A 124508-nucleotide genomic window follows, 5' to 3' on the forward strand; every position below is an offset into this window, starting at 1 on the left:
ACTAATTAATTAAACAAACTAAGAAGTAATCTAACAATTTAGAGGGAATCCTGAAAGGACTGGAGAATGAACATTCCAATCTGTATAATCTGACCCAATCTGTATAATATGATTGAACTTGACTTTGTAAAGTGCCTTGAGATGAGATGTTTCATGATTTGGCGCTATATAAATAAAATTTAATTTAATTTAATTAATTAATTAATAACATTCAACTGTTATTTATCAGAAAGTCTCTCTCTGGAGGGATAAACTTTCACTTTCCAGCACATAATCCAGATTTGTAAATACCTGCCTTTAAGGAAAATTTAAGGAATGAACTCCACAGTGTCCATCAGCCCCGTCAAATTGAATACCTGCAAAGATGGGACTTCTGTGTCTGATCAGGGTCTGTGGTTTACTGTGCCAACAGGAATTATTTCGACACACAGCTATTTCGGCCTGAGCTATTCGGCCTGGTGGTGGTGGTGGTGGTGGTGGGGAGGGGGGGTTAAAATGATCAAACCTAAACTCGTAATCCAACACTGAACACAGATTCTTCTAACACAAGTTGAACTTTATGAAACTGTTTTTCAAGTTGTAAAATCAGTTAAAAGTGACTTTTTAGCATTAGAACTCCATTACAGTGAGACAAGCAAGAAAGCCATAATATAAAAAAAGGGTCCAATCTGGATTTGATTATTACACTTTAAAACACCGTTATGATTTGTTGAACAGTTATTCTCTTTATAAGAAGAAACTAATGTACGGTGGCCACAGACGGAGGGCCTTGATGACTTCCCTACATGTTAAACTGGAACTTAAAGAGGATGGTTCAGATGAGTCGGAATCATGCAACATAATCCAGATGGATGGGGAAGTGCAAGAGTTAGAGTAGAAAACAGGAGGAAGAGAAACTACTAAACATTGCACGGAAATCATAGTAAGCAAGATGCTGAGAGAAAACGGTTTGAAACAGAAATATGTTTCATAAATGCAGAAAGCAAGATAAAAGAAAGGCCTACAATGAAACACTGTGACAAGGCTTTAATTGTTTCTAAGTTCCCTGTGTTCTTTCTGGGTGTCCTCCCCTGAGAGGTGAAGAGACCGTCATGCACACAGGATGTGGAGCAGCTTGTGACATCTCATGTGTGCAGGAGGAGGAATTCTCTCATTTAGCTTCACAGATAAGGTGTGGAGAATTCATAACAAGACCCCTGTTGTTCTGAGACCTGCCCTGTCTTTCTTTTTCTGCTGTCTAATTTTAGATTACACACATTCTTTCCATGCAACATAGAGACAGAGGGGCAGCATCAATACTCTTTAACTTAGGTTTGTTTAAACCTTTAACATATCTAAACAAAGGCAAAAGTAAATAAATTGCTACGGCCAGCTGACAAAGATGACTTGACCAGGAGATTCACAGAGATTAGATGTATTTTGAAGGATGTGGTCACAACCTTTACAAACTAATCTGACGAATGCTACCAGTAGCCTACAGAAGGCACCTGATTGGTTAATATACTTCACCTACATTTCTGTTGAACCCTCAGAGGTTTGTTAGAGAACATTAATGAACAATCAGCTCGAATACCAAGAAACTCAGCAAAGAGAGAAAGTGGCAGAGATGCTGTAAACATGATTAGGATATAAAACAATAGTCTCTCAGAGAATGTTTAATCCAGTCATCTGAAAATGCTATGACACAACTGCATGACACAGCAAAAGTGAGCCAAAGAAGTCTTGTTAAAAGTTTCCCATTACTCATGGAGGGAACACAGAAAACATGGAGAAAGTTTCTCATGTTATACGAAACCCCACATTTTTCACCTGTGTGTAAAAAAACTATGTTGCAGAAAAGGTATTAGTGCACATCCCCATGAACACACCATATTCACCATGCAAGATGAAGGTAGCATCATGCTGATTAGCTGCAGAGGACTCAAGATTGTGGTGGATGTTCATCTTCCAGCAGAAACAACATAAAAATACAGCCGGAGCAACATGATTTAGATCCAAGCTAATAAAGGTTTTAGAGTGGTCTAAAGTCAAGACCTAAATTCAGTCCAGAGTCTATAACACATGAATTGTTGTTCCAGATGCTCTCCATTCAATCTGACCAGGTCTAAACTATTTTAAAAAGAAGAATGAACAAATAATTCAGTCTCAAGACATTCAAAGATGACAGAGAAACACGCCCCTAAGGGGCGACTGACGCTTAATGGGTTGAGTAGTTGTCTGACAATCAGAAGGTTGTGGTTTCAATTCCAACTTCCCCTTGCCACATGTTGATGTGCCCCTAGGCAAGGCACTTAACCCGAAGTGGCCTACCAAGCTGTTTCAATGTATAAATGTGTGTGCGTTAGTCAGAGCAACTGGGTGAATGTAGCTATAGTGTACAGCGCTTTGGGTGGTCAGCATGATTGGAAAAGCGCTATATAAGTTCAGTCCATTTACCATTTAGTCAATTTTAAAGACTTGGTGCTTTAACCACAGCAAACAGTAGATCTACAAAGTGTTGGATCAGGAAGGCTGAACACAAAAGCACATTAAACTTTTATGAAAAACTGTCCTTCTACTTCAATGTTAAGCACTACTTTGTGGTGGTCTATGGCATAAAATACCAATAAATGCACAAAATGAACAAAAGATTTCAGATTTTTTTATGTAATGAATGACTTTGTTTTTTTCTGGTTCATTCATACACATCATTCTAAAGCTTAAAATGATTATGGAAATCCATTTTTAAAACATACCTGTTATGGAAAACAACAGTGATTTTACTTTATTGCCATCTTTGTCTTTTAAGGCGTTGATGGCAGGCTAATTAATTTAGATTAATTAATTTTAAAGCTAAAGACTATTTAACTCAGTCACAGTACCATGTATTGTCAGACTCCACTGAGATGTGTTTACAATCCACAGAGACAAAACTAATTCGTTTTACAAGTGACATTTTATAGCTCTTGGACAGAAACTTCCAAGTGTTTAAGCTTTTGATTTACAAAATAACTGTGGACACACTTATGACCAGATAGCGACAATACAACAGTCTCCACAAACAGAAGATTTTTTCCGTACATTAACACACAGCTTTTATAACTTGTAGCAACCATGAGAACAAAGCATACTTTAATTAAATCTAAACTCATTTATTCTTGTTGATCATCTGCATGCCACTTGCTTTTGTTTGATATGTACAATATGCCACTGGTGCCAGCCACGAGAACCCCTGGTTTGACTAGTAGTAAAAAGTTACAAATTCCTAAAAAAGAGGCTGTATCTGCAAACATGGTGCAGTGTGTGGCGTAGAAGAAGAGTGAGTTCCCCAGATACAGAGGCTATCAGTCCTCAACCCAGCTGCCCAGGGTTGGATTCATGGACTCGGGACATCCATCTTTCTTTGCCCATCTTCTGTCTAATTACTGAAAATAAAGGCCACTAGTGCCACAAAAATCCTTAAAACAAGAAATCTGTGAATTGCAGACTGTTGCAGTACTGGGGTGACCTGGCACAGAGGTTAGGGAGTTCGTCTTGCAATTGGCGGGTTGCCGGTTCGATCCCCTGCACTGACTGTCTCTGTCGTTGTGTCCTTGGGCAAGACGCTTCACCCGCATTGCCTGCTGGCGGTGGTCAGAGGGCCTGGTGGTGCCGGTGTATGGCAGCCTCACCTCTGTCAGTCTGCCCCAGGGCAGCTGTAGCTACTAACATAGCTCACCACTGTCAGAGTGTGAATGGGTGAATGACTGAACTGTAGTGTAAAGCGCTTTGGAGGTTGTCAAGACTAGTTAAAGCGCTATACAAGTACAAGCCATTTACCATTTACTGTGTATTTCTTCGCTATGATTTCATTGGGACTATGTCTCCTGGCTCTTGTTTCTCTCTTAATGTGTTTTGCTGACAGGTTTCACACCAGTTTGTAGCTGGAGATCAATAGATATAGTCCCCTGGGATACAGATGAGTTCACCTCCTACCAGTTCATACCCAACTTACTGCCCATGCAGTACCAGTTTGTCCAATTTTGCTTTCATTTATTTGTACCCGAATCCCACCCATTTTGCAGCCTTGCATTAATTATTTTCCTTTGTAATTAAGTATTTTCATGAATCATGCAGTTAAAAATTCCAAATATTTTCAAGTTCCATGTCATTTATTTATTTTTATTATTATTGTTTTGGTTCTGTATTGATTCTGATCCCTGATCAAACCACAGCCACCTGCTGCAGGTACATATTTTTCTTCAGAATCATATAACCAGATTATTAAACAATATCTTCTTAAAAATTAGTGGTCAAAGTCGGTGTGATCCATCTCTCCTGTCGGTATGGACTGACACATGATTAGTACTAAAAATGTCATACATTATTTGTCGGTACCAGACAAACACTAAGTACTGAAGAACTCAAAGTTCAATGTTGCAAGATGTCCAAGGTGAGAAATTACCAGCACCATCTTATTGGAGAAAAATAATGTGAAGCAGTTCAAATTTAGTTTTTATTGATTTTATTTGTTTTTTAATGCATTCAAAGGAATGAAAAAGCTTGTGGAGAGGCAACATGTGGCAGTTTGTATACAGTTTTTGAAAAATGTATCTTTCCATGGTTTTAGGAATAAGAAGAAAGGTAAATATATTATAATAAAAAAATATGATAACATACATTATAATTATGGCATAAAGCTAAATATATGTGAAGTAAGGATTCCATGATTGCAAAGCATGCGTCACAGTTGAGCTGCAGAGAGCCCTAGTCAAGTTTAACCACTTGTTCTGCTGCAATGCTGAGTCCCAGCAAGAGAAGCACTTCCTGTTAGATTCATGAATTAAAACTGCTGCACATTAACAACAACAAACGTGTATACACAGCAATTTTTTAAAATTTGTATTATATTAGGTTTGCTTAATTAATTAACTGGTTTCCGTACATGTCTTGTAACAAAAGAGACTTCAAGACTGCCTTTTCTAAAACATTACAAATTAATTATTTCAAACTTTAAAAAACTAAAACAGACTGACCTACATCCCAAGAGTTTGAACAGAATACAGGATGTTTATAATTTTTATAATAAGCTAGACATACAGCTATATCTTTCACTTCTTAACTTATTAAATTCTATTGCTATTTCAAATGTCGAGAAAAAGAAAGAAATAATAGACAATAACTGCTTGTTATTGTCATGATAAGTGAACAAAGGGGTATTTGGTTAGTAATGATGGCCCACATGATCAAGAGGTAATTGATATGGTGAAGAGGAGTCACATCTGTGAAGTAATCAATTTTGAGCCTTTTTTTGTGTCCCACATGACAAACCCATATAAAGCTCAAGGAGCAGAGAGTAAGAGAACAACAAGCACCATCAGTCTCAGTGCCTTACACACAGAGGTGACCTACAGGTTTGTAACTATGAGGACTCTGCTGCTGGTTTCCGCTCTCGTTGCAGGAGTATTTGGCTCCCTGACTGCCATCCCTATTCCTTACCATGCGTTCTGCAGTTCTCTTTGGTAAGTACAGCTCACACATTTCTCGGAAGATCATTTCAGACACAGATACACTGTAAGTCTTCTGTCGCTTTTTTTTTCTTGTTCTAGGCTCTTTGAAATGCCTTGTACTGAAATCAGCACCACACTAGTTAAGCAAATCGAAGCCTTCAGTCCAATGATTGCCTGTGATAAATGTCATTATCAGGTAAAAGCTTTTCAATGTCTATGTTTTTCTTGAATCATATTTTATCCATGTTTACAAAAAAGACATGTTATCTTTTACAGCTTGTGTCGGCCACTCCAGTAGTCATCAAAGCCAATCACACTTCTTCAGATGGTCTACTGGCTGAGAACATCACTTTTACTCTAAATCCTACCCTTATGGCCAGCGGCTGTCGTGTGTCTGTAAGAAACTCTTTTTTGTTCTTATTTGACTAACAGCAGATTTATTAAGCTTCAGCAATTCTGAAGGCCTTACTTAGATTAGGATTCGCATTGGATTCAGACATTTTCCCAGTCCATTGCAGTTTTTCAACTATACCTTTAACATTTAGGTTTTAAATTAAATATATGACTTTATTACATACAATATTATTTTAAAAAAAAGGCAATGCTGTTTTAAATGTACCTTTCTCTAAACATTCAAAGAACATAGTTTCTAGTTCCCTGAAAACTCTGCTTCTTTGGACATGCAGACAACTTACTCTGAACTTTAGATTCTGGCATTTTTTAATCTGTAGTACCTAGATCCTCCACCAGAGGACATAAAACAAGATTAAGAGTCAATGTAGTTTTTTGAGAAAGGCACCTTTCGTAAAACAGGTAGATTTAAGGATATCAAAATGATAAATTTCACATTGTAGGGTTTATGAAGTAGGGTTCTCAGCAATACATGTATCAAAAATAACATATTTGGCATCATGAAGTAAAATAGGAAGATATGTTTGATTTTATAAGGTTCACACCATTTGAATCGTGTGCATGCACATTGAACTTTTTAGAAAACCATTATGATTAAGGTTGTCATTGTGTAAATGCTTGAAAACATAGTTGTTTATGTAATATTTTACCAGGGTCAGTCTATTTCACTGAGCTTTACCAGCCTTCTCGATGACGGACTCAACTACTGCAACCTCTACAACCTGCTGTCATGTGAGTGAACCTGATCCGGAGACATTTATTTTTAAGCGCCACCTCATGTTGGCATCTTGACAGTTATTGCTTGAATGAATCTGTTTGTTGCTTACTCCTGACTAAACCCTGTGTCTTGTTCAAATCTTATAAAAGGTAACAAAACATTAAGCTGTATCCTTGGTGTAAAATAATTAGATGTATGTGTCATAAATGTCTATATTTCAGCAAGCGGCCTCACCTCAGCCCCAGGGTTCATAGAAATGACAAACGAATGGGCCTGCCTTGGATATGGACTCTCCACCTGCAAAGTCTAAAAAGCAATGTTTCAGAAGACCAGGGTCCAGTTCTGCATGCTTCAGCAAATAATATGTGATTTAAAAAAAACAGTGTTCAACATAAAATAGATTTAAGGTAACTAAATTCTGAAAAAAATGCTCTGTATTTTATTGAACTTGTTTTAAATAAGTATATTAAAATGCTTCAAACACAAACAATCAAGTCTGATTAATGCTTCATGATAATGTTGCCGACTACATAAAGAGTTTGTATTTATGTAGGAATTAAGAGAAAGTCATAAGGCTGAGTGAGATCATATTTCTGTGACAGATTTCATTTTGTTTGCGTTATTGATAAATCAAGCACATCATGGTTACTTGGAAAGTACTACAGGCTTCAGAGATTGAGTTTATTCTCTTCAATTTGAGACCAAGAGGGAAAACACATGTTTTAAGTTTTATTTTTTTATATATAACTCAGGTGTTTGGGATGTAAAAAACACCTTGCAAAAATATTTTGTTTCTACCCAATTTTATTTTAATTTTACAACATGAGTTCTCCAATCCACAATGGGAGTCAACTCATTGCAACTGTGAAAAATAGAGATATCTAATCAGATCTCTTGGAATGTCATAAAATATTGAACATGTTTAGATTAATTAAAACATTGCAGCTTTAGTATCATTAGTGTCATCATAGTTCTTCACAGCCCATGAATCAATCGAAAAAGTCACTGATTATTTCTTAGTTGTGAGCTGACCTGATTAGGCAAAGCAAGTTTATTTAAATAGCACTTTTCAGTAACAAGATGATTCAAAGTGCAGTACATGAACAGAAAAACATTACAAACATAGGAAAAGAAAACAATGGAATAAGCCAAGTAAATAATTCATTAGACTTCTTGAATACATTAACAAACATACAGAAAGACTTACTTGTTTCAATTAATAAGAAGAAATAAGCAAAGTATATTCTTGGGGATTTCTGATCTAAAGTAATTTTGTCCAACCTTTCGAAAGCTACAAATAGAATAATTTATTTTGTTTCATTGTTTCACTGGATCAAGCGCCATCACTAAAAATTCAAACCTTAATTGTTAATAATCATAAAGCTAAAGCTTGAGGTCTCTGATCTGACCTTTCTGACACTACAGCTAAAACAGAAAGCAGCAGAGTGAGGGGAAGTGGTGTGTGTGTGTGTGTGTGTGTGTGTGTGTGTGTGTGTGTGTGTGTGTGTGTGTGTGTGTGTGTGTGTGTGTGTGTGTGTGTGTGTGTGTGTGTATGTGTGTGTGTGTGTGTGTGTGTGTGTGTGTGTGTGTGTGTGTGTGTGTTTTAGTGTAATCAGGTGTGCGTGTGTTTCTCTGTGAACTGTCCCAGATAGCACGTGCAGCCAGAGTCTTTGCTAGGGATATGTCAGCTACCAGCACTCAGACTGAAATGCTGTGTAAGCAGAACTGCAAGCCAGCTGTAGTTCCTGAACTTGCTGGAAGGATGGGAACAATCTTGGAGAAAGCTGGAAGCTGGACCCTGGCAGAATGACCACAATTTTGGCTTTTTTGGAATTGCCATGGAGAGGTACCAGTGAGACTGTAAAGCAGAAAAACAAGAGTCTGCCTGCCCAAAACAAATGCTGCTATCCAAACTGGCTGCCCTACAATCTTAATTTCTCCTGGGTGTTGTGTAAACAAGACACTCTGTGACATCTGGCCTCTGTGACCTAGAACAGAATGCAGTGAACTGCCTGACAATGTTCCATCACTATCACAGTTTAGGCAGTCATGACATGGGCCGAAACAGCTGCTGACGTTTTCAGATTTTCTCCATACTCCAGGTGACCGCCAGCTCCAAAAAGCAGAAATCCTGTTATCATAAATTCAATTTTGAACACTTTTTCAACATTCTTGACTAACAATATGGACAGACATATGATCCTCCTCCCACCGTGTATCCAACTCCACATGTCCCGGTCGAGGACAGGGGTTCTCCTTTGCCCAGTCTTCTAGTTGAGAAAATTTGATCAATTGCGTTGAGAGTCCAGCTGACCAGATCCATAATTTATAGTTTGGAAGATAAGTAAAAAGAGGCTTGAAAAACATTGATAGAAGCAAGCAGGGAAAGCAGGGGAGGGAGAAGGTAAAAGGAGAGGAGAGAAAAGAAATGTGTCCGCCTTCACTGAAAAGCAGGAAGAAAAGCTTGGAGTAGGAACTGATAATGTTGAGTCTTTTATTCCATGTATGTCCAGTCAGTTGTGATACCTGAGGAAGGGCTGGGTTTTTTCAGAGACACATGTTGACACATCTCACATACAGTCATATTAAATAAATTAGAGTAATGCTGAAAATTTTTATTTCAGTAACTTTATTCACTAAGGGAAACACGCTTTAAAGCCTTTATTTTTGTTAATTGTGATTTTTTTACCCACCTCCAGCTAATAAAAAAACTGAATTTAAGATTAGAATATTGCAACAGAACAATAAAAAAGCTAAGTTTTTCATGCAGAAATGGTGGCTTAATGAAAAGCATGTTTAATACCAGTTTAAAGGTTGTTTTTATTTTTATAAAAGGTTCTTTTTTAACCTGACAAAAAAGCCTCTTAGAAATTCTAATTTATTGAATATGACTGCATATGTTTTACTCAGAATCAGAGGTCTGATCAGAGCTTAGTGGCTAGTGGTGTCTCCCTTTCCGAGTAGGTTTTTGGAGAACGGGGGTGTCTATATGAGCCAGAGGGGGAGCTGATCTTCCTGGGAGGGTATGTTGCTCCTCATCCCTGGACCCCTCCCTGCCTGCTACAAATAAACCTAGGATGATTGAAAAGTAGTTACAAATGCTTTATTCTTTTTTACAGCCCTTGAGGAACACTTTCTAAACAAGGACATTTGCATAGGCGGGGATAAATTTGTACTAAAAGAAATCATTGCTGCTGACACAGAACTGTAGTTTTCTGTGTCAGCAGTTAGCAGTTATGACCTAACCTTAACCCTACTGTAAGAGCGTGGAAAAACAACAACCATAACACATGCTAACACCTGTTCGGAAATTCTCACCTCAAATGTTCACATGATATTTCAAATGTCAAATTTATGCAAGATTATTTGATCCACACAAACTAACTCTGTGAAATGAGGAGCAATTTATAAGTGGAAAATTTGTTTTTGTTTTGGATTACTCATGTTTTTTCCCCTGCTTGTAGTTTAGATGGCTGACAAATTTTTCCATATTTACATTTGTCTTTTGGAAGAATTACTTTCCAACCAAAAAGCTCCAACTTCCAAAGTACTAAGCCTAACATCCTAATTTGTACTTTAAAGAAAGAGACGGACTGGCTCCTTCCTATCTCTGTGTGTAAGGCACATGGGTTGTGCAACTTACCAACTACAGGGTTTGCTAAAGTCTGATAATTACTTTCTGACAACAAGAGCAAGGTGGTGACCTATATGATTAAAATTTGTGGCATTTTCTCTTACTTCTCAATGCTGAGTTTGTCTAACATTATTATTTTCATAACAATGGTATGCAGAGACTTCAGAAGCATATTTCATGTATAGTGCTAAATTCAATGCCACACTCTTGTCATACCACACTCTCAGCTTTATTTCTGAAGTTTACCGCTGTGTGCGACATGGCCTTCTCCACCTGTGTTTTATAAATAACCAAAGCTGGTTAAGAGGCTGCTCTACTTTATGGGTCTGTGACTTTAATATTTTGTAAAAATGACAATGCAGTGTGGTAACTGCTAGTCTGTTGAGGAAAACACCTTTCACAAAGGGTTGTAAATGGCATACAAAGATGTGTGAGACCGTCTACCCTCCACTATGGGCATATGCAAGAAACAGGTCTAAAGCAAGAATACCCCAACCCATCAAGAAAAAGGAATATTAGTTTCCCGTCTCTCAGACAGAACACTGCAGGAACAGCTTCCTCCTAGGGGCTGTAAGGCTATTTGAGCTATGCAGCCCTGTTGCTTTGTCATCTATCCATTGGACATTTACATGTCTACTACATTCGCACCATACTATTCCTATCATACTTCACACTATTCATACATATCTGTTGTGTCATTTGGCACTTTTGTAGTTGTTCCTGTCCATCTTGTTTTTAATGCCTCTCTTTCCATCTTTTTAGTGTTACATACTGAATAATTAAACCTTGGACCTTAAATGCAAAATTTCATACAATGCTATAAAAGAAACCATTTTGGTTATGACAATTGGGTTTCCTTGAATTTGTGAACAAACAAAAATTAGATAGTTTTGGAGTAGGAACAAATAAAGCAACCACATCAATTCTCATATCCTGTTTGGAAATTCTAACAACCTCAAATATTCATGAGTCTTACAGTCTGAATTCACAGAATTGTGAAATCTTATTACCTCAAAATGAAAAATTACCATGGAGAAACTAACGTTTTTACATTTTCATTACACACACACACACACACACACACACACACACACACACACACACACACACACACACACACACTTTTTTTCACTCCATGGGCACTGTATCACGTAGATCACATTTTTTAGTTTTGCATGTGATGAAGTCTTTTACGTCAACGATCTTGCCACTAAAATGGTGATTAAATGATATACCATTTTAGTGTATTCAAAATGTATTCAGGATTCGCACTTTAAAATTGTTCTATGGGTTGTGAATTATTATGGTTATTTACGGAGTTTTAGGATCTGAAAAAAATGCCACATCTTTAATCTTTTTGCTTGTCATAAGTTATTTTGTTCTTTAAAAATCCATTGTAAATGTTGATGTTGATAAATTGAAGATGAAATGTTCTGTTACATTGACCATGAGTCAATGTAACAGAAATTCAATCAATCTTAGACTACAATCAGCTGTGTTTTCACATTTTTACCTAACATTGTCACCAGCTGTGTTTCAGTTATTAAATTAGATTAATGTATGCTACTACCTCATATTTTATTGTAAAATGGGCCTTTATATGGAGGAGGTTCCATATTACATCAACAACAGCATTATGATCTTATTTTTTTCTACTTGTTCTACTTACACAGCAGTTAATATTCCACTTTCTAAGAGTGACCTCTCTACAATGAGGAGATTTTTGAGGTAAAATGTTGTCAATGGAAAAGATATTCCTGGTTTTCACCAACTACAAGAGAAATACCTAGGAGCAGTATATCAGAAAGAAAGAAGCCCTTAAAGGACATCTAACTAAAAAAAACAGTCACTGTTGTGTTTGATATTTGTCTGATTGCTTTAAAGACAGGGTTTATATCAATAAGATGTATAAAAAAATATTTAGGTTTAGGAAAGGGGGGAAGGTCTAAGAATTCATTTTGGGTTTTACTGCTCAGGTTATGTCGAGAGAAAACACACAGAGAAGCAAATGTGAACTTGGGTGCAAAATACTGAATTTAAATGTTTGGAATTGCACCTCCTAAATTATTTTCATTATTTAAGAATTGTTTATGTACTTAACACAAAACCTAACTTTTATTTTATCAGCACCATCTATCTTAAACAACTGTTTAATCATCTGTGCACTTTATTTTTATCGGCAGAATTTTAATTATTTTGTTTCTGTATTCAATACTTGTAGAAAGCACAACTGCATTTATGGTGATGAGTCAGCATAACACTGTTCAAGTTTACAGTTGCCATGTTTACATGGCCTTGAGGAATTATTTTATTCAGTAAATACTGAGTTATTTGTCACAAACATTGAAAAGAACAAGTTGTGTTATTGTTTTTTTACTGCAGGTTCTATGAACTTGAAATATATTTACTTTTCTTTTTGTGTTTAAAGAACAAGCTACAACATAAAGAGTGTTATTTTGGATATTAATATATTTCTCCAGTGCTTTTATAACAATAAATATGTTGGAATATCAGAATTAAAATCTTTATTATAAGCTTTAAACAGTTTTCAGGGGGGTTTGCAATAAAAAAGGTAAGAAAAAAACAGTAAAAACCATTTCAATCTGAAAAACTCACAGAGAAAGAAATGGCAATTAGAAGGATTTTATTGATACAATATTTTAAGTCTTTGGCGCTCAGACCTCGGCAGGAACATTAATGCTGAATTATACTTTAATATGCATAAGTAGATGTATGAGAACAGGTATGTTCCCCCCGGGTCTGAAACTGGTGGTGGAGTGGAGATAGAAGAAGTTTGTTCAGTCCATATGGTGATCTGTTTAAGATAGATGTCCAACTTGATAAACACAGGTTGCATGAACTGTCCATGATGAGCAAGCTTGAAGCGACTGTGGAGAGGAAAAACTCCCCTTTGGGAAGAAACCTCTGGCAGAACCGGGCCCAACATGGTGGTCTTCTGCCGGACCAATAACAGGCGACTGAAGGGAGAAAACACTCTGATGGGTTGAGGATGGAGGAACGTCTTGGAAGCTAGATGAACTCAGCTACGATGGTGGAGAAGGGGTTGGGGGTGGGTTGAATCGGACATCTGATTCGAAATCCAACATGCAATCCGTTTGCGCTTGCTGGTTAGCAGGCTGAGACGAGGATTTGAAGTTGCTTTTAAGATGAGCGTGGGATGCTGATTGGCTTCATGGAGGTGCGGTTCGTAGCTGATTGGCTCACATCAGAGGCGTATCGGACTCTGAATGGAGGCAGGCGATGAGTTTCTTCAATTGAACTTGCGCCTTCAGCTTCATTACAACTTTTGTGCAACTTTTAACAAAACCTGCTGCATAATCAGGCATTTTAAGCCGCAACAATCACTAAAAAGTGCTGTAAAATCCTGGAGTGACTGAATATCACTACGCCCACATCTCTCTCCTGAGAGGGAGAGCTAGAGAAGTTGTGCGCTTGAGTATGTGCGGACCACTGATCTCTATTGTACATTGGATTGCTGATTCGCCGTTGGTAATACACGTCGCTGTGAAGCCACCAGCCGCCATATTGGTACTCCCTATTTTTCCCCAGTAACTAGGGAATATGTGCTACAGCATCGAATAACGAGGATTTTCTCATGTTCAGGGGGGGCTTAAGATGTCAAATGCCATATACTTTTATGTTATTTACTAACACTATCAAATAATGTGAAAGTCATGTGATGAAATATTTTGCATGTTATTTATACACACACACACACACACACACACATATATAAATATATATATGGACACATATGCAGCTTAAAGCGGAAATTCAATCGAAGAAACTCATTGGCTACCTCCATCCAATCAGAGACTCATTCGCCTCCGACGCAAGCCAATCAGATTTGAACTGCTCCTCCACGAAGCCAATCGGCGTCCTGGGTTCATCTTAAGTGAACTTTGAATTCACATCTCAGCCTTCTGCCAGCAGGCAACCAGTCGCTGTGCAATGTCTGATTTGGACTCTAATGACTGAATTCAACCCACCACCATCCCCTTCTCCACCATCGTAGCAAGCTCCACCTGGCTTTCCTACCGTCCTCCTTCATATATATATATATATATATATATATATATATATATATATATATATCATTTATTTATTTATTTTTAGATGTAAATAACATGCAAAATATTCAGCACATGACTTTTTCAGTACTTGATAGTGTTAGTACAGCCATTGACTGTAAAATTACCTGTGAAACGTTTTCACACAGCCAGAAAACTGATTGTTGTTGTTGCAGCCAAATCCTATGGGATTCTGTGAGAGTAGGGAGTAGCAAGATGGCGACCAGTGACTTCAGTTTTTTGGGCCTGTCAGCAATCCAGTAAATAAATAGAGATAAGTGACCTTAATGCTCTGAATATCCATTGAGCGGAGCAGCTTTGTTGCTAACCAAAGTCAGTGTCAGATTTGTCTCGGTGAACCCGAACAAACACACACAGAGCGTCAGTTCAGACAGTTTATTGTAGGGTAAGATGAACGTGGATGAGGTGGACCAGAGTCTTTAACCGGAGAGGAGTGGGTAGATGAAGAATACTGGAGCAGGCTGACCGGACTAAGCTAGAGGACCGGCAGCACCTTGAAGCGGGACCCAAGGCTGGCGGGCAGTTTTGGGATGGACCCTGAGCAGAGCTTGGCCAGAGAGTCACAGGAGGTGCTGGGGTTGCAGAAGGACCAGAGGTGACTGGAAGATTATTTCATCAGTTGAGCTGCAAAGGCGGCGAGCGAAGTCTTCTCATACGAGGATGAGAGAGACTGGCGGTGAACAGGAGACTGAGGTGAGTTTATATGGAGAGGTTTGCAGGTGGACTGAGTTCTGACTGATTGAAGGTTTAACAGGTGAGGATGATTAGTGGAGTGGAGACAGAGCTGGGCGGGAGGAGGAAGGTTCTGGAAGGTTCAGGGTGCAGCAGGCAGGATTGCACCCTGACACACAGTATAAATAAATTGAATTAAATTTTATTGTTTTATTGTTGTTTTTGAGCTTATGTTGGTGTGCACGTGGAGGTTTTTATACTGCATCCAATGTTTTAAATATTGTATTTCCTATTCTGGTGTGGGGTGTGAACATCTGTAAATAAGAAAAATATGGCCTATAGTATTTACTGCATAAAGGAAACTAATGGTACATTTGTCTTGAAATTTGTGTATTTGCCCTTGATTTGAGCAGATAAATAAGATGATCTATCTGCCAATGGAATTTAATCTTTACGCTTAAAATAGGAACAACCTATCTCAATCATCTTATTTCAAGTGAATATATCTAATTATGTTATTTTAAGGGTAAAAATATTCATTCCATTGGCAAATGGTCCTATTTACGTGTTCAAATCAAGGGCAAATACACTCATTTCAAGAAACTTTTACTCACTTTTAGTTTGCTTTTTGTAGTGTTGGTTTGAGTTGCATCTTATCTTTTGTAAATATATTTTATAAATGTGTTTACTTAATGCATATTTTGTGAAAAGAAATGACGAACAGTGTCAGTAGTGGAGCCACGAAAAATTTATGTTGTTCTAGTTGTATTTAGAGTTCAGAAAATGTGACCAAAGACTGTACAAGCTTTAATTGTAGAAAAAAATATAACAACCTATAGTTTACTGACTTCAAAATTGAAATTAAATTACAAACATTTTCATATTGTTTTCTAACAACTGACTGATTTCCAAAACACAATTAGAAATAGCTTCAAAAAAATTTTTTTTTTTAATAAACTGTATGTTGGTCATATAATGTTTAAGAAGAGTCAAGTGCAATAACTATATAATCACTATAATATATAATATATATATAATATATATAATCACTATAATTCAAGTGTAGTCGGTGGGCACAACTCCAAAGTCAGAAGAGGAGTATGGCTTGTGACTCTTAAGGTGGACATACCAAGCCTGATAATGTGCACTCACTGTACGTCTTTCTTCAGTTTAATATGGGCTAAATTAGAACATGTAATTACATTTCCGATTCATATGTAAACTGAAAGCAAGTGGCACCGTCATTGTGAAAGCAGGCAACAGACGAATGGTACCCTGTGGGTTACCACTGGCTCACATTGATTGTGGTCAAGATGTAGATAAAAGCAATGTATATAAGGGATTCAGTCATTTTAACTTCATACTGAACCAGTGAGGGCAAGAAGATCTCTGAAACTTTCTCAGAACTCAAAGAAAAAGATCATCGCAGCCTGGCAGCATCACAGACCTAAACCTTCGATTTTCTGATGAGCTCTTCTGACAAAATGGCATTAAATCCTGTGACCATGGCAAGACTTTTCAAACTGATACAACATGCAGTCAGTGTGTTTCTGCTGATAGTCCTATTCTCCATCCTGCAGTATATATTTGACATGCACTTTGTTTGCTCTTGCATGCCTGGTTTACATGCCGGCGGTTTTTACTACTTGTTTTTGCCTCCAACGATCCTAACCTTTGTCGTCAACATTGTTGAGCCTTTTTACAGCAGAAAAGCTTTTTCCGGTCAACGTTTTTTCTGCAGGACATGCCCCTGTAGCTGTGTTATTCGCTTCATAATAAAGTTCATCCTAAGGTATTTCAGTCTCACCGCTCTCTGGATTTCCCTGGTTTTCTTTGATGGAGACTGGTACTTTTGCCTTAAGACAAACCTCAACTCAACTCTAACTGGAATGCCTTGCAAAGCTAATCTAAACTACAGTGAAGAACGCATTAGAGATCACTACAAGACAGAGTCGCTTGTAAGTATTATGGATATGAGCTCTTATCAAGTTGGTTTTAAAGTCAATTTTAATAGAAATCCCATAGGGCAACCAGAATAAATACATTTTGAAGTATTTTATCCATCCTTGTATTTGTCTTAGACACAGAAAGCTCCAAACCTTAATTGTTATATTAGCATTTGTTTTGTGAAATCTGCTGTCCGACTGAGTACAGTTCTACATGTTGAGATTTTTCAACATGCACTAACTTAAAATATAATACAATTCAATATTAAGTTACAGTAATCTTAGAAGTGGCCAGAGGCTAAACAAAAAAAGTGAAAAATCTTTAATTCCTGTTTTCTGTAACGATCCTTAAGAAAAAGGCAGATCTTTGGGAGCATAATTCACGTCTCTTTTTGTTTCAGGACATTGGCCTTTGGCTGTGCTGCGGTTTTCTGTTTCTGTGGAGCATTTCTGAAATCAGGAGAGCCTGTAAGCCTGGGTACAGATGTTGTGCTCCCTACTACAATGTGGTGTACGAGAACCTGTTGGTGGAAGAAGTCGGCAACCATTTGAATAAGAAGCTACAGAAAATAGCAAAACAAAAAGCAAAAAACCTCTGCAGGCCTTACATTCAACGTATCCAGGACCATGAGGCTGTAGAAGGTGGTGAGAATGTCTCTGAAAACATTTATGAAGTCTGGGAAAAACTTTCAGCACCAGACTTTTTCATGACAGAAGGCGAAAGAGAAAAAATCGTGGACAATGATGATTTACAAGAAAGCAGTTGAAGACATGGTCTTATTTCATCAACATTAAAAGAGATCTACAAGCAGTAGGTAAAGGCTGTTATGTTTCATGGTTCTGTTATGTTAACTGCTGTGTAGAAGGATATTTTATTTATTATTACTCTTTTTTCTCTAAAATGTGCTACTGATCCACAACAAACACAATATTGATTCTGATTAAATAATTTCAAGTGAATGTGGAAGAAAGTCTAATGTGTCAATTTTATAAATTAATTGTATTAAATCTTCAATACGAAACAAACTGTAATTCACTGTATAAGATGTGGAATAAAGAGAATTTTGATTCAAGAATTCTTACTTCATAAAATGTATAAAAAGTTGCAATTATTTGAAGTGCTGTTGGACACAATTACATCTAATTATTTTAATTGTATTACATTTAAAATAATGTCACAGAGTGAAAGAGGGATTTTGTGAAGACCCAAATGTAGCAAACTTGCAGGAAAGCAACATTAAAAAAATGTAAATGCCTTCCTGGTATTGTTGATGTTCTCATTCATTGTCTCAAGAATTATTATGAGCTCATCAGACTTAACTAATAACCTAATTAAAGAATTCGGAAAACTTATAGAATTATAGAAATTAGTTTTCATCCTTTTAAATGCCTCCTGTTGAAACAGTTGTATATCTTGAAAATGATCGAAGTTTGAAAGTAAAAGAAATGAATGTTGGCACAAGTCAAGTTAAAGATGTGTGATGTTTTCAACCCTGGTTAAGATGGCTAATTTCCTTACAAATGCATCCCTATTACCATAGTAACCAAATCTCACAGTTAAAAGGCAGAGAATTTGATGTTTGCTTTAAATTAATAAATACTTGAACCTTTGATTTAAGTCAATTTGTTCAGGGGATAGGGTTGCAGTTGATAGCACTGCTGCCTGCAGCAAGAAGGTCCTGAGTTCAAATCCCAGCCTGGGGTCTTTCTGCAAGGAGTTTGCATGTTCTCCCTGTGCATGTCTGGGCTCTCTGTGGGTATTTCAGCTTCTTCCCACAGTCCAAAAACATGATGTTAACTGGTCTCTGCAAAGCGCCCATAGGTGTGAATGGGAGTGAGTGTGTATGGTTGTTTGTCCTGCTCAGGTTGGACCCCATTTCTCACCTAATGACAGCTTGAGATGGGCACTAGCCCCCCAGTAATGCTGCACGAATCAGTGGGTGTGGACAATAAATGGATTTCGGGGGGAGGATAAAAATACCGCATTACAACAAAATTATTCTTTTAAAAAAATTATCAACTGTTGCTGTTTTCTGCATTCCTCTGTTGCTAATAAGATAGCATTTAGGCTTCTATACATTTATACAAGGTTGGAATTTACAGAGTTGAATCTTATATTGTTCTTCTTTGCTAAAGTTTTTGTGTTTAAAGTGTTTGTTGCTCTCCTGTGTCCTCTTCTCTTCAGCTCACCACACAATTCTTCAGTGGAACATTGCTGGAATGGCCATGGAAGGCTGTGTCTGGTGAACCACTTCTGTGTAGATACTGCATGTTTTAAATCTTTATCCCCCCGATAATCCCACTATACCTGTCTTGAGGCTCAGAAAGATGAAAAGCGGTGTGTGCAACATCTATTCCGATGTTGACCCCAGCTTAGTCTAAAACGAGATCTATTTTTTCTAAAGTTCTCTAAATGAAGCAGCTCATAGGATTTAATTTATAAAGCTGTTTTTATATACAACCAACTATAATGTGGAGTTTTTTCCAAGGAAGTTAAAAGCAAGAAACAAGCCTGGAAGCAACCATCTAACAAAGACTAAACAATGTAAATAATAATACAAAAAAAATACTTACACAACTCAAATTATTTTTCATAAGTGTAGCTGTAAGGAAATGCATGTGTATATGAAGTGGCAGAAATCAATACAAAAAATAAAAAAACATCTGTATTATTTGAAATCACAACCATAAGTTTTCCCCATATTGTTTAATCTACTGTCTAATATTCTCATGAAATTACTTAGTGATTGATTGTAAAACACTTACTGTTTAAAACTTCTCATCCCATTTTGAACTCTCCTTTAGAGTTATGATCGGATTCCCAAAGCACCTTTTTCTGTTATTTAGTCTATTGTCACTGTTTCCTGTCCTGCTCTACTACAAAAAAAATATCTGTAGAGGAAACGGTTGGCTCTGTCTTTCTATGTATAACTCTTTTTCTAAGCTATTGCTGCAACTAACTTTGTTTTGTATGGTTTTTCATGACATTGATTTTACCAATCCTTAGCTTAGTGTTTCTATAGCAGTGCTTCTGTAATTTGTGTCTGTTCCATCTACTCTAACCCCCAGTAGGTCTGTGCAGATGGGTTCTCACATGCACCAGGTTCTGTTGGAGGTTTTTTAAATGGAGTTCTCTTTTCTATTGTCATTGCATGTGTGCTATGTATGAAGGATTGCTGCAAAGGTAAAGACTTAATCACTGCAACTCAGTCGTATTCAATACAGTAGAATTTATTCGTAAATTTCAATTATTTCAGTAACTCAATTTAAGGGAAACACATTAATTGTGCAGCCTGATGTTTCCAAGCCTTTATTTTTAAGAGTAGAATATTTTATCAGGTCAATAAAAAAATATTTTTAATAATGAAAAATGGGCATACTGAAAACTGCCATATGTTTAATACCTGCTTAAAGGCTGCTGTTTCTAAAACACACTTTTTATCTGACAGACGAGTCCCATTGGAACACATATTCCTATTTATTGAATGTGTAATGTATAAGGAGTTTGTTTTGATCTTCATGTCACACATGTATTAGTGTTGTGGGTTTTCGGATGAAAGCAGAACATTCTTTCCACCTTGAGTAAAGCACCAACCCCAAGATGCATGTTATTGGGTCATTTTTTGGCCTTAACGTAAAAGTTTGAGCTAATGTCCATCATGCTTGCTACTTAAATATTTACATATTTGGATTACGTGAACATTTGTCTTCTATTGAACCGAACAAGTTTCTGAATCCAAATTCCTCCACCTGACATGTTGAGGTTTTTGTTTTACAAAAATAATTGAGCTCCTTTGACAACAGAGAAATGTCCACGCCTAAAATGTAATGTTTACTCATGGTGTGTAGTTATACTTGCACCAAGGGAGGCAGCAGATAGTGACTCTGTGCAGGCTGCAGGAAACAATGTGTAGAGGAATCCTCTGAGGAGGTAAACGCCACATGAGCAGGACCAGGACTGAGCTAAGCAAGTGCACCGAAAGTGTTTTTAAGATTTTTAAAGAGGATCTTTTAGAGACATGGCTACAATCGGACAAATAATTTTTTACAGGTATGGTGTGCAGACGTTACCTACTCACTTTTTTTCTAATTTTCTAATCTCTGCATCAGATTCTAGATTTATATAATGCCAGTTTTGTTGCACTATATTTAGGACTATAATATAATGCTATAGTAATGCATTCTGTATTCTTTACTGTATATCTATCATTTTTTATTTTTGTCTTGAAACACTTGCATACAGTTTCAGGTAACTAATTATGAAATAAATTGCAAGGATTTATATTGACAGTGTAATTAATGTGTTCTCAAATTCTTCATTTCAATGTACGTATTTCTAATGAGTACCATTCATGCTACCTTCAGACTGAAACAAACAATATTGCATTTTAGCAAATATGAAGTTTATATGTAAATGTGTTCATGCCAATTTACCAGTTTCCTTCAACTTTCCTTTGTTTTTTCCACATTTAGCATGGTGACCCTCATTGTCCTATTAGCAGCCCTCATCGTCCTCATCTTGTCCCTGGCCTTCTCGAGTAAGACCTGCAGATCTAATATTAGCAGCAGTAGAAATGGTTCAGTCAGGTTTAATTGCAGACATGGGTGTGTTCAGTACATGCTGAGTTTGTTTATACTGAAGAGCAGTTGATACCTGTGGTTACTGGGATGCAGCACAGTTTTCTTAGCATGCAACCACATGGGTTTCTTTATGTATAGTCTTGCACAAATAGTCATATGTAAACTGTTTTGTGTAAATGATGCCTTACTCACATTACACATTCACCAGTATTGTGTTGCACTTCTAGCAAGTCGTTTGTGACCAAATCTTTGATAATTCAGGGAAACGTGAACAGGAAGTTTAATCAAGCTCATCTGTTGGGTTGTATCACGTTACATAAATATTGGGATGTTTTATTGAAAGGTTTAGTAAGCAGAAAGGTTCAATATTTAAATTAGCTTTAAAGCATTCAGACTCAACATTTGTAATTTGTCTGTCATGAAAATGTGTGGAATGGAAAGTAAAGGCAGAATGCTGTCTGTTTTGCTGCAACTAAACTTTGAATCGTCTCATTTAGCTGGATGTAACTGTATTTTCTTGATATTCAAGGTAAAGTCATGTAAAGCCCCTTTTAGACCAGCTCCATTTGGCCCGACTCAACTCGCTTTGCAAGCATTTCAATTACAGTGTTTTTCATATCGGACTGGCTTTTTTCAGCCCTGCTCATGAGTAGGTTGAAATGTGATGCGAACAGACTGCTGTTCACTGATTAGCCGAGGGCGAGGAGAAGTTAGAAGGTTTTCTCAGGGGAAGTCCAGCGAAAAACTTAAACTGAAGAGTGACGACATTAATATGATGGACCACAATGAACGGAGTGGGTCAAACTGAAAATATAATTTTACTATTTACCAAACACCACACCTGAAGGGAAACAAAAGAAAGGATAAGGGTACTATTGTTATTTAAGCAATAAAAATTATACAAGACATTCTTGCCAATGCGATAATACAAACATTATTTGTATTTTTTGTTTCGTTGATGTTTTAATTTATAACAATTTATTTAAGTTTTTTATTCTTTCCCAATTCTTACATATTTCTTTAAAGTGTTAATGTCACACAGTAATGTTTAATAGCGGCACAACACTGACAGCTGCAGGTGGGGCTAAAGCCAGGAGCCGTTCACCACCTTCTGGCTATACCTGCTCTCTTGAAAACCAACAGTAGAGTAAATTAGGGTAGGGCTGGTGGAAAAGGGGCTTAATTGGACCCATCTCTTAAAGAACTGCCCAGAACTCTTTAATGAATGTATTTTAAATTGAATAACTCTTTAACAAATACTTTTAAACTCATTTCTAACTATGTGGGTGTTTAATCAAGAAGTCAACATTTCTACATTTTAGAATGATGTCAAAAGTATTGGAAAGTGTTTATAGTTCTTGCTTTATGAAGGTATAGTAATAAACTTCAATGTCTTCTCTTGGGATTTTGTGTGCTAGACCAGCACAAAGTAATGTGTAACTATAGTGGAAGAAAGGAAAATAATGCTTTCAATGTTTTTTTACGAAATGTATCCCCTTCTGAGATGGATGGAGCTAAATACAGGAAAGTCCTAGAAGAAAACTTGTTATGGGTTGCATAACACTTGAGACTAGAGCAGAGGTTCACCTATGAGTACGATTATGATCCTAAACATAGAGCCTGACCTTCATTGGAGTAATTTGAATTGAAGCATCATTTGGCCCAGTCAAAGTCCTGACTTAAATTAAATTAAGAATATGTCACAAGAATTGAAAATGTATGTTCACGGGCGCTAACCAATCTGAGTCTGAGTTATTTTCCAAAGAAAATTGGGCAAAATTAAAAAGAATTTTTGTATTGGACAAATATAACCTGAGTAAATGTAAAAATCTGTTTCCAAATGATGATTTCTTTTATTAAAGAAAAAACAAATCCAAACCAATCTCACCCTTTATGAAAATGTAATCGTCCCATAGACCTAAAAGCTGTTTGTTTGTTGTCTGACTGCCATCGGGTGTTTGTGATAAATGACAATGACTCTTTTGCATTGCTGAACCTTCTCCAACTCTTTGCAGAATTGTTTTAATTCAGCCACATTGCAGAGTTTCTGAGCATGAGCTGCCTGTTTAGAGCGATTCCACAGCATCTCAGTTGGATTTAAATATGACTAGACTCCAAAATCTTTTTGTTTTTTTATTTGGCCACTCTGTGGGGAACTTGCTGGTATGCTCCAATCATCATCCTGCACTTGAGCTTAGAGTTATGAATCAATGACCAGACATTTCATTTAGAGAGATTAGAATTATTGGTTCCATCAGTGATGACAACTCACCCAGATCCTAAAGAAATAAAACAGCCCCAAACCATAACATCGCCACCACCATGTTTGACTGTCAATATGGTCCTTATTGTTCTTTTTTTACTAGCAGAGGTTTTGGACCTCTTCCACTGATACCATTTTTGCCCAGTCTCTCGGATGAGTCACAGATTCGTTTCAGGCCACTCCTGGATAGAATCACAACTGGTTCATGTTTTCTCCACTTGTGGAAAATGGCTGTTGATTTTCTGGACCCAAAACCTTACAGATTGTGATTGATAGATGTCAGTGAACTTTATCAGGTTATACTGGTTCTACTTAATTGATTTTGTGATTCTGTTTGTGGGGCAGCCTGGGAGTATCTAGTAAAAGTTGTTTTATTTTAGTGGTTGCATTTACCAAGGAGGGAAATAATATTTTCACATAGGGCCAGATTGGTTTGAATAGTTATCCCCATTTAATATGTAAAATTATTTAAAAGCTAATATTTTATTTACTCAGATCATATTTTTATTACACATTTAAGTATGACAAATAAAACAGAAGAAATGTGGGGACAGATTTTTACAGCTCTGTACCTAAAAAAAGGTTCTACTAATTATTGACTCGGGGGGCTAAATGCAAATCCAAGACACTTTCAAATCTTAATTGTAACAAAAGATTATAGTTAGGCATTACATTGTGTTGGTCTATCACACATAGTTCCAAGAATACAATGACGTAACATGAGTCCTCAACAAAAACAAAAACATTGGGCTAGAACACACAATATAGATTTTAATGCCAACTTGTCGTCCACAGAATCCACATCCAAGGTGATGAGCAGTAACACAAAACCCGTCGCCAACCTTGGTGAGGACCAGATTCTCAGCTGTTATATTCCTGCAGACATTACACAAAACAGCCTGGGGGAGATGTTTGTCAGCTGGGAGAAAACGGATCTGGGACTGGTTTTTCGTTACCAGAATGGAGCCCCGGCTCTTGACGATCAAGCTGTAGTCTTCAAAGGCAGAGTTCAGGTCTTCCCTGATGCTGTAGTCGCTGGTAACGCTTCTCTGCTGCTGCGGAGTGTAAGAAACAGTGACAAGGGAGAGTACACCTGCAGCATTAGGTCCTCTGTTGGCCAAGGGAAGGTCCACATTCAGCTCCGAACAGCAGGTAGAATGACTTGTTTCCCTCTGGAAAGCTTCCTGAGAAAATGCTCTTGTGCTTAATAAATACATGGCTTTGTCGTCCCAGTCTTTTCAGCCCCGACTCTAAAGTTCTCCAACAACATCCTGACCTCTGAGGCGAGCAGGTGGTCCCCTAAACCAGAGGTCACATGGCTGAACCAAACCGGGAATTTCCAGAATGCAAGCACAAGCTTCACAGAACTGCCCTCTGGAGCATACAGTGTCCTGAGCACGCTACGGTCGGCACAGGTCAGCGAGACCTACAGCTGCAGGATTGAAACCAGTTTAGTGGTGGCACTCACTGAAGCAACTATAACCGGTAAGGTTTTATCTCCTGGCCCAGTATTTATGACGACTCTCCGCTGACCTAAAAAGACCTGATGATTACTGAGCAAAAGGAACTTCTATGTGACGTTTACCATTGATAAAAACGCACGAACTACATCACACGTTTATTGTATAAAATTAATACTCAGTTAGCTTTGGTTATAGGTTAGATTGTGACATCAACTATGGAGTTTAGATTTCCAAAATCCGAAACATTTCTTGTTGCAATTTCACATTTTAGACTGTTAAAAACTGTTTTAACAGTCTAAAATGTGTTTTACCATACACTGAGAGATATAGAGGTATTTTAAATATATACAAAGCTCAGAGCTTTGGATACGTCATAAAGTAAACTGAAGTATGGCTGTGCTGTAATGTTATGAGCATCTAATGAGTTATCAGCAGTTTTAGTTTAAGTTCACAGTCATCCAGAATGCGGTGATGCTCAGTGCTTAAATACAGGGTGGACTTCTTCTCTTCTAATGGAAGGCCTTCCATTAGAAGAGAAGTGGACATTTAGCCTCTTATCCAAAAGCCTTCGTCAGTGCTGAATATGCGCTGGAAGTATCAGGCATATAATTTGTAGTCAGAACAATCCCAAGAGGGCTATTAAGGTCAGATGAATCACTGGCCCTACAGTGTTTGGGTCAATGTCACCTGACAAACATGTTGCCTCATGATGCCAACATGTGAGTTGTTTTTGTCCCATCTTTTCTGTACAAACTATTGTCATCTTCAAAAGAAGATTCCTTTTCTTGAGGACAAGGTGAAATAAATGATCAACACCAGGGAATTAGCAGATCTCTCCTCGTGGCCTTTTGGTAAAACAAGTTGGAGAAATACATAGTCATCAGCTTGTACTGCTAAAATGGCTAACATTAGAATAATTAGTTTTAAGACTTGCAACAAAAACAGGTAAAGCCTGAATGGGACATCTTTTGCAGACTTGTGTGTTGTATCGTTTATTGCTAAAATAGAAGGAGCAAAAACGCATTTGGTCATTTGAAAATTTGTAAAGAGTCATAAAAAAGCACATCTGTGTCGATCAGCACAAGTAGAGTGAACCTTGACGCACTGTCAACTGAGTCAAGGTTCCTTGACTTTCAGAAGAACAAACAAATGGGGAATAGCATTTAAGAACCTAAATTTATCAAAAACATTTTTCATGGAACAAACTCAACGGTTCCAAAGGGTGATAGGGCCATTATCTCAAGCACTGACCCTTTCTAGTAAATATTCTGGTAATTATTTTCTTACAAATTCCAGTTTTGGCTTATTTAACATATTTCTCTTTATTGTCAAAATCTTTAACTTTGATATAAGGGCTACACCAGGACTGCTGAATTATTGTGGTTTATAAATTCAGTTGGCATGTTGCAGAAAATGTTTCAATAGAAAAATGTGACTTAAAAAATGCTAAAAACAGGATTTAAAATGAGTTTGATCATCCACCCTGTACAACTCTGCATTCAGGATCTAATTTTGTGTGTTTTCCAGGCACAGGTGTTTTGAGAAGGACGATCTTCACCTTCAGTGTTGCTTCCACCCTGCCTGTGTCATTTTATCTAAATCTTGTAATCGGTTTCCTATGCATGTTTTATGTGGTCTAATTATATACAGCCATAAAATCAATGCTTTAAAAACATTGTTTTTCCATTTTTATTCTCATACACCGTTAACACCTGTTGTGGATAATTGTTAATTCATTTCTGTGTGCTTTACCTGGGCACCTATATGAATCATTTTTAAACTTTATTCGAATTGATGTCCACAAGAAAAAAATTGTTTTTGTTTTGTTCTCTTGAATAACTGCAACAAAATAAAAAAAGAATGTCACAAAGTTGGATTAAAGAGAATACGCAAGATGTGAAATTCTCTATATGTATTGTAATAAACTGAGCTGTTTCCTTCTACTGTTAGTAAGGCTGCCTGGTTACTGCTTTATATCTCATCACTAGGTGATTATGTCTCTACCCACTCCCACTTCTAGAGATTTAAACAGAACGGCATTTGTCTGTAACCTTGCCTGCAAGGTGAAATGTCGCTGTATTTGTGCTTTTACAAACTCACATGAATCCATCTTGTCCTGCTCCCGCCTCAACAGTTCGACTCTGAACCAAAACGGGTCGGGCCAATCACATTGCAGTATTATAGCTTAAGGAGGGACTGCTTAAGGCCCCCACATACTTGCGCGCATACAGGTACGTGCAGAGCTCAGTTTTTACGACTGCGTATGCGGTGCCACACTATAAACTGCTTGGCAGCAAGAAGTCTTTACATCAAGCTGTTTTATATGTGACACCGAGCTTGATGCACTGAGCTGCTCCAAGCAGACGGTCACAAGGACGCACTGCATCACAGTCCCTCTCTGCTCTCACTGACAGGTGGGAGCCTGCTGGAAAAGAAACGGCTCTAAGTGCTCAGCTAATCACACAAAATTTACCATCCGTTCTCCCGATTTGTCCCGCTGGCAGAAAGTGTGGGAATTTTAGGACTTTGCCTCAAGAAATGTAGGCAATAGGTACGCTTGACTATAAAGGGTAAAATGTCCACAGAGAGTCAGCGCGGAGTCCACGCAGGTCACAGTATGTGCAGATTACGCCCGAGTATGTGGGAGCCTTTACAATGTTTTCATTTGGTACCGTGATTGGCTAAAGCCAACCTCTGGTAGGCAGGCACCCAGTGTCGCTTCTCCTAATCAGCTCAGAAAGTTCTGCTGAATGTCCCGCCTTTCCCCCAAACGGATTCAATAAGAGCAGGCCCAGATTGATAATGTGCAGAACGTAGCGTACTACGCATTATCAATATGGCTTGCCAGGTTAACTTTTTTATAAATCAGATAAAGTTCAGTCTGATTGGACACAGAACATCTGTGAAGACCAATTTTCAAGTCTTGTCTCAGATTCTTAATTGAATTCATTTTTGGACTTTAACTAGGCCATTTAAACAATGTTTTGATCTAAATATTCCATTGGAGCTCTGGCTGATTGCTCAGGGTTGTTGGTCTGCTAGAAGGTGAAATTCTGCCACAGGCCCAGGTTTTCTTTCAGTGCCAAACTGCAAACAGGACTTCTTATGGCTTTCTTTTAAATTTGGTTTGTGGAGAGCACAACTGAGTTAGGGTTCTGATATATCATGTCCCTGGGGCTCTGAACATCTGCTGCTTCTCTAGAAAAATCATGGGCCTCTTGGCTGCTTCTCTGCTTTCCTTGCTCAGATTGTCAGTTTAGGTGGACTCAATTATGCCATGCTCTTTCCATTTTCAGATCAAGGGACTGAACAGTGCTCTGATAGATGACCAAAGCCTGTGATGTCCATAAGCGAATTAAACGTCTCCGTAACTCTAACCCCGACCTGCGTGGTGCGCTCCTATAGTCCATTAATGTTCTTCAAAAGCCTGTGAAACCATAACGACACTTAAAATTACCATCTGATTAAGTTACAGACAGATGGAGTACTTGATGATTTCAGAAGGCAGTTGGTTACACTGTTTTTTAAAGACCATGTATCATTTTACTGACACTTAACCAATTGGCCTGCTTCACGCTGGACTACAAAATGAAATGTCAATAAAACACATTAGTTTGTTATCAGCACCTTTTATTCTGGTACCCTAAAGCAAAAATAAAGTGCAAACATGCAGCTATTGTCAGAAGTTATCCAACCAGTAAACAGAGTTGAAGTCATAAAGTGACTATGAATAAAGATGTAAGAGGTGTGTGTGCAGTTTTTTGGAAAGGAACGCTCTTTAGATAAGGTCTAGCTATTTGCATTTAGAAACCCCAGGAGAAAGTCAAACAGTGAATGTATCCGCACTGTGGTAAGTCTCCATTCTGTCTGGTTTGTATAAAGGAGGTAGTTTGGTTGGAATGCCTCCGGAAAGTTTGTGGACCACCCCGGATAGTGAGGAGGAGCTTCCCAGCGGTCTGTCATCTGTGGGTGGGGTGTCAAATATCCCATGCGGCTATGAACGCAGCGTGCTTCACCGAGGAAAAGTGGATTAATTAGGTCGAAAAGTTTATTAAATTAGTTTAGTATTGCTCGTGTTAGAAGGCAGTGGTTTAGTCCGACTACCGTCAACAATAAGGATATAGCGATGAGTTTTTTCTGAGCTTTCTAAATTTTACTCTCATTTTTGGACGAGAAGTCTCCAAAAACAAAAAAAACCCAACAACACCATGTCCCAGCCAGAAGAGGAAGAACCCGCAGAGAATCCGACGGTGGGCTCGGAACCGGAACCTAGAAGTACTTCAGTGAACCCCAGAGCAGTCTGCGGCGTGTGCAAACGCTTGTACCGGGAGCCCAAAATCCTGCCCTGCCTGCACACCTTCTGCTCGGACTGCATCGGGCAGCTGGAGCCCTTCTCGGTGCCTCCGCGGGGCAGGAGCGGGGAGGAGGCGGCCCAGAAGGACCGAGCCGCCGCCGCCTCGGTCACCGTGCTTTGTCCCGAGTGTGACGCCGAGGTGGACATCCCCCAGTCAGGACCGGCCGGCCTCAGCACAGACCACCTGGCGCTAGACGAAGTGTTCCTGGAGACCCTGGTGAGCGACGGCCCGCTGGGCTGCGACCTGTGCGGCGAAGGAGTCGCCGAGAGCCGCTGCGACGTGTGCAGCGTGAACCTGTGCGGCTTCTGCCGCCAGGCACACAGGTGAGGCGGACCCTCCGTCTGAAACAGAGTCCGGGTTTAGTTTCTAAAACTTTTTCTGCTGAGAATTACAGCATGTTTAGTTTTTCTCAAGGTAAACACACCTGAGAATACATTTTTTTTTTACTTTGCTGTAAAGACAACATTAATAAACTTGTTAAATATAAACTCAGTTATTACAGTCTTTTACTTTTAAAGCCTTGCAAAAGTATTAACTATTTTAAAGCTTTTTTTTTACAACCTCAAAATAATTATTTATTTATTTATTTATTTATTTTTTTTTGGGGGGGGATTTGACAGATCAGTACTACCGGCATTTCATTTTTTGAACTAAGAGAAAGAAAAAGAAAAGTTACAACTGAAAGTCTTTGGGCCTCCTCCAGCTTCCAGATGTACATTTCTGCCTATTGTTCTCTGCTATAAAACAAGAACAACCAAACCGCTGCCAGATTGAATGAGGAGCATCTGTAAACATTGTTCAACTTTTACCACAACTTCTCCATTTGACTTAGCGTCTAATCCCTGCCCCCCTCTCTGGTCTTTAAATTTTCTTCCATAAGTATTTGGCTCTATTAATTTTCCTATCCAGGGGCAGATCTAGACAGGGGCCCACGGGGGCCAGTGCCCCTGTAGAACTGGTCCTGGCCCCTGTTATGGCGCCTGTACTAAAGAGATGATATTAAATAAATTTCTTGCGATGATATATGCTAACAAAGATACCGTAACTGATTGGTCACTTGGACCAATTGTTTTTTTTTACCTTTACAGTTTTACAATAATTTAAAAATTAAGCTGTGTCTCGTTAAGCTCCTGCCGTATTGAGATAAGATCAGGGGTCTGCAACCTGCAGTTCAAGAGCCACAATTGGCTATTTAGCTCACTTAATATATTAAACAATAAATATTGAGCTGTTTAGTTATTTCCCCCCAATCTTTTGTTCTGTCCCCCCATGACAAAACACTGCCCCCCCCCCGACCTGTCTCCTGTGTTCCTTGGGCTTCTCATGACCTTTGTTGTTTAGCAGATTAATCTGAAATCCAGGCAACCTGTCCGTTGTCCCTTCTACCCGCAGGCGGCAGAAGCGAACAGCGTCTCATTCTGTTCAGGCCGTGGAGGAGCTGAAGGCCCGTGGTCGTCTCTGCCGCCCCGTCCTCTGCTCCCTTCACCCCGCGCAAGAGCTGCGGCTCTTCTGCCAGCCCTGCGACCTGCCCGTCTGCCTGGAGTGCGCGGCCACGCTGCATCGGGACCATCGCTGCCGTCCGGCACACGACGTCATCGACCATCACGGTGACCGGATCCGAGAGCTGGTCAGCGTGCGCCTTCGACCTCGTCTGGAGCGACTGGAGGAGTCGCTGCAAAAGGTGTCGAGAGGCCCATCTATAGATCTGTGTGTTAAAACACGCTTCAGTATAATGTGTCAAATGAAATATTGCTTTGCATGTATTTTTAGTCATGTTTGACTTTAAAGGGTGAGAAGGGACACACGGCATTTCTAGCTTTAGTTTTTGTTCTTGTCGTTTCTTTTAAATAAAAAAATGCGCCGCTCTCATTCTCCTGCAGGTGGAAATTTCCCAAGAAAGCTTGCAGGTACGAGTCGACGCAACGGCCAATGAAATTAGAGCTTTTGCACGAGGCTACGCCAGTGCTGTGGAGGCCCACTGCTTGTCTCTGCTGCATCGCCTGGAAGAGCTCAGGGTGCAACGCAGGTATGTCATTACTGCAAGTTGGTACAACGGTAATAAGCAGTTACCATCGTTGAAATCAGGCATATAAACGAGAACATATTTGGTGAACACAGGGGAAAGAGCCTACAGTTAAAATGCAGAGTTTGTAATCGATTTATTTTCTACAGTTTTTGATTCATAGTTTTGAACGGTACAGTAAAGTTAGATTCATATATACCTTCTCACTGCTGCCTGCTGTTTGGTTTGCCCGACACGTCTGTCCTCCAGGAACCACCTCCACCTGCAGAGGGCGCAGCTGCAGCAGGCCCTGCTGGACGTCCGAGGGAGTGTGGAGTTTGCAGAGCGGCTGTTGAGCTGCGGGTCCGACGCCGAGATCCTCAGTGCCAAAGGAGTGACTCTGAGAAGACTGACCAGCCTGGCAGAGAGAGGATGTGACCCCCATCCAGCAGCGGTTGCCCCGGATGACGGCGGCAGCATTTACTTCATGCCCAGGGAGCCGGCAGGAGAGGTGGAGGGCTACCCGGTGGTGGGGGTGATCAACTCAAGGACGGTGGACGTCAGCAGGTGCACCGTTGAAGGAGAAGGTAACCAACTAACGGCAACACAGTTTTACCGTCTTTCGTTGTTGGGTCAGTCGCTTTATCAGGCTTTTTTAGGGTAAAGATGGAAAATCTTCTCATCTAGCTTCAAAACTTCTTCAGTGGAGAAGCAGAAGTCACAATGGAGACCTGTAACATTGTTTTCCCTGTTGGCATCTTGGCTCAGAGGCAGGAATTCCTTTGAAGCGACGCAATGACTCAACAAGGCTTCCGGCTAAAGGGCTTAGTGGGCGTTTCCACCCAATAACGGCAGGTCCGTGCACAGGCTGCAGAAGATTCAAGTCATCAAATGTGCAAAGTTTTCTAGGCTTCGTACATTTGTGTACACGGAAAGACCACATAGGTTTTCATAAAACATTCTGACCACGGTGCGTAGGTGGGCTTTGCTGAGGCGCTCCATGGTCTTGGGAGGTCATGTTGACTGGTCTAAATGGGCCGGTTTCTTGCCGTGCGGCGTTTTGGGAACCGGCACCACACAGGAGGTCTTCCACAGGGTGGGGAACACCCCCAGGCTGAGGCTCAGGTTGTAGATGTAGCTGAGGACCTAACAGAGCCCATCTGCACAGGTCCTCAGCAGCCTTGGGGGGATGCCATCCGGTCCTGAGGCTTTCCTCTGTTTCAGCCTCATCAGCAGTGCAGATCACCATTTCGAGCAGAGAATGGTTCTGAAGATGAATTTTTACACGCTGATATCATTGCAGAAACCCAACCCATAAACCGTACTTTAATGCTTATTAATTAGTTGTCTTTGTATTTGACAAACTAAGGCTGAATCACATTGGCAAACGAAGAACCTGGAGTTACAGCGTCAGCACATGAAGCTGTGCTAAACAGTCTCCTTCAAGCGCATTAAGCTCCTGGCCCAGCTGCAAGCAAAGTGTAAGACTCTGGAATCACCTGGACAATTAAAACCTTTTTCCAGGCTTTAAACTGCATGAATGTGGATATAAACAGCATGCAAAAATACATATACAAAGACATTTTTGTTGTTGGTGTGAAAGCTCAGGATATTAGATGTGTGTGAGAGAGGGTGAAAAAATGAATAAAACTTATGACTTTATTAAAATGTAAAATTAGTATTACTTTATATGTAAATGCTTAATACCATCTTTGTTTAAGAGGCAAAAAAATATTTCAGCATAAACTATTTATTTATTTACACATTTGTTTACACATTGCGTAAACATCAGGGCGTCATGATTAGTGATTTATCCATTACTGGCCAGATTGACATTTTATGGAACCAGGATGTTTTCATTCCAATTCTGAAAAGTGCTTGAAAATAAAAAATAAAATAAATTTTTGTACAAACATGTTTTTCAATAGTGTCATTTATTGCTAAATTGCATATTAAAATGCCCAAATAGGCTTTTACATTTTTAGAAATAAAAAGAAAAATTTTAAACGTTTCACAGCACTATGTTGAGGTGTTTGCATCTGTGTAAGAAAAAGGTTGCTCCAGTTGATGTGTGTATTGATTTGTGCGGTTCTTAATGTTACACAGTGCTGTGTAAGTGATGCACTTTCTTTAACCCCACCCCACAGGTTGCCAGCAGGGAATGGAAGGCCAGCAGGAACACTTCACTCTGGTGTGTCGCGACTCTGCTGGGGAGCAACTGGCTCGAGGAGGAGAACACGTCCTGGTCAGCATCGTCCACAGAAAGAAGAAAAACTGGTCAGTAATCCTGGAAAACAGATCACTACAGGAGATCCAGCAGCATCTATAGTGACTCTCTGATGAATCTTGGACAGTGAGAGCTCCCTCAATATCCAATTTCCTTTTGGGATAGATAAAATATTTTCAATTGAATAAAAAAATCATAACTGTGTGTTCTCCTCCTCGAGCCAGTTGCTCCCCAGCAGAGTCGCGGGGTTATTCTATAACACAAAGAATAATTACACATGGGAATGAAATGAATAATTACACATGGGAATGAAATGAATAATTACACATGGGAATGAAATTTCACCCTGTATACAAATTAAATCAATAAGTCACGGGGGGAAAAAAAGAAAACATATTGTATGTTTTATAGATTTGTGTTTTTGAACTAGGGCTGGACAATAATTCAATATCAATATATATACTTTTATTCAACAACGATTTTATTTAGCAACTATATAATTATTAAACACATTTCCAATATTTCCATATCCATTACGGTATGATAACAGCATTTGTCACTGACTGACGTTCCGGGTGCAGCCAGGTCAAAACGAACAGAAAGAGCTGCAATTTTTTTTTGTAACCCTGGCTGAAGCCCCTTTTTAAAAAAAAATAAATAAATAAAATCTGTAGGAATAACATAATAAGCCTATGTTGTAGTTTAAAGCTAAAACTGTTAATATTGACATAGGGGAGAGTAATATGTTTATATGATGGTGATTTAGAATTGTATTTAAAGGCTAAATACAAATAAAAGGTCAACATTAATTTATTAGCATAGTTTTTAATTTCTTAAGCGTTATATTGGAGGAGCTTCATAGACATGGTGAAATCATTTTCAGCAGTTTTTACAGGCATCTGTTGAATGCATTTTTAGAGTTTTTCCTGAGGCTTTTAAATTGTTTATATTGATGTCAGAATTATATCGTATCGACCGAAATTAAGAAATACATCATGACGCAACTTTTAGCCATGTCGTTCAGCCCCATTTTGAACCTAATATTTGTTAAAGATGTGAACAAATGTACTGTGTGGATCATATTTCTTACAGCTAAGTTTCTGGTTTGATGATCTGTCGTTAACATGAATTATTACCAAAGTAATTAGTTGTTGTTTTCTTCCTTCAGCACAGTGGAGACGACAGTGGCAGACAGCAATGATGGAAAATACCGTGTCTCATACAAACCTGAGGAAGCAGGAGAGTATTCTGTCTGGGTTTGTGTCAGAGCCCAGCATATTAAGGTACTAAACATTTCTTAGAGCAGAAAATGTTCTGTTAAAATGACATTAGTGGAGACGAATTGTTTAAATTACAATTTAATTATTTGTGCTGTTTTCTGGTCAGGCTGGAAAGGGAGGGGCATTTATTGTAGGGTTTACAGTTATAATGAAAATGTTCTAATCATGATAAAAAAAAAATTAGATTTATTGTGAGAAAATTAATGATTTAAACAACTGATAGTATTGTCCAAAATTGCTATTTTCAGTATTTTCTTCACTGTAGGTTTCTTGGTAGCATAACTACATGTAAAATATGGTCAAATGCAGTTAATGTGTGCATTTTTTAAGTCATTGACCTCAAGAAGCCTACTTTTAAAATTGGTAGGTTTTTTAAAGTGATATTTGTGTTTGTGGGGCTTTGAAGGCAGTGACCTGTCAAAGTCACAGCCACACTGTTACCTAATAAAAGACTGATAATAATTGTAATAGTAATACTTTTTATTGTTTTTTTATTTTTATCATCATAAATACTACAAAATATCCTGATCAAATTTCAAAATCATATGTCCCATCCCTAAGACAAATAATAGATTAGACATTTTTAATTCAGCTACATGCAACAGATAACTCTGACCACTAGATGGCGGCAAACTGCTTCCAATAGATCATGGAAGCAAATCCATCCAATTATTTTTCCCCTTTAAACGAATATACTGTTAGGTCATGTGGATTAAAATGCTCTTAGGTCTAAAGCTGGTCCGTCTCTGCTCTCCTTGTCTTCCTGCAGGGTTCTCCGTTTATTCTGAACGTGAAGAGGAAGTTCAGACACCACAGTGGGACTTTTCACTGCTGCTCCTTCTGCTCCAGCGGAGGCGCCAAAGACGCTCGCTGTGGCTGCCCCGGAACCATGCCAGGTATATCAGGAAAAACAACTGCTTGTCTGGTTGTCATTTAGATATTCTTAGACTACGCAAAACCCTCTGTCTCTCCTGTCCCGTCTTCCCTGCAGGAGGATTTAAAGGCTGCGGCCACGGCCACAAGGGACATCCCGGGAAGCCTCACTGGTCTTGCTGTGGCAGCACCGTGGAGAAGTCCGAGTGTTTGCCTCAGAGCATATATGCTGCGGTTTCACCTGGTGGCCACCTGCGAACTGTGGAGCTCTGACGTGATGAGATGGGGGAAGATGACGCAGATCCTTGAAAAGCAGCAAGGATCAGGTTGTAGGTGCAACTTTTTTTGGCATACTTAAAAAAGGTCCAACAAGGAAAGAGAGACTCTAAAGACACAGTAAGGGACTGATGCAGGACCATCACCGCGGCGGCGTGTTCACTTCAACTCCCAAACACTGGGGGTCTGTCCAGCTCCCCCAGGAAGAAAATAAAGGACATTTGTGAAAACAGACTTCACCGTGGTTACCGAGGACACACAGTCTCTCCTCTGGTCTCAGGCTGCTGCTGTAAATATCCGATGTAACAGAATACATCAATAATATACAGGATATTTAGAACCAATCCTACTGCTGTACATGTTTGGTAAAAAGGTCCACACAAGACTGCAATAACTTCTGTTTCTCATCACTGCTACACTAAATATTTAGATGCACCTTTATCCTGTATCTCCAAGTGTTCCAACATAGTAATTATCTAATTCACCAAATATGATGGACTGTTTTAATTACAGTGAAGCAGTAAGGTATTTGGACAATGGTAGAATAATTATTGCCTTTGGTGAAAGTACAGATATTTTTGATTATCTAAAGTGACCTTTAAAATCTAGATTTTCTTTTTTAATGAAAAAAACAAAACAAGAGGGACCACCAGTGAAAAGGATGAGATTATGGAACAGAACCGTGGCGGCGATAACCTGGGATGATTTATGGAGATTAGGAGACACTTTCCAACATTTTAATAAGTCATGAGGACAAAAAGTATCTGCACATTGTTCAGTCAAGTGAAAACCCGGTAATTATGGTGCTTTTTACTGAAAAGTGTATAAATATTAGTGCCAAGCACTGATATACTTTATTTAATTGATTAATGAATATGTTTAGACTTCCAGTTTCTAAACAACTGTTCTTTCAGATGTTCTTTCATCACAGAAACCTCAGTCATGGAAACAAGGAAGTTAGCTTCCTCTAGTTTTGACCACTTATCCGTCATCAGCATTATGGGAGACTTGTGATCTATCCTCCTCCTACAGCATACCTTTATTATCAAGTTGTTGATGATCGCCCTTTTAAAATCCCACAGTAACATAAGTCTGGCCCATTTTAACGCATTCTTTAAATGGTCACACTTGTGAAAACGTCTTTCTTGCTGTAAAATTATAGTATTTCATAGCGACGTCACACCTGCTGAAGGTCTGTTATTAAAGTGCCTTATATTAGCAGCAGCTGGCTGCTACATACTGTCCTGATATGTTCAGAAGCAGAAAGGATATACATACCAAGTGTTTTCATCTACTGTGAATGGAGTGACGGCCACAAATCTGGCAGAAAATGATGAAGGGACCACACATGGAGTGCTTGTATTTGTAATAATTATGATGCAGTGTATTTATCACACCATAGCACTTGATAATAAGCTGATAATTCTAGTTGTGCTGATTAATCTTCATATTCAATAGACCGTAATGACCTAAAATTGATTGACCAATGGCTGCTCGTCTGGTGAAGAGGCCTTTATCTGGAGGGACACCATGTGACCCAGAAGGTGTCGCCGGCTTCCTCCCCGGAAAACAAAGTTGGCAGAACTGCACTGACCAACACTCAATGAGCCACATATTCTGTAATTCCTGACCTTGTTTATTTGGTAATTGGAACGTTGAATGGTAAAGAAAAAAAGAGAAGAAAACAATACAGCTTTTAAAATGCGGTCCAGTCTTAAGACATCCATCTGTACTGTATGCTAATGGTTTTTTGCAGTTTGTCCAGAGTTGTAGTCTCTCATTTAAAGGAATTAAAAAAAATTTCCCAAGATCTGACTTGAAGATTTTCATTTATTTGCACCTATGCTTCTAAATTAGAACCGACTGAGCAAACAATCCAGTAATAATGCAGATGTGAATTCCTGCTAAATCTCTGCATTTAGCACCACTGGGCTTCCAGCTGTTGAGCAAACCTTTAAGCTTTAGAGCAACTGAGGGCAGTCCCCTCCTGATGTTCAGTAAGGATCGTAATCAAGCTGTATAACATAAATCTAAGTTTCACTTTGCACCCAGAAAGTATTCACAGCGCTTCAGTTTCTCTACATTTTATGTTACAACCTAAATCTGAAATGCATTAAATTAACTTTGGAATTGTCCTAACTTTGGGTGTTGGGTGCCAACTGTGAGAGGGCGACTGGGTGTTTTCCTGGAGAATTTAATATTTTGCTAGGTGTGATGTTTACAGCTTCATCATCAAATCCAGCCTAATAAAGAGCTGCTGCCCATGTTTCTTTTTACAGCCCTTTAAAATACAGAGTTAATTAGTTTTTTTTTTTTTTTGTTGGCTAATATTAAAACGTGCGGGGTGAGCAGGAGGAGTTTCAACGGCCTTCATTTGATTATTCCTACAGTGCCCCACGTTCAGGATGTAAACACTGTGGAGAATGAAGTTTGCGATGTGGGTCTGAAAGCGTTTTGAAGGTCCGGCGTTCAGGATAATAAATCCTCAGGATGAGGTGGGAACCACCGGGCGGTCGGGTCCTCAGGAACATCAGCAGCTTCTCAGGCCGCCTCCACATCCAGACCATCTCTGGCTGCTTTTGGCTCGGACCGGAACGGCTCCCTTTAGGCTTGTGAGACAGAAAGCGGACTAAATCACACCTGTCCTCTGTGGGAGGAGATCCTGAACGCAGCACGGCTTTAAACGCGACGTGAACCCATTAAAAACTTGATCGTACAATAATGTGGCCGCAGTTTGCACACGGACGGCTCTCTCAGCCGAGCGGGATTTATTCCTCACAAATGAAACCCTGTGAGAAAACTTCAGAAACTGTTTATTTGGGGAATAAAGCACGTCGCTGGTTAACACTGAGTTACATCCTGTCAGGATTTCATGACATATAAAAGTCAGCAGTGTAACCCATCTGCTCCAGTCCTGAATTAAAGATGGAAGGAAATGAGGAGGAGGAGCAAGTTTTTACTCAGAACATAAAAAAAAAATGTCCTTAATAATTTAAGCGATGGTCAGAACGGCCCGCTCCCTCTTCCTCCTCCTCTTCTTCTTCTCCTTCAACTGACCCGTAGCATCAGCAAAGAACGTCACGTCCTCTTTGCTCTCGATCTCCTGCTGGAGGAACTGGAGGGCTGCGCTGTTAAAGCCCAGCACATCCTGATGCAAAAGAAAATGGAAATCAAACATTTCGCAGAGAAACAAATTTCTAGACTGACCAAAACCAACCAACCTCTTCTCTGTGTAGATAAGAAATATAATTCAGTTGTGAAAGGGGAACTTACTTCAAACTTTACAGTGATGAGACATAAGTATTAAAATTTTTAATTTGAGCTTGATAGATAAATTGTGTAGTTTCTGAAAAGCCTTCATTACACGTTAACGGAAATTTCTTCCTCTAGAAAAATTGTAAAGGGTCTAAGTTTTTAGTCATTTGTATTGTGAGCATCATTTACCTTTCTTTTTTGTGATAACGTCATGAATTGGTAGTTGGATTTTTGTTTGTTGCTTACTGCTCTATAAGCTAAATTCAGTACTGTAGTTTTTTTCACTAATTAAATTAGGCAATTAAGTGATACTAAAACTGTTGTTTCTGTAACTTCAGTGGGAGCACCTGCACTGCATAAAGGGAACTAAAAGTAAGTAAAATGTTCTTGAAATGAATTGGTTTGTCTTTGATTTGAGCAAACAAGTTTAAACGAACTGCCAATGGAATAAGATTTTTGCACCTAAAATAGGAACAACTCATCTCCATCATCATATTACAAGTGCAGTACATTAGGGGTCAAAATACTTATTCCACTGGCAGATAATCTTATTTACCTGCTCAAATCAAAGACAAATACACTCATTTGGAGAACATTTTTACTTACTTTAAGTTCTCTTTTTGCAGTGTGAGGGAAAAGACAGTTGCGCTTCACATAAAAGATAGTTTCCAAGTCTTCAAAATATTAACAAAATATCTCAGTTTAAAAAACAAGACACCCTAAGGAAATAAAAAAAAAAGTCCCAAACATGATACTGAGATCAGGTGTGCTGGTCTAAGCCTACAGGCTGCTTTTCTATGCAGATGATAACTTACTCTGATCTGGCACACTTTGGAGAGCGTGTTGGTCTTCAGCTCGTCGATGACAGACACCAACATCTGGTTACTGGTGATCTGACCAAAGTGGATCCTGAAAGGGGACAATGCTGTTAAGACCGTAACGAACAACAGCTGCAATTAGTTTCATTTGAATCAATGCTTCCTTAAATCTAGTTGAAAATCTAGTTTTAATGATCCACAACAGGGTTCAGATTTAAAAATAAACTCAACTATATTTGAGATATGGTCACGTTTTATTGCTCATGTCTGAAGTGTCCTCGGGTGTTTTGAAAGGCGAGCAACCTTTCAAATGAACAAAACTTTTTATCTAGCTTTTAATTAAGAACGATTTTAAGGATTAAAAGAACATGTGGCTCCTTGGAAGCAAATATATTTGAGTGTAATTAGATCTCCTGCATAAATAAAATAAATTAGACAACATGTAAACACAGTGTGGTAGGTATACATCTACAAAAAGAACTCCCTGACTGCACATTTCTTCTCGTTTTCTCAGCTAGACAGTGTTGGATCTTACTTGAGGAGGAAAAACAGGCAGCGGCAGACGAGCTCCACCTCCAGGCCCTGCTGGATGTAGCTGTTGAAAAGCCTCAGCAGCTCGGGGACGTAAGGAAACGGCAGCACCAGCAGGGAAACCTCCAGCTCACTGGGGATGACAGCAGAAGAAAAGATATAAAACACTGAGTGCTTATAAATGCACAGAGAAACCAGAGAGGAAGGTTTGTTTTATGCTCTGTTTTATTTCTTACCTCGATCTGACTTTCTTTATGACGTCTAAAACATAGCGGGACGGCTGCAGGAGGACAGAAACCAACGAGTGAGACACCAAGGTTACTGACAACATGTTTCCTTCTGCATTTATTACAGGATGAAGGGAAAATATTCACTCTTAGGAGTTGTTTCACTTACTGTAATGTTTCCAAATGCCACGAGGATAGGATTGGGCTTTGGAGGAGGCAACTGCAAAACAAGCCAAAAACAAGTTACATCTTTGATATTCTGATGTTTTTACATTGAGATAAGTTCAGGTCAGTCCAGCTCAACCTTAATAAAACAGGACATGTGAAGATTTAAAATGCTATACCTCCAAAGGGAGGAAGAACTCCAGCTGAAGCATGTTTTTACCTCTTTGCCAGCTTTCTCACAGAAATACTTGTGCTCCTCCAGCTTCCTGGCTTCTTCTTTGTAAAGCTCCAGGGCCTCCATGATTCGCTCCGCCTGAAAACAAAGCGCGCAGCATGATTAAGGGACGCACAAAGCCTGCTTATTCTGACCAGATTTATCAAAGGCCGATTGACCAGAGACGCCATCTGTCCACCGAATGATTCAGACAATCACCTCAGAGTCATTCATCTGAGAATTTTACAATTTAAGAAACATTTTTTAAAAAGAATAAGAAATTGAACAAAAAACAAGACACCAAAAAAAAAAAAAAAACGGTTGAGCATTAGTTAATGTTAAAAAAATTAAATAATTTGTTTATTTCAATTTATTTCAACCCACAATTAGAACAATGTGTTAACTTTTATACTTTTTTTAGACTTAAGATTTAATTTACTTTAATACAATTTATTGGTATTTTAATAAATGAAAATGTTTAAAATCACATACAGAAAATAAAAACTAAACTAAGGTTCTCTTCTAGAAATAATTTCTTTATTTAACATTGTTACAGCCACTTTCTCACCACACTTTGATCATAGGAACATTATTTACATGAACGCTCCTCTTGGCTCTTTACAGATGTCCGATTCTGTTCATGATTTAGCGCTGAGATTCATCACAACCTAGCCATCATTGCACTTCATACTCACTGATGGTCTTCATCGTGTACAAGACTGTATCTAACTTCTTGTATGTCACCTAAGCAGAGCAGCTAGGGGAGTGGTGGCCTAGTGGTTAGAGCACAGAGCTTCGGTCCCAGAGGTTCTGAGTTCAACTCCCGCAACCTGCCATTCTGGGTCCCTGAGCAAGACCCTTAACCCCCAATTGCGCCGCACATGGCAGCCCACTGCTCCCCAAGGGGATGGGTTAAGATGCAGAAATGAATTTCTCCATTGTGAGATCAATAAAGTTCAATTATTATTATTAACAGCCTCCACTCACAGGCTTCAGTCATCTATAATGCCAAAAACATTTGCTCTCATTGCTTGACTCGCAGATGAACTTCAGTGACATCCTGTTCTTCATCCATACGATTCATTGTTGGTCCAGCCTCTGTGACTATAACAGCTTCAACTCCTCTGGCAAGGCTGTCCCCACAGTTCTAGAGTGTGTTTATGGGATGGTTTGAGCATTCTTCCAGAAGCACATTTGTGAGAAGGTTTGGCTCTCAGGCTTCGCTCTAATTTCATCCTAAAGGCGTTCTGTCAGGTTGAGGTCAGGACTCTGTGCAGGCCAGTCAAGGTCATTAACACCAAACTCTCATCTGTGTCTTTATGGACCGTGCTTTGTGCTCTGCTGCACAGACATGTTTGAAGAGGAAGGGACCATTTCCAAACTGTTCCCACAATCTTTTGGTCTGCTGAAGCCTTCAGAGTTCCTTTCACAGGAAACAAGGGGCAAAATTGTGTTCTCTCCAGAGAGAACAATGAAATTTCATGACTAGACATGGTCTACAGGTGACATCTTATCATAGAACCATGCTGGAGTTTCACCGAGTGCCTGAGAGCAACCCATTCTCTCACAAACGTTTGACGAAACCATCTGCATACCTGGGTCCTTGATTTATACACTTGTGGCCTGGAAGTGATGGAACATCTGGCTTTGATTATTTGGATGGGTGAGTGAATACTTTTGGCAATATAGCGTGTTTTCCTCCAATGCTTCTTTTACTTGGACCAAACAGCAGGACCTGCATCCGTGCAGCTTAAATCAATTTCTTTCCTACTTTATTTTCAGTTGTACTGTTCAGGCCATTTGTTGCAGACTGTGGTCTGTTTTAACATATCTTTGTGTTGTATAACTATTTAAAAACAGGTCACTCTTGAAAATTGAACCCCGAGTCTGAGTGAAATTTAACAGGTGACATAAAATAGAAATGTGCATCCTATTACCTTTTCAAATTCACAAATAAAGTGGAGAGTATAATAGTTATTTCTTGTAAATGAAACTTTGAGGGGAAGAAGACTTACAGCTTTCACCGTCTCGATGGTCTTCTTGCCGGCTGGTGCTGCCTCTCCCTCGGTCTCTCCTGGTACCTGCAGACAAAGTTTTTTGTTTTTTCTCTGGTCCAGATCTGCTCCAGCGGCCCGACTGAGGGCAGGACATGAACGCCCAATGACTCCTTAACCTACTCAGCTGCCTCTATGGGTGAGGACAACTGCTTTTCAATTGGCCATTGTAGGCCTCCAATCCCTTAAAAAAATCCCTGATCAAACTCTATCTGCAGTTTACTCTAAGACAAAAGGTGTGAAAGAAAAAAATGGGGGAAGGAACAGTAGAAGAAGAACAACTCCTCTTCTCTTTTCAGTTTAGCAACTTTAGCTAGGTGCTACACACCAAGCTAGTCTGGAGGCTAGCTTGGTGTGTAGCGCTGACCAGATCCCGTCTTTAAAGAGCACAAACATGACCAACTGTGGACTACTGCCAGCTCTTTTCTCTTTTAGTGTGTTAGTGATAAAAACAGGTTTGCACAAGAATTAAAAAAATCCTTTAAATCCTGGTTAAAAAACACTAGCTGAGTATAGCTTAGCACATAGCGCACAGCTATGTGTAAACACCCAGGAGTCCTGTTCAGCAGGTTTAGATTTAATCTAACTGAATGTTGTTTTGGTATTTATCACTATGGTTATTTTTTAGAATGATTTTAGTTATATTTAAGGGTATTTGCATGCCAATCAGCCCTCCACATGAACCTGATCCACTTTGTCAGAGATCCGTTGATTGCACTGCATGTGTTAAAACACCGGCGGTCTCACGTGGGACATGTGGTCCACAGGATCAGATTTTTGTTCAGGTCAAAGGAGCCATCTTGTCACAAGATAGTGTCGTTATGTGATGGCGATGACGGCTATTTGGATCTCTGTATTCTCTTTGATGAGGTTCCACATTTTGCTGAGAAACACTCAAACACACTTTCGATCAACCAGTCAAAGCTGTTGCACATAAGCTTAGGAGATCAGATCAGAAGTGTTGCATAACAGAAGCCCAATATGAAAAATCAGTGCTGGATTATTTTGTGTAAGTAGTGTCTAATGAATGGAAAACTAAAGATTAGGAAGGGGACATGGTTTCATTAAAGGTTTATAATAATTTAACTAACACCTGAGTTTATGCAACAACCATGCTCTCTCCATCTGGAGCTGCTGAAGCTCAGCCATAACATTATTTTAGTTAAGGCGAGATGAAAAATAAGAAGTTTGGAAATTAAAAACGGATGAGCTCACCACGGGTACGCTTCCTTTTGCCATGCTCTCTTCAAATTCTGCTTCTCGCTCCTGTAAATGCAAACACGGTGTAAATACAGACAGAGACCCTGAATGCTCGGTCAGCGATATCCACCCTGCCGGCTCACCAACTCCCGCTCCTCCTCCAGGATGATGGGCTCCCTGGTTCTCTCCCACAGACGCAGGGACTTGTCGTGAGATGACGACACGAGGTGATCTCCGTTTGGGCTGATGGCCAAACACCAGACCTCCCGATGGTGACCCTGGGTCCCACACAGAGCAGAAACCATCAGGCCTTCAGTGAATGCATCACCAGAGTAACCGCTTCAAGGTAAGAGGGGGGTGGGAGTGATAGTCACCTCAAGAGTCTGAATGTGTTCAAACTTGTCAGCGTCCCACTGTTTGATCTTCTTGTCCTTTCCAGCGGTGAAGAACAGATGAGTTTTGGGGACAAACTGAAGAAACATGACACTGAAGAGAACAAAGAGGAAGAAGAGACAACAATCTTTGAAAACTGCAAAGCTTAACTAGAGACGAGGACAGCAGGAGTAGTTATAAATTCTACAAAAAGAGAAAATTCAACTAAAGGCAGAAGAAAGAGGCATCATGATCAAGAAGAAACCAGCTGAGTGGTGAGAAGAAAGAGGGGCTGGATACTAGTCCCAGTGCAGAGGGAGATAAAGGCCGGCTCATCTGGAACAACTCTGAAAATGATTTCCTCAGATCATACTGGGGGAAAATACGCTGCTGTTCCAATGACTTTGTGACTGGCTTGTTTTGTGTGTGCTGGTTGGTACCTGTCGTCGTGAGCGAACAAAGACCTGTGGCAGTCGCCAAAATCCAAACCCCAGATCTTTACGTTCCTGTCAGCAGAGCCGGTGGCGATGATGGTGCTGTCCTGTTTTAAGAGAGCAGGGTCAGAGCTCGACAACGAAGGCAGGAAAACATCCACGTGGAATCAACGCTAGCTAGAAACCTTCTCGCCTTTAAACCCCGTAGATGATGATGGAGGATTCTGAACTGGTAATAAATGTCAAAACATAGTTCCTATTCATTTATAAACACGAGGAACAGCACTTTTTAAGTTAATAGGAAAATTAAACCTATTTAGGCCAACATGTTCAACTAATCTAGGATCCCTTTAAACTTCCCAGAGCCACTCACGTGTGTGATGTCCAGGCAAAGTACGGGCAGCTTGTGTCCATACAGAGACAGGAAGAACTGAAACGGAGAACAAAGCAAAATTCATCTGACACAGAAGGAATCGGTCGCACTTCGACGCAATCTCTGATGTTTCGACGCGATCTCTGATGTTTATGTGAGCCGTACCTTCAGGGTGTCTGTGTAGAAGATCTTGACGGTGCAGTCCAACAAAGAGACGGCCAGCAGTCTGTGATCAGGAGACAGCTTCACACACAGAACGTCTTCCTCCAGCTGCAGAGTGCGAGCGTGTGTCACCGTCAGCCGCCTGGATCACAACACACACACACACACACACACAAACACACACACACACACATGTCCTCTGTTGACTTTGAAGAGAACCTCGCTAAGGTCATCACAATTACAGAGATTCAATGGTGCCACATGAGGAGAGCCTATGAAATGTCATCACTCAGAGAAGGAATGATAGCCTCGTGAGACCATCCTGATCTCGCGAGTTTTCAAGGTTTCACTCGCAGATCAGTCTGGCTACTTTCCGTTAAAGAAAATTTGGAGCCGTTCACCAAACGAACGTCCAATCAGCGTTGGCTTTGAGGCGGGTTGAGGTGTGACGCAACGAGAAGCGCGACAGTTCAGTCTAAAGAACATGGCGGCTTCAGCCGATGAAACTAGCGTTAGCGTGGCTATCGAGCAAGTTTTATCGGAATTACAGAGTATTTCTTTGCTGAGCTAACGAGCCTTTACCTGCAGCAGCAAGAGTAGCTTGGCTTGTGGTTGTGTTTTCGTCGTCGCTCGTAACAGAGCGACGACGAAGCATGTTGACGAGTACGTCATATGCTTCGTTGATCTGATTGGTTTATTTAGCTTGTCTATCACCAACATAGACCAATCAGCTAACCAGTATTTTCGCCCCTTCCCAAAATTACTTCAACGGAAGGTTTCCAGATGGATATGCGGAGCAAATCTATCTGGCGGAGTCAGGTTAAAGGAATGATGGCGAAACATAAAAAGCTTTATTCTAAGTGTAGGGTGATATATTATCACAACATGGAACTAGGCGATGACTTACTTCTGGTCTGTTCCTTGGTCCTTGATGAGCTCAAATTCCCAGAACTTTACGGTCTTATCAGCACTTCCAGAGATTATTCCTCTCTACACGACATACACACACACACACAAAAACCTTTAGAAAAGATACTTACTATCAAATAACGGCAGGACAGATTTAGTCAGAGGAGCTAAACTGATCGGGCCACTGGTGTTGTGGGGTTTACCTGATCCGGGGCCAGGCACAGGGACCACACGGCTCCACTGTGGGCATCGACACTTTCCAGAAGGCTTCCTGAGGCCAGCTCAAAGATCTGCAGCTTCCCACTCTGACATGAGAGGAACAGAATTACAGAGTTCAAGTAAAGGTACAGACACAGGGAGCATATTAATCAGAATCGCCAAAACCTTGCATGAGGGTTCAGCTACCTTCGTTCCCAGGATTATCTGCCTGTCTCCGGGAACAAAGAGGGAGCAGAGGGCGTATTCGCATGCCATGGTGCGAATCACCTGCAGAGTCGACCTGTGACAGGCACGAGAACCTCCCATTAGAAGATGAACCCACAACCGCCAACACCACCAGAACCTGCTCCCTGATCTGCCCCGTCACCTGTTCCACACTTTAACGGTGTCTCCAGAGGCTGAGAGGACGGCCAGGTTGTCGGAGCTGAAGGCCAGCGTGCGGACGTCTGTGCGGTGACCGCCCAGCGTCAGGCGAGCCGTTTTATTGGCCGTCGGGTTCTTGTCAGAGGTTTTCAGGCTGTAAGTCTCAACGGTGTTGTTTTGAAGCAACAGCGCCACCTTCAGCTCGCCCCCCGGACCAGCCAGAACATCCACCCACCTGAGAGAGGACAGGGCAAACTTGTAAGAAGGGGGTAAATGTGGTTTGGTATGTGCTCAGCTTAGTGGAGCCCTGATTGGTCAGCATCGCCTCTTTCCTCTGTGTTTGGATTCGGTTCGCTGCACACTGACCTGATCTTTGCAGAAGCCTTGATGTTTGTCAGCCTGATGATCTCGTCCTTCAGCGTCCTCTCCACCACTGGCTCTGCTGTCTGCTCGCCTGCATCTTCCTGAGCTCTGCAGCAGGGGGCAGCAACACAGCAAGTTTCAGACATCTGGCCCCAGACCACTGAGCTATATAATACCTTGGAGTGCTGATTTTAGCGAAAACCTGAAGTCACTAGCTGCCATCTTGCTACTCCCTACTCTCACAGAATCCCGTAGGATTTGGTTGCAACAACAAGCAGTTTTCTGGCTGTGTGAAAACGTTTCATAGGTAATTCTACAGTCAGTGGATGTACTAAAACTATCAACTACTAGGAAATTAGGTGCTGAAATATTTGACATGTTATTCATATTAAATATACATATATGTATGTATAAATATGTGTATATATGTATATATATGTATACATATGTGTAAATATATGTTTTTGTATATTGTTATTTATATATTTATAAATGTTATATATGTATATTTGAATTAATAAAATGCAAAATATTTCAGCACATGACTTTCTCAGTACTTGATAGTTTTAGAACATAACATAAAGTATATGGCATTTGACATTTTAAAAGTTTTAAGCTTCCCCTGAACATGAGAAAATCCTCGTTATTCAATGCTGTAGCGCACATATTCCCTAGTTACTGGGGGGAAATAAACAGTACCAATATGGCGGCTGGTGGCTTCAAAGCGACTCGTTCTAACAGCGGGCGATTAGCACTCCAGTGTAGATTATAGCTCAGTGCCCCAGACGCTGTATCTGAACAGAACTAGTGATAACAGTCCGAAGTAGAAGACGAGAAAAGACCAAAGAAAAGTACCTAAAGATGGTTAAGTTGAAGGCATTTTAGCTCAAGCCTGTGACCCTAATGCTAAAATTTGTTGCATTTGAATGACAGTAACATAGTTTATCAACATAGTTTGGCCTTCATATGTAGCCCGCCACCAGGGTTTTAAAAAAAAAAAATCCTAGAGGAAACTTAACCTGACCAGCCAGGTTGGTAATGTGTAGCACTCTACGTTCTGCGCATTATCAAGGAAAGGAGCAGAACTCTCTAAGCTGATTGGGTGAAGCCACAACTAGTGCCTGCCTACCAAAGGCTGGTTTTAGCCAATCACAGTATCAAATTAAAACGTAAGCAGCATCGTCATGTGAAACCACAAGAAGCTAAGCTGGTCAAGGCACTTCTTGCTGTTCTTCTTTCAAAGATAAAATCCTGGATTCTTACTAAACAGATGTGACAGCAGCAGCTACGCTGTTTGTTTTGATTTGGCTGTGAGCTCAGCAGCTCTTGCTTCCGTCGCACCGGTATGTCCCGCCTTAAATCACAATACTGCAACGTGATTGGCCCGAACTGTTTTTGGTTCAGACACAAACGGTTGAAGCCGGAGCGGTACAGGATGGATTGTCGTCTGTTTGTGAACAGATACCGCGAGAATTCAACTTGTAGGCAAGTTCAGAGGAAACGCTAAATTACATTTAAAAACTGTGTTTTGAGATGAGGGTTTAAATATTGTTCTGTTTTGGGAGGCATAAAAAGTATATTAAATAAAACAACTCTAATATGGTCTAACTTGTTTAATTCAATTTATTTCTACTTATTTTGTTAATTTTTCTTTTTAATAGTTTGGCTTTTAAACTGAACACTTAAGAACCCACGTGTCACACTAAAAAAACGCTAATTTATCATCAGACCATTTTAACTTTTTAGACAAAATGTACATTAAAATATCTGAACTAAAGTGACAATAGAAATAAATGCCATCGGCAATGTGAGAAAACGGGGCAATGGCTTTGAAGAGAACAGCCAGCATTCGTATCCAGAGGGGCGAACGTCACCTGTTCTGTCTGCAGCTGGGCTCAAGGTACCGAGCAGCACCGGCTTCTCATTAAGAAGAATTAGTAGGAGACATTCTTTCATGCAAGAGCCAAATAACAACAGAAAAGCTAACCAAATTTGTTGATGGTTGTTTTTTTTTTGTTTTTGTTTTTTTAAAGACTGAGTAGAGGAGTCTGAATACTGCTAGAAAACCCCAATTACATCTCATCCTTGGTATGGATGCACAGAGAAAACAGCAACCTAAACAACACATTAGATGTAATAATAAAGACTAAACGCATTAGCATCATCTCAGGTCAAAAAAGTTAACATATTTCTTCAGAGATTTGCTTTATCCTCAAAACAAACAGGACAACACTTGAAAGAAAACCGACTATGGAAAAAGAAAACATGTCAACTTTTTAAACTAATCACAGCAACATGTCTCATCTGAGCTTACTTGGCTGCCTTCTTCTTGGCTTTCTTCAGCTTCTTGATCATTTTCCTCTGCACTTCCTCCTCTGACAGAACCGTGAACACTTCCAGAACTGCATCATTTCCCTGATCCAGATGGAAGAGACACAATACCCATTTTCAACACAGAAAACAGGAACCAGAAATACACTTAAGGGCAAAGCTCCAACACATGTGACAGGTAAAAAGTCAAGACTTTTCCTGACTCAGCTTTCCAGAGCCGAGTCCCCTCCACATTCACCGCAATATATGAAATGCTGAAGTTCCTTATAGATTGATAGCAAATATTTCTACAGCAGGCAGGCTTTAAATATGCAAACTAACAAAAACAAGAAACAGAAAGGAAGGAAGGGTGGAGAGCTAAAAATGTCACAAGGAAGGACAAAAGGAGGCAGAGACAAAGGACAAGACAATGAAGGACACAGGAGAAGAAATAAAGGAAAAACACAGAAGGAAGGAATGAAAGACAGGTAAGAGGAAGGACAGAAGGAAACAAAACAGGACAACTTTGGAAAGAGGAATACAAAGAAGAAATGGAAGGTAGAAAGGAAGGGAAGACATAAGGGGCAAAGGAAGGAAGTTAAGAAAGTTAAAGAGCTGTGAAGACATTATTAAAAAGAAAGTGGCTGCATCCAAACATGCTGTGACATTTTCCCCAAAGCCAATATAATTTTATCAAACCACAAAACAAGAGTATGAAATTGTGAAAAAAAGAACAAAATGTCTCCTTTCAGGGAAAAATAAACAGCTTCCAGACGCTTTAGAGAACAAAGGAGCCTTCAGAGGGCTCTGGGGAATACTTTACGCACATGGCAGGCGAATATTCTGGCCTTGGAGTCTGCTGTGAGGGAGACCACTCGATCTCTGGCTTCTCTCAGGATGGAGCCGGCCTTCTTACAACTCAGGATGCGCTGAACAGGACAGAAAAAGCAGACAACAGCACAATTACAGCCGCACTAAGGTAGACCTTCCTGTGTGTAAATGTGATCTCATTTAGGTACCGCACACATTCTGGCCTGATGGAATCACAGACTTATAGTTCTGGTGAAAAGATGGACCCTCTTTTAAGTTTTTACCCAGTGTTCTTCACATTAAGAACAAATGACGCTGCCTTGCTAAAGTATTACATCCTGTTAATATTTCTCCTTTTAGTTGCGCTCCGATCACAAACCTCGTCGTATTTTATGAGGATTTCCCGACAGATCAACTCAAATTACAGCTTCGTTTGCCTGTTTCAAGTCGATGCGTCGCCGACCTCTGTACCTCTTCCAGGACCTCCTCCTCTTCTGCCTCATCGTTTTGGTCACCATCCTCCTCCTCCAGCAGCGTTTTCCCCTTCTTTAGTCTGGGCTCGCCCGCCGTTTTCCCCTGAGCGGGAGGCAAAGACACAAACAGAATGAGCCGACCAGAGATGTGGCTAATGGGCTGTGAAATGGACCTCTGCGCTGACGGGTTCTGCTGCATTTAGTAGCCGATACGGACCACCGGGCAAGCAAAAGCAAACACGGCCTGAAACGCACCGTCTTCAAACGGGAGAGTGGACCAAGACATGCCACAGTTGTGGGATTCTGAGACAACATCCAGCACGTTTTTTTTCTTCCTATTTAATTGTCGTTTGTCAAACATTCAGCCGATGGAAGGCTGTGTTCGGCGTCGGGTTTACCCGTTTCTCTCCACCGGACGGCAACATTTATTTTGGGGAATAGAACTGACCCGCTGCGCTCATCCTTACCTCCTCCAGGTAGCAGATGTCCCAGGCGCGGAGCTCGCTGTCGGCGGATCCCGTCAGCAGCCGGTTCTCCTGGTTCAACAGAACCATCCCCCACACCTGAGAGAAGGTCCACATCATTAATCACATCTAACGCAACCCGATGTAGGAAAGGCTGCCTCCCCCAATCTAAGTCCCGTCTACTGGCTGGTTAGCTCCAACGCCATGAACAGTTTTATTGGGATCAGCACGGAGAGTTAAAGAGTGGTTTCCAGTCTGAGCTCGGTTAGCCGTGTGGGCTGCATCCTGTGGACCAGAAAACATTAAACCATGACACTCATCACGAAAGAGTAGCAGGAGAGCAGCCAACGCGCTGATTCCAGCCAATAATCAACTGCAAAGAAAAAAACTGACCAGATATTTAGATAAATACACTGGAGAACAAGAAAAATCCTCCCCCCTCCTCACACACACCATTTCTGACCTTAATTGCTTCCTGTTTTTACTGCAATCAGGATTAACAAAATTACTTTTATCTGCTAAACACCAGAGTAATGAGAGAAATTATTTATCTTACATAATTTTCTAATAGTTTGCATAGTATTGTCTTTTAACTGTATGACTTGGGTCAAACGTTTTGGTTAGTCCCTCCTGCAGCATAATGCTTACTGCCCCCTCCCCCCTCTTTATCTGGGGTGACTTACAATTTAAGAAGTTATAATAAAAAACTTAAAGAATGAGGCAATTGTTCATCTAATTACTCATCAGAATAATCCATAAATTACTTGATTGCTGAAATAATGGTTAGCAGCGGCCCTAGGTTATTAAGGCTAAATGCTGCAGCTTTAGTCTCATTGGACCAAAGGACATGTCTCCAAAAGTTCTTTCTCTCCGAGTCCATTTGCAAACAGTTATCCGTTTTTATGTTGTTTTCTGAGTAACCGCTTCTTCCTCTCCAAATGCTCAGCTTCAGCCAACATCTTCTCAGGGTCATTCCAGGGTAACACACTCATCTCTGGGACACAGGAGCCGTCTCCTTCTCAACAGTGTGGCAGCGGGGCTTTCCCCTGATAAAGATGAACCGTGGCGCCTTCAGGCATCTAGAAATGGTTACCGCTAAAGATGCTCCTGATATTTCTCAATATATAAACTTGTTTGGATCTAGAAATGCACTTCACATCACAAATATCTTAGCAAGCGTAATCTGCAGCGCATTCTGAAAAGTGGAGCCATACTTTTGAGAGCTTTCTATCACCTTGTTGCTTTACTGGACCAGCGGCTACTGACGTCATCACGCTCTTGTGTGTGCGGTGCTGTGTTCATGTTCGGCATGGAAAATCGCCCACTCTTCCCCTCCCTCAATGTCACAATGATGCGTTTAGGTACCGACACATGGTACCGTTTCATTTTATATGTATCGGTACCCAGTAGTACTGACGGGATTCGGTCGGTGCCTACACAATGAAGCAGACTTATTTCTGAATTAAAAGTAATAAAAACATCTCTAAAAAGGTCAAAATGTCTGGTTTCAGCCACAATATTGTCAACTGATTTTGACAAACACCATTTTCCATAACTTAAGTTATTTCAATTCTGCTATAAAGTGAAATGGTTAACTTGAAAGGCTTCCCTCAGACATATCGTGTACATGGCGTGGGAAGAGCTCACCTCACTGCGATGGCCCACCATGGTCTTAAAGCAGTGCTGCGTGTCCAGGTCCCACCACTTCACAAAACTGTCCTTGGAGCTGCAGAGTTCACACACAAACACGCCGCGTTACAAACGCTTTCACGAGGTCTTTATGAACTTTCTAACATCGTTAGAGCATAAATTGGAGATATTTGCTGATGATACAATCAAACACAGAGCTGCACATCTTTAACCCAACCCAACTTTAACTGAGCAACTAACAGTAAAGAGCCACGTTATATTGGAAAGTAACCACATTCCTGAAATGACAGAAGTAACTAGATTACTCCGTTATTAAAAAAAAAACACCTTTATTATTACTTTATTTTCAAACTCTGTTTAAAAGCCTATAGCGCAAACTGCTGACACACAGAGGACATTTTGCTCCATCTGCATCAGCAACTAGGCGTGGTACCTTGTGACCAGGAGGTTCTTGTCTTTAAGGAACAGGGCCTGTGTGATGAGGTCCTTGTGTCCCCGCAGCCTGTACAGTCCACACTCGTTGATGATGTCCCACACTATCACATCTGTGTCCTGTAAGGAGAGAGGAAACGGAGAAAAGTTCAAACTCATCAACAAGAACCAGAATTTGTCCTTGAGCGGGAGGAAGTACAAGAGAGCAGGAAAGATGCACCGCAACGAGGCCCAAACAATGTCTCTGTTTAGATTATTTGATCAATGGAATACCAGATTAATCATATGCTACAATAATCGATAGCTGCAGCCCTAATTGAAAGAATGACAATGCAGCTTTGAACATCTACAGACTTCTGTGAACAGCAACTTACAAGGCTAGCCAAATATTCCTAACTGGATTTAAGTGTGTACTTTGACTAGGCCTTCTTAACCCCCAAGCATCACTAGATCAATAAAGGAACCGCTCATTGTAGCTCCAGCTGCAGGTTTATGGCTGTTCGCCTCACTCTCGAGTCTTTTTCAGCCCTCTAACAGGTTTTCTTGCAGGATTGCTCTGCATGTGGTCCGATCCACTCACACATGCTCCCCTGTTCCTGCTGAAAAAAAGCAGCCCCAAACCATGACCCCGCCACCACCGTGTTTCAATGTGGGGATAGTGTTTTCAGGCTGATGTCTAGTGTTACTGAAAGCTGCAATTAGTCTGAGAATAAACCCCAGACAGAGTTGTTAAACCTAATAGCTTGCACTGGCTTTGGTTGAGAGGAGTTTAAGGATGTGGGCTCAGTGCAAATACACACCACTTCTCTTCCACTTCACAATTCTGAATGACTTGGTGATGATCAATCAAATCAAACCCTGGCTGAAATTTGACAAAATGGGAAAAAGTTTTAAATACTTTTGACACACTAGTTTTCTGGTGCTGCACACGTGTGATTATGTTTTACACGTAATCTTGCGTCGTCGTGAGCGTGACCTCAGAGGCTGCCAAGCAAGCTGACGAGGTTACCTTGGAGCCAGTGACGAGGCGCGCCCCGAGTGCATCGTAGCTCATGACCGTGACCCCGGACTTGTGTCCGTTGAAGGAGACGTTGCTCTCGCCGTTCAGCAGGTTGAAGATCCGCACCACGCCGTCCTCGTAACCCACGGCGACGTGAACTCCGTCGGGAGACGGGCAGAGGAAGCTCACCTCGTGCTTCTGGCCCTGCAGGATCAGGACCTGCGTGGAAAGACGGCGACCGTCTGAGGCAGCTGGCACTCATCGAGCTGCTTTAGTAGCATTTTGACCGGGAAACTCCGCCCGAGGTCCCGCTCTGAGTTCTCACCTTCTCTCCTTTTCGGACATCCCAGATGAAGACGTGTTCGCATGCAGCCACGGCTATGTAGCGGCCCCGTTCCCCGCCTCGCAGCGTGACGTACGTGATGTTGGCCCGCGGGCTGCCGATGACGCCGAACACGGCGCTGGCGGCGTAGCGCAGGTACTGTTTGGTCAACCCCATGACCAGCAGCCTGAGACGGAGCTGGATCCTGCAGCACAAGAACACAACAAATTAGGTTCCCTCCACAGCCAACAACTTGATGCGACCAACTGGGCTGACATTTAAGCATCCGGCAAGATAAACTAAATCTGATCCGGTATGCGATTGCATTGGACTGGATTGATTATATCCCTCTGGCCATGAACTGTTTCTACTGGACTAGTTGAGTGCCTCGAGATCATGTTTGATGTGAATGACCTGAATTATTTTTTTACACTTACTGCTCTGTCAAATAGCTCAGGCTCACCTGAAGAGCGCCTGTAAACATAAATTTTCAAGTCTTGCTGCAGATTCTCAGTGGGATTTATGTCTGGGCTTCTACTTGGCCATTCTAACACGTTAAAATGGTTTGATATCAAGTAGTGAAGAAGCAGCATCCCTCAGAACGGCATCTGAAAAACGGATGGCATCGCTGCAAGCCACCCCGTTAATCTGAGGAGACGGTAAATCAGGGAAACCTGTGGTAAATGTCTAGGAGTTACAAAGATCCAGAACGTAAGTGAGAGAATCTGGTGTCAGGACAACTATTAGGTGTGAACTCTAGAAATCTGACTTTTAAAGAAGAGAGGTAAACAGATAGCACAGAGACACAGAAGAAAATTTAAAATAATTTATCATTCTACAACCTGTGTTGATCTTTCATATAAAATCCCAACAAAAACACACAGAGGTTGTGGTTGTACAGAGAAACATGTTGGTGGCAACATGATGCCGAGGGCAAGTTGGCAAAACTTCAAGGCTTTGCAAGGCACTGCGTTTTAATGAAGACCTGGTCTGAGTTGACAGTTCAGACAGCAATCTAATTGGTTTCAGGTAAACTTAGCATGGCTTTTAACATGATAAACATTCCGCAACATGTGGTCAAAAACAAACAATTAAAAACACGCAAAATGTCAGCACCAGTGTTTGCTTTGCACCACTGAGCTTTCAGTGGGTTAGTTTCAGGCTGCACAGCTCAGGCTTTCTGCTACAAATCATTATCGTTTCCTTCCATTTCTGTAGTTGACTTATACCTTCACGGTTATGGGTGTAGGCTTGTTTTGCACAAGCGGCAAGCCGTTTGTGTTAAGATATGTCCTTCCCGTGCTTGAAATAACGCCAGCCCCTTTAAGTTCCGCCCGAGCAAATGGCCAGAATACACCAAATCGAGCGCACCTTCACGGAGCAGCCCGTGCTCCTGTCCCCACGTGGCGCTGCTATCGTTTAAACGAGCTTTCATAACTCGACGGAAAGTTATAATAACGCACAGCAGTGGTTCAGGTAACGCTGATACCTCTCCTGTAGTTACAGCGGGTTTTGTTTGTGTCCTTACCTCTGAAATGCGGCGTAGAGCTGCTGGCCGGACCTGTGTTTTCTTCTCCGAACTGCTGCCGCTGCGGTCAGACCTAACGAATCTATCGCAGATCGATTCCCAAACCTCCAGATAGTCATTTTTAACCATCACTACTTTAACCATCTGGTAAAATATCCAGACATAAATATCCCTATGTATGTTGAATGATAATTCTGGGCATACTTTATTTGGCATAGATTATTATATTTGTGCGTGCTTTTATGGCTATCAGTTAAACTTGATCTTTTGCTTTTGTCTGCGACACCGGGACCAACTTTATGACGTTTGGGTTGTGATAAAAATGAAGGAACACATTTATTAAGACGCTAGTTTTTGCGGACATTTCTCCTTCTTGAGAAGTGTCCGGCTTAAAGTCGTAGTTGTGCGTCTCAAAGATGGGCGCTGCATTCCCGCAGGTCCCTGAACATCCACAACGGAAGTCCTTGCATGCATCAGTCAGCTGACGAACAACTGACGCACAGACTAGTCAAATGCGCGATAAACAACCCGAACAGTACCGGAAGCCAGTTTGGAAGCGTGACAGAATAAAGGCGAAAAGGGTGAATGCAGATTTGAGCATTGCAACTATCCACTTGTCAAAACTCTTCTTGTCTGGGCTTTCTTTTTCATCTTTGTTGTGTGGGATGCTCCCCTTCCTTGGGCTGGGTGCATTCACCATTCTTACCTCTAGTGTTGTAGCAACCCTGTCCCATATGTGTCTCCCTATCTTTCACACACATTTATTCTGTTTTAAAGTGGCTTGCAATCCTCTTCTCTCCATACCATACCTCCACCTCTACAGGCAGTCTTCGCCAGTGCTATCAGCCACAACCCGGTAACAAAAGTTAACAGCTTCAAAACCACTCAAATTTTCTTTCATGCAATTTTTATTATTTTAAAGCCCTTTGAGATGCCAGAAAAGTATTTGACCAGGGCTTTCTCTGGCTGTGTGGAGGACATAAGCGCTTTGCTGCCCCTCCTCCACCTATTGCTGTGCACTTCCTGTCAGCTGGCAGAAAGAAATCTTTTCACTTTCTTTTTTCAAATCAGTCTGCTTGGAAATATTTCCAGACATCAAATGTGATTGCATGAAAATGTAAGAAATTTAACCCGTCGCTACAAGGGAACAAGTTCTGTAATTTTTACGGCTGGCAGCAACGTCTGGAAAGCAGTCGAATGCTAGTTGTTGGCTAGTACAGCAAATAGTGTAATGTTGCATTTGGTTTGCAGTCGGAACTCAGAAATCCCGGCTTCCAATCGAAAAAAAATGTAAATTTAATGTTAAGGCCGATTGTCGGATGGAATATGGCAGCTCCTCGCATCAACAACAGTAAGCTGTGATAAAACATGTTATAAGACACGTTTGTAAGCGTGTGTCTAAAATCAATGTTGCATGTAGAGGCTGTGAACTGAACAATTTAAAAGTGGTGTTTGCGTGAGCAAAGTACAGCTTTAAGGGTTGTTTATGAAAGGTGCTACGAACAAAACAACAGGATTCCTGGCCGTCGCCATATTGAAATTCTAACCTTTATTTTATTTCTTATTTTTGAATCCCGACTTCTCCGCCAGTGTTAACTGAAACGCTTTTTGCTCGGGTTTACTCCTGTCCTGGCTCCTGTTTTCGTTTTCCGAGGCAAATGTATTTGCAACGTAATTGTATTATACCTAATATGCTTGAAAAATGATAAAAAGGAGAAATATCCTGTGCAAAATAATTTTAAGATTACACCTGAAATCAGGATTTGTTCTACATATCATTTAATTTAACTTTATAACAAAAACAAACATTGGTATTATGTGGCAATGTTTCATTATTATAGTGTTAACATGTTAGTCAATTTTAGAATAATTAGAAATAACGGTTGCTTTTTTAATCAAAATTGTTAAGATTATGTTATGCATTTTTTTCTTTTGTGGAGAGGGTGGATTTTTCTGGCAAATATTAGTAAAACAAACTCAAGGTTATTCCCCACGGGTTTAGGGCGTTTGACCCATGCCTGCTCTCTATTTCAGGTTGTCAACTACAAACATTATAGAAAGAGGGACAAGCGGGGGCTAAGAGCGGGCCCCAGACAAATGTATTAAATATAAAAAATATTTAAGAAATAATAATAAAATAAAACGTGTTTTATTTTGAAATCCCGCAGCCGGATGTTGTTTTGCCTGCCGCGGCTCCGGCGCGTGTCGAAGCGTCAGTAAGCTAGTAACATGTTTGCTAAGCGAGTAAGCCATGGTTATCTCGGTTGGTGTTAATTTCCTTATTAAAATGACGGCTCAGCGTGACAGCAACCCAACCTGAGCTTTTAAAGTATAATTTCAATATTTCTATGAATATTTATTATTTTTTTTGCCGTGGACATCACCTCTGCCAGTAGACACGTAAGGTAGGTATCTGCTGATTCTGGTTTTAATAGGCACCAGCTGGGCAGTAACAATACAGCTCACAACGCTTCATAAACATTGTTCTCCTTCCCCTAAATGAGGCAATTAGATGTAAGGAGGGATTGTTTTCTTAAATCTCTTTTCTATCTAACAGCCAGAGTTGTGGTTGGTTTATTTACCTGGCAGTCATGGAGGCCTGCCGTCCTACAAACACAGCGGACATTAACCTAAGATGCTGTCTAAATTTTGAGTATATTTTTCTTTTTTTGCTCACTTCCTCCGTGTCATCCAAACTGCTTTGATCGTCTGGATTTGAACAGGAAATTTGCAGAGAGTGTGATTGTAATCCTGACCCGCCCTCTTTTAACAATGGTTAAATAGGCAAATAAAAAAATAAAATAACAAAAACAGAGCTACGCAGGTGTATCCAGAACCTGGTGTACCTTTTTCAGAGTTTGTCACATTTGAATCTCAACATGCAGGGATTTTATGCAATAGAGCAACTCAGAGTAGTGCCTGACTGTGACGTGGTAAGGAAAAGGATCAGTGTGTGTGCGTGTTTTTTTTTTTTTTTTTTTTTTTTTAAATAAAACCCAAAGACTTGCTGTAAATTCGCACTCAGCCCTCCTGGCTCTTTTGGAGTTTTTCTCCTTTCTTCTCTACCAAACAGCTCAGGCTCTGTCGGGTAGAAAGGAGAACTGTGAGCAACACATTCAAAGCCTTGCTTCGGGTTCCTAGTTGGACTTAGGTCTGAGATGCTCTGTAGTTCTCCTGATGCAAGGTGAACTTCCATCCCAGTAATTAGTCCTTTGTACAATTTCCTCCAGTATTGCCCTCAATTTTCTCTACCCATCCTGCCATCATCTCTGATCAGGTTCTGTGTCCCTGATGAAGAAAAGGATCCCCACTGCATGTCATCAAAGTACATTCTTCCCCTTTTTTGTAGCTCCTCTTGCGTCGGTTTAATCAGGCAGATGTGTTTTGCTCCGAGCGAACGTGAATCAGAACATTTGATTCCTTTCTTGTTCCTCTCGCTGCCTCTCCACAAAGACCAGATTTGTTAGCTGCTCTCATAAGGTCTAATCGATGTCTCGCCTTGCGGTAGAAGTATGCATTCAATGTGTTGCACTCTTTTTAAATCACATGTGAGTTATGTTTGTTGGGGTGATTCAGTTTTTGTTCCTATTGTTTTAGTCACTTTAGGGCCTCATTAAAAAATTCTGGCCCACAGTGATGAGTCCTGGCTGAGATCAAGCTGCTTCATGCATAGAAAACACGGTCAAAGTGAAGTTAGACTTATTTTAAAGCACTTTGATGTTGGGCTAAAACATAACAAAGACAGCATAGAATTCATTAAAAACAATCGAAATAAATAAAAGCTTTATTAAAATGAAGAAGAATAAGCAGAATTGACTAAGTTTTAGGACGTGGCCGGCGTATAGATCACAATTCACGCTACGGCGTAATTAGCGATGCTAATAAACAGTTTGTTCTGCTTTGCAGCTCATCTACTTGGAGTCCCTGTGAGAGCTCCTGGTGCCTGTCAGTGGGGGGTGGAATGGATCCTCTGGGTGCTCGCTCCCAGTTTGTGGATATCCAGACTCTCCCGGTGTGGCAACAGCAGCTAAGCGAGGACGCTAAGGAGACGCCGCAGGACCAGAGCGACGGCCTGCTCAGCCAGCAGGTTTTTCCCTCCCCCTTCCCCTTCAGACCGGACATCAACCGCAAGATCATACTCTTGTGAGTCACTCTTGTGTTTCCTCGTAATGCTGCTGCTGCAGAAAGTGGGAATCTCTCCTTCTTACAAGCTTTCGGCTTTTCTGGCCTCTGTTTAGGTTCTTCCGACCTCCGTCTTTTCTTTTAGTTCTGCAGGCATGGAGCTCTGTGACAATCAACGGGAGCCATTTAGAGGTGCCTTGCAAAAGTATTCGTCAAAAGTATTTGTCTCTACATTTTGTAACATTACAAAAGCAGACTTAAATGTATCTCATTGGGGTTACATAAGCAACAGCAAACATAAACTAGGGCCTCATTATTAGTTGGAAGGAAAAAGATTCATGGTTTTTATAATGAGAAATCCGACATCAATTTGTATTCAGCTTCTCCTTAATTAGAATCAAGTGCAATCTTCTGAAGTTCCCTAGAAGTAAATAAAGTCCTCCTGTGTGTAATTATGGAACAAATGTGGAAAAATTTGATTGGGTCAGAGGAGACCAAAATGGACCTTTTTTGGCTTATATGCCACTGCTTGGCAGAACCTAAATGAACACAGTCAGTTGGAGCATGGTGGTGGTAGCTTCATGCGTTAGGAGTGCATTTCTTCAGCAAGTGCACAGAAGCTGGTCAGAATGGATAGGAAGATGAATGGAGCTAAATATAGGGTAATGATGGAAAAAAACCTGTTAGTGGCTGCAAAAGACTTTAGAGTGGGGCAGAGGTTCAGCTTCCAGCAGGACGCCCACCACACACAGCCAGCCAGAGCGACAATGGGATGCTTTAGATTTAGGATGGGCAGTCCTGGTACTTACCATCCTCCATGTTCTAGGTTACGTTCACACTGCAGGTCTTGATGCTCAATTCTGATTTTTTTTCTTTTTTTGTTGCTGAAATCAGTTTTTTTTTTTTTTGTGTGGTCATTCATATTACTAATTATGTGCTGCCACCATCAGACTTCTGTGAACAACTCAAGACCCCAAAATGACCCACATGTGATGAAAGCGTCACACAGCAGCACGCCGTTTAAAGAAGTAATGGCAGATGTAATTGTTAATAGAATACAATAAAGCTTCATTAAAAAAAAAAGAGAGACCGGTGTCTTTGTGTCATAATGAGGTCGTTGAGCAATGGGAGCCGGCAATATCAAGAGGAAAGGTAAGAAGATAACAGCACAGCTATTAATGATTGTTAGTGGCGTCATGGCTGCTGCTGCAGGGTTTCCCCCACCGTATTATAGGCCATGCTTTCCTCGCCGCGTCCGCCAGGTTAAGCGTCGTTTGTTTACTTGAAATGCTCGATGTTTGACAGCAACATAGAACGTTCAGTAAAGTTCCCGTCTGGGAGAAAACCTCCATAAGGTAATGTGCTAGATGTTATTAGCTTCACGCACGCTACTGCGCCAAGTTAGTGACGTAAATCTGTAGCACATATGAAAGTGGCAAAAATTAGATTTTTATTTTTGTATATTGGGGTGAAAAGATCAGAATTGGGCCATTCAACGAGCCATGGAAAAGACTGATATGGGTTGCATTTGCTGCTGTGTGAACACACCCCAGGATTACCAGGATGAACACACCTGAGCAGCTTCCTGCGGTGACAGGTCGGGGGTAAAAGTCAGCTATTTGGTGCATGTCTGTGTGAGCCTTTCACAAAAATCTTAGAAAAAAAGGCCAAATGTTTTTAGCTTTAACTTGACAACATGTAACAATATGTTGAATATTTTTGCAAGGCACTGTAAAGTTTTTATCATTGGCCTGAAAAATCTTAGGCCTGAGTTAGACTCTGAATCAATGAAAGGTCTTTGGGTTTACATATCAGCAAATTTCACTTATCAGCACTCTGTGATGAGTCGCAGTAATGCAGGTTTCTGTGAATCGTGTCAGTATTCAACATCTATTGCAGAGCTTTACAGTTCTATAAACATCATTATAGATAGATTTTCCTAATAAATAACTACATTAGAGTTGTAATCATTTCCTGTTTTAAAGAAACCTCGTGCGTGCTCGTTGTTTTGAGGCCAACCCTACGCATGCTATCAGTCATGTGTGCTCTGTGATCGTGTGTCACGTTTAAGCTCCTTTCACTCTGAAGTTATTGTTTAACCACTTCAATCCGTGCCTTTGCGACTCCACTCAATGAAACAGAAAGGAGGCTGGTGTGATTAATGGCACATTATTAACAGATTGGCCCCCGTCTGGATGGATTATCTACATGGGGAATTTACAAGCCTTCAGACGGCGGGCTATGCAGATGTTTGTACAGAGCTGCAAACTGTGACGGTTTCAGTAATTAACTGTCGTGTAACTGTGTACGTTTAGTGACAGTTTTCTAAAAATTTATTATTACTTATTTTTTTAGAATAATACACTGCATTGCATGGATTTGTAGAATCTCTACAGGTCTCTAATATGCTGATATCAGCTACTGGACAAAATTGTTTTAACAGTTTAAAAAAAATGACATAATAGTTTCGGTGTTTCCAAACCTATTATGTTGTTTTTTTACCGGGCAAGAACCATAGGGTCCATTTTCAGAAATGGTATTACTGGTTGGTTCGGAAACCTCAGTTAAATCAAGATGGCAGGCATTAGCATCTGGGACTTATTCTCCCTACAACATCTGTTTGAGGAGGCAAACCATCAGGCAAGCTAAGAATGTCTTGTCTGTCTCGTCACATGTGCTCGGATCAGGATATGTTCAGGGAGGAGGTTCTTGGTTCATCTGTGTAAACACAACCACCTTAAAAACTCGTTTTATACAGCTTTATTATACAGGTCCCGCTGTCGCTTGAGATGCCTCCAGAGAAAATACTGTTTCCTGGCTCTTACAGTTTTTGTGATACGCCGGACTTTGTTTTGAAACACCTCAATGGCCAACTTTGACCTGCCTTCCTTCTGTAACAACTTCCACACCAAAGGTTGTTGTTGTTAGCCTACTCTGACAACACTCGGGCGTGTCTTTTTCTGATGTTAAAAGGAGACTTTGATCTGAAATATCTAAGGGAGATCAAAAGAGAGTGAAAAAAACAGAAGAAATCTGTAGGGGTAAAAACCTTTTTCACAGCACTGCAGTTTCAGCTCATCAGAAATATCCTTTTTTTGAATTTCTTTCTTTGTCTTCTGTGTCCTCACCAAAAAGCATCACTAATGCTCTAATTTCATATTTGCTGCATTTGTAGACCATAACCTTCAGGGTGAATCATCATGTTGGAGTAAATGGTGATATCAGCTGTATAAAAACAAACAGAACATTAACTCAGTTAGACAGCGCTCAGTGTGGCGCTCCATTTTTTTTCACACAGACCGGTTTAGACTCCTTTTAGGACCTCATGGAGGACCGCCTGTCTGCAGCGGGTTTTTCTGTAGGAGCCTTGTTGTCGGAGCGGCCCCCACCGGGAGGAGGCACATGACCAGAGCTCAGGAACCACGGGCCCTCAGGCGGTGGCACCTCCTAGCTTGTGACCGCTTAAAACAGGCTTATCTGTTACGGGTCGTTAGAGGTCAGCTATAGGGATTCTTTCAGCTGCTTACACCAGCTGTTTAGAGAAGACGGGGGGCCCATCCGTGATAGAAACAGCAACAGTTACACAAACTGTGAACCTCCACCGGTATACTTGCAGTACCCGTTTGCTCAATAGATTTTCCCATTATGTTTTACAGTTAAATGACAAATAATCTATGATAAACTGTAGGTGGGTATAAAAGATGTCCTTATTGAGGGCATTTGGCCTGTGGACTGACAAGACAGTCGAAATGATGATTGTGTGTATTCATCTGACCAGAACTAGTGTACCTAATTAAAATAATTTAGTACACACAATTTTTCTTCTGTAACCATTTTGCATACTCTTTCTATTCTTGCTTCACGCTCACGATGAGGAGTTTAACCGTTATTTGGTCGTGTCAGACAAAAGTTTTCACGTGTTTTTACTGTCCATCAGAAACCTAAAGAGTTTTTCTCCCGTCTGCAACAGCACCGGTGACGTTGCCCTGCTGAACTGCACCGCCATTGTGAACACCAGCAACGAGTCGCTAACGGACAAAAACCCAGTGTCTGATAGCATCCACCTGCTGGCCGGGCCCGAGCTGCGGGAGGAGCTCGTGAAGCTTAAAGGTACAGCTGAAAGGAAGCATCACAGAGAGGAGACCTGACTTAGAGTTAGTTTAGGAGTCTAACACCAGAGGGGACAAAACGTGTGCCTCTAACTGTCTTTCAGCCTGCATGAGTAATGATAGTAATGATTCACAAGCTGTGAGGTCTGCACAGACTGTCTTTTTCAGATCCCCGAGTAGTTTTGTGAATTTGTGTTGCAGGATGCCGGACCGGGGAGGCCAAACTGACCAAAGGCTTTAACCTGGCGGCGAGATTCATCGTCCACACTGTGGGGCCCAAGTACAAAGCCAAGTACAGGACGGCGGCGGAGAGCTCGCTGCACAGCTGCTACAGGAACGTCATGCAGCTGGCAGCGTAAGAGCCGGCGGTTCAGCCGGTCACTCAGTCAGTCTGATACTGGCCAGCTTTATTATTACCTCAACACTCTCTCTGTTTGGCTCTGGCTGGGGATCAGCTCTGAGTGATGGAAATCCCTTCAGCTTTGTTGAACTTTTTCTTTCCTCTCAGATGTGACTTGGTGTAGAAACGTCTTGTTTTGGTGAAAGCTCTTGAGATCTTCCAGAAACAACACAATTAAATCTTTGGATCATTAATCAAATCTGCAGCTGTTCTGGCTCCTAAGATTGAAGTGAAAGGTTTTGGAATTTAAACATTGGGAAATGAAAAATCTACCTGACCTTTCTCACATTCAGACCACATTTGTTTGTTTTTTTGTGTGTTTTTTTTTTTCACAAGTAAATTCACTAGTTTTGCGATGCCTTTAGTTTTGTATTAGGTAAAGGTCTCCGTCCAACCAGACTGCATCGCTTGATGTGATTTTATTAGTAGTATTTGTCATGCTTTATTATGTATCATCTTGATTTAAAGATGTCCCTCAGGTTTAATTGTGCTATATTATTTTTGCAAATAAAAACATTATATTAGGCTGTAGCTAAAATGTGATTTTTTTTCTTTTTCTTTTCCCTGCAGAGAACAGTCGATGGCATCTGTGGGCTTCTGTGTGGTGACCACCGCTAAAAGAGGGTATCCACTGGAGGACGCTGCACACATCGCTTTCAGTAAGGCAGATCAAGAAACGTTTGCCTCTAACATACACAAACATATCTTTCTTTTATTACCTGACTTTGTTTTGATACGGTACTGGCTCATCAGCCTGACCAGTTGCTCCTGGTGTTAAATCTGTCCTGACTTTGTGAATTAATAATAAATACATCATCACATCAAGGGGGGGGGGGGGGTTCCACTGAGCATTAGACAGGATATCAGGAGCTCTGCTGACATTTCTGGGACCTCCCAGATGCATTCAAGCACTTTATCTGCATCATTTCTCAGAAACTACCTCTTAACCAAGTCACATTTTTGAGTTATTTTGCATGCAAACTGTCTTAGTGTGACTGTGCAGCTCAACAGAGGAAATGGAGAGTAAATGTGTTTAATAGGAGCAGAACCCATAGCACAGTTGGAAGCACTATTGTGTTTCAGCATGAAGATCCTGGGTACAAACACTTGGCTGAGGTTTTTCTGCCAGGAGTTTGCATGTTCTCCCTGTACATGCTTGGTTCTCTACAGGTACTCTGTAGAGTTTTGATCGGGCCCAGTAAATCCAGGCTGACCCGACCTGGGCCCGCGGGCATGAATCTTACCCCACACACTTGAATTGTGGAACCGAGGATGACGAAAACCCATTGTGAATAAAAATAGTATTTAAGGTATTACTGCTACTTAGGCTACGTTCACACCGCACGACAATGCGACCCAATTCCCATCTCTCTGTCCATATGCGACCCCTATCTGTCTTTTTTTCATGGCAGTGTGAGCGGCCCAATTCCGATTTTTTCACCCCCCAGAAAATCTGATCTGGCCCACTTCCATATGTGGTACTAATTCAGATACGGATCAGATTTTTTTCAAAGCGTCCGCAGTCTGAACGGTCATGTCACATTTTATCCATCTTTCACGTCACTCTCCTGTCTCTCACTACATCCGCACACAGTAGTAGCAGTTAGTGCTTCATAGAAGACCGTTGCTAATAGCTGTGCTGCTTTCTTCTTACCTTCCTCCATCTTGCTATGATGTGGTCTTAATATTGTCGGCTCCCATTGCTCAACAGCTTTCTAATAATGATGAGAGATGCCGGCCGGTATTTGCGGGGTTTTTTCTTGTTGAGTTTTTTTTTTTTTTACAAAACTTTATTGAACACATTCAGAAACAATTACATTCACTCTTAGCTCCGTAAACAGTGCACTGCTCTGTGATGTCTCTTTCTGTTATTCGCATATGTGGGTCGCTTTGCGGTCTTAAACCATTCACAGAAGTATGACGGCGGCTGCATTTATCAGTAGTATGAACTGCTACCTCAAAACAAATTAGATTTCAACAGATCAGAATTGAGCATCAAGACCTGCAGTGTGAACGTAGCTTAAGACGCAGACAGTGCGTGCAGCTTGCACCACGGCACTGAATCCGCTCGCAAGGAACGCTAGGTTAAAGCGCACTCAGCCCAGTGTGCTCCACAGCGAGCTCTGACCCCGATGTCCATGTTGTGAAGGTCGCACGTAGGGTGTAGCAGAGCAGACTCAGATGTGCCATCCGCCTAAGCTCCTGCAGCTGCAGGATGGGCTCATATACTTAACAGATGTGTGTGTGTGTGTGTGTGTGTGTGTGTGTGTGTGTGTGTGTGTGTGTGTGGCCTGAGTGAATCCAAATCAAGTGTGATGTGGACGAGAGAAACTGATCAGAACGCCGGGCGGGGCCACGTTCATGTGCACAGTGCATGCTCTGCTCGTGCCTAATTACCAGACTTTCTCTGTTTTCACTAAAGAGTATTTGACAACTAAAGCACTAGTCCTCTACTTTATTATAAGTCTAACCACATTATGCATCCACTACAACTAAATAGACTTAGCTTATATCACATGAGGTGGGGGGGGGGGGCCTCAAGGTAGACCGAATTTTGGGTCGGGTTGCGTACAAAATCCGTACCCTAGTACTTTCTTCTCACAGTCCGAAAACATGACTGTTAAGTTAACTGGTCTCTGCAAATTGTCCCTGTGTGTGTACTTATAAGTCTATTGTTGTGTAGACCAAAACTTAACAGTAAACCAACGTTGTGTGGACAATTGGCATTGTGAGGACATTTTCCAATGTCCACAATGCACAATGGACTAATGCTTAGGTTTGGGCTAAGGTGTGAATGGAGTTTAGGGTTAGGTTCAGGGATATGGCATAGAAAGCAATAGAAAATCAATAGAAGGTCCACACAGTGATGTACGTGTGTGTGTGTGTGTGTGTGTGTGTGTGTGTGTGTGTGTGTGTGTGTGTTTTTGAGGTTTTCTGTGATATTTCTCTTACCTGTAGAAAGACATCATATTACTTTGTGCTTGCTGAAAAGTAAATGGAGACTTTGAGTGGTGATTGCTAACTGGCCAGTCCGTCACACCCTGCCTGTTTTAGCTGACTGTGGCGATTCAAAACAACTGCATCTTAAAATGTTCACATAAGTCGGATATCACTGCTAACACTGTTAGTAGACATGAACAGCCTAGTTTCACAAGAGATTGTTGTTACATCTCTTCTTACATTTGATGCCTTTTTGTTTAGCTGAACAGTATCTCTGTCCCAGTGTGGAGGAAGTGTTAGTTCACCCTGCCCGCTAGCTATCAGTCCGCCGATTCAGCTACAACACTTCAGTCCTCTGTACACTGCAAAAAGAGAACTATAAATAAGTCAAATTTTCTTGAAATTAATGTATTTTTCCTTGATTTGATAAATAAGATTCTGCCAATGGAATGAGTATTTTTACCCCTAAAACAAGATAATTAGATATACTGCCCTTTTTTCCCCCCTATTTTTAAGTGCAAATATCTTATTCTATTGGCAAATAATCTTATTTACCTGGTCAAATCAAGAATAAAATACTCTCATTTCAAGAAAAAAAAATCTTCTTATTAGTTCTATTTTGCAGTGTAGTAAGCTTTTAGACTTCAGCCACCTTTAAGGTTACAGCGTTGCAGACCCCTGTCACCTCCACTTGGTCTCTGTGAATCACAGAACTGAGTCTATGACAGCTTTCTGTAAATATAGCAGTCCTGCTGTGTGGAAATAAATAAATTATATTTGATCTCAAGTCCTGCACATATACTCAAACCCAATTCTAAAAGCACGTTGGCTTAATGTAACGGATTTCTCTCCAAAACACCCGGCAGTGATCGGAAGTCATCTGAGCAACATCCGTGTTTTTGATGTTTTTTAACATAAATGATTCTTTCAGCCCAAGGGTTCGTTGTTTTTGTTTCCCTCCAAGCCGCCCTCTCCACTTATGGTTGGCGTTTCGGCCATTTTTCTGAGCACTGCATGGTCTGACCTCTGGGTCAATTTGCTCTAACATCCATTACAACCGAAATTACTGATGGTCATTGTAAATGTTTCATGTTAAAATGTCAAAGTGAACGAGTGTAAGTGTAGACAAGTGTCAATGTGAGCTGTAATTAGAAGTATCATAAGGATTTAATGATGGTGGCTCCATGTACCTACAGTTTGTTAGTCTCAGCCCAACAAACTGTAAAACGTGATGTTGTCAGTAAAGTATTAATGCGGGAGCTTCACTGGGTGCGTAGATCTCCTCAGTGTTTCATATACTAACGGTTTGTGTCATTGTGTTTACAGGAACGGTGCGCCGGTTCCTGGAGAATCATGGAAACAGCATTGACACAGTGGTGTTCGCAGTGTCGGACACAGAGGAGGTCTGTGTGACTCTGATATGTGCCACGATTATGTTTTCCTCAAATGTTACTCAGAAGAAAGTACTTTCAAGCCTCGTTTGTGTTAAAAAAATTTTAAACTTTGTTGGTTTTGTATAGCAGACTGAAAAGGGAAAATCGTTTGCTAAAATGTTTTAAAAGATTAATGCTAGCGATACTGCCAATGTGACATACTTTTTAGTTAATGTTCCACGTTAACTTTTAATTTTATCCCAAAAGTATTTGTATTTGGAGAATGCTGTCTTGTTTAAAGCAAATGTAGCAGCGAAGCAGCATCTTGGTTATCCCAAATGGCAACATTAAAACAGTTCTTTAAACCTTTAGACTATTCTGCAAAACAGAGAGGCTCAGGGTTTGTCCACAGTCATGTAAAAGACTCATTGCCGTTTTTTTCAAAATGCTTCCTGGCTTAGTGTGGAACAAGCAGTTATTGGGTTTAGGAGGGGATTGCTTTTTCACATAGGTCCATGTTGGTTTGGACAGCTCTTCTGGGCTAATTTAGGAGAGCAAAGAAGCTGTAAATGTTCATACATGGTTTACTGTCCTAAAAGCACTTAGTTGGAATCATGCAGACTCTTTCTATAGCAGGTTAAATCATCCAACTGAGACCTGCTTTCTGAAATGTCTCTGTGTACAGAGACATCCTGGGATAAAAGATACTGAGGTAATCTGTGTGTATTCTTTTAGCCTATGTACAAGAAGCTGCTCCCGCTGTACTACCCTCGCTCCGAGGAAGAGGAGAAGGCCTCCCTGCCTCTCATCCCGGCTGACATTGGCAACTCTGAGGGAGAACCGGTGGTTCCAGAGAGACAGATCCGCATCGCGGAGAAACCGGGCAACCTGGAAGGTACTCTAACCCTGCAGAGCAGAACAATCTGGTTTTAAAAAAAAAAGACGTCATTCTTTTCAGGCGGTTGGTTTCAAGTTTGGACGCAAAATCTTTCTGAGTCCCAGATCAAACATTTATTCTTTGGCTCAAAAAGTTATCAAACTGAGCAGATGCCGATACACATGTTTTTTTTTATTCACTTCCAATAATCCCTTTCAATAGAAAGACATGCCCCCCCCCCCCCCTTTTTTTGTTTAAAAGTTACAGATGAAGGCTTTCTATTTTGGACTTCAGGAAGTCTGAATAAATAAAATATACAACACATTAAACACACAACCTCAGCTAACGGGCCTGAAATGTCCGTGTGTAGTGGGTAGTGTCCCTCAGTGGGTAGTCTGGAAGACATTTGTAGATGCAGCTGGGTTTGTGAAAAAGGGCGAAAGGAAATAAATCTGTAGGAATAAAGTCAGGACAATAATTATCAGTAACCTGCTAACTTTAGACACCTGCATTTAGTAAACATTAGGGTTGTATTTAACATCTTGACAATTTGTTTTTAGCTAAACAAAACATAGTCGTGTTGGCACTGGTGTTAACGAAAGTTTAAATGCAGGTCAGCACATGTTAAGCCTGCAGCTCTAGGCAGCTTAACGTTGCACATCTCAGACTAGATTGACCTGTGCTTCATGTTCCATTTGTGCTGCAAAAGGTTTTGTTTCTCCAATCGGGATTTTGAAGATATTAGTAAAAAGGTTCAACCCATACCTCCTTTGGTCACAAACAAAGGGGACGTCACAATTTTAGATTTTTTTTCTTTATACTTTAATGTATTTAAAGGTGTGTTGAGACAGCTGACCGGTACCGGGTGACTAGCAGGACTCAGAAAGAGGAAACGGGGAACATCCCAAGCTGTGTACGCCTGGGGGAAGAGGGAGGGTTAGTTTGCAGACCCACAGCGTCTGGCGGTGGAAGGAGCATCTCTGTGGAAGAGGCAGAGCCTGAAGGAGAATGTGATTCCATCGCCATGGCAGCGGTTGCCAAGGTAGTTGAAAAGCTCCCTGGCAGCAGGATGCCAGGTGAGGATGAGGTTCAGCCTGAGATGCTGAAGGCTCTGGATACTGGGAGGCTGTAATGGTTGACGTGCCTCTTTATTGCTACATGAAGGACCGGGACACCGTTGGAGTAGCAGATTGGGGTGGTAGTCCCATTTTTTTAAGAAAGGGGACCAGAGAGTGTGTTCCAACTATCCAGGGATGACATTCTGGGAAAACGTACTCCTGAGTTGGGGAGTGGAGGCTCCAACTGATAGCCGAACCTCTGATCCAGGAGGAGTATATGGCTTTGGTTCTGGCCATGGAACAGAGAAAAAGATCTTTACCCTTGAATATTTGCTAAGGGGGTCATGAGAGTATCCTTCTCTGGTCTACATGTGTTTTGTAGATCTGGAGAAGGATTGCAACCGTGTCCCCCAATGTATTTTGCCAGGAGTGCAAGGGTAGAATGGGACATCTGGGCGGCTTGTAAAGGCTAACCAGTCCTTGCATCTCCAAAGCAAACGTTGTGTCAGCATTCTTGACACAAAGTCAAACTTGTTCCTATTGCACCTTGGACTCCATCACCGATCCTTTTAGTGGTGGTCATGGACAGGATCTCAAGGCGTAGTCGTGGAGAGCAGGGTGTCTGGCTTCGGAACCAGGATCTCAGCCGAGCTTTTTGCAGATGATGTGGTGCTGTTGGCTTCTCTAGGACTTGACCTCCTGCATACTCTGGAGTGGTTCACGTCTGAGTGGGAAGCGGCCAGGATGAGAGTCAGCTCCTCTAAGTCTGAGGCCGCCTTTCTCAGCCGGAAAAAGGTGGCCAACCCCTCATGGTTTGGGGGTCTGTCTCTGCCTCAGGCGAAACGCTCTGGGTACCAGAGTAGTAAAGAAAGTAATCTAATAATTATCCTCACACTATTAGAGTGTAAATACAATTCCCCTGTTAGACCATCGGACATAAAGTAACATTTTATTATTCACGCAGATTTAAGGTGAAATATGACTGACACCTTATGTAACGCATCTATCACCGGAGGAGGTGAGGTGCTGATTTTAAACGATATGAAAGGTTTGAAGTGCCACTAAAGACCTAGAAATATGTTAGTTCTTCTCTGTTTACTGCCTAATCATTATTATATCAGCAGCCTCCAGCTCTGACCCCCCCCCCCCACACACACACACACACACACATAGAATTGGTATAAAGAAGCAGCAGTCCTCAGCTCCAGCAGAATGTTTCTATTTATCTCCATCCATGCTTAAATGTGCATGGACCTTATGGAGATATTAACTCACACAGGCTGGTAAAATCTGATTTACCCTGGTTAGTTGAACAAATACTTAGCATTTTACAATATTAAAATTCGTCAGCCTACTTCCTCCTCCGGTGATGTGTGCACAAGACACACAAAGGAGAGCAGAGTGAGTGCAAAGGCAACGATTCTGCAGTAAAAATGCAGAACCTGAACTAAGAATGTTGTGTGACAGGCAGCCAGTGTCTCAGCTGTTATTTACTCCTCCAAGGTAAGTGGATTAATGGGTCTTCATGCTAATACCAGATCAGGAAGGTTTCTCTCTGTTGAAGTTCCAGTGAGTTTAAAGATTTAAAACATGGAGCTTTGATCGTTTCTGTTTAGATCTGTAGGCTTAATTGTTCTTGGTCGAAACAATAATGGATCTCACGTGTGGGGCAACTATTCTCACTGACAACTCTGAAAGCAGCAATCAATCTGAGAGCAGAGGCATCGTTTTTTGGTGCACTAAAGCATTTTCAGTATCCAGATTTAGTGTCTTCACCATCAGATAATGCACTGCTCTCACTCAAAGCCCCCCTAGAACTGTCACATTATGCTCTGACTGATAGTTGCTTGCACAAATATCGCTGCTTGCGTTTGAATCCTGTTCTTCGTGCCCAACCGTGTGCACAGGACGGATCTGGTTGCATCTTAACTGTGTGCAGAAGAGCAGGATTTAATCACAAATGGCATTAAATCAGAGTTCAGAAACAGATTTGAGAGAGAGCGGAGCATATTTCTAAGCATGTAAGGTTGCTTTGTGTGAGAGCAGAATAGTCGTCAACTCCAGTCCTCAAGGGCCGGTGTCCTGGAACCTTGGCTGCATGCAGTCAAGGTCTCAGTCTTAAAGGAGGAAGGAAGGAGCTAGGAAAAGAAGCCTGTATGCTTCCTCCCACGGCTAGTTTTGCTTAGGAACCCCGCGACGTCACCTACCAGCGCTTAGAAGCCTCAAGGTATCCCACAATCCTTTGCGTGACATAACGTATCAGCACAGCCACATCAGGGAAATCAACGAAAATGTCCGTAGAGAAGAGAGCACGCACTTTGTGGTTCATTTTCAGAAGGTTGTAGGCCCGGATTTGACTCTCATCATCCATGTGTGTTTCTGTCACATCATGACGTCGGAGTTAAAGGCTGTTTGAAATCAGCACAGCAGACCGAAACACCTTTCCTCCCCACGGTAGAGTTGTGACTGTTGTCCCTGTGAAAGCTCAAGCAATAGGAGCTATTATTAAGGGTATTCGGATGGAGCCAAGGGCTCCAGATTCCTGCCAATTAGCTGATTATTTGCAGGACACCAGCCCACAAGGTCTGGAGTCGAAGATCCCTTCAGTGTAGTATCAGAGAGTGAAATCTAAAGTGGATTCTCTTCTATTTTGAAAGAATAAATCTTTATCATCCCAGAAAAGGGACTTCAGCGGAGTAAAAAATGATCAGGCATCCAAAGCTCCATGTTCTCTGTGCTCCATATGACCTCTGGAGCTAAAGAAAGCTCTCTGAACGCGAGGTTTCTGGAGGCCAGACTGTGGAAGCCAAAACCATTGTGGCGGTGAGTGAGTTTGTTTTCCATGTCGAGTCTGTTGCCTCGATTGACCTCAACTATGATGTCTGCTGGCACGAAGCTTCAAAATGGGGAGATTTGGCTTTAGACTGTGGATCCAGAGCAAGCGTGCTGACTGCGAAGGAAGCCCAATAACAGCACTAACCGATGCCAAGTGACTCACGCATGGTGTTGATCAAATGTACGCCGTATGTGTGGTTGTGGGGGGAACCAGCAGAGCTGCAGACTTGAAGCTGTGCCTGGATGTTGTCAGCTGAGGCCATGACTTCAATGGCATTGTTTCCCTAAACACACGAATAATGTCATGTACATCTGCAGCTGGGGGAAATATAACACACGAGGACAAGCAAACATGCTCTCACAAATGTGGCAATCAGCAAGCCGATTCAAGCTAGACTACGCTTTCTGTAACGCAGAAAGCGTAGTCTAGCTTTCATTTTGTAATAAGCCTCATTTTGGTATCAGAAGAGTAAAGAAAGTCAATTAAAGGTGAAGAACCAAGTATCATCTGTTTTTTTTGTCTAGATGAGTGTGCAGAGGAGAGCCTAGAACTGGATCTGGGTCAGGTGGGGAATCACGCCTTTGCTCGGATGGAGGGCGACGTGGACAAGCAGAGGAAGCTGATCTTGCAGGGCCAGTTGTCTGAGGCAGCCATGCAGAAACAGCATCAGAGAAAGTAAGAGTCCAAGGAAAACATTTGGCAGACCTGCTGTGAAAGCGTGGCTTAATGTGATTCTTCTAAACCTCAGCCGGTTCTGTCACCAGCAGTAATAGGATGCTATACTGGAGAAGGAACTGAAGGCTTCCCTGTACAGTGGATTACGCAGCTAAGCTTTAATACAGGGTAGAAATGAGAGGCTTGTTGTTGATTTCCAGTCTCTTAAGCTCTAACCTGTCAATAACGGTTTTAGGTTATTCAGATTTCTCTTAAGAACTATAAATTCCAGCTTTCAAAATAATCAGTTTTGCCTTCCTGGCACGATTGGCCATTAATCATTTATACTATAAGCAGAGGTGTGTGTGTGTGTGTGTGTGTGTGTGTGTGTGTGTGTGTGTGAGAGAGAGAGAGAGAGAGAGAGGAGAAACCGTTAAAGTGAAGCAGTGTTACAGATTTAAAACAGACATGGATGACTTTTTTAATTTTCTGATCCAGCATTTTATATTAGCATGGTGAGCCTTACCCGTGAACATCACTTCTGGATTTCCAAAAAGCTGTCAATATTTCCCAATCCAGCCTTTTCCTTGGCAAACCCAAAATAATAAAACAGAACAACTTTAATTTCCCCAGTTTCTACTAAATGGTGCTTCTGGTAAGTCTCCCTCTTCGCCTCTTTAATAAAATGAGCACAAGTGGAGTTAGGCGTGGGCAATATGGACTTTAAATTTGATGTTGATATAGTGTTAATGTTGTGAAAACGCTAAAAATGATGATAAAGACTTAACAGCTTCTTGCAGTCTTTTTCAGGTGACTGTGACTGTAGGTCAATTATAGCCCAATAAACACAAATATGGTCCTTAAAAACATTTAAAAATGTGAGGTATATTAAAACAAAATTCAAAATATGTTTCATTGGGATTATTACCAAACTACCCAGTAACTGCATTTAATTATATTTTAGAATTTATTGATATTTATTCATGCTCTCAATAAACCAACAGTGGAAAGACAACAATCCTGAAAATAATGGCAGTTTTGGGGGTTTTCAGACAACACTAGTTGGATTTTATCGTTATGAAGATTAATCCAAATTCTTATGATGAGAAATTTTTCATGATAACCATAAAACGATGCGATAAAGAGTCTAAGTTGAGTACAAAGTATGTAATTCACAGGCTGGTCAGCAGCCACCAACGCCGTGCTCTCTAGCAGCCAGAACAGCTTCTCCTGATAAGTTTTCTTTTAAACGGCTTCTTAAACTTCTTGTGTTTTCTCTCACTTGTTTTTTAAACATCCCTTTACTCAGCAGCAGTTATAAAGCAAAGACGGCCTCAAAAGTAACGTATGGACTTCCAGAGTCTGCATTGTAATTCATAGCCTACAAGCTAAATGATCTGCTGCACGGAGAGCTTTGATTTCCTCCAAACCACAGCAGAGATGTCATGCCTTAATAAGAACTTCTGCGCCTCTTTTAGCCGATGTTACATAATGGTCAAATATCTACAGAGAGGCAGTAGTTGCAATATTTGTAAAGTGTGTCCGCTTTGGGATTATGAAGCATGCCCTGTACCTCAGTTACATAATGTAACAAAAGTATAACAGATTTTCTTTGTGTGTTTTGATTGTGCAGCTACAGCCGCTGGCTGTGTCGAGCGAGAGCGGAGGATCTGTCAGACATCGCTGCACTGAAAGCCTTATATCAGACCGGTAAGTATGGAAGGATATGATTCTCAGCAGCTCACACTAACACGTTTAAGGTAGCAGATTATTTTTAGCAGTTTGCATTTAGTCTATAGGGTGTCTGAAAGGCCCCCAAAGGCTTGTTCTGACAGTGGCTGCTTTACCCTATATTTAGTACAGTCTGTGTAAGAGTATTCACCCTCTTGAGCTATATAATATTGCAATCAGAAGCCTCAATGTTTTTTGATGGAATTTTATAGATTAACAGAGTTACGCATAATGAGAAAGGAAAAGTACAGGTGATTTACCTGTTTCTTATACAATTAAACATTTAAAAAGTGAAAACCACAAGAACATTCCAGATGCAAATGGAGGAAAATGTAGATATTAAAAATGTCTGTCATGTTCTTTAAAAAAGAAAAGAATTCTGATAAACAGGGTTTTTAGGCAGTCTGGAAAACTTGTCTATCACTTCTATCATTTACTTGGTCTTGAAAACAATGCAAAAAAATGTCATTAAAAATGGAAAAATCCTTGATTTTTTTCTTTTCTTTTCATTTTTATTTTTTTATTTAGTTTTTTCATTCTTTCATTTTCCAAATGACAAATAATTGTGTCTAATAAATGTAAAAGTTTCCACTCTGATTTCTTGATTACATGTGCTTTATGTTTGAGTTACTAAATCACTCCTTGATGGTAATGTTTTTCCCATTCCCTCACTACTGGCTAAATGAACTCCTTCAGAGACCCAGAACGGGTCATTTTTCTTCATGCTTTGTCTAAACCGCTTCAAATTCAGGGTGAACTGTATGTGAGCTTCTTAAACTGGCTCTAAATCTGCTATTCGTACGGTCTTGCGCACAAAAAGGTCCCAAAGTTGTCAAAATAAGATAATTTAATTCTGGTTCCTTCATATTTTGCTGGACAAGCCTGAGGAGGTGTCTAGATGTTGGAAATAAGAGATCTAAGTTAGTCATGATTCTACAAAAGCATGACATGGTTTCCTTGTTGTTGGACCGGGCAGATAATAAGAGCCGACAAGTTTTTAAAAAAGCGAAACAGCAACATTTTATCTTCAAATCAATGAAATATGTTACCAGAAACACTGGACAGAAATTTAGACTTTGCAGGTGTTGTTCCTCACCAGGAGGAGGCGCTGTTGTCGTTCAGTCCAGCATCATGTTTTGGGATTTGATTGGAAAGGGTTTTTACAATGATGTCTGAAACTTAATAGGCTGCATATGACATCTTTTATTTAAAAGTAACATTAATAGGGGGTAGATACTCTTGTTAAATATTTAATAGTTATAACAAAGATTAAACTTGTAACATTTTTTTATTTACCAGCTATTATTTTTTTCCCGTGAGGGAGAAAAAAAAATCCTTATTTTTATTTTAGTGCCAACACAAGAGTTTTACCAAAAGGTATTAAGGGCAGCTAAACTTTTGAAGCTAAGTTGCTTCATCGCCCTGTTCTTCTTAAAGGGGATTTGTTTTGTTTCTTTCTGTCATCAAACCTGACTGACAGGCTTTTGTTTAGTTTAGCAAGAGGATAGAAGCTGTGTCACTCCCGAGAACAGAAAGCATGCATTCAAATGGGGTTTAAGCAAAATCTGTTCTCAGAACAGTTTCATGTTCATCATGAAGATCAAAGAAAAACCCGAGTTCATGGTTTGATGTGCTTGATACCAGGCAGCCTGTTGTCACGCTGACAGATTCTCAGCCTCTCCAAACCAGCGTTCTTACAGATGCCGATAACTACTGCATAACTTTTAATGTTTGTTCTGCTCTGTTTTAAAAAGGCCTCAATATAATTCCTTTTATTGCCTTGTGTATTTTTCTCTTCTGGAAATAAACACCCTAATATAACTAATAACTAGAATTGAATCAATGAGATATTTTGGGGCTAATCTTTGATTACAGATTTATATTTCTGAGCTGTCTGATTTTACTCAATTCTGATTCCTGCTTAAGGACTATGAATAACAAAATATTTCTTTCTACGTTCTGGTTTATTTTATCCAGAAAGCTATACAGTCATGAACAGAATTGTCGCTCGGATGGGTTGTTTTTCTGTTTTTTTGCAACTTAACAGCTCAGAGGTACGGTCACACCGAACGTGAACAAGGCAAATGGAGTGAATGATAGATCAGACATGCACAAAATAACAGTTTAAACCATCATGATAGTCTGATTTTCCTTTACAAGATTCATCATGGTTCTGATTCAGTCACTGATTGGTACCGGAGGTACCGACCTGCACTGAAAAGCTTCTCCAGCTGTTCATCAGCTGTTCATCAGCTGTTTCCATGACTTAAACCTCTGATGGGGCTTTCTAACATGTATTTTCTTACGTGTTTTTAGGGATGGATATCTGCGGCAGGACGGTGATGGTTGTGGTTGGACGAAACATCCCAGTGACCCTCATTGACCTGGAAAAGGTACCTTACAAATTCAGGCATCTAAACATAAAACTGCTGTTTTAGTCAGCGTTGCTTAGTCTTTTCTTCACTTCTGCCTCGTGTCTGAACGCGTGCTTCAGCTCGACATATTTTAGGCTTTTATGAACGTCTTTGACGTTGTGTGCAAACAAATGGAGACCTTCAAAGTGTAAGCGCACACTTGTAAGTGTGCTGTACATCCGCATGTTTTTGGCGACTGTTTATACTGTGTGTGTTGGGAGGCGAGGGGGGGGGGCTTTTATACATAATCATTTTTAAAAGTTTTTGTCTTTTATAGTCAATATAAACCCATAGAATATGCAGCATTTTAAAATAAAGTCTGTTTGTGTTTTCTGTGCAGGCATTGCTGTACTTCATCCATGTGATGGATCACATCACAGTGAAGGAATATGTGATTGTTTACTTCCACACACTGACCGGAGAGCACAACCATCTGGACTCAGAGTTCCTCAAAAACCTCTACGACATCGTCGACAACAAGTCAGTCCGGTCTTTTTATTCTCCTGAGTTAAACTGAACTTAGGGTTTCAGGCCTTTGTTTCATAAACCTATGCTGGGAATCGACCCGCCAACAATTAGTGATGCCTGTTCGGGTCAGCGGTGTTTGAGTCTTTTGTGCCCATCAGACCTGAATACATTTGTGGCTTGATGCATTACCTAGGCTTGATTCACCTCCTGAATTAGTTTCCCCTTGAAGGTGTTTTAATTAAAACTGATCAGTGACTTGTTAGAGGTTTATCTTTAAGAAACTTCACAGTAGTGCATCTGGGGGCAGATCAGGATGAATACATTAAGATTTATGCAACGTTTTAAAGCACACCAACCTCATTTATTCCACAACAGAAAATAATTAAAGCCACCAACAGACTTCAAAGTTCTGGTGGCTCGGCCAGGCTGAGTAATAAAGAACGAAGAGTCCCCTTTAAACATGGAGCCAAATAACTAATGGCATTAAATGAGATCCAGAGTTCCTTGAAGGAGCATCTCACTTCGAGGCAGAGATCAGTGCCGAAACTGAACGTTTCACCACAGTGTTCATCTTGAACTGTTTTGGTTGAAAAACAATGATTCACTCTAAATTAAGTATATTGTTATTAAAACCAAATAGCTTTAACATTTTATGGTTATTTTTACCAATTTATACAGAAGAACGGTTAAAAGCTGTTCATAGGTCTTACGGGTCCTAATGATTTTTTATTAGAGCCTGGCTTGCTGGATGTGAACCTCTGAAATTCTGGCTGACGCTGACGTGTTTTATTCCCAGACTGCTTGGAGTTTATCACATGTTGTTGACTTTTGTTCAGCCACCTACTTTTTCAAAAATTGAACACAATGGAGTTGAGCTCTGGGAACTGTTCTCACCGTGTGTCCAGAGTTTCAGTGTGATCTTCTCTAGACTGTCCTCCTCATCATGTTTGGCCCGTGACTCAGTCCTCCATCATGCTGACAAGTACTCCGATTAGCACCAAATTGTTCTTGGATTGTTGGAAGAGGTTGCTCTTTCTGGACCTTTTGCTCTTTCCCACTCTTCGTTCCCGGCAGTGGTTTTGGGCCCAATTTTAAGCCCTCTCTCCTGGATAAGAAGCAACCCCACACATGGATTGCACCAGAATGTTTCACTTAAGATCCAACAGAAGACTCTTGCCATTGTTTTCCCAAGGCAAGGGATTTTTCTAATAACTCCAGTTGTTTGGCGGAGCTGATTATATAAAATTACTTGCCAGTCTTTTGGTGCCCATTGTTTTGCTCCCTGGAGATATTTAGTATGTCTTAAGGGCTTTACTTAGACAGAGATGATGCTGTGTGCTTTCGTCACAAGGCTGTTGTACAGAAGTGTCGGCCTCACTTTACAAAATCCCCATCAGCTGCCAAAGTCCAGCAATTTCTGCACTGGTACAACGTGATTCAGACTGTATTAACTCTCTTTAGCTGGTTGGTCTGTACCACACAGCACATATGAATATGTGACTGCACTTGTGTTAGAACGTTTGGTGAGATGGACTATCGACTGGAGCATTAAAAACAGAAAACAGCAAAGTCAAGCTGATTTGTGGAGGTGCCGAGACAGAAGTGTGAAGATGAGCTATCAGCAGTTCTCAGGGCAGAACCGGCAGCTGTTTTAAAGGAGCCGTGCCAAGGAAATGGTTTAAATAGATAAATAAAGGAAGAGGCTTCCACCCATATTTCCCTTTGCTAATTGGTACCTCCATGACCATTTTGTTCCTCCCTACCTATGTGCTTAGTGCATCAGTTTATTTCTCTTTGCATTTTGGTGTGTTTGCTGACTCATGGTGATGAATTGCTATAAAAATAACTCACATTTCATGTATTTAATTGGATTTTATAGTTTTCTCTGAAGACTATATTTTGCACCTTCTGTCCATGAGTTGTGGTTCTGATCGCCATTTGGGCCTTTTAACTTTGACAGATTTCCCCCTTGTGGGACAATAAAGGTAATTCTTTCCTTGTAAAAATAAAAAAGCTCTAAGCAGTCTCATGCTGATAAATGGTATTTATTGGAATAATATAACCACATACTCTTATAGAGGACTAAAGGCAGTTTAGGGTAATTGGTTTAAATCATATGTTGTCAAAGCAGATGTGAGAGCTGCTGGTTCTGAATTGATGCATGAACGGTATGAAACATACAGTGGCAGACGGCTGCTTTTTGTACCTGTAAACATTGGGTATGAAACTACTAAAATGCAGTAGGTTTTTAGGTACTTAACGTTTATTAATTAACAAAACAGTCATTCTGGAGTCTGGTTTGTTAATTAATGTAGACAAAGCAGATCCACAAGACATGAGATCTAAAGTGTCTCAACGTGTAATGCTTGTGTGTGTGATAATTTGTGTTTAAAACCGATGGTTCTGCCAAGAAACTATTAATATTTTTCTAATTGAGTGAAAACGTATATATCTGTTATAGCCACATGAAGTCTGATGTTGTGTAATTACCCAAACACGCGACAGCTGTCTGGATGTGATGTCTTTTAAGGCTCAGATCTAAGGAATATTTACGTCTGGTTTTAAAGCGGACATATTGTATTATGAGGAAGTTGAAGTGTTTTCATTCAAGTGTTTACTTAAAGTGTTCAAATAGCCTTGACTGCAGATCCACGGCAACGGCTGTCATGTCAGGAAAAACTCACTTTATCATATTTTTTTTTTCTTTTTTTTACAAAAAGGCTTAAACCAAACCTGATGGTTGCTTAGAACCGGTTCTTTCTGTTCCTATCTGTGAATTGTACCGACTACAGATGCACCAGTCACTTTTGTAGAGCTCTGATACATTTAATTTTTCCTTAGATACTATATCTAATTTGCAGCAATAAAAAAAAAAAAGAATTCTAGCCATCCTACATTCAACCATTATTGATATTAGGAACAGAGGCAGCAGGACACAGTTTCTGAGAGAGCAGCTTCCGTAAACCATGATTTTATTTTATTTTTTTTCAAATGAAGACAAAAGGATCAGAGTTGGTATTTTGTCCGTAGCATCTTGTCAGCAATACTTACTGATAGCATTAGTAAATGTGATCAGCAGTCTGTGCATCCCCCACAGTAAGTAGTTCTTCCAGATTTCCAAAAGGCTTCCAGCAGAGGTTGAAAGCCCAAGATAATAAAGAAACTTTGCAGCAAGACATTCAGCTTTCCTGTTATCTGCTGAGCCAAACCATCGTCTGGATGGTCCCCATCTCCAGTGGTTCCAGGCTTCATCAGACAGGGTGCACCCCAACAGAACAGCAGAACATCACAGGGGCAAACAAATGTTAACAAATACTCAGTTCTAAAGGCAATTTACAGAGACGAAATAACCCGACAGGCATGGTTTATGCAAATTCCTTGGACTTTTGAAATTCTGGTTGGTTGGTAACCTCTCATCCATGTGAAGCTGTCGGCCATTTTCTCTGTATTAGCAACTTTATCACCAAAAAAAAAACAAGAAAAAAACAACAACAGAGCATTTACACCACACCCTCTTTGTTAGTTGATAAAATATCCCTTGGTATTTTAAGTGCCATATTAAAATCTCCTGAATTTGATTAACTTCTGCTTTCTGCAGATTGTGACACAAACAGGGCAAAACTTTACACATGAAAAGATCTTCGGAACTACATGACTCAAGTTTCCATGACTTGCTGTTTATTTAGTATCACTCATCATCACTTGCTGCCGCGTTGCTTTGTGATAGAGCAGCCGCACCGTATATATGGAGGCTACAGTCACCAACGCAGCAGTCCCAGGTTTCATTCACAACCCCGGGACGTTTACTGCATTTCATCTCTTTCTCTCTCTGCCCTTCCTCCTGAGAAGCTACTAATAAGTAAAGGCCTCTAATGCCGCAAGATAATATTGGATTAAAATATAAATTCCCATCAGTGAATGTAGGTCAATATATGGCAGTTCATAAATAATGTCAGCTCTTTTGATGCTTTACTCTGGATCCAGCTAAGTGGAGAAGCCTTAAAGCAGCCCAGATTATGCATACTCTGGATATTTTATCACATTATATTATATCACTCTGGATATTGGTCCTCTTTAGTGGGATACTTCCAGCAATGGTTGTAGATGAGCTTCTTTTTTTAAATGTATTAGCTCAGTAGGCCACATGATAAAAATGATGTTTCCTTTATTTTCATCTATAAACAGGCCCCTAATTGCCTAAGATTTCGGACTAAAGTACTACTACGCTGGAATATCTTTGATGGGGGGTTTCTTACTGTTTGTCTTTCCCGACACAAACTGCAGTCATAGATGTGAAAAATGCATTCGAACCCACACACAAGCACATGTTCCTTCATGTCAACTTAAAAAACTCGATGGTCGCAGCTCTTTCTGTCTTTCTCGGGTAATCACATCTGAACCAGCTTCCTGTGTCAGATGGAATCTCCATGCAGCCATCACAGCTCTTCTGACGCTCCTGCTGCTACGTTCTCTGCTTCCTGTCAATGTTCAGGCTGTCGGTTTCACCAAAGCTTTCTCGTTCGTTTTCTCTCAGGTAAATTCCAAGTAGCACCTCATCGGTTTCACCTTTATGCTGCGTAATAAATCCCCACAAGGCTGACAAAGTCATTTAGGTGGGTGAGTTAAGATGAACAGGATGAGTGGAGCGCAGAATGCAGCTTTCATGCAGTCGTCACAGAATATGAATGAAAAGGCCCACGTCTTACTTCCCTTTTTAGTGGAACTGGGGAAGCCCATGCAGTCATTCACTATAACGGCGTACGTTTTCATGCCCTTTGCTGATTCATCGCAGACCAAAGCGAATGGAGGTGAAAGGCACATTCAACGGAAATGCCATGAAATGTACATCAATCCTACAGATGGCCTACATAGCCACACATGAGCTTCATGTGGAGATTTTTTGTTTGTTTGAAAGTTTCTTGAATGCAATGTGGCTGCAAGCAAATACCTAGAAAAGGGACTTCCTTTTGAGGCTTGTAGTGAAGTCATTTTTACGAGTTCCAGTTTTCTAGTAGGCAGCAGCGCTATTTAGGCTCAGCGTGGCTTAAAGGGCCACGCTGAGCCAAACTTGAACAAAGAGCTTTCCCCACTGTCTGGCTAAATGTGGACTCTGTGTTTTCCAACTAAAATAATAAACTCTGCACTCCATCAGCCAGCAGTTTTTATTCTGTTTTTGGTGAAATTTGTTTTTGCAAAACATGCTGTTATCTCTTCTTAGTATAATACCAGCTTTTCTTAGAAGGCCTCAGAAGTGTATTAAACAGCATAAAGGAGCTATAGAAGCACATCAGATTGGAGAGAGCTAAGGTTGTGGAGAAGTTTATAACAGGATGAGATTATGAAAAATATCACCAGATGGAAGATCTCTCAGAGCTTTGTTCAGACCCTCATCTCAAAAATAGAAAGAGAGTAATAGGCCTGTGTGATTTTTGCCAAAAATCTAAATTGGGATATACATTTTAGGCATAATCCTGATTTAATTTAGACTTTTCTCTGCATTAACCACAAGGACAATATAAAATCTAATCTGAATATTATTTTTCAATAGAATAAAACAAGTAATTCAGTTAAATAATCTCAGTGCTGCAACTCTCTTCCCTTCCATGTGGAGGCAAACCCACTTTAAACATATTGCCGACACCTGAAGGACGCCTCTTATCCATTAATTGTTACGTAGCCAAAAATTGGCTCTGGTGAGACCAAATATTTTGGCAAAACTGCTATTTGCGGGGAACGTAAACACTGTGCATCTCCCTCAACATACTATCCCCACAGTGAAACTTGATTATTGCACTTAATGCTCTGTGGAAGCATAAATAATTAACCCAGTGGAGGCTGCAAAACACCGGGGCAGAGCTTCACCTTCCAGCCGGACAGTGTCCAGCCAGAGTTACGGTGGAAGGGTTCAGATCAAACCTCCATACATGTGTAAGAATTTCAGTTTAGGCTTAAATTAAAATCGTGAATCTGGGAAATTACTGTTAAAAGATGATCTCCATCCCATTTTTCTAAACCTAAGCTATTTTGGACCAAGATTTTGGTTTCTTGATGTGGAAAGCTGGTACAGGCAAAAGACCTCTAGCTGTAAATGGAGCAAAATATGTTCAGCCGTCGTTACAGTCCTTGGCACAGGGACTTGGCATTGAAGGTATATAGTCATGTTTGTCACCCACATCCCGTGTGGTTAGCTCTCTTGGCTTGGTTGGGCAGAGGCTGAATTAGAAAATGTCTGGCCTGTCCCCCAGAGTGACTGAAGCCATTCAGAGGTCTATACCCATGCTTCCTTTATTATTCCAAGTGGCGTGCTTTTTGAATGGGTGTTGTGTGAACAGTGCTGTTTTGGTCATGTTCCTGCAGAATTTATAAGCTACAAGCCTTTTCCAGCATTGAACTGTATTTGGGGGTAACTTCTGCATACCATACAGGCCTTGGTAATGCTGCGGGGCTGCTGGGCTCTCTTTTCCCATCATGGCGTATTTACCTGTATTGTTTCTGGGCCTCTCAGCATTGCCTCTCAAGTCCATCGAGTGCTTTGACGTTTTAAGCGCTGTCCATGAAATCTTACAACGAGATCTGGCCAGAGCAAAACAATAAGTGAATTGCGAGCTTTGACTGTGCATGATTCTGTTTGCCGTTTTCTCCAGACCCCCAAGGAGTTGTACCCTAAACCTGCCTTTGTGCCATAGGTTTTTGAGTCCTCTTACAAGTACAGTTCACTAGAGCGTATTCCCACCCCTAGTGAGAGCTTTGCATGTGTATTTGGACAAGTATATTCAAAAAAGGAATCAAGGTTGCCGGTCCTGGGCTCCCAGCTAGAGGAGGGGAGGCCCCTGACTAGTCAGTGACTTTCACACTGGGTGGTACAAGCGATCAGGGAGGCTCAGGTGTGCCAGGGACTACAGTCTCCTGCATGCCTGAGGGATGTCCATCTCATAGTCCCTGCTCTGGGTATTTCTGTGGGGGGATGTTTGGGCTGCTGCTTGCTGGGAATCCCCACGTACTTTTTGCAAGTGGAAGGTTCTACTGCCTGGACATGACTACATTTTCATTAGTGTGCTTAGACCTTAGTGTGGTATCTTACTCTGTTATCTACTTTTGCAAGGCATTGAAAGTTTGGCTTGTTAATTGTTGAATTTGACAGAAAAGAACAGGAAGCAGGAATAATTACAGATGAGGGTCATGCTGTAGCTGAACTTTGGGCAGCGTCAGGTTTACTCGTTGCAGAAGTTCATCATTACGATTCTGATATATTAGAGATTTCTGAACTCAAAACAGGAACCGTGTCTGTGGGTGGGTTTCATCTCAAAACCAAAGGCGTGATTTTCCTCCACTCACCAAGGTAGCCGCCACCTTAACACCGCTACGTGGGTTTGTGGCCTCAGCACTGGATCTCTACCATTTACAAATTCAGATACTGATGAGAGCCGCGGCATCCGGCTCAGTCTGAGGAACGGTTAGCGCTCAGGGTAAACAGCTCGACTCCAATGAATACTTCATGATGTCATAAAGTGATGAATCACTGCCTGCAAGGTGGAACAACAGATTTCAAAAGAGGTGTCTAGGGATCAAGTGAGTGTTAGATGCATGAGAACAATCAGCACGCAGGTGTGGAGGTTCACTTGAATCTACTCAAAAAGTCATTAGTTTCTAGTTTTTTATGCCATTTATCATCCATCAACCCAGATCTGTTTAGTATGTGTACTTAATGTTATTGTGTTTGATGGCCGATCACTTCATCTGATTCCCCCCCCCCAAATCTCCATGGTTACAAAACATTGGCTGCACTCTTCCTGCACGGCTCATTCCTGGTCTGGCCCATGAAGCTGATCGCTGCCCACTTGTCTGATGGATCACGTGTCTCTAATTGTTGGGGGAATTCGGAAGCGGCTTTAATTTTAAAAGGACGTTAACCCCAGTTCTTTGGCTAGAGGCTTATTTTATCGGTTCTTATGTATTTTTCGTGTTATTGTAAATTTTAATAAGGTAAAATGTCACTGTGGTCTCTGTGAGAAGCTATTGTTTTAACAAGACTGTGTGATAACTGTTTCCTTTTTGGGCCTCAAAGCCGTCCCTTCAGAAACACAGCGACAGTAATCTCACTTTGCACACATCTTTTTCTTTCTTTCAGTACATTAGTCATTATCACATCTTCGCCATGATCTTCAGTTTCACAATAGATTCTTTTTGACTTGACTTTAAAAACACGATGCCTGCTGAATAATGGAGAATCACACACACCTCTCATATCGGCTGTTTTTTGTGTTGCAGGTATAAAAAGAATCTGAAGGCCTTTTATTTTGTACACCCAACGTTTCGATCAAAGGTAAGGGCCTGAAATCCTGATGGATTTTTTTAGTATTATTACTATTGGAATTATCTGCAAAGCTTAAAAGTTTATTGATGCCCCACGGAGCAGCCAGGGGTGTTGGCTAGAGGAAAAATCTGCCCTACTGGTATGAAAAACACACAATAAGATCTTCCAGTTTATTTATTAGTGGCAGGTTACAGTTGTTTTTAGGTTATGCTGCTTTTCTTATTTCATAAACACTGGCATCGTTTATTATGGTTGCTGTTGTTCATAGCTATTAAAGCAATATTGTTAATGACAACAGGGCTGAAAACAGATACCCTCATCGCACTCTTGTATATATTCCTTGTGTTTCATTATCAGTGCAATGCATAGCGTAGCGACTGTAGGTTTAAAACAGGGTTGCTTTAGGAAGTGTGATGGGTGACGCTTCTTTAGTTGGCTTTTAAGCCATAAAGGGCAGGTTTTTTTGCAATGGATAATGTTTCCTGTTAGAGTTTGCTGTTTGCTGAAAAGAGTAGTACTTTCAGCAAGCTGATCAGAAATGAGACATAGTTGGAGAAAAACTCTGACACTTTAACCTGGCATTTGATTTATAAAGACTTTCCTCTGTAGCGAGAGAGGGATGAAACTTGTTTTTGCTTTTAAACCCTCGGTGGACCACTTACTGGCCCATGTCTATTTTGCATTTTTGCTTATAAAAATGTTCTGTGCTGCTGCCACGGCTCTTTGGCTGGCCCACTTCTAGTGCTTATGTTATTTAGTTATCTAGTGTTGCATCTTGATGTATTTACTGATCTTTGGTTAAGCATGTAACTCTGTAATATATGTTTTACTGAGAGATGATAAACTATACAAAATCCATTACTCTGTTGGGATGTAGATATAGTTCAGAAATCCAGTGAGAGGACCTAAAAAACAAAAACAAATTCTGCCTGCCCTGTTGGCCTCTTCAACACTAATGCTCAGCAGCTGAGATTAGTCAGTGCAAATCTAAGGGCAAACATTAATAAACCAACAGACTGCTGCATCCAAGGTGCACAAAGGAGCGATGCTGCAGATCCTTCCTCCCAGCACCGTATGACCATCACTGCTCCCAATATACTTACATTCCTGCTGTTATTTGCACAGTTTTTGCATTTCTTGTAAATAGATTTTTATGCACCAATATATAGTACATCCATATTTTATAGTTTATTTCAAATGACCCTACTCAGTGTTACATTTCTTTGAATCTCAGGATGCTGTTTTAAATAATTGCCAGTGTTTTATTTATTTATTTGTTTGCTGTAAATTTGCCCTTTAGCCTCTTATTGTTATTTTCTGTTTTCATATATTTACTTTTGTGTGAATCCGTGTGCTTCAATTTGCTTGTCACTTTGCTGCTAGTACGCTTAAATTTACCCATCAAAGGGTAATGAAGGTTATTCTGTTTGAAATCGTGCAGTTTCATTTCAACTATGCATGAAACAAGCCAAGTTTAAGGTTTATTTAATTACGACAATGCATATTAATCAACACAGTGATACGCCTCACTGTATACATGCCAAATCTGGCACAATAGCTACATTTCACCCAAAGCCCTAATAATGGCAAGTTAATATTAACTCTGGAATTTATAGTTGTGAGTAACTATAAGTTGTTATGTAATAGTTTTATCAGACAGGCTGCACCACTTCTACTACACTAAGTACTTAGATGCTTACCACAGTCAACAAGCTGAATCAGGACATCTAAATATTTTCCTTTTTGGCAAAGAAAGTTACAGCTTGAGAGCATTCTGGTTTATGTTAGTTTCCTCGTTGTTTAAAAGAACTGCAGTACTTTTGCACAAATGACCAAACTTTTGGTCAGATCGTTAAAAGGTCATTAGATATGATCTACTTCTGCTGGTTTCTTTAGACCGCCACATTCAGTTTCTTCGGTTGTGGCAGGCTAACAAACTCAGGAACTCCAAATAAACATGAAACACTATCCATACCACTGTTGCTTTGTTGTTTCCCAACACTGCAGGTCTCCACTTGGTTCTTCACCACCTTTAGCGTGTCCGGCTTAAAGGAGAAGGTCCGTTACCTGGACAACCTGCAGCAGCTCTTTACCTGCATCAAACCCGAGCAGATCGACATTCCTCCATTCGTCCTGGAGTACGACGCACGGGTAAGCGGCAGCTCAGGCATCCAAGGCTGACCCCCACAGAGAAACCCAGATCCTGTTGGAACATAGTCTTTATAAATTCTTGGCTAAAAGTCTGTAATTACTTCTAAATTGTTACAAACTAAATTATTTGCATGTGCATTGGTGGGAAAATAGTTTTGCCCCCTTGGATTTATCCAGGTTTTTTTTTTCATCCCACATGAATCATTTTCTGGCCAAACTAAGATTAATATCAGACCAAGGGCACTTGAGTAAATAAATATTTCAGTTTCAATATGAGGATTTTATTTATTAAAGGAAAAAAAGCTATCCAGCCTAACATGACCCTCTGTGAAATAGTAAATGCTTTGACTAGGCCAATCCAAACCCATCAGTTTTTTTTAACCCACTCCAAGGTGGGCTTACTGGTGAGCTTCAGATCACTGTCCTGTTCTGTAACCTAAGTGGGCTGGAGCTTTAGGTCCCGTTCTGATGGCTGGACACTTTTCTGTCTGAGAGCAAAGATCATGGTTCCATAGTTATGGCATGTTGTCCAGGTCCTGAAGCAGCATATTAGCATATAGTATTAAATGTTTGTTCTCTCTCCAATTTTCCTCTTCATAGTAGCTACATCTGGCCTGATGTTCTGCTTATCTGTGACACCATCCTGAAGACGGGCTCCAGCTGAGCTACATCTGGCCCGGACTCAGTGGTTAACCCTGTTTCTCTCCTAGACAGCTATTGGCCGAGCCTTTACTGTAAATAACTAAGTGCTCTCTTTCATCCTCTACACTTGAAAACTTACTCAGAGCTGATCTGCTTAGCTGTGTTTCTCTCCTAGATGAAGTCACAAAAAGAACTACTACCACCGTTACGTTTTTACTTCTCATATCGAAAGTACTCCTGGATCAGTGATTCTGGATTATTTATGTGTCTTTGCTCTGTCTTCTCTAACCCCCAGTTGGTTGTGACAGATGGCCGTTCACACTGAGCCTGCTTCTGCTGGAGCTTTCTTCCTGTTAAAGGGGAGTTTTCCTCTCCACTGTCACTCCATGCATGCTCAGTGTGAGGGATTGCTTAAAAGTCGACACGCTGCAAACGTTGGAGGAGTGAATGCAGCTTGTCAACGACTCGATGCAATCTGCTGGGTTTCCTTAGAAAACTTTTTAACCACTATGTCTGGATGATTTGATTGAATGGACTTTGTGAAGGGCCGTAGCATGACGTGGTGTGAATTTGGGCTATATAAATAAACTGTTGGATTAAGTCAGCCCCCAACCATCCAGCTACCACCACCATGGCTGACTGTAGGTTTGATGGTCTTCCCTGAAATGTTGGTGGGTCGTTACATTTTCACACATGGTCCCGTTGGTTTGGGTAGCTTTTTCACTAATAAATGAAATCCTTTCCAAACTACATTTTATTTACTCAGATTTTCTTCGATGATTTGAAACATATATACGTGTTCAAAGAAGAACTTTCCACATTTAACAGGATCGTTGGTTTCTCATTTCATGTCTCAAATTATGTTGAAAGCATTTTTTTTCCTTTCTCAGTTCTGTCCACAGTCCTTCTGCTTGAAAATCTAAATCTTTTTTTTTTTTTTCCATAAATGACTGATGATGGTAGTTAAAACTGGATCTGGTGATTGTCTGGGTTTTTCAAAGGCTATATACTGAAATGCTTTGCCTTCCAGCCTGAACTTATGAGACAGCTACCCTGCAATGTAAACAGCTTACATTCTCGTCTTGCTGAGGGTTTTTTGTTTCATGCAGACTGTACACGCTGCTAAAGCAGCCAAACTGGGTGAGTTGGGTTTAGTCAGAGAAATAGTTGGAGCATAATCCTTATGCTGTGAGAGAATAAAGGTTTCACTTTCTTTCTTTTCTAAGTTAAACTAGCTCAGGGACGTACACAATTTATAGTATATTATAATTTAACCATGTTAAAACAAGCCTTTGTTTTGACTCACATACTAGTCATCCTCACATCCACTCATTGTGTTTTACTGCAAACTTAATTCGAGACTGATTTTCCTTCAGGCCTAGCCCAGTAATGTGCTTACAGAGCCATGTGCATTTCATTCCAAGCACTTCCGATTGGGCTTTTAACTCTGTTTGATACGTCTCAGCGACGACTGAAATAATCAGCGATTGATTGGAGTAATACGTGTGCTTTTCTAAAAATGGCACCTATTAATCTTGCCTACAAAGCCAATTAGGATAACGAAGTCCAGGACATTCCTTGGCGGTTCCTAAACTGTGTCAAATCAAGGACTTTGAGTTTTTAAACAAGAATCTGTTGCCGCACAAAGAAGTTACAGCTTTACAAGCTTTATTTTTTTGCCTTCTCAAAGTCCCCTGGATGTCTGGGTTTAGATATATACAGAGTACATTCTTATAGTATTTGATCTTAAAAAGATCTACAGATGCGTGTTCTGATGAGTGACATCTGATCCAATTAAGATATAAACTTCAGTTAATACTCAGGTCTATTTTTTTAACTCAAAAGATTTTAACATGACAAAATACATAATTTTTTTTCCCTGTAGATATTTAGAAAAACAAGTGGAACAAGGCATGAAAACAGGGTTTGATTTGAGAACATTTTGATCTTGAGAAGGTAGGGTTGTCCTCTGAAGACGAGTTGACGTACAGATTTCCTGAGATGTGTGCTTGGCGAAGCAAATATCATCTGCAAAATAGCAAATATGCAGTCACAAACCTAACCCTGCTCTTATTGGGGACCATTAAATCTGAGCAGAGATGCCGTTTCATAGGGGCAGAGCACATTTCTAAAATTAGATATTTTCTTTCAATGTAAAAGCATAACTGAGAGTTTATTCTTGGTGAAAAGGATAAAACAAACAACTGCAGCTCTGTACAGCCGTCGCTCCAGTGAGGATGCTGACGTTAAACCAGACACTGCCAGCACTGTGACTTCATGCATGTAGAGGGTGAACGCACACGCTGGATTGTAATCAGCACAGAAGCTAGGCTGCATATTAACCTGAGCTCAAACTCAGCTGCTCTCCCATGCAGTGGGAGAGGATTACAGGTAGTTACCCCTGATTACTGCGGTTTTCCTGGAAAGTGAGCTGAGAAGTTTGGAACCACTTAGAAGGTAGCTTTACTTGACTGAAGCTCTCCTATCTAAGCGGGCTGGCAGTCGGCAGCCTTGTCAACATGTCCCATTTGACCTTAAAAAGAATTCAATTCAGTTTTAAACGGCACCAAGTCACAGCACGTGGCGTCTGTAGGCCCGTTGCTAAAAATAAGCACACAGCAGTGTCTCCTTGCCTGTAGCCGGCCTTCCAGGGCTCACCCTTCACTGATCTTTGCTCTATTCAAGAACATCAGTGCTTCTGGATGAAACAGCCCACAGCTCATGGTGTCCTGCAATCTCCTTTGTCTCTGTGCAGCTTAACGAGACGCAGCCAATTAAAAGTTAAAGGTGGGAATTGACCCATACTTACTGACATGCTGCCCCGCAACACATCAGTAAGTTGCCCTAAATAGTCGTATAATAGATCAGCAGACTTTCCCCGCTTCTCTCCAGCTTCTGCGCGACCTGTTGGTTCAGGTGGACGACCATGCCCTGGTAGGTGTGCAGCTCTGCCACCCTCTTTCTGTGTTCAGATGATGGATTGAATAGAGCTCTGTGAGATGGTGAAAGCTTAAGCTCTTTTTATAACCCTGCTTGGAGCTTCGCCACAACCTGACCCGTCTGCTATGCTCCCTGTCCTTCATGAGGCCGTTTGTTCACTAACGTTCTCTGAGAAACCTCTGAGACCACTAAAAGATCAACTCTCCCTCATTTTAACTGTACATTGAGTCTGTAATATAAGTAGTTTAGGATGGATCTCCTTTGGCTTGTGGAACCTAAAGGATCTTCTTTCTCTCTCTCTCAGGTAAATGGACCGAACCATCCCAACGAGGCTTCTGGTCTGTGACAGGAGACCTTCTGGACCTGTTTGCTTGGCCTACGCAGTGAATTCAGCCCGTTAAGTGGAAGTCATTAATGAACATCAAGCTGCCTGAGTGGTCTGAACTCATGAACTCCGTCAGGCTCTGAACAGCAGCGGGGAAATCTCGCTGTTAATGTGTTCCTGCCAAAAGTGTATGAAAAGAGGAGTCTCAGGTCAGAATTATGACAATGATGTACTGACTGACCGTCTGAGTTTCTGGATTATTGCTCCCAGAAAGCCTTTTTTTCTTTTTCTTTTTTTCTTTTTAAATGCATTTTCTTCAAAGCGAATAAAGAGTCAAGTTACAAAACCTCCGACTCGCCCTCAAATCAAATCACACCATGCTGGAGAGACACTGGAAGAAAGGAGGAACCCACTGCTAAGTGGGCAGCAGACTGCCAGCTCTAGGTTTCACTCACACAGACGCTCCAAACTTCAGCCCAGTTCATCACTATAGCAGCCAGGGGAGCTTATTCTGTGGGGCAGGCTGTAATAGAACAATAACATGTCACATCTTTAACACTCATTTACGTGTCTGGGGTTAAATACAGGTCCCAATATCTTTAATGTATTGTTGAACGCGCTGACAGTGTTTTGAAAGGGTATCCGGTCTACAGCTGCTGAGGGTTAACCTATGAGCTGCTCCGTTTCCGTCTTGGCCTCATGCTGCAACTGAAAGGCAGCAGGCGACGCGTGTGCATCTGTCAGCGTTTAGAATGAAGCAAGTCAATAAATACAAGTTTACTCTGCAAGGTTTTCATTTATGCACTTTGCAAGAGGTTCAATTTGTAGCATTTCGTGAATGATATGGAAAAAGGAGAAGTCTTGTCCCTTTCACAGAAATTAGCGTGCGTATTTTGACTATCTCTTGAAATCTTAAGCCCTAAATCTTCCAAATGTGGAAGAGCCATAAATCCTAAACGAGGTTTTTCCTGATGGACACTGCTTTCCTATTTTAGATTCAGCCTCTCTGATCACATTGTTCACATTTTCCTTTTTGGATCTCTGCATTGAGTTTGCATGTTCTCTCTTTGCATGCGTTGATTCTCTTCAGGTACTCTTGGTTCCTCTCAGTTCAAAAACATGATTGTCTCTTAGCAGGTGTAGGATGGATTTGCTTGGAAGTATAAAACATGAGGCAGTAAATATGTACTACAGGTTGATTGATAGAGGTGGTAGGTTTGAATCCAGCAGAAAAGAACTAATGGTGGTCCATAGATCCCCATTTATGCATGAAAGCATTAGCCCCCTAGGCTAATGCTTTCATGAAAGTCTCTTGTGTTTAGCAGCTGCTAACGGGTGCATTTAGCTCAATAAGTGACCAGCTCCCCACCCTGGCTGATGAAAAGAATTCACACAGCATAATGCTGCCACCACCATGTTTCATAGGGGGAATTGTGTGTTTCCAGCACACACAGCATTTTGCATAAAGGCCAAAAAGGTTGATTTTGGTTCAGTTTGGCTAAGGGGGGAAAAAAAGGATGCTCCTGTATTTTGTTTTTAAATACTGTCTATATCCTGTAAAATGAATCAGTTTTGTGAAATAAACCCTCCTAAATGTACTTATTTATTAAAAAAACAAGTTTTCATCTAAACTTTCTTGATTTGCCCACCATCCACAGCCCTTGTTTTAAAATGGAGAGTTGCTTTTCCAGTCAGATTTAATTGCTTCCCAATTGTTTCAAAAAGTAAAAAAGTCATTAAATATTGATTTCTCTTGATTTAAGGATTAGTCAGTTCAAATCCTCATATTACAAATCCATTTTAATTTCTTTGGTGGACAAAGTTTAGATTTTGTGAAGAGAGGTTTTGTAAATGGATCGACAGTCACACGGACGATCTTCGGCTGTTAAAACGGTGACAGACTAGACCTGTAGAAACCTGCTCATACATCATCTTGTGCCACCTATACCAGCATTTTCAGTTTGTTTTAAATAAATAAAAGGGGCTTAAACAGGTAATCAGTTCTACTGGCTGCTACCTCTCTGTAGTAAAACTGTCTCAGTGAATAATGTCTGCTGGAGCAAAAGCTGCTCCTGTGGGCTGATGCCACCTGCATCATGTCTTCACTCCACCATCAGCCATATTCACCAGCTACATCCTCTCTAGGACAGGCATGAGCTCCGGGAACCTCTTGGGGTAATTGTGCCGCTCTGTAGACATCCTGATTTTTAGCATGAAATGAAGCTCAGAAATTCAGACAGAGATTGTTCTTTTTTTCACTGCTGTATTGAGTTAAGAGGCTTTAGTCGCAGTTCCCCCATTTGATTTTAGGCATTCATCAGAAGGAAAAGTGCCAACGTACTCGTTTAAGAACTTAGGTTTTATTAAGACCAAATCCTATCAGGACATAAAATCAACTGTGTTAAGAGTACTGAGGAGAGCTGCAGGTGCTGGACAGATTCAAGAGCAGGGTTCCCAAACTTTTCATCCTGCTGTTAACCCCCAAAATATAGCATTTTGAGTTTTCCTTTGTTTTTTTTTTCTTACAAAAATGCAGCCTTCCCCCTGTGTTAAAATGACACGTGTGGAGCATGTTATGTTATACTTTGGTATCGGTTTAATAAAGAAGGAAAGCTCTTTTTAGCACATCAGCATCAAATCATCTCATGACCCCCTGGGTGGGGGTCGCGACCCCAATTCGGGAGCCCATGTTTAGAGCACCAACTAAGGAAGGTCTGTTTTTACAAGCATAGACCCCGAAAAACTTGTAAAAACTGATTTATTTATTTTTATTTTTTTCCAGAATGTATTTAACTGAGCCAAATTTTGACTTGATGGAAACGTGTCTTTGTTTTATAAATATATCTGTAATTTCAAGATTACAGATTCTGGCTGTCCAAAGCTTTCAGGGTGTGAAAGGTAGTGTCTTTTTCTTCTGTTTGGGTCCTTTTTTTATTTTCTGATTAAAACGCCTGTCTTTCACCAAAGTGTTTGCAGTCTTTTATCTTGATAATTAAAGACAAAGGGAAGAGCTGGTAGGAATGTGCTAACGTTAGTGTCTTGAATTAAAAGTAAAAAGAAAGGTAAAAATATATTTTTAATTCTATCCTGTAATTCGAGCCATGAAAGTGTGTTAGTATTATTTTTCTGTAGAACAAAAATGACCGCATTTTGTATTCAATTTTAAACAGTTGACCTGAAAAGGTGCAGTGTCTAAATCAAACCATAAAAGGCCAAAAACAATGAGTGTTTTTGTGTTTCTGTTGACTAAAAGCACTGTTCAACTCAAACATTGAAAGTCTACTCCTCCCTGATGGGTGATGCATTTTAAAAAAGGGAAGCGGTTGAGTTGAATATTGAGTTTTAACGAACACAAACTTATCTCAGGGTTCAATCCGTTTCTATACCGTTTCTTGGTACTGAAACGAGCAAAAGGTCAGCTGACACACAGCGCTGTAAAAGGTCAGTGGCGTAGAGCAGGGTGAGGTCATTCAATACTTAAAAACAGAAAATACTTTTAAAATGGATCCTAGAATGAATAGGAAGGAGGTTTAAATGGATCATCAGGTCCGGTCATGTCACTGAACTAGGTGTCTGCTACGCGCTCCTGTTCAGCATAGATGCATTTACGCTGAGAACAGTGATGTGGATTTTAATGTTCTGCTCCATCATGAGTTGGTACGTTATTTACTTTTGTGACGTCCGTTGTTCTGCTTTAAAACGTGACACCGCAACAGAACAGTGGACAACTATTAAGTTTAAGAAACCTTAACGTTCCTTTACCAAATGTTTGTCGGCCTTTTTCAACACTTAATTACTCCTGAAACAACTTCAAGCCAAGTGGAAACATCACTGGTACCAGACAAAAAAAAAAAAAAAAGAGTAGTATACTACTGCTGCCTGTAGTAGTATTCAACTGGCTGCTCAGCAGGACACGTCCCAGCGGCTGAACTTTGAAGGTAGATTCAGGGATGCTCTCGACATGTATATATATCCGAACAGCCAAAGTGATGTAAGCATTTTTATTCTCAAGTATCAGTGCAGTTTAATACAAAAGTCCATAAAAACAGGCTTTAGTATTTAAGTGGTTTTACTGTTGCATAAGTTATCGAGGCCTTTGGCCATACCTCATTATCCATATTTATTTAAAAAAAAAATCTTCAGTCAGTTCTTCACTAGCCCATTTATGAAGTTCTAAAAGATGAAATCAAACTTTTCACAATTTTTAAAATTCTTTGTTCACTGTTGAATGAAGAAAGAAAACTACCAGTCTCTCTCTTCTGAATCACAGTGAACTGTGACTTTAAAGTCAAAGTACTGACCAAATGGGGATTTCGGTGTAGCTTTATACTCTTTGAGATACTAAAGACTGTTCATCATATGAGCTCTGTAATAATTTTGTCTTTAACAAAATATTAAAGCCATGTTTTACGGTGACCTCTGTCTGGCACATGCAGTGTGACGTAGACTCTGCTCCCAATATAGACAATTAGCGATCGCTGAAAATACTTTCAATGCTATTCTTCTCTTCTAAATATTCATCAAAATCATGCAAAAACCATTCAGTTAAAAAAAATGCAGACTGCTACATTTGTAGCTTTTGGGACACGGTGGAGCTCTGATTCAGATGGAAAAAGAGCAAACAAATGTATATACAGGATGCAGTTACTGTGTGAATATTGGTGCAGAAAAAGGAACAGAGTGCAGGGACCAGGTTTATGTAATATAAAACTGCTCCAATATTTTACTAACACTTTACTATTGTGACAGGAAAAAGGTGGCAAATGGAATACAGTTTGTTTTGACCAGTGACTCACTGGAATAAATGATTTTTACTGAATGTCAGCTTTAATGTCATCAATGGCTGTTTCCTTAACAGTCCTTGGGAGCAGAAAGTGTTCTGCTTAAAATGGAGAAACAGCACTGATACAAAGCTGGGGGGAAAAAAACAACTTGTGTGTCATTATAAAAATAAAGTCATGATACACCACCTTGTCTAAACTACTGAAGGCAAAAGTACCTGGCAACAGAGGAGCTTAGTTGTACTAAGGTACATTCTGTCATAATTTCACTCATGTGGAAACTTTTGCTTAAGTAGAAGTAAAACTTTCTCTGTTCACATCTGTTTTCTTAAATTTTACTTACTGTGAGACAAAAAAAACAAAAAACTGTTTTTTTCTCCAAGAGCACAGGAAAGATGGAGACAGAAGTGGCTGCATGAGAGGGATAAACAGCAGGTGCCTCATTCAGAGTGCTTTTTCCACTGGTCTCACCTAACCCCTTGCTGAAAACTGAGTCATGTTCCAGGAAGGAAAGAAGTGGTACCGGGCTGATTAAAGTCGGCCCCTCCACCTCCTGTCTCTTCATCCCGCTGACCACTGTGACCCTCCTTTACGTCTCCATTTCAGCCATTTTTAATCTTCGCTTGTCCTGGTCGGATTAAAGGGGCCGAGCGGATGAGGAGGGTTGAAGGATGCTGAGAGCTGCGAGGCATGGAGGAACAAATCCATCTTTTATGGAGCTCCTTGTGTGACAGGCAGGGATTAGCTGATCCAAACACACAGGGAAAAATATGTTTTCGGACAGAGTTCAATTCTCCAGGAGGCCTAAGAAAAAATGGTTTATTTACCGGTGTCCAGCATACTAAAAGCATGAATAAAACATACTCTTTTACTCATAAGTATCATTTTCCTCACATTAAACAAATCTGATTACCCAAGGCCACCTTCACTGCACATTGTTTCTAATCATTTGAACATTTCACCTTACATGTCAATAAGAGAGCTACAACACAGGCAACAGAATCTTGGGAGGACATTTATTAGACGAGCACTGCAATAATCTCTTGAATGAAAATTCATGCCATCGTTGTTTCTACATCCTGCTTTATGTGGAACAGCTTTCAACCCCAAAGTAGAACTGGACACAAAGACTCACCTCAATACATTGTAAAGACAGGGAAAACAGAGTAATAGTACTTACAAACTGAAATAGATTTTGGAAGAGTGAGTGACCAGAGTAGTATAGAAGAAAATCAGTTCTGACAGCTACAAATAAAAAATAAAGCCATCTTGATACTTTTGAAATGTGACACTGTTTTTAAATACCTGAAAATATGGTCGCTTAATACGCTAACCATAATCATGACTTTACAACCACAAAGTAGAACTTTGTGCTTCGAAAGCTACGGAACCCTAGAGGGGTCATCGCAAAATGTTTTCCATGTTAAGAGAATGTGCGCTCGTTTTACTATATTGAGCTCTCATTTTAAGCATAGTAAAACGAGGGCACAATTTATTAAACGAGTGCACTATTTACTAAAACGAGAGCACAATTTAGTGAACATGGTTATAGGACATTGTGTGCACGATCTATTTAAACGTGGCCACAATATGTAAAACGTGCACTCAATATTGTCTTGACACATGTAAACATGAGCACGTTATAGTATATTCGAGATCTCAATCTACCAAAACGCACCCACGAATAATTAAAACGTGTGCTTGAATAAGTTTTATTAATTCGAGGACTCAATTAAAAGAAAAACGTGCTCACGTTTTATTAATTCGAGGGCTCAATTAAATGAAAACGTGCTCACAAATTATCACGACCTGAAAAAAGATATCACTTAAAGTGAGCTCTCCCGGGCTCCGTAGAAAGCAACAATGTGAAGAAGAAAAAAAAAAAACACAGGAGAGGATAATATTGCAAAGCGTTTTAGTTACTTCAGTGCCCTCAACACTTTGCGCTCTGTTTGTAAAGAAAACTTACCTGACTTCTCTTTAACCCCATTCATGTACCAGCCAAGCAGTGAGGAACAGCCACCCTGATTGACTTCTTGCTCCTGTGGAGAAATCTGTAGGATAAACTGGTAAGATCTGGCCTGACTGCTGTCTTCATCCTGCCTCTCTGCCCAGGCTCTGCTGTAATCAGCTTCATGTCCCACACCTGTGAGCCTGCCTGAAATCAAGCTTATTCCATTCACCTGTTTTCTACTCCCTATGAGGTCAACACAGACATCAGGACAGCGGCAGATTATTGAACACTTCCAGAGATGTCCAGCATTCCTTTCATGCCTGATTACCACCTTCCGTTCCTTGGATTCCCCCGCCTTGCCCTTGGCAGACATCTACCAAGCTTCTCCTTTCTGGACCTGGTTTGTAGTACAACCAGCGAGACTTGCCTAGACCAAGGATCTAACTGCCTATCTCTGCTCATCCATGCTTGACCGAAGCCTGTCCCCTGGCTCACGATCTCGCCTCTCTCTCATCTCTGCCAGGGCTCCATCTTGCTCCTGCAGAGGATCTCTGTCACCACGTTTTCTCTTTATACAGGACTGTCTCAGAAAATTAGAATATTGTGATAAAGTTCTTTATTTTCTGTAATGCAATTAAAAAACATGAAATGTCATACATTCTGGATTCATTACAAATCAACTGAAATATCGCAAGCCTTTTATTGTTTTAATATCGCTAATTAGGGCGTACAGCTGAAGAAAACTCAAAAATCCTATCTCAAAATGTTAGAATATTTCCTCAGACCAAGTAAAAAAAAAAATTATAACAGCAAAACAAAATCAAACATTTGAAAATGTCCATTAATGCACTCAGTACTTGGTTGGGAATCCTTTTGCACAGATTACTGCATCAATGCGGCGTGGCATGGAGGCAATCAGCCTGTGGCATTGCTGAGGTGTTATGGATGCCCAGGATGCTTCAATAGCGGTCTTTAGCTCATTTGCATTGTTGGCTCTGGTGTCTTTCAGCTTCTTCTTCACAATACCCCACAAATTCTCTATGGGGTTCAGGTCAGGGGAATTGGCAGGCCAATCAAGGACAGTAATGCCATGGTCAGTACACCAGTTACTGTGAGAATCTTATGTCGTCTCTTAACCACTACCATACTTGTGACTTAGTTTACTGAACCAAGCTGAGTGTTTTTCAAGGCTCAGGAAACCCTGCAGTGTTTGGAGTTAATTAGATGATTCAAGTGATTAGTTGAATGGCCTACTAGTATACTTTTTCACGATATTCTAATATTTTGAGATAGGATATTTGGGTTTCTTAAGCTGTAAGCCATAATCAGCGTTATTAAAACAATAAAAGGCTTGCGATATTTCAGTTGATTTGTAATGAATCCAGAACGTATGACATTTCATGGTTTTTAATTGCATTACAGAAAATAAAGAACTTTATCACAATATTCTAATTTTCTGAGACAGTCCTGTAATGAACCTTTTTAGAACCCAACACCATGTCGAGCTCGAACCTCGGGTCTCCTGTCTGTCCAGGTTGCTGACACTCAGGGAGTTCTGACGCTGTCTCACATATTCAAGCAATGGTGGAGAAACCCCTGACATTTTCCAGACAGCAACGTCCAACCAAGCCCACAGGCTCTGTTGTTTGAGTTTCAATATAAAAATAAAAACTGGGAACAGCTGTTTCAGGGACAGGGTCCATGTTTGGACAGATGCCGTTTTGGCTTTTTCTGACCAATAGAGGCTCAGGGACGTTAGGGTTCATCTCTTCCTTTGAAGCTCACATGTACCGTTCTGAATGAAGCCTGGATCAATACAAGCACGTCTGATCTCCAGATTTTAAAAGAACTGCCCACATTAGTAATCAGTAACAGGACACAATGCAAAATAAGGCTGTTAAAGAGCAAGCATGAAAGCTGTGCAGTGACGTGTCTCCTCTGTCCAGTGCATGTTCACTGGGCGCACTAATGAGGCCGGAATGTTGTTTAGTTTCCAATATCCACATTTCCTGTCTCAAGATTTGAACACTGATGTAGTTCTTTATTTTTATTAGCATCTTTGGCCAGTGTGAACCCTTTTATCTTCTGTCCATCAATGGCAGCATGTCAGTTTTAAATAAACAGGTAGAGGACTAATTCAATCTGTTAAAAAAGCATTTTCTCCCCGAAACATTTGATGCAATCTTGAATTTTATGAGAAATGTTTGAAAGTAAAATGTGGACCACAGCTCTGCAACGAAAGCTGCCACACTGACTAATTATGATTAAAGATTCTAGCATATTTGTGTTGCAAATGAAATGTTTCAGTTTGCAGTTCCCGTAGAAGCAGTGGGAATCATGGGACCAGATCAAACCCAGTGTTATTGGGCTTTAGGAGTAAAATATATTACTATAGTAAAAAGCTTAAAATTGAGTTCTTCGGGATATTAAAAAGAGATCTTGCTTCTGAATGTAAGTTCATACTGTTTTGCAAGAGTTACACACTCTATTTGATACTTTTCACTGAAGGTGTACCAATAAAAACCTTGATAAATGTACAGTGATTAATACAGTTATTTTTTCACAAGAAAACAGCAATTAATACAGATGGAGATACAAGGATTTTACCCAACAAGAGCATCTTACTTTAAACTGACATTTTCACCAGTACAAGCTGCTATTGTTACTACCTTCCAATTAACAGGCAGTTGAGTAACATTGGTTTTCAAATGAAACAGTTAAATCCTAATATATATATATATATATATGCTTGCACCCCAAATCAGAATGTTTTAGAATATTGGTCCTCTGAATTATCTAAAGAAAATTATTCTACCTTTTTTCAACAACAAGCAAATATATATATATATATATATATATATATATTTTTTTTTTTACAAAATGTACAACAATAATCTGTGTCTATGTGGCAAACAAGATAAAAAATTGTTCATGAATAATATTCTGGGTGTATCAGTGTTATCATTGGAATCTCTGAATATATCTTGCAACAGCAAATAAAGGCCTGTTTTTACAGGGGGTGCACAATCAGTGGTGAAATCATCAATCAAGAGAGTGTAGCAAAAAAGTCGGTTTTGTGCCTGTTTAACTGTTTCCAAAGACGTGATGCAGTGTGATGCCCCTAATGAGAAAACCAATGGAAGAAAGCACCAGAGGTTATTGGGTTGAATAACTATTAGAAAGAGACTGAAATTTGACGGAGGTTTATTTGCATTTATTAATTCAACTCAGGTCAATTCAGTTTTATTAATACAGCACCAATTCACAACACATGTCATCTCAAGGCAATTTACAAAGTCAAATTCAGTAAAATCATACAGATCAGTCAAAAAGTTTCCTATCTCAGGAAACCCAGCAGATTGCATCAAGTCTTGACAAGCAGCATTCAGTCCTCAGGAAAGAGCATAGAAACATAGAGGACAGTCGCCTACATTGTCCATGGCTTTGCAGCAATTCCTCATACTGAGCATGCATGAAGCAACAGTGGAGAGGAAAACTTCCCTTTAAGAGGGAGGAAAACCTCCTGCAGAACCAGGCTCAGTGTGAACGGTCATCTGCCTCGACCGACTGGTGGTTAGAGAAGACAGAGCAGAGACACAAAAAGCACAGAAGCACACATTCATCCAGTAATCTGTTCTACATTAGATGATAATAGCGGGTGAGCTGTCTTCTCTGGATGATGTCACAGTTAACAGAACGCCAGACCAGGTGTACCTACTATGAAGATAAAAATGAGAGAACAAAAAGGTAAAAGATGAAATAACAACAAACAACGTAAACTGGAGAGCAGTAGGAGAATTCAGCAGAGTGAGAAAATAGGCCCTGATGTCCTTCAGTAGCCTAAGCCTATAGCAGTAAAACTATAAAGGTACCTCAGGGTAACATGAGCCACTCAAACTATAAGCTTTGTCAAAAAGGAAAGTTTTAAGATTAGTCTTAAAAGTAGACAGGGTGTCTGCTTCACGGACAAAAACTGGGAGTTGGTTCCACAGGAGAGGAGCCTGATAGCTAAAGGATCTGCCTCCCATTCTACTTTTAGAGACTCTAGGAACCACCAGCAGACCTGCAGTCTGAGAGCGAAGTGCTCTGTTAGGAACATACGGGGTAATCAGAGCTCTGATATATGATAGAGCTTGATTATTAAGGGCTTCATACGTTAGAAGAAGCATTTTAAATTCTATTCTTGATTTAACAGGAAGCCAATGAAGGGAAGCTAAAATTGGAGAAATATGATCCCTCTTGTTGATTTTTATCAGAACTCTTGCTGCAGCATTTTGGATCAGCTGAAGGCTTTGAACTGGCTTTTGTGGACTTCCTGATAGTAAAGAATTACAATAGTCCTTGAAGTAACAAATGCATGGACTGGTTTTTCAGCATCACCCCTGGACAGAATATTTTAATTTTGGCAATATTCCTGAGGTGAAAAAAGGAAACTCTGGAAACCTGTTTAATATGGGATTTAAATGACACGTCTTGGTCAAAAATAACACTAAGATTTTTTACTTTAGCACCAGAGGCCAAGTTAATGCCATCCAGATTAAGTGATTGATTAAGAAGTTTATTTTTTGAGGACTCCATCAGCCAAATGGAAAGATTCAAAATAACTTCAGTTTAGCATAAAAAAGCTGTTACATTCGCTCAAGGTGGTTCTTGGCTTTTCTGAAAAAGAGTTAATTCACAAAACGTACCATGGAGGCACATTTGCCAAATAAGTTCTGACGTAGTGAACATTTACCTCACATGACTGATTAGCTGTTTCCGCAGTGGCATCTTCCCAGATATTGCCATAATGTGCATGGAATTGCATTTCTTTCTCTACGTCTCTGAACAGCATGAAACATCGCCAAAACTGGTTGATATTACAGAACAATTACAACTTCCCCAATAGCAACACATTCCTGAAAACCTCTCTTCTCTCTTTTTGTTTTTTAGACATGTCCATTCTAGTTTGCAACCTCTACTTTCTGTTTATCACGGCCATGTATAACATCAGTACAAAATTACGCTTTGAGTAGCCTGGTCAATTCCCTCCAAACCCATCCATCCATCCATCCATCCATCCATCCATCCATCCATCCATCCATCCATTTTCTTACTCGCTTTATCCCTCATGGGGTCACGAGGGGTGCTGGTGCCTATTTCCAGCATTTCAATGGGCGAGAGGCGGGGTACACCCTGGACAGGTTGCCAGTCCATTGCAGGGCTCCCTCTAAACCTTTGGATGGAAACCTATCTAATTAGTATTTTCTTTTTTTTGTGACATTTTAAAGGTTTTCTCAGAATCTGCATGACAAATGGATGGAAAAATGGCTAGCGTTTCTTTTTTTTTTCTGAGACGACTGCCTGCAGCATTGCTCTCTTCTGTTGCTTTTGCTTTTGAGTCACATTTAGTTTGTTAGATTTTTTGGGATGTGCGTCTACGGATGAAGATCAAAACCTGTTACATTTTCGCATGATTGTTGAACCAGCCTCGACTCCAGACTGAAACATCACATTCCGAGACCAGGAAAAGACCTCTGAAAATATTAAGCCCTCCAGTCCTGGAGGGCTTAATATTGCCTTTGGCACAAAAATAATAGTTATTCATAGTCAAACCAAATCCATTCTTGAACAACATTCATAACAAACACGAGGCTCTTAGAGAACAGAAAGAACAGACCAACAATGATGAAAAACAAAGATTACAATGGCACAATCCTGCAGCTGAGGACAGACTGGATAATTTATAGAATTTAAGGTGATAATGCAACCTGATATAACCATCATTTGCAACATTAGGAGTCTGTACTTTTTCTCTCATTCTTTGATCACAATAGAATCTGCTACACTACCCTAGTCCTGCACGACACCTCCTGCCCCTTTGCTTAGTTAGTTCTCACTGATGGAGAAACAAGCTGCCAAGTTCTCACTGTGATTACAGCTTAGAGTTCAGAAATACCACGAACCTCTGTTCATGGTATTTCTGAACTCTCTCGGACGTTGTGTCCTTTCAACATGTATTCACGCTGAAACTGGCAACCACGTTGGACTAAAGTGCTGTAGAGAGTTAAATGAACCATTGCTCAGATAAGATAAAAATAAAATTAAATACATGAGTGAATTACCACGACAAATGACTCCTTTCGATGCAGTGAAGCAGTGGCTCTACTTTGAGCTCCCCCCGATACCAGAGCTAAAAGTGCGTTCACACCGAACGCAAACAAGGCCAATTTTATCCCTTGCCGTTTGTCATTTGACATTTTGCCTCTCTCTCGCAAACAATTCACTTGGACAACGTGACGAAATTTCCCCCAGCTTGCTTCACCGCATCATCAAATAGGTTGAGCGTCTATCCGCTAGCTGGTTCCTCTTGTTGGTTCAACGCACCATGGCGGACCTTGATTTTACCGAGCGAGTCATGGCGCTGTTTGTAATGTGCAAAGCCCAAAAACACAGTTGGCAGACGCACCCGGTTTGGTGAGTACCACCACCTGAAGTTGAAGTTGCATCAGGCTGATATTTCCATATGTCCAGGAGCCAATATGAGGATCTGCTGTCGTGAGTCGTGGGGAAGGATCACCCTCCAGGACTCCAACTACAGGCGCTCGATCCCCACTGCAGAGCACCTTTTTCATCTGTCGTTGGTCAGTAAATCAATCATTGCTCAACATAAATGAAGCCTGATTACAGTATACTGTCTAAATGTGTAACTCATAAACTTTTTCTTACTTGAATAAATGGACGAAAAGTACATTCGATAGAAAAGCTCAGATTGTTGAACTCAAACAAAATTTTGCTTCTCTCTAATTTGCACATCCACTGTGCCTATTCTCAGTTTTGCTTCACTATATTCGCCAATTTGTGCCATTCTCATCACTCGATGGAAATTGCTCCATTAGATCGTGCCTTTACATAGAAATACCATAAAAACCACTCGCTGCTTTTGCTTTGTTTGCGTTCAGCCTTAAGGTGTGATGGCTGGATCCGGGGACCCTCTGGAGGAAGCTCATTTGGGCTGCTTGTATTTGTTTGTCTATTATTACAGTTCTATTAAACATGTGCTACTCAACTCTAATCTAGGAATGGGACTTCCCCATTTTGAATTCTTTCGAGCATTTGTTTCTTTTTAAACCCTTAACTTCTGTGACACTGAGAGAAACTGAACTGCTAACATCAGAAGGTGCAGTAGGTTCAGTAGTTTGGCTTTTGGTTTGCAGTATGTAAATACCAAATGTCCTTTGGGGCTCAGGGGACTTATGGTGGTTATTTTCAGTGTGCTTTACTGCAGCAGCTGGGTGGATAAATGGATCTGATGGACAGATACTTACCAAATACCGTATGATGGAGATAACCATTAAATAGACCAGCATGGACAGGGAGTGTGAGACTCTGTGTAACTTTATACAGTAAGAACAAATGGTGAAATAGATAAAATTACTCCAGTAACACTGAATGTGTCATCTGGCTGATCTGACAATTACAGACTTTACTTATCATGACAATTACAGACTTTACTTATCATGACAATTACAGACTTTACTTATCATGTAGTTATTGTTCAGTTATTGTGGATACTTGAGGAAAAAAATATAGAAACATAGAGAACTGACCTTCAATCTGGTCAATTTTTTTTTACCTTAAACCTGAAGAACATCTCTAATCCAATCATTAATATCTCAGCAACTGTAGGACTGAATTGGGAGTTTGTCCTTTACACCAGGTCACAGACATCAGAAAAACTCTCACACCGAAACAAAACTGAAATTATGGTGTTATTGCGCAATAAAAAGCAGTTCGGATGTTGTTGGTGTTGCTATGAAAAAAAAACATCCCCATTCCAAGTTTTACGTCAATAGAAATTAAATTTAAAGATTGTTAAGTTCCAAATATAAGGATTCAATGAGTATTAATGAGCTGAAGAAAACATCTGCATAATGCATAAATATTACATTAAATCTTAAATTAATATTCAAAATTATTTTTTCAGAGACCTAGACTAGAAAAGGTGATAGAAAGTCAGAGGTAAACCTAAATCTGACGCTACTGGAATGATTTGGGTTTTACTGTACTTAACTCTTAGGAGAAAATGCTCTCGCTCCACTGAATTTTCAATAATTTGGAAATTAAATTTCTTTTTAATCAATAACTTCATAACTAAACACACAGTTGAATCCCTTTGAGGTGGTTCTCAGAGCAAACATGCCATACCAGCTCCTAATCAATCAAAGTTCAAACTTATTTGAAGTAAAAAAAAAGTAAAAAAAGAAATAAACTTACAAACAAAGAATATATCAGTTTTGCTAATAAGGATACAAGGATAAAAGTCTGAAATAAACGAATGAGCGTTGAGCAACCGTGTTCAACCGATTAAACTCTGATGGTGATCCAGACTTGACCAGACATTCAAGACAACTTGGTGTAAAAAGATCTGCTCTTTATCTGGTTACCATCTGACGTAAAGCTAGGAGGTAAAGGGTTTAAGGTTCCTTCTTCCACGTCCATTCCTATACAGCTTCAGCTCAGCAGAGTACTTTCTTACTAATCTCTGTTGGAGGAACCCTGGCTGCAGCCCGTAGGACCAGCCTAGATCACTCTGAGAAGTGAAAGGCATCTGTTTGACAGAACTGCATGTCTCTGAGTATCAGCATAACTACAGATAAAAGAAAAGTGATACTTGGCACAAGCAGCCAAGGGAAGTACTCCAGCGGATAATAATGAACCATGGTTTCCTAGATGTTTGCCAAGGAAAACTTATTCTCTTCTTCAGCTTTCTAGGGAGACAAGCAAACAATGCTGATGAAGACAAAACTAAAGATTTGTCTAAACCCTCTTATCGGTTCTGCTGTTCAGAGACTTGATGTAAGCCACAACATCTTTCCTGCATCTAAATTCTGACAAGACTGAAGTTGTAATCTTTGGGCCAGAGTCCTCAAAAAATAAACTTCTTAACCAATCACTTAATATGGATGGCATTAACTTGGGCTCTGGTAATAAAGTCAAAATTCTTGGTGTTATTTTTTACCAAGACATGTCATTTAAATCCCATATTAAAAAGGTTTCCAGAGTTTCCTTTTTTCACCTCAGGAATATTGCCAAAATTAGAAACATTCTGTCCAGGGGTGATGCTGAAAAACTAGTCCATGCATTTGTTACTTCAAGGCTGGACTATTGTAATTCTTTACTATCAGGAAGTCCACAAAATGCAGTTCAAAGCCTTCAGCTGATCCAAAATGCTGCAGCAAGAGTTCTGATGAAAATCAACAAGCGGGATCATCCCTTCGTTGCTTCCCTTCGTTGGCTTCCTGTTAAATCAAGAATAGAATTTAAAATTCTTCTTCTAACGTATAAAGCCCTTAATAATCAAGCTCCATCATATATCAGAGCTCTGATTACCCCGTATGTTCCTAACAGAGCACTTCGCTCTCAGACTGCAGGTCTGCTGGTGGTTCCTAGAGTCTCTAAAAGTAGAATGGGAGGCAGATCCTTTAGCTATCAGGCTCCTCTCCTGTGGAACCAACTCCCAGTTTTGGTCCGTGAGGCAGACACCCTGTCTACTTTTAAGACTAATCTTAAAACTTTCCTTTTTGACAAAGCTTATAACTAGAGTGGCTCATGTTACTCTGAGCTACCTTTATAGTTTTACTGCTATAGGCTTAGGCTACTGAAGGATATCAGGGTCTATTTTTCCTCACTCTATAGAGTTCTACTGTTCTTCAATTATGCATTATGTGTTGTCATTTCTGCTTTAACTTTCTGTTCTCTCTCTTTTATCTTCATAGTAGGTACACCTGGTCTGGCGTTCTGTTAACTGTGACATCATCCAGAGAAGACGGCTCACCCGCTATTACCATCTAATGTAGAACAGATTACTGGATCAATGTGTGCTTCTGTGCTTGTTTGTCTGTCTTGTTGTGTCTCTGCTCTGTCTTCTGTAACCCCAGTCGGTCGAGGCAGATGACCGTTCATACTGAGCCCGGTTCTGCTGGAGGTTTTCCTTCCCGTTAATGGGGAGTTTTTCTTCCAACTGTCGCTTCATGCTTGCTCGGTATGAGGGATTGCAGCAAAGCCATGTACAATGCAGACGACTGTCCCTGTGGCTCTACGGTTCCCCAGGAGTGAATGCTGCTTGTCGGGATTCTGATGCAATCAACTGGTTTCCTTATATAGGAAATTTTTGACCAATCTGTATAATCTGACCCAATCTGTATAATATGATTGAACTTGACTTTGTAAAGTGCCTTGAGATGACATGTTTCATGAATTGGCGCTATATAAATAAAATTGAATTGAAAAATTTTATTGAATCTTGGTTACACACTGATCTGGTGCTGAGGGGGCCTGCTTCAATAAGAGTATCTCCCTGGTTCCGGCTTTCTGCCTCATCTGAGGAGTCAAAGGGTCGGTAGAGGACGCAGAGCCAGAGACGACATGTTGGCAGAACTCAGACTAACCCTTAAGAAAAAACCCTTCACTATATGTTCGAAGTAGGAGATGTTTATAAGGACCCAGAAACCCCTCCATTGTTCTGGACTCATCAGTACAGCACTTTAAAATACCATAAACATCGCTGTGCCCCCAGCAATATTCCAGGCCTAAATTTCATCATCTTTGCCGGGACCAGATTCACATTCAGCTCACGAAGCAGCATATGGATTATGTTAAAAGTTTTTATTCAGAATTAAACCAGCAAAATAACCATAAACCTCCTATATTTAGCTCTCTCCATTAGAGTGCAATCTGTGTGGATAAAATGCATGAAACTCTAGACTCATTAGACATTGAGGTCTTTTGGTCTGCTATAACGTTGTATTTAAGCTGTAATACTGGACATGACATTCTGCGCGACCTGAGGATGAAGCCAAAGGTGAAAATGCTACACCGTCTGGCCTGGGTCACGTGTGCTAAATTATTTTGAGAGATTTTCATGATTGGCCCTTTCTGAGACACAGGTCATCTAAAGAAGGGCTGGTTAGAACAGAATTACCACACAAATAATAGTTTGACTCCAGTCATCCATTTTACAGATTATGGTTAAGTTTTATATTAAGAAAAGAAAGTAAATAATACAAGTAATACAAGCAAAGTAATATGTTTATTATTGCAGCACAGCTTTCATTGTAAGGCTGTAAACCAGCTGCTGAAAGTAACAGTGAAACCCAGTTGTCGGAGTGGAGCTGAGTCAAGTTTCCTGTGTTGGTATGCTGACAGTTCTCATTAATATAGTGAGACATCTGTGACCAGGATGTTAAGGCAAAGGAAGTATTGTTGAACATGTCTTCTTCAGCGTAAGAGCTACGAGGGATTTATAACTTACTAGAGAAAAACTCCTTCCTTCATTTCTCCTGTTTTGGTATTAGAGTTTAATCCAGAGACATTATTAAATAGTAAATGGCTTGTACTTGTAGCACTTTAACTTGTTCAACAACCCCAAAGCGCTTTACACTACAGTGACCCATTCACACCCTGACGGTGGTGAGCTATGTTAGTAGCCACAGCTGCCCTGGGGCGGACTGACAGAGGCCAGGCTGCCATGCACCAGCACCATCGGGCACTGACCACTGCCAGCAGGCGAAGTGTCTTGCCCAAGGACACAATGACTAAGATGGGGATCGACCTGGCAATCTACCAGTTGCAGGACAAACTCCCTAACTCCCGCGCCACATCCCCATTACTCAAAAAACAATGTGATAACAGTAAAAGCTGTGTTTGGGAAAGCAGAAGTCCTGCTGAACATTACAATAACTGATCTAGTTTGACCACTTTGATAAAAAGTTTGCAGGTATGTGTTAACATACCAGGAAATGAAGATATTATAAATCTCAGTGCAGAAGCAATCACGCTGGGAAGGATTGTAAGGCTGTTTCCAAAACAGCCAACCTTCCAGTGAAAAAGATTCACAGACGGAAAACTTTTAAGACCGTTGCCATTTGCCTCAAGAGTTTATTCATCCCGAGGGGAGATGATGTAATGTAATACCAAAAAAAAACTTTCATGGATTAGATCTTAATCTTATTTTTTTTCCATAATTAACAGTGTGGAATCTCTTGTCCTATTTATTATAAATTTTACCATGACTGTATGAGTTGCTGATTGAATTGATATATTTCAGTTTGTTCTCTGTTATGGGTCTAAATCCTGAGTTTAAAGAACAGAAAACGATTAAAGACACTGGATTACTAGGTTTCTCTACAGATCTGATCCACCAATAGTTTAGAAGCTGTTATCACCCACTCTAATCTCTGCTCCGCAGTGTGAATGCTAAACAAAGACCTGTGGTTGATTGATTGCTGCTGGAGGGAGATCAAACAGCCTAAAACAGATGGGTGGAATATAAAGGTTGAGTATTTAAAAAATGTAAACAGAAGGTACCAGAGTTGTTTGTATAATTTATAAGAAACAGACGCAAGGGCATCAATGAAATATTGAGGATACAGTTGTTTAATTTTCAAGGTGAAATATAGCCTGGTTTTCTGGTGGAAAAGCTGTGTTTTATGTCAGAATCTGCTTATCTCATAGATATTAGTTAAGCATCTGGAAAGTTGACATATAGGCGACTCTGTAAGAAGAGTGCCATGCAAAAGTATTTATCCCTTTCTAACTTTTTCCCATTTCATCATGTCACAACCACAAACAATGTATATAATTGAGAGTTCAAATTAAATTTTAGCAGAAAGTAGCACATAATTAGGAAACAGAAAAGTAAATATTGGTTTCAAAATGTTGGGGTATGTCTCGGCCATCCATCCATAAATTCTCTAAATTGGCCGTTTTAAATTCTCTAAACACGCGGGAGCCGCCGGTGGCTGGTGCCCCAGCAGTAATGGCGTACCGTGAGCGAGCTATTTTTAGAACGTGACTTCACGAGACGTCATATCACGTGGTACGCGGTAGGGCAAGCTTGCTCTGTCCTCCACTGTTTTGCTGTAAAAGAGCTGTACGTTAGCCTAGGTTTTACTCGTAAAACGACTGCTTTTCCCAAGTCTAAGACCATGGTTTTTAAACATTGTTGCTATGGAACGTGCAACAGCGACTCGAGGTACGCTGATTGGCCACATATGAAGAGTGTGTTTTCTTCATTCATTTCCTGAAATTCAAGACTGCCAAGGAGAAATGTGTGCGCTGGGTACACTGCTGCGGTCGACCTACACAACAGTTCAACCCGGAAAAAGTTACCAAATTCACCTACATATGTAGCAAGCATTTTGTTGGAGGAAAGGACCCAACCGAAGAACATCCTGACCCAATTCCAGCGACATCAAGAAGTGAACAGGTAAGAGTATTTTGGTGTTTTATTGAAGCTTAATTCTGATCCTACGTCGAACAGCTCACGACGAAACGAGCCATCCATTGTTACACTTTTGTCATGTCTGCGTGTCTGTCCTGTCTCGCGATATTGGCTTAGGTCCCTAGGTTGACCATGATTGTTTGTTTTGTCATCATACATTTACCGATTCCTGGACGGTGATTACAAACAGAAAAAAAACGGCCGACGTTGCCATGAACGCCGAGCAGGAAAAAAAACAACGACTTACCGTTCGATCAACTCGGCCCGTTTTCCGGTCTTTTTAGGCCCTCAACACTCAAGCCATCGTTTGAGCTGAAGGTTGATGTGTTCTTCAACAGTTCGACCAGTAAACCGTGTGCCTGGAACATCGTCTTGCGAAAGTTTAACAGCTGCAAAGTCGGTCATATCGCTGTTTCTGTTGCGCGTGTAATGGCTGGTGGCTACGGGCACTCTCTACCTGTTTGTCCTACCAAAGCGGCAAAAGGGGCGTTGCTCTTGAGACGGTGACGTCACGTGCGCGGTACGCCATTGGGCGAGAGGCTGGGTTCACCCTGGTGAGATCTCCAGCCCATCACAGGGACATCTCCAGCAGCTTCGTACAAATATTCTGAAATAATCTGAAATTCTTCTTTGCCAAGTAGCTCAAGTTTAGTCAGGTTTGATTGTCTAACAGATCAGTTTGAATGTCTTGTTCAAATTCTTAATGAGATCCTGGTCTGGACTTTGATTCTAAAGGCCCCCACATATTTACAAGACTCCAGAGACTAAGTGCTGCTGGACTTAAAAATATTTCCCACCAGAGCTTGTTGAAAGACTTGCTCATACATATCTGCGGAAGGGTTTTTTTCGCGTAAGGCCCCAGGATCCCTCCAGACCCTTGTATCTTCCTGGGCTACTCCTGTTAAATCCCTATCCACCCCATGCTGGGGACTCCACACCCAGCATGGAGCTCTCAGCATCAGCCTGCCCTGGTCCTCCTCACACCCAGCTACGTGTACTTGAGTCTGCGGATGTTCGAGTCTGTGGACACTCTAGACGGATTCTGTGCAGACAAGTATGCGCAGAGCTCGATTTTTACGACTGCATACACAGTGTCACACTATAAATGTCTCGGCGGCAAGCAGTCTTCACATCAAACTGTTTTATATGTGACATTGAGCTTGATACACTGAGCTGCTCCAAGCAGACGGTCACAAGGACGCGCAGCATCACAGTCTCTTTCTGTTCACACTGACAGATGTGCGGTGGGAGCCTGCTGGAATAGAAACAGATCTAGGTACTCACTTAGCTAATCACACATTTCAACACCCATTATGGCACTTTATCCCGCTTGCAGAAAGTATTGTTGGAATGTGCCACAAGAAATTTAGGCAGTACGTACGCTCGACTATGAAGAGTAAAACATTCATGGAGAGTCTGCGCGGAGTCCTCATGGCTAACAGTATGCGCAGAGTACGCCTGAGCATGTGGGCGCCTTTACACGAGAACATGCTTTAAAGGTGCTTAGCCACGTTATTTTACTTTTTTATACGTCAGTAGCTCACTCTGGGTGCATACAAAGTTTTATGAAAGATTATCCCATCCTGATGGCGTATTAGTCGTTATTTTGGTGTTTTATGCTTGGTTTTTGCTCAGTTTGTTAGTAAATAAAGCCTTTTGTGTTTATTTACGATTTTACCAGAAGTACGCACTACGCATGCACACCAAGGGTTAAAACAAGGAAGTGGCTAACGGCTATTAGCATCTCCCAGGGAAACAATGCAGAAAGCTTCAAGATCCAGTGGAAAAAAACACAAAAATAAGATTCCAAGAGGGAAAAGTCGGGAATGTCACTGGGAATACAGTATGAACTTTGGTGTTCACTGAAGCGGACGGTAAACCTGCCGAGGATCAGATGTGACCTCAGAGTTGATTGAGGTGAGTAAATGTTCTGATATGAGGCTGTTAAAGTTTTTGTAGATCGGTTTATTTTATTAATAACAATTGCGAGGCATTGCAGAGGGTCAGGCTCGGTCCGGCATTATTTACAATTGATTTATAAACTAAGCAAACCGACATTATGACAGTTCTGCGATACTGTCGCTAGATGTCGCCACATGTTTATTTTCGTTAATCACGCCCGAGATCAAATTATCTTTCGGCTCAAAAATGACTATCAAGATAGAGCCTTGGTGTATTTAACCTTATTTTATCATGATCAAACGGTTTTTGGTCTATTGTTCTATTACGTGGCTATATCATTTTAATCTAAACCATTCCTAATGGCTCTGTCTGTACATTTAAAAGTCATAGTTCTGCTGGAAGGTGATACTCCACCCCATTCTCAAGACTCTTGCAGACTCAGGTTTCCTTCCTGGATTGCCTTGTATTCAGCTCCATCCATCTTTCCTTCAATAACCAACTTATCCATCCGCACGCCTACAGCACAATGGTCCCACTAACAAAACATCTTAATAAAAACATGTTGGGGTTTTAATGTGAAATGGGGTATGAATACTTTTCAAAGGCTCTGCAGATCACTCTGAAAGACAGGCAGAGGTGTGTGTGTGCAGAGGAGCTTCATTACAACTCTTTCTGGGAAGCAAATCAGCGGTGCGTTGAACGGTCCGAGAACACGGTGAATTCTCTCTCTGCTTTGTTTTTCTCTGTTTCAGCCACAGGTTGCTCGCCCTCTGCACACCGCCCATCACCTGTTTCTCAGGGCCGCGGTCTCATCCTAAACACGACACACGTGTGGTGGCTGTGCCTGATAGAGCCAGTGGCTGTTTGCTCAGCTTGTCTGAGTTCTCTGAAGGGTGAAACAGTTTACACAAGCGGCTCTACTTCTCACACTTCTTTTCCATGCTGATTTATCCCCAGGTCAGAGTCCATTCACCTCGTAGAGAGGAAGTTCGGGCACTTTATTAGATGTTCTGGCTGTGAATGGTCTCGTTTTCCTCTCAGACGCTGCTGCTTGTACATCTGCAGACAATTCAATTATGAAAGCTGCATCGGCTAAGTCAGTTAATAGAGCTGTTAACGTGATTGCTGTTGAAGTTGTCCGGATATGAAAAAAATAAAGGATTCCAGTTTGTAGGTAATTGGGTCTTTTACATGTTTTCGGCTCAATTTAGGAGCAAACTGCAATTTTAAACCTCAGAGACAACCAGCTGGATTCAATCTGATTGCATTTTATTTATATGGCGCCAATTCACAACACATGTCATCTTTGCACTTTACAAAGTCAAATTGAATCAAATCAGACAGATTGGTCAAAAAGTTTCTTATCCAAGGAAACTCAGCAGATTGCATTGAGCCATTAACTTGCAGCATTCGCTCCTCCATTAAACAGCGCTAACGTTAGCGTAGCAACTTCAACAAACCGCAGCAAATAAAAGCATCATCAGCACTGTTGACATTGGCTTATCATGATATATGAATCTATTGGAGACTGCAGCTGTATCTGTCACAGTATATCTTTAGAAACAAATGATACAGTTTGGCTATTTTTGGTGAGGTTTTTTGACAGCATTACTGAAGTTTACTGGAACAGCATGTTGTTGCTGTCCTGTAGAAACACCAGTTAGCATAAAAGCAAGCATTGCTGTCAAGAAAAATAAAAACTTTACTGTCACTGGTGAGCCCGATCAGATTTACATAGTCCGGGTGATACTGATGAAATGTAGTGTGTTATATCTTTATTTCTTGTTTGTTTTTGTTTTTTTTTTTTTGTTTTTTTTGCACAGGGACAAGCATACATTAGAAATAAACATTCAACACTTTAACATTTATACCATTCGCTAATTTGCAAAGCACATCCCCAGATGGGCCTTTAACAACATAAAACAATTTATGTTGTTGCTCTTTAAAGCTACGATGTTTTCAAGGATATTTTTAATTGACTTTATTAAACCCGTTATCAGATTAAAACCCAGATATCAGCGACTGTCCAACGTTAAAAGTCACAGAACAATAAACAGAGTTATTGATACTGGCAACACATGCATTTTAGACATTTGATCTCCTCGCTTTCCTTCCTCACTAATCTGGCATATTATTACAACCACTGAAGGCGAGGCGGATAACTCTGCTTGTCATGGCACTTGTTAGTAGGTGGGATGTGTGGGGCAGTAATTGAACACTTTGTCTTTAGAATGTATCTGTTTGAAGCAAGAATAATACACAAGCTTGAGGATTTGCACGAGTCTGATGATTGGCAAGTAGAACATGTCAAAGCATCTTTAAACTGCAGCTCTTCTGTGATGTTTCCAGTTTGCAGTGTGTTCAGTATCTATCATAAGTGGTCCAAAGAAGAAGTAGTGAATGATTCCCATCACCAGCCTGCCCAGCCTGGTATCCCAACTCATCCTCAGTTCTGCTTGTATCCTGCTCACCCTGCAATCTTTCTTGCCATCTCCACCCTTTTGTTTATTTTATTTTCAATAAATCTTTTTAAGTGCAACACCATGTCTGGTTGAATTATTGGGTTCTCCGCTCCTGTGCATTACAGAACCATTTGGCCAACAACGTACTCACCACTGGCTCATGTGTTGCGCTCCAGCACATCAATCATTACAGAAACCCGGGCTCCTTCTTAGACGGAGGATTATGGGGTCGCCTCACCAGCGGTCATGCAGGGTGCAACGTTAAAGGGATATTTTTCCTCCTGCTATGGGAGACGGGACAATTGCCTGCCAGTTACGGTCCTGCCCTCCGGCGGTGTTTTCAGATTCTACACCTCAGCCCGACCCCGTATACGCTGCAGTACCACCTTCCTCATCTCCATCCAGTCACGTTGGATCCACCTCTTTTCTTGTTGCCATCGAGGCATCCTGCACTCCTAACCATTTCTCTGTTGCCATCCTCGGTGAGCTGGAGAAAATCTTAAGGACCTATGCTCGCCACATAAAGAGGTTCAGAGAACTTTCTTTTGTTTACCCATCACCATTACTGAGGAAGAAGATTAGGGAGCTGGAGGACGGTTATAGACCTGCTTTAAGACTTTCTTATCGTAGACCATCATCTCCAGTTTCCCAGAGCTCTGCTGCTCCTTCTTCTGTGGATGCTTCTGGTTTCTGATTCTGTTTTTATCTCCTCCTGATTGTAGATGGCGCTGAGGTCGCCGCAGCTCCTCAGCCTTCTCTGGACCATCTATGGGTTCCAGTGTCTGTTCCTCGCCATCTTTTGCCCCTGATCCTGAGTTCTTCATGGAGGTTGATTCAGGTTTTGGTTCTAGAGGTCTTCAGGGAGATAGAGGACACACCTGCTCATGTTACTGAGGGTCTGGAGGAGTCCTCAACTTCTGTTCTCACCATAGGACGTCTCAGATCCTGTTTATGCCACTGGGGAATCTTTAAGACGCCCGAGCTCCAGTTCTCGTCATGGAGAACTGGAGCTCGGGCGTCTCATGCCTCTTTGGACTGTCCTGCCTGTCCAGCCCTTCATCCCCGCTGTGAGCAGTCTATGCTCAGTTCTGCCTATTTCCTGCTCACCCTGGACTCTTTCCTGCCATCTCCAAATTCTTGTTTGTTTTACTTTTAATAAAAGTTTTAAGCGCACTGTGTCTGGTTGAATTATCGGGTTCCCCACTCCTGTGCATAGCAGTTTCAGTCAGGTGATGGCACCAACTCTTCACATTGGAGTGCAGTGCAAGCGATGAGAAGCTGTGAAACAACTTTGGCTCTCTATTTATTGTTTCATAATTCTTCTGACTTTGGCAACCAATTTTATGTACACCCACATAATATTAAGAACATTTTATAAATGCTTCAAGCATACAAGCAAAACCCAGAGCTTATTTTAAATTCTTCCATTTATTGTGGTGAAATGTTCAAATTTAAACCTGTTGCTATACCTGCAAACTCAGCAGTAAAGTTAGATTTTAGATAGATTTAGGTAGATAACATTCCCCTAAGGGTAGACACACGATGGCTATAGAATCTAATTTGGAACGGCTGTGAGGATTAATGCCTCTTCTCTATTAAAGGGATATGGCAGCACATGGGAGGTTTCTGTTTAAAACAAACAGCACTTCTGGAATAATGTCCTTTGAATAAAACTGCTTTAATTACCAGTATTTTTAATGGGAAAAAGTGATTCCACGTACAAGATTTCAAGATATAAAGTGACTGCAGTTTGTATTTTTTTTCTTATGATTTACCTAAACCAACATACTAGCAACATTAAGCCATGGCACTCTGTCTAAACGTACAATTTTCAGAATACTACCTAGCAATTACTAGAGGTTGAAATTGAACTGTAAATCTGGAATGCAGTGCTGTGGGGGCAAAAGATAAAGATGCCTTTCATGTGTCATGTTTTTTTTTTTTTTTAATGCGTCGTTAACATCTGAAAGGTCCTGACATGAAATGGAGGGTTGAAGTCAATTCAGCAATATTACATCCTGGATCAACCTTGGAAGGTGCTCAAGAAACTGGTAACCACTGTGGCATCATTGAACAAGTGGGAAATAGTTCAAAGCAGACGGGGGCGTAACAGCACCACAGTACGCAGGTATACACATCTGATCTGAGACATAAGTTGATCAGCAGAATCGGACATGCTGAGGATGGTAACAACTGGTAATAACAACTTTGTGTTTAAAGCATGAATCTGGACAAGCTCCCAAAATGAGGATCTCAACAACACTCAGCGTTGCGTGTGGGTTCTCACACAGATGCTGCAAATTGTAGACCACTGCCTTTGGTTCCACAACCCTGCCTGCAGAATCAGAAATCACACAAGGTGTGTGATCTTGGTGGTTGGAGTTGCATGATATGAAAGGACCGAGTGATCTGTGATTGGAGGTGTGAGGTCACGAAACAACTATGATCTGAAAGGGAGTACAGTGAAGCTTTGGCTCAAATTTCAACATGTAAACAACCCTCCAAAATGTTTTCCGTGTGCGTTCATGTTGGTAACGGAATACAAATGGAGTCTGCTTTATTATTTTTTGTCACACAACATAACTGCACAAACTGATCACTGGTATCACGGTATGGCGAGGTTTTGAAAAGTGCTTAACATCTCTGTCATGCAGTTTAAACTAATTAATGATATTCATAACACATACACATATATGTGTATATACACACATATACACATTAAGAATAAAGTCCTGAAGTGACAACCTTTGTCAGGCTGTGCACTGCCGGTCAGTTGGCTTAAGGAAAGCCTCACTTACAAAAAGCCTAATTCAGCAGTTAAAGGATGACATATCATGCTTTTCAATGCCTTCCTTTTTACATTTAAATCATTTATGGTCTACATAAAGTGAAACTGCAAAGCTTTGGTCTGAATTCCTTGTTATTGTTGCCCCACCGGCCTTTTGTGCCTGTTCTGAAGTGCGTCTGAGAGCAACTTGTTTTGGTTTGGTTTGCATCTCTTTAAATGCAAAGTAGGCACTTCCACCCTTCTCCCCCTACAGGTCGCTGAGTAGGGCTGGGTATCATCTAGGATGAGCCGATTCGATACGATTCTCGATACACAGCTCAGCTTGATTTGATTCCAATATCGATATTTATTACTTTGAATTAATGCTCAGTGATTCAATCACCAAAATCAGCCAAATATTATGTTTATGTTCTATTTATTGATCACAGACATATTAACAGGAAAATAAAGTGCATTTGCTTCAATGCATTTAACGTGTCACAGAAACCAAAAATGTGCCCAAACATCTGATTTTAGGGTCAAAGGAGCTTCTAAAATCCTGTCGGCCGTTCCACTAATTCGTCTCACTCGCTCTCCTTCGCTGTGAACTGTAATGGTTGCGCTGTAATAACGCCCCCTAGGGTCTTCGGTTCTCCACAATCACTATCAAGCTATTTCTGGATAATGTTCACCTAAACTAGTGCACTTTCACATCTCCCACAGGTGCTGGGTCCCAGGTATTAAGTGTTCACTTATATACAGTAATCTTGTAATTTATTTATTTATTTATTTATTTATGTTCTTTCACTTTCTTTTCAAATATCACATTACACATGTCAGCTTACATAATAATATATATGATTTAGCAATGGCATCTAGGTGTTATTCGAGTGTATCTGTTGCTTTATGTCTGTTGGTTGTGCTGTTCTTTTTGTGTCTCTTTCCAGGTGATGGAGCAGACAAAGAAGGTTTTATCATTCTCTCCCTTTTATCTCCTCTTTCTTTCACCTCTACTCTTTTTTTTTCTTCTTTCACTTTTTGTTCTTCCTTTACTCTCCCATTGTCATGTCCATATAATTTGAAATTCTCCTTGCAGGAATCATAACAAAGCTATTTACAAGCATAAATCAAGTGGAGCACAATGGCGAAAGCCGTTTGCTCCACTTGTAAAAGCAAAATCTGTCGAGCTCTATCTGGCATTGAGACATCAATTCCTATTGCCATAGTGCTAGACAGGACACTGGGGGAAAAAAAAAAAAAAAAAAAAAAAAAACGCCCCCTAGAGGTTGGGAGGTATATCGATATTGAAAGCCAGAATATCGATATTAAATCGTTTTTAAAAATATCGATATTAATCTTTATATCGATTTTTATGCACAGCCCTATCGCTGAGCGTTTAATTCAACCCCGTTCGGCCATTTTTGTAGTACGGTGGGGAATGGTGTAATAAACAACCGAACATTTTCATTGACCTTGTTTAGCAGCAAATACTGTATTGTAATTGTTCAAAAAACGTAATAGGAACCGGAGAAAACTGAACAGATTGAAAAATATGACCCAAATAGAAAATAAAGATAGCACCTGGACAGACTACATTTAACTCTTATGCGCTCCTAGAGTCTCAAAGTACACAACAAAATGTGTTTAAGGGCTAAATAAGGGGATTGCGCATAATATGTCCCTAGTAACAAAATGTTTCCAATGGTTAAAACCACAATATTTTGTTCTTATCTATATGGACTTCTATGTCTGTTGGCAAATCAAAGAAAAAATTTAAAACTACAGTGGGTAAGCCATGAGCAGCTTGTCTGCAGGTCTAATCAGGAAAGTCACCTGACTAATTAACCAACTAATAAACTGACTAATAATTACATATATAAAAAGCAGGAAAGCAATAAAACAATATAGTATTCTTTGCTATAAGCAGTAAAAAAAGTGTTCACTCTTTTATCTTGTTCAAATCTGTGTGTCAGAATCCTAAGAACTAAAAAATAGCTTTATAATTATACAAATAGTGCAATCATAACTACAACAATCAATGTTTTTTTTTTTTTTTTTTAGCAGAAGTGGGAAAAACTGTTGTCTTTTTTACTTTAAATGAAAGCAATTATCCAATTTAAGTGTAAATGTTACATGCTACTCTCCTTCAAGGTTATCAGACAGTGATGATCTCATTCTAGGTCATGCCTGCACCACATTGTTTGCTGGTCTGGGTCTAAAACAGAAGAACAACAGTTACAAATGCACATTAACCAAGAAGATTTTTAACTCACCATTCCAGTTTTGCTGATCGGGATGATGCTGTAAGGGTTGAAGGCCTAAGCTCTTCAGCTGCTATGATATCATCTGTCATCCAGCTTTAATCTTCAGGGCGATAATGATCACTGTGGATGTTGTAATATCTGTAGTTTACCTGTATGACAATGCCAGAAACCTGCTCTGCTGTGGAAGAAGGTTCTGCCGTTTCTGACATAAAACTGGAAAAAGCTCTGATGTGTCAACATTTCTGCTGACGGTTCAGAACTGATCACCATCAGTAAACTGAGATTTCACATGTAGATTCTCACTAACGCTATGTTCACTGCTGAGCCACGCACCAGTGCAGCACTGAAGGAAAATGTGTGTCTTCAGAGGTCTTAAAAGTAATCCTTCAAGTAACCTATGACTAATTCGGGTGGTAAGTACATCAATGCCGTCTGATTGTTGCAGTGTAGCAGCAGAATGTTTCAAAATGTTATTAATCTCTCCTGAGCGTTCTGTTTGCCAGTGAGCAAAAGGATTCAAACCTTTTGAACTTGTTGCGATTGTCATGTTACAGTCACCAACTTAAAGTTATTTTTCTGGGGGTTTTATTTGATAGAAAAACACAAAGTGGGGTATTATGGCAGTGATAGGAAAGAAAACGTTTTTTCATTAACCTTCTTTACTTAAAAACCCCTGAACAAAATTCAGTGTAACCAATTGCCTTTACAGGTCGTGTTATTTGTAAATTGAAAATTTTTACATCGTGCTGTTGGGATGCTTTTAAGCAACGGGGATTGGGCACCCAGTCAGCGCTGATGGGAAGATGGATGGAGCTAAAAACGTGGCGATGT

The 124508-nt window shown here is 40.6% G+C and overlaps 4 protein-coding genes across 6 annotated transcripts; 3 read left to right on the forward strand and 1 right to left on the reverse strand.

The window, feature by feature from the left end:
• Window positions 1-20859: 20859 nt before the first annotated feature.
• On the forward strand, window positions 20860-27217 carry vtcn1 (V-set domain containing T cell activation inhibitor 1). Of its 2 annotated transcripts, XM_012852460.3 has the most exons (5): window positions 20860-21012; window positions 21435-21499; window positions 24601-24957; window positions 25039-25290; window positions 26796-27217. In XM_012852460.3, exons 1-5 carry the CDS (start codon window positions 20981-20983, stop codon window positions 26906-26908), a joined length of 819 nt encoding a protein of 272 aa, XP_012707914.2. In that variant the 5' UTR covers window positions 20860-20980; the 3' UTR covers window positions 26909-27217. The 2 variants fall into 2 exon arrangements, with proteins under 2 accessions (XP_012707914.2, XP_035994584.1); XM_036138691.1 differs by lacking the exon at window positions 21435-21499.
• Window positions 27218-29206: 1989 nt separating this feature from the next.
• trim45 (tripartite motif containing 45) lies at window positions 29207-36913 on the forward strand. Of its 2 annotated transcripts, none has more exons than XM_036138926.1 (8): window positions 29207-29946; window positions 31016-31304; window positions 31501-31649; window positions 31896-32212; window positions 33773-33902; window positions 35021-35135; window positions 35902-36028; window positions 36124-36913. In XM_036138926.1, the coding sequence occupies exons 1-8, from the start codon at window positions 29477-29479 to the stop codon at window positions 36276-36278; spliced, it is 1752 nt and encodes a 583-aa protein (XP_035994819.1). In that variant the 5' UTR covers window positions 29207-29476; the 3' UTR covers window positions 36279-36913. The 2 variants fall into 2 exon arrangements, with proteins under 2 accessions (XP_035994819.1, XP_012707920.2); XM_012852466.3 differs by having other exon boundaries at window positions 29208-29946; window positions 31504-31649.
• Window positions 36914-39077: 2164 nt separating this feature from the next.
• Window positions 39078-57036, reverse strand: wdr3 (WD repeat domain 3). The gene is made up of 27 exons (XM_012852463.3): window positions 56930-57036; window positions 55405-55606; window positions 55089-55298; window positions 54081-54199; window positions 53645-53723; window positions 52001-52096; window positions 51532-51636; window positions 51078-51179; window positions 50255-50355; window positions 47944-48048; window positions 47582-47812; window positions 47401-47494; window positions 47199-47300; window positions 46994-47076; window positions 46090-46228; window positions 45925-45981; window positions 45558-45658; window positions 45120-45231; window positions 44889-45023; window positions 44761-44811; window positions 43507-43572; window positions 41498-41590; window positions 41282-41332; window positions 41122-41165; window positions 40890-41018; window positions 40352-40445; window positions 39078-39429 (listed from the first exon to the last, which is right to left on the reverse strand). Exons 2-27 carry the CDS (start codon window positions 55576-55578, stop codon window positions 39274-39276), a joined length of 2829 nt encoding a protein of 942 aa, XP_012707917.2. The 5' UTR covers window positions 55579-55606; window positions 56930-57036; the 3' UTR covers window positions 39078-39273.
• A 2084-nt stretch (window positions 57037-59120) lies between these two features.
• Window positions 59121-97249, forward strand: gdap2 (ganglioside induced differentiation associated protein 2). Its single transcript, XM_036138927.1, has 14 exons — window positions 59121-59334; window positions 60836-61072; window positions 65022-65161; window positions 65362-65515; window positions 66131-66219; window positions 69827-69903; window positions 70609-70768; window positions 75169-75319; window positions 76932-77008; window positions 79346-79422; window positions 79784-79923; window positions 88180-88234; window positions 90233-90376; window positions 94263-97249. Exons 2-14 carry the CDS (start codon window positions 60891-60893, stop codon window positions 94302-94304), a joined length of 1488 nt encoding a protein of 495 aa, XP_035994820.1. The 5' UTR covers window positions 59121-59334; window positions 60836-60890; the 3' UTR covers window positions 94305-97249.
• Window positions 97250-124508: the final 27259 nt, after the last annotated feature.

Source organism: Fundulus heteroclitus, chromosome 7 (assembly GCF_011125445.2).
Source record: "Fundulus heteroclitus isolate FHET01 chromosome 7, MU-UCD_Fhet_4.1, whole genome shotgun sequence".
In the NCBI taxonomy this organism is placed as follows: Eukaryota; Metazoa; Chordata; class Actinopteri; order Cyprinodontiformes; family Fundulidae; genus Fundulus; species Fundulus heteroclitus.

What these genes read in the sequence shown, in the direction of transcription:
- vtcn1 (XM_012852460.3), top strand. Translation starts at nt 20,981, where the DNA reads ATGGCTACAATCGGACAAATAATTTTTTACAG. An exon ending in CTTGTCCCTGGCCTTCTCGA is followed by an intron (nt 21,500 to 24,600) that starts GTAAGACCTGCA and finishes TGTCGTCCACAG; the next exon opens with AATCCACATCCAAGGTGATG. An exon ending in CACTGAAGCAACTATAACCG is followed by an intron (nt 25,291 to 26,795) that starts GTAAGGTTTTAT and finishes TGTGTTTTCCAG; the next exon opens with GCACAGGTGTTTTGAGAAGG.
- trim45 (XM_036138926.1), top strand. Translation starts at nt 29,477, where the DNA reads ATGTCCCAGCCAGAAGAGGAAGAACCCGCAGAGAATCCGACGGTGGGC. An exon ending in TGGAGGAGTCGCTGCAAAAG is followed by an intron (nt 31,305 to 31,500) that starts GTGTCGAGAGGC and finishes CTCATTCTCCTG; the next exon opens with CAGGTGGAAATTTCCCAAGA. An exon ending in GTGCACCGTTGAAGGAGAAG is followed by an intron (nt 32,213 to 33,772) that starts GTAACCAACTAA and finishes CCCACCCCACAG; the next exon opens with GTTGCCAGCAGGGAATGGAA.
- wdr3 (XM_012852463.3), bottom strand. Translation starts at nt 55,578, where the DNA reads ATGGGGTTGACCAAACAGTACCTGCGCTACGCCGCCAGCGCCGTGTTC. An exon ending in CCATCGAGACGGTGAAAGCT is followed by an intron (nt 41,591 to 43,506) that starts GTAAGTCTTCTT and finishes CTTTGTTTTCAG; the next exon opens with GCGGAGCGAATCATGGAGGC. An exon ending in ATAAAGAAAGTCAGATCGAG is followed by an intron (nt 41,019 to 41,121) that starts GTAAGAAATAAA and finishes TGTCATCCCCAG; the next exon opens with TGAGCTGGAGGTTTCCCTGC.
- gdap2 (XM_036138927.1), top strand. Translation starts at nt 60,891, where the DNA reads ATGGATCCTCTGGGTGCTCGCTCCCAGTTTGTGGATATCCAGACTCTC. An exon ending in AACCGCAAGATCATACTCTT is followed by an intron (nt 61,073 to 65,021) that starts GTGAGTCACTCT and finishes CGTCTGCAACAG; the next exon opens with CACCGGTGACGTTGCCCTGC. An exon ending in TACGACATCGTCGACAACAA is followed by an intron (nt 79,924 to 88,179) that starts GTCAGTCCGGTC and finishes TTTGTGTTGCAG; the next exon opens with GTATAAAAAGAATCTGAAGG.